A 144,179-nucleotide genomic window follows, 5' to 3' on the forward strand; every position below is an offset into this window, starting at 1 on the left:
TCCCCCTGCTTGTGTTCCCTCTCTCACAGGCTGTCTCTATCTCTGTCGAATAAATAAATAAAATCTTTAAAAAAAAAAATAGTATTAGGGTTTGGTGTCATTTTTCTTTAGAGGACCTACATGGAATTTGCCAGAAAGAGCTGGCTTTGAAGACTTAATTGTGGCAGTCGTGTTTCCAAACCCCTGACAGAGATCTCACTGAGCGCTACAACAGATTTTGTTTTGGAAAAGCAGATTTAGGCACATCTGCTCAGGGTCGAAGTTCTCCGCACACCCCTCACCGTGTTGCCGAGATTCCCACGCTTCAGCGGCCTGGCTGCACGGGGCGATTTCGCTCCTTCCCTTCGACCTCCCTGAGGACGTGCTCACGTGCTCATGTCTGTTTCTGGCCCTTTCCCGCCTCTCCTGAAATGTAAGGAGCATCTTTTAAAATGGAAATTGGCCTTCCCATGGGTCTTCTGTGACGTCCCGTTTTTGGAAGCTTCAAAGTGTTCCCCTTTATCTTGTACTTCTGTAAAACTTTTTTGTTGCTTTCTCAACTTTGTGCCTCTGCTGCTTCTTAATAATACAAGGATTTATGCTAATTAAAGTGATAGCCGACGATTCACGTGTAGATATTATTTTCTGGTTTCTTCAGGATGGATTTTGGTAGTTTGTCTCCCTCACATTCTGGTCTCCCGTCTGCACTTCGGAAACCGTCGGCTTAATTTTGCTTCACTTGAATCGCTCAAACACAGAGTAAATTACCGCACAGGATCTCTCTGTTTGAGTATTTTAATCTGTTTCTTTTTAAAGAAAAAATCCCTCTGTTAGGGATTAAATATTTATTTATTATTATTTTTTTTATTTTTTTAAAGATTTTATTTATTTATTCGACAGAGATAGACACAGCCAGCGAGAGAGGGAACACAAGCAGGGAGAGTGGGAGAGGAAGAAGCAGGCTCATAGCGGAGGAGCCTGATGTGGGGCTCGATCCCAGAACGCCGGGATCACGCCCTGAGCCGAAGGCAGGCGCTTAACCGCTGTGCCACCCAGGCGCCCCAGGGATTAAATATTTAAACATATTTAGGGATTAAATGTTTTCACAAATATTTTTTGAACACCTATGTTTCCTCATGTTAGGATTGGGATTTTTCTCACTGACCTGGATCCTTGTTTCCAACCCTCCTGCCTTCCTGCCCTCCCCCTGCACTTTTCGCCACATCCTTCAAGGCCTGCCCGCTGGAGTCCCCCATGTCAGGCAGTTTTCCAGGGTTGTCTGTCCCCCAGTGCTCTGTGACTCGTGAGCACTTATCTCCTCCATCAGTCCCTTGGCAGTTAGTCATAAACGTCTGTGTGGCACGTACCGAACTTCTCACGTACTTGTGCTGTCTGACATGGTTGTAAGAGTCTTTCCGTCTCTGGGCCCCAAATCACTTAATATGTTGTTCTCCTTCTCAGTGCTCAGAATATTAGATTTATTAAAAAGATAATAGCTCCTTGCCTCGACTGCTCCATCTTCAGCCTCAGCAACCTGCTTTGGTTTTTAGCTCTCTAGAAGCGTTTCTTCCCTTTCTCAAAAGAATAGTCAACCAGGCAGCCTTACCTGCCTCACTGAGGACTACGTCTGAATGAGCAGATCTCCTAGAACAAAATGAGCTGACTGGCCTCCAGTGATTTGTGACCTTGTACTTGGAGATGGGACTCAATTAATTATGTGCCAAGCAGTTATTATACCCATCTCCCCTCCCTCCCCACTTTAAAAACTAGTTGCCTAGCAGAGTGCGGAAGATTATACCCCATGTTTTTATGGGGCACAGCATCTTAGTGTAATTTCTTTTTCTTTTCTTCTTTTTTTTTTATAAGATTTTATTTATTTATTCATTAGCAAGAGCACAGAAGGAGAGTGAAAGGGAGAAGCAGACTCTCCGTTGAGCAGAGAGCCCCATGCCGGGCTCCATCCCAGGACCCCAAGGTCATGGCCTAAGCCGAGGTAGACGCTTAACCAGCTGAGCCACCCAGGTGCCCCCTTAGTGTAATTTCTTAGAATATAAGTCGAGGGCAAGGTTTATAATCACATCTCATAGGTTTAGAAGTCATTTTTGTTTAGTGATCAACGTGGTTTGATCTCAGGCAGTTCTTTGGACTAGAGGAAGCATTGTTAATTCATGTTGTTTGCCTTAAAAAAAGGCAAAACTAGAAGGTCTGCATTCCACACGATTAACGAACACAGCTGCCCACTTCCTTCTTTAAAGATCTCCGTGGGAGGAATTCGGGGCCTGTGAAGAGGCAAGTTGACAGCGCGGACCTCCGTCTACAGGGCAGCAGGGTCCGCACAGGGGCGTCTCGAGAACTTAGTGCCGGCCTCCCGCTAAGAATAAGTAGAAGGCATTTACTCTTCATTATGTGGTTGCTTTCAGCAACATTTATGAGAAGCAAAAGGAAGTTTCTAAGCTACTGCCAGATGGCAAGTACTTGGAGCGATGAAATGATGCTAAAACCCAGTCAAAAAAGAAAGAGAACACATTTAGGACAAGACAGTTGGGCCTCTTCTGAGAAGACCTGAAACCCAAGTATTTGCAAATCTTGTGTGAAGACATAGGTGGTTTATACAAGATTATTTCTTGAGTTGGAGATTCAGAAATAAAACTCAAACCTGAGTGACAAAGATGACCTCAGATCAGTCTCCTATTTTCTGCCCGTTCTGTGCTCTTGGTAGCTAAGTTTCTTTCCTGTTGAGGCGGTTTGTGAAGAGCTAGCTTCCTTTTCCCCGCCCTCGGTACAAATCAACTGGTCTCCCCCCGCCCCCCCGCAAATGGTGGCTTTTCAAAATGTCCCCTTGTAGGAAACATATAGGTGGGTCTCTCTTAGTCCATGAGACTGTCTTTTGCATTTTCACGGAAGCAGCCCTGAAGGAGCTTTCCTGATTTTTTCCAAAAAGCCTTCTAACAGTTTTACCTACCTGTAATCCCTCCTTACTCTGGTACTTTCTGTATGAACCAGGGGCATTTTCGGAACAAACAAATCCAAGTAGACTCCAGGCATTTTCAAGATTGTCCTGCTACGTAGCAGTGGTTCTTACTGACATTGCCCACCCTGTTGATTTCATGCTCGTACATTGCTGAGGCGCTTTCAGATCATGGAAGCCGAATTTCTTGAGAATCACATCTTGTTCAGAATTCCTGTCTCATGAGGTCAGCCTCTATAGAAGACGCCTTCTCAAGCACAGGGATGCTGGTTATACTAACCCAGGCAGCAAGAGAAGGTGTCGAGTCAGCTCCTTGGCTCCTCTGCTATGACTTGGATGGTTTAATAAGATTTGGGTTGACATCTTCACAATTGCTTGAGTAACAATGCTGTCATTTGTACACCGACCAGAGCCTTGAGCTTAAAGTTGATTTTCTGGTTGAGCTGATGGATCCGTTCTTCTCTTCTTATCCGGTCCCTCTTGTGACTAACCCCGCACATTTACCGAATAATGGTGTGGCCTGTGAGCATGAAACAGAGCAAAGCCAGCTGGATCACAAGGGGACTGAACCCCTGACCCTGGGCTCATTAGCTCCATTCTTAAACTAGGGCAGCCAAGTAGTCAGCCAATTAGCGATTCACTCGGCAGCAGCGGCCAGACTCATGCGCTGATCTAGTCCAGACCTAGGCAAGAATGTCAGAAGCAGAGTGGCGGCTGTCAAGAGCAGACCCCCTTACCCATTAGGCCACGTGAGTTTTAGCGTCACACCGTTTCACACTGAACTTTAGAATCACCAACAATCTATCTTTTAAAAATGCCACTTTTACTCTCCAATAGAAGACGAAAATATTTGCCACTTGCATTTTTTTTGTGTTTCAGAAATCTTGTACATTTTTTCAACTTTATTTTTTTTATAATTTTTTATTATGTTATGTTAGTCACCATACAGTATATCCTTAGTTTTTGATGTAAAGTTCCATGATTCATTATTTGCATATAACACCAGTTTGTTTCCCAGAGTCCATAGTCTCTCATAGTTCATTCCCCCTTCTGTTTACTCCCCCCTTCATTCTTCCCTTCCTTCTCCTACTGATCTTCCTACTTCTTATGTTCCATAAATGAGCGAAACCCTATGATAATTGTCTTTCTCTGCTTGACTTATTTCAGTTAGCATAATCTCCTCCAGTCCCGTCCGTGTTGCAGCAAATGTTGGGTAATCGTTCTTTCTGATGGCTGAGGAATATTCCATTGTATGTATGGACCACCTCCTCTTAATCCAGTCAGCTCTACTCATGCTGTGGGTTCTGCAGCTGAATTTTTCGTTCAGCATTGGGTTGAGATTCATCCGTGTTGTTTGTGTTTGGAATTTATTCACTGCTATTTTGATTCCATTTTGTGACTGTATTATAATTCAGTCTACTCTGACGGACACTTGATTATTTCATTTTTTGTTATTATAAGTAGTTCTGCTCTGCACGTTCTCGTGCACGTCCGCTGGTACGTCTCCTGGTCCCCAGGAGTTTCTGCAGGGTACTACGTACCTAGGAGTGCGACGGCGGGGTCGTGGGAGACACGTCTAAGTTTACCAGCTGATGTCAAAGTGTTTCTCGAGTGCTTGGCTCCAATTTGTACTCCCATCAACAGTAAGTAGTCTGGTGGTTGGTCCCACGTCCTAGCCAATACCAGCTATGGTCAGACTTTGAAAATTGTATTAATATGGTGTGTGTGACACTGCATTTTAATTGTATTTAAAATTGGTGTTTTTCCCCCATTTTCTAGAATACTAGTGAAATTGAACCGTTTTTGTAGATTGGCCAGTTTTCCTCTTTCAAGAAGTACCGATTCCAGTGTGTTGTCCATTTTGCTTCTGGTTCGATCACTGAGCAGGCGTGTCTGTTTCCATTCTAGCTGCTAAGCCTCTGTCCATGATGTGCTGCAAACATCTTCTCCCAGTTTGACTTGCCTTTTTATGCTTTATAATATCTCTATGGTTCTCATTTTAATATAATTAACTTGTACTTCTTGTGTCTTAATACAAAATCTTTCCTCGGTGTCACATAAATATGCTCTTCTGTTTTACAGTTTTTCTTCTCACATTGAAGTCTGAAATTCGTGTGGAATTGATCTGGACTCCTACACATACGTATGAGCTAGTGGTCCAAAGTCCTTTGTTTCGTAAAGCTAGTCACTGGCACCATTCACTGGGAAGTCCTGTTCCGTGCTGATCTGCAAGGCTGGCTCTCGGAAATGGCGTTTCCGTACGTGTGCTTGTCTGTTTCTGCGGCCTCTCTTCCGACTCTGGTTCCTTTACTTACCCAGTGCCAGCGCTATGCTTCGAGCGCGGTGTGGTGTGACTTCTTGCCATCTGGTGAGGTCAGTCCCCTCACCTGTTGGTCTTTAGCAGGGTTTTGGCTATTCTTGGCGCTTTGCTCTCCTGGAATAGAAGAAATGTGTTTTCCAAATGTGCCTTCAAAGAGTTAACTGAATTTATAATTAGGCAAGGAAGGTAGAAACAAAGTTTAGATATTTTGATCAGTAACCCTGAGAGTAAATGTGTTTATCTGAAGTTTATTTGATCGTAAAAATTTAGATTTGAGGTGAGAATTTGTGCTCGTAAGAAGGATGTCCTTTACTGTGCAGTACCTACGAACCACGTGAATACAGGTATGTTCAACTTGTTCGTTGGTGGTGCTGTTTTTAGCACAAATTCAATTGACATTGGACTTGGACCACTTCCCTGAGCAGTAATACAGATAATGCCTGGCCAGTGAAGCCACATGAGACTCTAATTAGATTTCGTGAAATAAAGGGTCTCAAATTATTTTAAGTGCTTATAATTTTTAGTAATATGCAGGCCCGTGCACAAATAGCAAAAGGGAAACTCAACTAGGAGCGTGTGTGTGCTGGTAACTGTTTACTAAGGCAATAGGGAATTTTAACGTACACATTCAGCCTGGGAAACTTCGTATTGTTTATTAAATAAAGCAGAGAAAGCAAGAGAGGAATCAGCACAGTGGGAAATAAGGTCACCAGATAAGGCTTTTTTTGCTCCCCTGTTTCCTGTTCTGGGTGGCTCTGCACTCCGCTCTGAGAAGTTCATTCCTTTTACCCAGATTGACTATTTCCCATTTCCTGTCGCGCTCTAACACCTCCCCCAAACCAAAGCAGTTCAAACAGATAAAGACACGGATAATTTGTTGAAGAGCACAGAGCTTTCAGTAAACAGCTTCTTCCTGGATCTTACTGTGTAGAGGTCACTGGACCCTTCGCAGCAGATGAAGAGCTGACCACTTACTACCGTACGACGTCTCCTGGCTCTGCCCTCGCACAGGGCGGCAGCTGCTCGCCGTCTTCACAACTGCAGAGCTACAAAAAGAGGGAATGACTACAGTAGCTGCAAAAATGGTTTTTTGGGGGTGGCAGGATGTTTTTGAATCAGTCTACATCTTTGGAATAAAGCAGAGCGCAGATGGCAGCCGTGTAGGGTTATGCATGTAGGAAAGGCTTCAGTTAGTATCCGCGATGGTTCTGGCACAAAGGGCTGAATTCAGAAAGCCCTGTTCTCTTACGAATTATCAGAGTGGTGAAGATGTTGCCATGTTTTAAGTGATTAGTCTAAAACCAGCAGGAGAAGGCAGGGAAAACTGAAGGGGAAGAAATCAGAGCGGGAGACAAAGCGCGAGAGGCTCTGGACTCTGGGAAACACACTGAGGGTTTCAGAGGGGCAGGGGCGCAGGGCCGGGGTGGGGTTAAGGTGGGCGTGTGCGGGGATGCGCGCGCTGACGACTCGGTGCACCCTCCATCGGAAGCAGCGAGGGCCCGTATGCTGGCTAACCGAGCGTACTAAGCCAGCAGCAGACCTCGTCAAACCCGATGATGGGGCGGGGACAGTTCTGAAGAGGGTAGGATAGGAATGCGTCTTGGAGGATCAAAAAAAAGTTTCACGTTAAGAAACCTAGCATTTATTTCACGGAGAAACTACTATTTTCAATGTAGGTGGAGTTAAACATTTTCTTTAACTCCGTGTGGTATTTTTTCCAGATAAATTAAGGTCAGAAACCCAGGTGGGTCTGATCCACCCCATCATTACCTGGTAACGAATTAAAAGCACCTCGGTGAGACTTGTTTTTCTAAGTGTGGTTGACACACGACGTTAGCTTCGGGTTACAGCACAGTGACTCGGCGAGTCTGTACGTGGCGCCGTGTCACCACGGGTGAGGCTGCCGTCTGTCACCGTGCAGCACGATTACAGCACCGCGGGCCGGACCCCCGTGCTGCACCCTTCCTCCCCGCATTCCTCCCAGAGCTGGAAGCCTGTACCTCCCTCTCCCCTTCACACATTTTGCCCATCCCTCCACCCCCCCGCCCCTCTGGCAACCAGCAGTTCGTTCTCTGTATTTATGGGTCTGTTTCTGCTTGTTTATTCATTTCCTTTGTTTTTTAGATGCCACATGTAAGTGAAATCATAGGGTATTTGTCTTTCTCTGTCTTACTTCACTTAGCGTGGTGTTCTCTGGGCCCATCCATGCTGTTGCAAATAGCAGGATGTCATCCTTTTTTATGGCTCAGCGATGCTCCATTGTGTGTGCGTGTGTGTGTGCGTGTGTGTGTGTAACACCACATCTTTATCCATTCATCTGTCGATGGACACTTTGGCTGCTTCCATGTCTCGGCTGTTGTAGATGGCGCTGCAGTAAACATGGGGTGCAGGAATCTCCCAGAATTAGCGTTTTTGTTTTCTTTGGGTAAACACCCAGCAGTGGACTTACTGGATCATACGGGATTTCTGTTATTAAAATTTTGAGGGCCCTCCAGTTTGCTTTCCCACCAACAGTGCATGAGAGGATTCCTTTTTCTCCAAATCCTCGCCAGCATTTGTTTCTTGTCTTTTTGAGTCTAACCATTCTGACGGGTGTGAGATGGTTGTGGTTTTGATCCGCAAAGACTTTTAACATAAAAAAGGAACAAAAACTATGGTATACGGAATGCAAAAAGTATAATCTGCCACACTGTTGTTTTTTGGCTTGTGTAAGAGCAGAGGGTCAAGAACTGCAAGTGGCTTTTCTTCTACAAAGTTCGTGTCTCTAGGGAATGGATGTGTTCATTAACTAGATGGTAAAAATCCTTTCAGAATATTACTGATGTACACTTTTTCTTTAAAGATTTATTTGAGAGAGTGAGCAAGCACGAGCAGGAGGGAGGAGAATCACATGCCGCCTCTGCACTGAGCACGGAGCCCAACACAGGGCTCGATCTCACGGCCCTGAGATCACGACCTGAGCCGAAACCAAGAGTCAGACGCTTAACCGACTGTGCCGCCCAGGCACCCTACCCTTTAAATATCTTACAACTTTGTCAGTTATACCTTGGTAAAGCTGAAAAAGAAAGTAAGCTCATGTCTCTAGATCCCTGACCTTTGAAGTTCAAGGTTATGTAAAAAATAATTTGTACCAAGTTAAAATTACTGATTAACTACATCATCAGCAGGTCTCTAACTTGCTGATTTAAGAGAAATAGAGTTGGAAGAGAGCTTGGTTGGTCTCCTGTCCTCAGTGCCTGAACAGGGAATGAGTTCCTGTTCACATGAAACTGAGTCATAAAGCAGAAACCTGAAACTCTGTCTCTGGAGGCTCCGCCAGTGTTCTTTTCATGGACTGATGTCCCTGTAGAGACCACTACCAGTGGGGTTCAACATTCTGAAGGGTTTACAGTACTGGGTTAGGGAGAAAGGAATCTGGGTTCTACTTCCAGCTCTGCCTTGGCACTCAATTATAGCTTTGTTACTTTGAACAGGTCACCTGGCCTCTCTGCGTCTAGAAAATGAGGATGGGTTGTGTGAATCTCTAGAAGAGATCACGTACATGAAAGCACTCAGCATGCCCTTAATGCCCAGCTGGTGTGCAAAAACCATGCTGAGGTTGTAAAAATTCTAAGTTGTAATACTTGCTTGATTTCTAAAATAGCCATCACTGTAATCAATGAACAAATATGTGTGAACTGATCCTCGTAGAAACCATGAGGCTCAGACCCAGTCCTCAAGGGAGATATAAATTATTGTAGGCCATTATCAAAAGGATGATTGCTCTAGTTCCAAAAAGGACCAAATTCAGTAGCTGTTCACAGGATTAAGAATTTAGGGCTGTGAGGAAACTCGGAAGTATTCACGGAAATAACTTGAGCTCTTTCTAAAATGCCACAAAGATGGGATTTGGGACAGGTGGGAGACTGGAAGAAAGTCTGTGGAATGACATGGTGACGGGCGAGTGCAAAGTGTGTCTGGACGATGTGGGCCGCCCGGTTTGGGAGGGAAGGAGGAGAACTGCAGCCTGGGATCCGGGCCACGAGAGACCTCTTAGCTCCTGCCTGGGGACTTAGGCTGTTATGCTGTAGTCAACCGGGGTCACCAGGGTCATCAGAGCTGACATACAGCCAGTGCTGTGCTGGGGCTGAATTAATATCAAAATCACTAGGACGGCAAGTGGGGCAAAACTCCGAAAATCAGCAGAGTGGCTATGAGCCTCTATGGGACCCGGGTCTGCCTTCACCTCAAGTCATGATCCCAGAGTCCTGGGACTGAGCCCCGCACTGGGCTCGCTGCTCAGTGGGGAGCCTGCTTCTCCCTCTCCCCCTTCACCCGCTCATGCTCTTTCACAAATAAAATCTGAATGAATGAATGCTTTTACCAAGTGACTGTACAAGTTGGTGACCTGTATTTAAGGTGAGGAAAGGGATTATTTTTTTTGTGGGAAGGAGCCCTTTTATTTTGGAGGGAGGTTTGTCAGGACCCGACTTCAGAGTACAAAGAAAAGCCATGGAGAATGTGATCTGAGCTTTGCTTCTAGAGGCTGCGGCATCTGGGAGGCCCAGGACAAGGACCTGAATTCAGGTGTCAGTGATAGCACAGACAGAGGTTTGCCTGAGGGAAAAATCAACAAGACGTGGCCTGATTAAATGCCTGAGCTAAAGGAGAAAGTCCAGGACTGAAGTTTTGCGGTGGAACGAGGGTGTAATAGCACTAACAGGGAGTAAATTCATACATGTGAGTTGTGGTTTTTTAGAACAGGAGTGAGTTTGCAGTTTCAAACAAATTCAGCCCAAGTCAACAATGTCTGTTCAGCTGTCATATTTCTGTTTATATTTCTAATACTTAAATATATTATGCAGTTCATTTTTAAACAGTAGAGAAAAGTAAGGGAGGGTGGAAGAATCTATCCTAGAGATTAAGCATCACGATCTGCTGATACTCTGGAAGGCCAGCAAGCTGTCCTCCTAACACAAGGTGTAGGCGAAACGTTTCCAAAAGGCAAAAGTTCATCAGTTAATTCTATGTAAACAGTAAAGACAAGAAGTACAAAAAGAAACATAAATAAAAGATTTTGCTTTTATTTAAAATAAAATGCATTTATACAGTCTTGAAACCATGGGTTATTGGACAATACTGGTAATCCAGCCCTCCCGGCGCCCTTCTGGGTTGTGTGAGCTAGGGGTTTTCTGACTAGCACCAGTGCGCACGGTCACAGCGCAGCGGACGAGAACGTGGCCAGTCCAGGCATCAGAGTTAAGGACACTGTGGCAAATCACGACTATAACGAAGTCATTCTTAACTTAGCAGGTATGAAAACTGCACATTAGTTATATTTTTAAAAGCATTTAATAAATGCAAAGATGCTACATCTAAGCCATTTGCTAGTTGTGAGTAGTTTTTTAAAAAAACTGTACAATTTTATAAAATTTGTGTTTGTACATTAGTTCCACAAACTGCGTACTTCATAGACCTTTACTTCATACTGTAACGCGCAAGTTGCGTGTTTTAGGCAGACAGTGAATATGCTGGTGAATACTAAAAGTGGTGTGATACAATAGGGCGTAAAAATAAAAACACAAGACAATATACATACATGCTTATTCAAGGACAAAAACCAAGCCTAACGGACTGACAGCATTTTCCTTCAAGGTCACACAATGACATTATTAACTATCAGGCATCTTTCGTAGGCCTGATTTATTTGGGGGTGGGGGTGGGGGGTGGAGAATCAACGGCTACCAGAAGTAGGTATTTTTAAAACACGAGATCAAATTAAACATACATTAAAACACATGCATTAAACATGATAAAGAGACTTCATATAGTTTAAGCCCTGGATAGCTTTAAAATAGATGGCTTGAGTTTCTTGGTTTGGCTAGCTTAAATTAAATCAGTGTTTTGTTCCTGACTTGCCCACTACTTTAGTTTTCAGTTCACGGCCCTAAGGAATGTGCGCCATATTCAAGTCCGTATACTGTATCCCGACAGCAGATTAACAGTCGGGCTTGTTAGTGCGCTTAGTAGCTGGTCTGGTAAGGCAAAAAAGTTTTCATGATAAATGATAAGTTTCAAGCTTACTTTATTAAGCAGCATATGACAAACAACAGCTTTCAGAGTTAAATATTGTTATGGCCATGGAGTTTCATTACACAGTGTCTCTGTTCACACCCAACCACTGGTAAGTTTGTAGAACATCTCTTCATCTAAGCTCTCATTCTGGTCTTTTGCACGTGTTGAGAGAAATATGTAGCCACCGATGAATTCATGAACCACTTTACAATCTACTTCAGTACAGATGAAGGACAACCGTACTTCATCTGCAAACTCCACCGTGACCTGGAACAAAGACCCAGAACCGTCAGTCCCAGGAAGCTCCGTCTGGTTGGGTACAAGTGAAGCTAGTGTGCTATTTATTGTCTGCCCTCTCCCAGAGTACTTGTTGATCCTCAAATTTGTTTAAATCCTCAAGTTTACTAGCCCCTCCACCACTCTGTTTTAGTTTTCATGTTCTGAAGAGACTGAATGCAAGGGGTTTAGGTCATTATGTTCCCAGTGGTCTCTGGTGATTCAATTAATGAGAAGGTCTCTTTTCGAGGCCTGGGAGAAAACCTACTTCCTGCATTTAATTTAGTATTTGCTCTAGATGTTTAACATTTAGGTACCATGTTTGAATACAGTAGCCGTCCCCACCCATGGGGAATGTATTTCTAGACCCCCAGTGGATGCCTGAAACCATGGATAGTACTGAACCCTATATATACCATGCTTTTTCCCCCTTACATACAGATCTATGATAAAGTTCAATTAGTCTATGAGACTAACAATAATTATATATATTATAATTATAATATACTCTAATCCAAGTTATGTGAATAGGATCTCTCTCAACATATCTTATTGTACTGTACTCACCCTTGTGGTAACGGGAAATGATAAAATGCCCACGTGATGGGATGAAGGGGAAGGACACAGCAGGCACTATGTGCAGCGTTACTACCACGGACCTTCTAACAAACAGTATGTCAGGAGGAGGATGGGTCATCTGCTTCTGGACCGTGGTTAACCACAGATAAGGAGGGATACTACTGTATTTCAGAAATACGAAGATTCTATGCAGTAATAGGAACTGATACAACAAACCTAATGACCCTAAAACACATGGCTTACCAGTAACAGACTGTTTATTTTAGATATTTATTGTACTCCAAGGCTAGGGGCGGCGAGATCTATAGTAGGAGCCGTGCCAGGTTTCAGTCCTGAGCATCTGCGTGTGAATCCTGATTCTGTTACTGAGTGTGTGGTCATGGCAATCGTGGCCTCCAGGCCTCTAAATTTGCAAGTCCTCATTTGTAAAGTAGGGACAATCCAACCACTCCACAAGGCTGTGGCGAGATCAGACATAGGGTACAAACGTAAAAACATCTAGCATCACGACTGGCACAGAGTAGGTCTTCAATAAACAGTGGCTGCTACCGTGACTGACAGGGATGTGCTGTTACAGGAGAACCACCTTCTAAGCAGATCATTATGTTCTTAGAATTCTAATTACTGGGCTAGTTAGGAAATAGGCAAGTTTGAGTGGGAAATGAATAACCAACCATGTTTTATACTTCAAGAGGTGATGGTACAAATAATCTACAGAATTTATGGGCCTTTTTATTCTTAATTTACTAATTCTCAGCAGGCGGCCTCTCCACGCACTCAAGTAACACTGTTCAAGCTTACCATTTTTATTTCCCAGTTTACGTTCCACTGTTTCATGTTACTGAAACGCCATGTTTTAATTGCGTCTCCTGTGCTGGCATCCATCCTAATCAGTCTGTTGTATGCAATTCCAATAAGTTCTTCTTTTTTTCCTCCCTGGAACCTATAGTATTACAAACAAAAAAAATGTTTAAAAACATGTTGGTAGGGGTAGGAGGACGTGTTACTCTGGTTTTCTTTTAAGATGTGCTCTTCAAAAAAAAAAAAAAAAAAAAAAAAGTATTTTCACATAAGTAAAAATAGAAATCATTTTGAATTTGTAAAAATTACGAGTACAGAAAATACGTTTCAATATTCTTTACATTTTACTGTAAAATTGCTTAATGGATCTCAGTAGGTACTTTAAATCTTTCTTTAATCGAAGTAGATTACGTAAAAAGGCACAGGTGTTTAGGAGAACCACTGACCTTGCAATAAAGTGTGTGATGCCGAATTCTGGTAACGACTGCCAAGCTTGAATAAATCTCATCTTGGCTTCAATGAGACTCATCTGAGCTACATTCTGATGGGCCTCCAAGATTCTCGCTGTTATCTAAACATGATTAAACATGACCTTTACCATCAGACAATATTCTTTCGTGGGAGGATCGAGACAAAAAGTAAAAAATTGAATTATGTGCCCCACCCCACAGTCACATATTGTAGGAGTTGGAATTAGGAAATTTCTGCAGCTACATCTGGGAATTTTAGGAAAATAACGACTCTTCAAAATAAACCTTGATCTATTTCCTCTTAATTTCAGTTTCCATATATCCAGAAACAGAAAGTCCTATTAGGAGCACGTAACTGCCACCCTCGAGCGGTATTCCAAGTACACACATGACGCTGCTGTAAAAGGGCGTGTTCTAATCCTATACGTGACGTGAATTTTAAATCTGGCACCAAGACAGTATCAGAGTAAGTACCTGGAATATAAATTTCAAGCAAGAATATTTATTAGTACCTTTAAAGTACTTGAAACCACCATAATAATTTAAAAATCTTTCTAAAGGAATCATTAGAAAAGTTAACTTTTAATTTAAATTATACTCCCTTTGGGATGCCTACTCCCACAAAGAGTGGAAGGAAATTAATCTGTAAGGGGATTGTGGCTAGGGCTTTAAATATTTTATGTATTTTTTTTCTTTTTTTGGTAAATATGGAGAACTTACCAAATCTCTTATATAGCCTGGCTGTAGATGGCAATGCGAAGAAAGAAAAAGGAAGCAGAAAGAAAAAAAAAGGCAATCAGAAAAAATGGCAATGAAGCGAAGAAAAAGTTGCGGTAACCTGCAAACCAAAATTTCAGCCAAAAACCATGCAAAAAAAATTACTTTAGGTGGAAACCAAGCAAAGTAAATGCAAGCATGAAAATGAAAACAAGGAAGCAGCGATTACTTTCCATTTAGAATACTGAGAAACACTTCCACGTTATTTTAGATTGTTAAGTGTTACTAAAATTATGGGTAGAAATTTGTAGGGAAAAATAAAGAGCAAATACCCTTTTCCCACTCATTTACCAGTTCTTACTGGTTAGAGTAGAACTAATGATTTTAGTAGCAAAATCAAAATTAATATTCAAAAACCTTTAATGTTTTGAGATGGAGTCCGGTAATATGACCCATGCACCACTTTTCAGAAATAAGTTGAAGGTATAAAATAAATGCAGTGACCATACTGTTTCTTTATTTACAAGAGAAAAGCAAACCCCTCAATTACCATCTGTTTTTTGCATCCTTTATCCTGGAAGGGAAAATGAAGAGATGCTGTACACTGCACTAGGACTGGTGGCTGTAAGCACTATAGTCCATGTCACTTTGTACTCACATGGATAAAACACAGAACAACTCCTTTCTTTAAATGTCAAAGTCCAGTTTGGAAGTCCTAGTCACATTAAGATATATATATAGTAAGTTTAAGTAATAGCTAGTTTTGGGGATTTAAAGTAGATTAAATGTAACAAAATCTATACTGATGCGCCCTGACATGGCCCGCACCTCTTCCTACTGGACTCCGGAACGCCACTGTATCAGATAATCCCACTATAGCCAGGGACTAGCACAGCACCTGACACGGAACAGCAACCATGCTCCTGCCTGTCAGCACTTCCCAGGTGTCAGGGCGATGCATGCTCTCTACTTTCTGGGAACAACTTATAAACCTAGTCAGGGAAGGGAGGGTTAAAAAGAATATGCCATTTGATAAGATGCCAACATGGAAGACAAGGCTGGAAGAATCCTTAACCACAGACCACACACATACTGTCATCCTGACAGTCAAGACAGTCAAATATTCACTGTTTTTGTCCTCCAGAGAATTTTCACTTGACAATCTGAGAAATCAGGGATAGAAGACTATCCTTTTTTAAAGGAAAAACTATCACTTGAAAGGCTTCTGAGAAAACAACTCAGTACCTCCGACAGCTAAACCAACATCTGGCGATCTTCAGAGTTACATTTTAAGATTGTTCCTGATACTTGATAGAGAAATTGTTCCTTGCCTTTGAAGGCAAATGAATCCACTTTCAGAAACAAGTTTTTTTTAGAAGTAATTTTTAAATGAAATAACTAAGAGTAAAAGAAAATGAAATTAGTACTTGATTCACTTTCCCTTTTTAACTTACAATCTACATTCCACAAAGCTCCCCAGGGCAGCATTTCCTCCATTCCTTCCTACTCCCACATCATAGGACTGTGGGATAAACAATTTCCATGTAGCTTACACAACCTCTGAAACTTAAAGACAAATACTTGGTGATGAAAACTTCTTGAACATTTATTTCTAGCTAAGGGATTTCAGACCCATATGATAAACATTATAGTCAAAGTTAAGAATTAATAAGCATCCTGGGTATTTCACTGGGCCCTTTCAGTAATGTTTTAAAATTATACTTTAACAGAGATAAAAATGAAACTAGATAGAAATGAAATATTTGTTTGAAAGGTCTTCTTCACCCCCACCTCAGACTGAAGCCTTTGCCTTTTATGGCAGGATGTTTGGTGTAGCGAATACTGGGGGCTATCCCAAGTGAAATTCCCCTGCAAAGAACCTTTTATGTTGTACCGAAGAACCATTTTCCTAAATAGCAATCCTTTTATGGAATTAATTGCCAGGAAAAGAATTCTAAACAGAGTGAACAAAAGCAGTGAATTTCAATGAAATTTACCAAACTCTGTCACATCACGCAAATCTTGGTTTAGGTTTTTTACTGTTAAGAAAAAACAATGTTGAACTACAGACTATTTCCACCCATACAAAGTTTATTTCCAAGGCTGGAAAAGCCAATTTCCACAGCAAGAAGAGTTATAGATTTTGTTGGGAAATACTGGCTGTGCTTTATACCACACTTAATTATATAAGGAATAAAACCCGAAGCATCACACCATATTCAATTCCCGGAAGGACACCCCATTCACAGGGTGATTTCCTTATGTTGCTGCGAGTAAATATGCTCCCAACTATTTTACCTCATTATCTGTCCCATTAAAATGAGAAACATTTTTTTAAATGACCAATTTAAATGGACAAAAGCTATCTGCAGCCTATTTTATACTCTGACCACTGGATATGAAATTAAGACTAAAAGTTTTGTTTTAGAGGGGAAACTAAATTTAAAGTATGTACAAAATCATAAAACCAGAAGAAAATAGATGAAGTGAATGAATCAAATACCTGCTTGTTCTTGTACTTTTTCAGATAGCGAGGGGACACCAAACATTCAGGATTTATATCCGTTGTGATCTGCTCTGGTATTAACTGAGGGTCTGGGTTTAAATGCTGCATCTTCAGAAAGGAAAGAATATTTTGAACTTCTAAGTTATACGAACTGTCTGCCATGGTCTTGCCTTTGGAGGCTAATCTGCAGGCTGCCATCCAGTGTGCGTACTGCTTTTCCTGGTGAAAAGAAATACCGAAACATGAAATATTGCCGCACGTGATGGGTCCTTTGAGTATAAAATGTAAGGATAACTGGTCTACTCACTAAGGAATCAAAGAAACACTGAGGTTTATGTTTTTAATTGTAAACCTTACATTGTCACAACGGAGCCAGATTTCATTCATGCCTTCTGCAACTGGAATCAGGAGTTTGATGTTAAATTTTTGCCCTGAAATGTTTACATCTGGGGTAACTTCACATCCTAGAATAGAGAAAGTATTAAAATGGTCAAATTTACTTTTAAGAAATCCCAAGCTAATATAGCCGCCCTCATTTTATGGTATCTTAACATGTTGAACCTTGCTGTTTAGGAACCTATTAACTGGGAAGAAAATTTTCTGCCCAATAACTTTGTTTGAGGGGGAGCAAAGAGTCACATCTAATACAGTTTGTGGCCTTCAGAAAAACTGACTGAAAAGAGAAGGAAAGGGTCCTATTAAAAAGGATACTACCCAAAAACACCATCCCACAAGTTTAATATCATGGGTTTTCTTTTTAAGATTTATTTATTTGAGAGAGAGAGAGAGAGAGAGAGAGGGAAAGAGCCTGACCCCACAACCCTGAGATCATGACCCAAGCTGAACTGAGCCACCAGGTGCCCCGATACTATGTTGTTTTAATATCATTTAGTTTCTTGAGCCTTAAATTATTTGGGGTTTATAAGTTTCTAACTGTATAGGGATATTAAAGCATCTTTCTAGAATTCCATTCTTTTTTTTTTTTTTAAAGATTTTATTTATTTATTCGACAGAGATAGAGACAGCCAGCGAGAGAGGGAACACAAGCAGGGGGAGTGGGAGAGGAAGAAGCAGGCTCCCAGCGGAGGAGCCTGATGTGGGGCTCGATCCCATAACGCCGGAATCACGCCCTGAGCCGAAGGCAGACGCTTAACCGCTGTGCCACCCAGGCGCCCCTATAATTCCATTCTAACTTAATGGTAAGAATAGGTGACTTTTTTTTTTCTTTCCCTTAAGTAATCTCTCCACCCGAAGTGGGGCTTGAACTCATGACCCCGTAAGACTCGCATGCTCTATGGCCAGGTGCCCCAAGAATAAATGACTTTTATGATGCCTTTAAAAAAAAGGAAAAGGCATCGTGTGTGTGGATTCCTAGTTTGAGCTGGAGTTCTATATGGGCCCTCCTATTCCTCCACGGGAGGAAGACGCCAAATGGCACAGGGGGAGGGAGAGGGGAAACACAGGCTCTCCTGATCCAACTGGATGCTCCCAGGCACATGCCTCTTTCCAAAATCCTGGAGTGCTGGAACGCCTGAATATTCACTTACGATACTTAAAGTCATAGGGGGAGCATCTACACAAAAATGGTTTCTTTAAAACTGTCATTTCTTCATAGATAAGGCTCGGTTCGGAAGTTAACTTCACCGCAGTGTTTCAGGAGCACATCTACAGAAGGTAATCTCCATTTACACACTGGGGACGCCAGCATGGACATCACTGGTATTCAGAACTTCACTCTACTGACAGGTTTTCAGCAACACATACATTTATGGGCCACAAAAATCCATGTAATCAACTCAGTTAAGCATCAGCTGGTAGCATTACCGTAGAGAACACAGAGGACTGAACATGGACTCAGTCAGGCAGCGGGGCAATGGTTGTCATCAGCAAGCAGTACCCGGTGCGATACAGCGGAGTGGGGCTCTGCCGTCGGATTTAGGTGCCACACCATCTCTGTCACTTCTTAATTACCGCCAATTTATTTAACATCTCTCCCCAAATTTCCCGACCTTAAACTCTACCTCACTGGAATGCTAGAAGGACAAACAAGGCAATGTACAGTACGTCAAGGTCTTTAAAGGGTATTCCAATTGTCACCCTTAATATGTCTTAAGACCATCAAGTAGGCTTGTAAGCTGTTAGCAGGGCCTGTGGTCGCCTTGGTCTTTGTACTGGAGCAACTTCTCTCTGCACAGAGAGTGTAAGGAACAAGATAATAACCCTCTATATACCCGCCACACAGAAAGAACAAATGTTCAAACTGAAGGATTACAAGAAACAGAATACTTTAGATAAATGGGAGGTCCTCTTCTCTCCAAAAACAGCAACTATCATGAATTTGGTGGACTTTCTCCCCCCTTTGCTTTCTTTTAAAAATATTAGCTACAGCATTTAACTCTTTCTGTGCAAGTATTACAAACTATCAGGAAGTCGTGTGGCAATGCATTTAATCTGCAAAGTTAAAACAAAGAAATGTTTGAAGATACGCGATATTTTACGGACTTCATTAATCATTCAAGTGGATTTAAAGCGTACAATCCCATAGTAATTAGGCCTCTTTTAAAAATAAAATACTGGGACGCCTGGCTGACTCAACTGGAGGAAAGTGTGACTCTTAATCTCAGGGTCATGAGTTTGAGCTCCATGCTGGGTGTGAAGATTGTTTAAATAAACTTAAAAAAAAAAAAGGTAAAGTAAAATACTAAAAACCTAAAAAGCTCGGAGAGGCAAAGTGAACGGTAACTCAGTGCTGGAGCAGCTGCAGGGGCACTTCTGCAGCCCCGCCTCGGGCCCACACACCCTGTGCCACCGCGGCTGCCCACTTCAATGGCAACAGGCCGCACTCCACTGCAACCCAGTTATGTTCAATGCAAACAGCCCGTTCTAATCACAATCTTCCATCCTCTCTGCACACCATCTGAGGGGCCCGAGGCTGCAACCCTTCAACTTTCTCCCATCAGCAACATGCTTCACGTCTTCCTTTTCCTGAGTTCAGCCTGCACACCGTTCGCCAGGTATCAACCACCAATTCCCTAGACTGTCCTTCCACTGCACACATTTACCAAAACCTTACCCAGGGCTCAATCCAACCACCTATCTTTGACTTGCCTACATTAGGCTGATGAGCACTCAGAGGAGGAGAGGGAAGGAAAAAACAAAAATCACAAAACCAAGCGGACAGGTTTCACTAGAAATTCATAGGTTCCCAACTTCAACCTGGCCGTCAACACCTGCAGTCGTTCTGTTTTCATTCTCAACAGTGTTTATTTTAAATCTTCTCAGGCCCCTGATGCCACTCACTCTCAGCGGACGACTTCATCTCTTTTTTCGAAGAAAGCCATCAGAAGTGAGTCGCAGAGCTTTCTGCCACCACAGCTGATAAGCTAGCTGTCCTCAACTTCCACAGAGTGAAGAGGCATCCCTCCTCTTAAGGCTCTCCTATCCGAGGGGGCTGAGTTTTCTGCCATCCCAGAAGCCTTGCTCCATTAAAGAGATCTTCCTCTCCTGGATACTAGATTTCTTTCTTCCTTCCTATTTCTAGTGTGATGTTTCCATCAGCACTTAAATCACAAAATGCCTTTCTCCTCCACCTTCTCTCTCTCTCTGCTGTTACCGCCCTCTTTCCTCCTTCCTTGTCGCAGATAAAGTTCACTGAATCTGGTCTTCTTCAAGGCCACTAATCACCTCCAATGGGGCTAAATGCTTTGGAGGCTTAACAATCTTTACTTTTCTGCAGCATTTGAGGCTACTGACTAGTGTCCTTTTTGAAACAACTTTACCTTAGCTCCCACCATACGTCATTTCCGTGGTCGTCATAAGCATTTGTTGTTTCCCTTGCAAGCTCCTCCCCTCTAATCTGCCCTGTACCTCAAACATGGGTGTTCTGCAGGGTTCTTTCTATTCTTGGCCTTTTCATACTACAGATAACCGTTCTAAGGCTGCATTTACCATTAATCCTAAAACTGCTACCAGCAGTATCTGCAGTGTGGATTTCCCATGATCCAATGGCCTACAGGGTATCTTCAATAGATATCCCACAGGTACCTCAACTTTAACCCAAAATTAAACTCATCTTTCTCCTCAAACTCAGCTCTTCTACATTCTCAACCCTATTCACCCAACTGCACAAGCCAGAAGTAAGTCCCTCCCCGTTAGCCTCTCCCAAGTCCATCACCCAGGCTGCTGACTAGGCTTCGTCAGGGTCCTCTGAATTGGTACCCTCTTCCCCGCCCATACTGATCACCTTAATCTGGATCACAGTCGCTGCTCTAAATTACTCCTCTACACCGCAGCCAATATAAATAGGATGGAGCCTGTCATTTTCATGTTAATAATCTTTCAGTGGCACTTCATTGCTGTCAGTTTAAAAAACAATCTCCTTAACATTTTTATCCTCTTAACTCCTGCCAATTTCTTTGCTATTATCACTCATCTTAGTAGCCATCAGATTCAACAGCCACTACGGAAGTATTCATCCTCCCCCTTGAACTCTACATTCCAGCAGCACAAACCCCCCGTGGTTGCTGATGCTTTTCTCCACACCAGTCTCTGCCTGGATGGCTTTTACCAACTCACCTTCCTTCCATGGACCTCGAGACAGACCCTGGATTGAACTCTGGCATTATTTCCCCCATGAAGTCTACCCTAATTCTCTCCATCCTCACTGAACAATGATATAGCAATAGCAAGCACCCTTACCCCTTTGCTCTTCCTCAGACATGTTACTTTTTAAAGTACTATTGTCCAAATTGTAACTCTTGATCTCCCCAACATGCTCTAAACACCTTGCGGGGCGAAGGGCAGGACTGTCATCTGTTCTTACTCAAGTCTCTAGCACTAGCACAGTTTACCGCACAGGAATTCACTCAGTATTCGCTGAACCGAATTCTTTACAACTTTGCATTTTAGATGTCCAAAGGCCTTGGAGAGCATCGAGTCCAACACACTCACTTCTTAGAGGAAGTTATTGAGGTCCAAAGAAGCTATTTTTCTAAAATCACAGGGCATTTTTAATAGCAGAGCAGAATCTTTGCCATTTGATTTTTAGACTGGTGGTAGCTTCGTTAGTGCGACGTGCTAGAAAAGCGCTCTTTTGGGAGGACCTGGAAGAGGTGGCACGTCATAAGCCATTCTCCATACCAGGACTTGACTTCTCAGTCAAAAAGGAAGAAAGTTAAGGATGGAATAGGCACAAAGAAGATAGGGGCCAGAAGACAGATCTAGTCTATAGATCAAGAGTGGATAAGCCGGTCCTGGGCAAGTTAGAAGAGAAGGAAGAACAAAGCTGCAATAGATTCTAAGAGTAACAAATAATTAAGAGAGACCCAAAAGTTAAACCCATGGGTCTTATGAGAGAAAGGCAGTGAGCCTAATTAAAACCTTTAGGAAAATTACAGAATTCTAACACATGGGCATATCAATCTTCTACCCAGGACAGGCAGGGATTTCCCATTTTTTAAAACAATTCAGAGGACTACCGAGCAGAACACAGATTTGGACATTTTGTTGAAATATACTAAAAATATCCTAATGTACTATGGAAAGCACCTCTATTTTAAGCAATAAATGAAATTATTTGGGGAATCACTTTTGTGAATGAGTCAGGTACCCCCCCCTTCTTGAGTACTTTTGTTCAAATATGGATATTTTTAGTTAGAAAGACATATAATCATATCTTTATGACTGATTAGAAAGGCATATATCGTTGCTTTACATATAATCATAAATGTACATGCAAAATGAAACCCAAAGGAGAATGGGCTGGGCCGATAGGAATTAACTCCCTGAACATCCCCCTCACACTGGCTGCCAAAAGAAGTGCAACCTTCACTACCACCAAGAGGCTGGGAAACCCGGAGGCCGCCCCTGCAGCTCCACAGCCCAAAAGCACCTCGCTCCTTTCTCAATTCTGTCTCTCCAGCCCCTTAATAACTTATTCGGAAATTCAAGTCTCAACAGGAACGCTTCTGGCTGGAATCAAAATCTCACTGGAAATGAGTCCAGAAATGTATTTGAGCTTCCTGACCTTTGCTGCAAAGAGTGCGTAACGGCGAGGTGCCAACCTACCGCGCCCTCCACCAAGCACGCTGGCGCCGAGCGTGTGGGAGTGCAGCCCTCACCACAGCGAGCCAGATGCTCTCAGTGAGCATGCCCACGAGCGAAGGGCTCACCAACGACCTGTAAGACCCTGTGGAAACACCGTGGCAGGAAGCAGCAAGATGTCCTCTAGCTGCAGAAGAACCAGACCAACCTGGACAGGAAATTCTCCTTGTACCTGAACCACTGTATCAATCAGATAAAGGAGGTGGAAGGAGCAGTGTGAAGAACCAAAGAAGTCTCCCAAATGGTAAATGAAATGGCGGGGGGGAGGGGGGAGACCAAAGCCAGTAGCTCTGAGCCCCCAGGCATGCTCAGCCCAGGCCACAGGAGGCAAGCTTGCTGCAAGGGAGTGGAAATGTGTCCAATAACATGTGCCTCAAATACCAGCCCCCAGTGACAGCTCTAGATTTGAACAGACAAGAGGAAACCAATGAGATTGAGGTTGTCAGCTAGGAGGAACCTCAGAGAGGTACCCTGGGGATACCCCAGAGGCCAGACCAAGAGCTCAGTTTTGAACAAAAATGTACCAGGAAGAGTTACTGAGGAGGAGGAAGAACTTAGCCAAACCCCACAGGTAACTGCTACCCCACTGCTGAGCCAAAAAAGAGGCTGGGGAACCTGAGAGGGACCAGCTTGTCATCAGTGAAAGAAAGAGTAGGATGCTGATGAGGAAGGGAGAAGCCAGCAAAAACAGGACAGGACTACAGCACGGATGAGAATGAAGAAAACCTGAATGTCCCCATGCTGAAGGTGAGAAAAGAGGTACCATAAATTTACCAGACAAGAAGAAAAGTGGTATCACTTCAAATGAGGAGTGCACAAAGAGATTACAACAAAATATTCATGTGAAATCGAATATTCAAAATTGTGACAAAAACATAAAAAAAAAAAGAATCGTCTACACCTAAAATAGTACCTAAAGGAGTAATGAATCTGCTGAAAAACTACCACCCGCCCAGCAAAGTGAAGTTTATTGACTATCAGCCAAGAGAAATTTCTCCATCAACACTGGTCATTCCAAAGCTTTCCTTACCTCTTAGGTTCATCTGATGAGCTGGTGTGCCGCTGGATTCTTCTTTGCTCTTATAGCAAGAAATAGATGTATCTTTAAAGGTGCACCAATATTGCTTGTAACCTTTTAGAGTCAGCTTTTTTGGCCTACATGTCAAATAGAATTAACAGAAAAACAACTTTTGAAATAACTTTATCAATAGACTTAGCAGCAAAGTTTCCCATCATTAAAAGTCCAAGGCCAAGCTGTACGTATGTTGAACTCAGTTCCCTTGGGCCAGTGTGTTATATTCAATGTTGCTGTTGTTGGATTTGCCTCTTCTCGATCAATCTACTCAGGAATATCTCACAAAGAATGTACAGGCAAAGGAGAAAGGAGGGCTAGCATCAAGTATTTCTGTCAGTGGCAGCCATCTCTATCACTAGCAGGTCACATGGAAAGGACAAGAAAAGAAAGGTGAAATAAATGGGAAGGCTCCTAGGTCCTATAATCACCAGCAAATTCTTGGGTGTGTGCAGGGCTGCCTTTGGGGGCCTCTCTGGACAGGCAGGTGCACCTTGCAGAACCAGAGTCAGGGAAGTGCCTGTCTCTCTCAGGGGTGTATCTGAATGGTGCTTCAACTTGCCACCCCAATGCCAAACACAAAGAAAACAGAGCAGTCATGATGGAGAGTGGACAAGGAACGGTGTGTAATGGGAGGAGAACGCGGGTAGGAAGCTGCATCTGAAATCATGCCCCTCTCTCAGAAACGATCCATATGGGGAGCTGTTCTAGGTTTAGCTACAGTGAATGGTTTATTCCGTACTGGCTTTCCATCTTACATTCAACATCACCTCCTCTCCTCTTCACCCTCTCTGCTTTAATGCCTAACTCTCTTGACTGGATTATGCCTAGATTGATAAAAAGTCTAGATAAGATATACTGGAACCTTATTATAAAATGTTCCATGAATAAATGAATAAAATGCAATAGAATCTGGGGTTCTGACCCCAGAAATAACCCCTGGCAGTAACAGTTCATTATGTCCTGCTTTCACCCAGGGGGGATGCTTTATACTGAAATGCCACTGTATGCCTCAGGATCTAGGCAATGCAATCTACGCTACACAGTCTTTGTTTTTCCCCTTTAAGAAAAATGTTTATCAGAAAACACAGGTTCATGAGTACTAGTTTTAATTTGGTGTAAAGATGGTTATTTTCTCTCATAATTTAGTGTTTCTCTAACTGGTAAATGCTTTTACAGACGCATTTGCTAAACTGAAATTTCAATAATGTGAACGAGACTATAAAATTGGTATTTATCCTTAATATTTGGAATCCCTCCCCTTTTTGTACTTACTTAAAAACTTTAATATAGTCAGCAAGTTCAGGAATGGAAGTGATGTCACCCTAGGGAAAAAATTAAATAATTTTTTCCTATTTTTCCCGAAATTTGAAACTCTAATGTTTAGTTATCTGATATCAATTATCAGCTTATTCAATAAACAAAATTACATAAAATACAGATTATGAAGGTTTAAAAGGTATAATCATATTATATGGTCATAAGTTACAAAGTCATTTTCAAATGGCATAAAAAGCTAATAAAAGATGTGATCAAAATGGCAGTTCATATAACCTTTAAGAACATATTATTCTAATTCAGCTAAAACTGTTTGTAACTGCATATGGAAATTCTGCAAAATCGTTAACAGCCCTGAGGTAAGTGTTTCTTCTGTAACAACTAATTCCTCAGCTTTAAAACCAAACTTAGTATTTAAAATTTTTCCCAAGATCTATTTTTCTCTTTTTGTAATATTTCAGATGTGCAGCGCACTAATGAATTTTACCATGACCTGAGACTACCTTTCACTCTACAGCGATGTTTTCCCACTGCTTGTGAGAGAACGGGCACATATGACAAGATCTGTCTTCACGGCACTGGAAGCACTGGAGACTAGTACAATACTAATTTTACAATTTTCCCTGGAAGTTTCTGAAAAGTCAACAGCTGTATTCTCTAAAGCATGAAATATTTCTCTATATCCACTCAATAATTATGAGAACCTAAATCCACAAAAAGATAAGCACCAATTAAAACCAAACTAGTAGGAATTAGATTCACCCTACCAAAATTGTTGATGTTTTCCCCCCTTCCAAAGTGATCTCCAGGTCTGAAAGGGCAGCATCAACCTCGTCCACCTCTTTGTCACTGTTGTTCAAATGATTCTCAGATGTCATGATTGACAGCTTATTGATGTGATACTGAAAGAGAAATTTTATTTAAATGACTGTTCTAACTTTAGTAAAACTTTAAAATGAGATTACTACCTGCATCTATACTGAATGCTTTTCATCACCTAACTTGAAAAGATAAAAGTGTCCAAGAACTAGAATGATAGGAAAATAAACGGCACCTGAAGTCAGTGTCCTAAATATCCCAATAAATATTTCTCCAAAAGAAGTAGGTCTTTGGACATATAAAATGAATTTAGTTTGGGAAGCCTTAGAACTTAAGAGTTAACATGTCTTCCACTAAGCTCCACATGAGCAGAGATTTTTTTACTGCCCCCCACCCCGCCGCAGTCTAGAACAGGTCCTGAAACCAATGAATACTGGATGAATTAACAGAATATGCATAAGGTCTTTTGTAAAAATAGATTAACCTGATTACCTTGTATTACTATTACCCAGCAGAGGAAAATTAGTTATCAGTATTGGGCTGAAAGCTAAAGCTCCACTCTCCAGCTCCTGCCCCGCCTCAATTCAATGCTGAAAATATGTTCAGAGGAAGATGTGTATATTCTCAGTTACATAGGAATGGTAAGATTGATTCTTTGTGAATATATACACGCACATATATATTTATATGTGCGTGTATATATGATGAGTGGTGATAATATGTAGATAGAAAAATCTTTGCATACAGAGTAACTAGTCATGATTTTAAATATACTTCGGTAAGTCACTTAAAACAAATACTCATCATCTATTAGATTTTGACGCTAAACCTTACAGAGGTTTCACACAAAGGTAAGCAGAAATTTTAAATACCTTATCAGTTACTTTTCAAAGCATTAAACGGCACTCCAGATTTCTGAAATAGTCATTCACTGAATAAAGCCTATTCATGGGGAACACCGAAGGAACTATTTTGAGGCCAACTGTCAGTGTTCCTCTATATTTTAAGATTTAGTAAACTGGTAATGAATAGTCTCTGGCTGTAACGTCAGCTCTGCTAAAATGAGATCCTTACAGTGATAGAAACGTCCATGTTCACAAAATCATGGAGAATGAGGTAGGTTGAGGCCCTTGGGCAGTCACCTCAAGTGTCAGAGTAACGTATGAATCATGAATAGAGTTGGTTAAAAATACAGATTCTTAGGTTTATCCCCAGAGATTTTGATCCAGCAAATCTGGGGTCCGGCCCAGAATCTGCATTTTTATTAAGTGACTGTGATGCAAAAAGTCCCTCGAAGTTATCCTGGAGAAACCCTGGCAATGAATGGGACTGGTCTTAAGATCCAGCTTTGCTTTCAGAGATGTATGGGGTATCTATTAAATGTTACAATACAGACTTGGATGTAATTGGTTTAAAAACAGTGTTATTAACCTATTTTTTATCCACACCTTCTTACTTTTAATTACTTGTTTCTTTTTACCGTAGATTTACGTTACACAAGGAAACAGAAGCCCCAAGGAGAAACAAATTCAGAGTGTAGTCTATGTTGGAGATAAAAATACCAGGCATTTATTTCCTTGCCATCTTTTCAAACTTTCCCCCTTATGGTACTGGATGGGTTTCTAGAGCCTTTGGGTCAGTCTCTGGGAGGGCGTCTAAGAACGTAGGATATTTTTAGTTCAGAATTCTCCCATTAAATCTAGATTCTAAAATGGTTCAGGAGAGCTATGTTTTGGGACAGTTTTCACAGATTAAAATTCATGGTTTCTGAGGCGTTTTCTACTGCACTAAAATGGAATATCTACTGTACACTGGGTGGGGGAAAGCTACAAAATAATCCTATTTCTGTGAAAATACAACTGTGTGTACATTTGACCCTTGGACAACATGGGGGTTAGGGGTACTGACTCTCCCAAAACTTTACTAATAGCCTTCTCTTGACTAGAAAACTTACTGATAACATAAACAGACAACGCATATTTTGTACATGTGTTATATACTCATTCTTACAATAAAGCTAGAGAAAAGAAAATGTTAGGAAAATCATACGGAAAATATATTTACTGTACTATATTTATTGGAGAAAACCTGCGGATAAGTGGACCCATACAGTTCAAACCCGTGTTGTTCAAGGGCCAACTATATTCTCACTCAACAAATTTTTTTGAGCACCTATGTGTCAGGCACATTTGTATCTGTTGGACTTTTTCTTAAGTGCATTATTTTTATAATACAAAGGTTAAAAAATATTATATAATAAAAATCTGTGAGTTTTCCCATATATATAAAAAATGTATTATTATTCGGTCATTGGCAAAACCTTCACTACAAAAACGATAAGCCCATATTCTAAGTGAGAAAGATGTAGGTAGAACGCCATAAACCAAGTGAGGTACTCTGAATAAAACTACTCCAGAATTTAATTCAAGAAATTGTTCAGATAGTCTGAATTATCCAGAAACACAACAGAAGACTCTTAACTAGTTGATTAAGCAAGTCTCTATCTAAATTAACTCATCTGTCATCAAAGATTTTCCTTGTCTTTGTTTCGATCCCTTTCGTTCATCATGTAGATGAAAACTGAGAAGAAATGAGCTTTTCTTCCATTACAAACGATAATTTTTTGAGTCTTCACCAGAAAACCTTCCCTGGATGCATAATAGCATTTAGAAGATTGAGAGCATTTTTATTTGTGTTCCAAGAGAAGAAAATAATATCATTTTTACAGTGAAAGCTTTTCTTTTTTTAAAAGATTTTATTTATTTATTTGAGAGAGAGAGAGAGCATGAGTGGGGGGGGGGGGCAGAGGGAGAGGGAGAAGCCGACTCCCTGGCATGAGGCCATCCCAGGACCATGATCTGAGCCAAAGGCAGCCGCTTAACCAACTGACCCACCAGGTGCCACAACAGTGAAAGCTTTTCATAACTAAATGTTAACTCTGCTTCCTGTACTTAAAGAACACCAATTCTGTTAGGACTTTAGGCAAAACCAGAATTCTACCATAATCTGAGAACATTCCTTACAGTCTCACTCAAGTATCTGAAATGTAAGAGCGACTACCTAGTAGGCAGCTGCGTGCACCTCGGTGTCTCTAAGACTGCAGACTTGTGGAGCCAGCGATGCTTTTTACTGGAGGGACAGCAGTCATGAAGCGAACGATTTTTTAATAAGCACTACTGTAATTCTGAAAAAGTTGATATGCAAGAACCACTTTTGGGATAACACTGGTTCAATCTAAGGAAAAGATCAGGTACCTACTTCTTAATAAACTTCATGTTAGAAATCTGATTTGCAATATATATATTATTTCTAAGGGAAAACTGGGTGGTTTTAAGCTAATATATATCTGGGGGTGGGAGGATATCTTTCTCCTACACGATACAGAAAAATTTTAACTATTAAGTATACCACTAAATTCTTAGAAGATAAAAAATTCATCTACTTATTTTGTCTTCTAAGTATATTCAATTTCCTCATAGCAAAAAGTAAACACATCAAATGCGAATGCTACTTTACTATTTAAAAATAATCCCCTACCCTTTCCCTTGAAAAGTCCCATTTACCAATACACTTCACTACCTGCAAGGCTGCAAACATCATCATTTCTTCTTCTGTGCACTCAATTTCTTCTAGGAGAATAGCCCATTTGGCCTGCTCATAAAGCTGATTGATTCTGATTGCATCATACTGCAGCAAAAGAGACAGTCCTTTTGTAAATACATTACCTTTAACATAAAAAAGTTAGAAAACTAAATATTCACTTTCAAAGCTTGACAGAAAAGTTTTAATATACATTTTTTTAAGTTTTTTTTTCCTTTAAAGGTTTTTTATTTATTTGACAGAGAACGAACACAAGCAGGGGGAGCAGCAGGCAGAGTGAGAAGCAGGCTCCCCGCTGAGCAGAGAGCCTGACGTGGGGCTCGATCCCAGGACCCTGGGATCATGACCTGAGCCGAAGGCAGATGCTTAACTGACTGAGCCACCCAGGCGCCTCTAATATACATTTTTTTCTGGGATTTTTATTCAGTATCAAATACTCAATAATAAAGATACCTAGAGGATTAGGTATATGTATATATATCCACATCTAATTTCCCATTAAAAATGACATTAAAAAATACACCAAAATAGTATTATTCAGTATTAGAAATAAGATTTTATATGTTATTTTACAGGGAAATAATCATTAGATATTACAGAGCTCTTAACAAAATGAATCTAACTTGAAAGACATTTAAAGGAAGGTAAAAGTGGGGCGCCTGGGTGGCTCAGTCATTAAGTGTCTGCCTTCAGCTCAGGGCGTGATCCCAGGGTCCTGGGATCGAGCCCCACATCGGGCTCCTCTGCTGGGAGCCTGCTGCTTCTTCCTCTCCCACTCCCCCTGCTTGTGTTCCCTCTCTCACTGCCTGTCTCTCTCTCTGTCAAATAAATAAATAAAATCTTTAAGAAGAAGAAGAAGAATAAAGGAAGGCAAAAGTGACTGCTTTTCAGTATTGTTACTGCAACTTGTCACACTAAAATGTTACAGTCAGAGAGTAAATTATTTCAGGGAACATCTTGCCCACTATGGAAAAGCATACTTAGACCAAGTGTCAGGTCCTTGGAAAGAGTAATTATTTTAAGAATCTGAAATACAGAGTACGCATATATACTTGTGGTAAAGATTTACTTAGACGTTACTGAATTATCCATTTACTTATGGTACTAAAAATTAATAGTAATGTCTTAACAGTACTATTTTAGAATGCTAACAAAACATACAGCATCTCCCTTCCCCAGGGAGAACCAAAGCAGCTTTGGTTTTACTAAAATGAGACATGATACGGCCTGAAAGGGATTAAGATTATTTTTTGTGGTCCCAAATTATACATTTTACTGTTAAAGAATTACTTAAGCACATAATAAAAACTGTTAAGTATATACAGTAAAATCTAGACTATAATCTAGACATGAAAAGGATGAGCAGTAGTCAAGAGAGGTTTTCCCCTCAAGGGCAATAAATAAGCAAAAGATCCAAATCTCTGTGCCATGTGTTTTCTAGGGAAAAATACTCTAGATTTCATAGCAAATTTAACTCTTCTCAGAAAAGCAAAGTATTTCAGTAGCACAGATGATGCAGTCATTTGATAGTAAAAACATTACAATGTTTGCCTTTTTTTTTTTTTCCTAAGATTTTATTTATTTATTTGACAGAGAGAGAGAGACAGCCAGAGAGAGAGGGAACACAAGCAGGGGGAGTGGGAGAAGAAGAAGCAGGCTCCCAGCAGAGGAGCCTGATGCGGGGCTCAATCCCAGAACTCTGGGATCACGTCCTGGGCCAAAGGCAGACGCTTAACGACTGCGCCACCCAGGCGCCCCTACAATGTTTGCCTATTAAACAGGAAGAAATATAGACTTAAGGAATTTTTCTTTGAAGTAGTATCTTTTGATTTATAATTAGAAATAAGAAAGTCACTGAAAAGGTACTATTTCATAAAACTCTTCTCTTACCAAAAACACAGCTAAAGAGAGGTATTTAAAAAATGCCTAAAACTAACTTTACCAATACTATAGTAACAAGCTGGTGCATTTAAAATACAAATCAACCAAAAATTCAATTATTTTAACAAAAAAGAAAAGGTTTAATTATGCTTCCAACCTACTAACACTATAGACTATTTCAAACACAGAAGCCTTTGTCTAAAGCTTGGGTTTTTGATATTATTCCGACTTGCTATATACGAATGACTCCGTCCCTGCCAACTCCAAAAAACAAACATCCAAACGAACAAAACAGAAAGTACAAAAAGAAGAGACCCCTCTAAACCCTCGGTACCTTCGGATTCAAATCAAAAAAGCTGTAATACTTGAATCGGAGAAGCAAGGCCTCATTTTCCTTCACATCTTGTTCCATGAGAGATCTTGAGGAATCAAGCCACCTGGACAAATTAACAAATGCAGTGGAACAACGCAAGGCAAAATTAATAAAATATTCCCACCTCTAGTTGGAGAAAGAAATTCTTCAACGTATCTATATTTTATTTTAGTTTTTTAAAGATTTATTTATTTATTTGAGAGAGAAAGCGCATACACAAGTGGGGGGAGGGGCAGAGGACGAGGGGGAGAGAATCTCAAGCAGACTCTGCACTGAGCGCTGAGCCCAATGTGGGGCTTGATCCCATGACCCAAGAGATCATGACCCAAGCCAAAATCACAAGTTGGATGCTTAACCAACTGAACCACACCCAGGTGCCCCTCAACGTATCTCTATTTTAAAACTTACCCTTGGTTGATTTTTGCTTTGTCAAGAAGAGCCTGAGGCTTGAACATTTTCGCCAAAATTTCTGGTGATGTGATTGGCTGACTGACAGCAAGTATACCAGGGTTGCCTTCTGACAAAGCACTGTCACCAAACCAAGCAGAAGTCGGTGACAAGGGGCTTCCATCATGAGCATCGTAAGTGGGGGTCATTGTTTTACTATAAAGTCCTGGGCTTGAATATATACTCCCTAATAAATAACATGAAAAATAGGTAGTAATTATGAAGTACAGATCTTAGTTTTCAATCATACATAAGGCAAATTATGAAACAAAAGCTTCATTCTGGAAGGAAAGCTTAGTACATTATTTTACCTGTCTTGAAAACATGTAAAATTAACTTTAACTCTACTTGTGTAACATTAGAACATATAATAACAAGGTCAAAAGAATATAAGTTGGCAGAAATTCTGGGGGGAAAAAATCAGTTCAAGGGATTAGAAGATAAGTTAAAGCTATAGCTGAAGCAGACAGACCAAGTTTGTTTTTAATTGTGGCAAGGCTCACCTTTCAGAGGGCCAATGTAAAGAACATCAGTGCCTATAGGAAAGGAAAGAAAGGAATTCAGAAGGTAAAGGAGAGGTAACAATAGAAGATAGAAACAAAAGAATGAAAAGGAAAAGGAAATGGAAAAAAGAAAAAAGACTTTTCCTAACGTGAATCATAAACTGAAGCAAATATTTCAAGTGAAGTTAAGAGTAAAGAATCTTAGAAACCATAACCTAAGTTTTTTTGTTCAATTCAAAAGAATAAAGTTGTGCTCTAGTCAAATGTCCAGTGACAAACATATCCACATTTATCACCCTTTGAAATCCATACCCTGTTTTAAGACAGCTCAATGTAACTGAATAAATGCACATTAAGAGAACAATTTAATGTGTATATTTTCTCAATGAATAGCCACACAGGTTCCAACGGATTTACAAATAAAGTATTAAAGCGACGGGTAGATAAAATTTTGCTAACAAAGATACATCTTAAAATTAAGCCCCTGAAGGCAGGGATATTTTATCTTCCAATGCCTCAGTGTTCAATAGGGCAAGACATATAAGTAGAGGCTATATAAATAAAAACTTGACTTAGTCAACTGATAATATGTCCTCCATCACTTAAGCTACAAAAATGAAGGAGACTGGATTAAATTAAGACTTAGAAGTTCAGAGTAACATTAAGTAAAAGCACCTCCCTTAAAAGTCCTACCTCTTTTAATTATATTTTGTCTTCAGTCATAATTTTTACAAAGAAAATGTGTAAATGGGTATCACACTGTTAATGGATGATGGAAAGAGAATGGCTGTTTCCCTTACCTAATTTAGGAATATGCTTAGGAATTTCCTTTCCACTCTAATAACCCCTTCCCACCACCTCACTCAATGCAATGACAGAAACAATTACCTATGAAAAAGTGGTGAGCATGCTAGAAATTTCTGTAGTGTCATGATCTAGTCTAGGAAGAGAACACAAAGTAAAAAAAAAAAAAAAAAAAAAAAAATCTTGCTAGCCACAGTGTATCTGATTTGATGTCACTAGTATGTGTTCTTCCAGTGTCAGTAACTGAAGCAATTTCCAGTATCTAAACGTTGTTAAATAAGCAACAAAGAAAGCTGTCAATTCACCTTTCTTAGCTTTAAACAACACTGGGATAGTTAGGGATATCCTTAAAAGCTAGAACTTTAAAACTACAAGGTTATTTTGTGAAAGAAAGGGTTACCCAGCACCCCATGCTAATTAAAAGGGCTGAAAACATTACTCCAGCTCAGGTGGGCAAAGATTAATCCTGCTATAGATGGTATGTATGTAAATAAGGAAGAGAAACACATCCTCTAGGCAAAATCTTCTCATTGTGTATTTCAAAGATCTAGCAAATACGTCTTTTAGTAGGAATGTAAGAATATTGAAAATTTGTTACTAGTATGATGGACTATAATAACTACTCAGAATTAAATAGAGTTAGAATTGATAATTTTCTTTAAGTTTCTAAAACAAAATATATTCCCCCCAAATTACGCAACATTTAATAGAATCAGCCACCCAATCAATTCTCTGTCCTCTACTTTGTATATTCTACACTTCATTTTTGATCACTTCATTGTTTCTATTCTTTGTTAGGCACTCCACGGTAATAACTTTATTAGTGTTTCCAACAATCCTATTATTCTCATTTTAGAGGAGCAAACTGAGGCACAGATTAAGTTTCAGAGCCAAGCTATAATATACACACCACCTCCTGGGTACTATAACTTATTTAAGCCATTCCCAATTAGCGTGCATTTATTTCTTTAGAATTTTGTTGACTTCACCACGGCTGCTGCAAAGCTGCCTTCCAACAGGTATGTGTGTACTTATTTTCCAGTTCTAGTAACACTGCTGGGACAGAGGGTATGTACATTTTACATTCCTTCTAATCTCAGTTCAGTGACAGTCCCAACTATCTTGTATTCCTGATTGCCCAATTTAAAACATATTTGAAGCAGAAAGGTATTACAGGAGCTTGCTCAACTATATGGAACAGAACCGGGGATGTACTGTATGGTGACTAACATAATATAATAAAAAATCATTAAAAAAAAAAAAACTATATGGAACAGTAACAAAAACTGTGAGGAGGAGACAGAATTCAACAAGCACTACACTCCTGGGCAACAGTAAGAACAGTAAGAACCTCAAGTAACTTTAGAATCTGCCTGATAACCTGGTTACTATAAATTACGTTCTTATTCTTTTTTTAAAGAGTGTTAAAGTATTCAATACATTTTAGAAAATTTCCCACCAAAATAGCAATCTCATACCATACTTAGTAAACAAATTTCAGGTGAATTAAAAATAACAAATGTTGACATTACAGATAAGTTATAATACATAAATATGAAATAAGTATATAAAAGTATAAAAAGGAAATATAGAAGAATTTTTCTAATATTTGTGAAGATTCTCTTAACCAAGAGTGAAAACCCAGAACTATAAAGTAAATAACAAATTTAACTACATAAAAATGTAAAACTTTAGTACAGTAAAAAAGACCACAAAATTAAAAACAAAATGCCAGTATCTAACTTATCAGAAGATTAGTGTATCACTAAAACAAAAATGTTAAGTCCATGATTTTAAACTTAATAGAAGAAATAGGAATGGCTAATACAAATGTATTACTCTATTATTCACACTAGTGTTTATCAGGGAAATTAAAAAGGTAATTCTGAGATACTGTTTACGGTCATATTGGCAAAAATTAGTCAAGATTTACAACATTTAGTATCAGGCAGAAGGTAGGAAAGGGGGCATTTTCATGTACTGTTGATGGGAGTGTAAAACGATCACTTTCACACTCTTTTTTGGAGTATATTTGATATTAGATCCTACCCTAGGTAGAGAAACAGTTAAATATAAATTTTCTATATGGAAATTTTACTTATATTGAACTAGGGAGCCCTTTTACTCTAACATAGAAAAATCACCAAAACATACTGTTCAATGGAAAAACTCAAATTGCAGAATATGCAATGTTTAGGAGACTCTCATTGTTATAAAAAACAAAATTAGCCACACAAGTATAATCACACAGAAAAGGTACTGGCAAGCTGTACTCGGACTGTTTACAATACAGTTTCACAGAGTAATCAAGAAATGGCTACTTCTTAAGAGGAAGCAACGAGGGAATAAGGTGAAGTGGAATTTTCACCTTCAGTTTAGTACATTTTCTGTACTATTGGAATTTTTTAATAACGGGACTTTATGAATGTAGGACTTCTGTAACTAACAGAAGATAAGGTCCATTAATGTTATTACCAAGTGCAAAAACACAAATTACAAATGTATAGTAACATAGTCCCACTTTTGAAATTTTTTTTAATCTTTTTTTTTTAATTTACATTTTTAAGTAGGCTCCACGCCCAACATGGGACTTGAACTCACGACCCTGAGATCAAGACCTGAGCTGAGATCAAGTGTTGAGACGCTTAGCCAACTGAGCCACCCAGGGGCCCCACATCCCACTTTTATGAAAAACAAAAATGAATGCATAATTCTATAATATTTGAATTTTTACTGTGAGCATTCATTACTTTTATAATTAAAGAACAGTTTAAAAACAAGTTTTCAGGGAGCCTAAGGTGAACTACAGGAAGATCCCAGCCCTGTACATACGGGGCAGAGTCAGCTAAGAGGCAAGGAGAGGCCAGAGCTGTCCTGTGCAGCCCATGTGAGGTCTCCCAACCTTCAGGAAGGTTGAGGAAAGCAAATCCTCACCCTGCTCCTTTTCAGTTGAGAGCATTTTAGGATTGGTCCAGAAGAAAAACCGTGTTCCATCTACAAAACCCCACAGGCCCTGCAGACACCTGTGGCTCCTGAGGAAAAGATGTTAACCTATGTCTACATATCCTGAGCCTTCCTGATGGGATCTCATCCCCCTAATACGATGGATCACCCAGTGCCAGAAGAAAGATTTTTGAAATATAAAAATTACTTTTCAGCCTCAGAAAGACTGTCTTCAAAAGCGAGCTGAGTTGGTATAGAGGCTGAAGACCAAGAACTGCTTTTACTCAAAACCAGACTGAAGTGTTGGAAATGTCTTTAGAATAAACTGCTATCCCAGCATTGATACTGGAGAGGATTTAGCTCAAAAACTGAATCTAGAGCAAAGAAGAATCCAGATCTGGTTCCAAAATCAGCATGCAAAGCTGAAAACATCCCGTAGAGAATCACTGTTTTTAATATTTAAAAAAATTTTCAACACATACCTCCTGGAATAGACAGAAAAGGAAACACGTGAAATTATCTTACAACTGCAAAACATGAAGAAGCAGTATCAAGTATTAAAAACGTGATGTTTTCTTTTCTGCAGTTAATCTAAGTGTTGTCATTTTTCCCCCTGAAAATACACCGTCAATACTATCATAACATGGTACTATTACATTCGGGCACTTTTAGTTACAATAAAGGCCTTTCCTATATATTGTAATGAACATTTTCAGAAGAAGCCAGCTATTTTTAAAGTGAGCAAATTCAATAATTTAGTTTGCTAAAAAAATAAAAATAAAAAAATTTAAAAATGTTTTGATGCTTAAAATGACAAACTCCAAACAGGAAAAATGGTATCTTGCACATAAGTGATTTTCCTGACGATGTTAAGCAGGTGAAGTATTTATTACTTTCTGTATTATTTTAGGACTGAGAATTTTCCTTTGTCTAAGCTGCCTTCAAGATTCTTAAGAAACATTTCTAATGAGATAATTTTCTAATTTTATTTACATAGTAAATCCTGAAATTAGTGATTTTTTAAGTCAGTACTATACTGTACTGTAAACCTTTTTTAAAGAAATGTATTTTTTTAAATTTTTTTAAAGATTTTATTTATTTATGAGAGAGGAGAGAGAGAAAGCACAGGCAGGGGGATCGATAGGCAGAGGGAGAAGCAGCTCCTTAAACTCAACCTTAAAAGGAGTAATAATATAATCTGCAGTGGGTTGTAGTGAGAATTAAGTGAGTTTCCACAAGTAAAATATGCTAAAGTGAATTTCTGTGAGTATAATGCATAAAATGGGTATACAGTAAGCACATAAATTGTTTCCATTATTGTCATCACCCCAGAATTTAAAAAACCAAGAATGAACTGAATTAGTTAAATTGTTTATATATTTGCCGGAGGGACCTATTTTCTAAGAAAGTGTGTGGCTGACAGACACATGGGAAACTGTAATGTCCAGTCCCTGTGTAGGCCCAGGACTAAATAACCATGTAATTTAATTAGTCATCTAGCTACCCAAAAGACACCGTCTATGCTCCTGCTGGATGCCACATGCTGAGTTAGGTTCTGGTAACAAAAATGTGAGACAGAGTTCCATGATGTCGGGAACTCACAATTTATTAGGTAAGAACATGCAGTATAATACCAAACACAGAAAAGTCTGCTGACTTAAGACAGAAGGATACCTAATTCAGGTTGGGGAGGTAACGGGGGGAAATCTGAGGAAGCTTCTTAAAGGGGCAAAGCCTTAGAGGAAAAAGGTGAAAAGGCACAGGGGCGAGCATATGCAAAGCACAGAGATTTTAAGTAACCCACAGAAGTAATAATGTCTTAACTAAGTAAGTGGTTTTCACAGAATACAGAAAAAAGGAACTAAATATTAAAAATTTGTCCAATTTCTGTAATGCAAAAATTGAGCCTAGCTATTTCCCCTTTTTGATTCTTCCTGAGGAGAGAACCAGCCTTCCTTTTTATTGATGCAGCTATTAACGTCTGACACAATGATCTGCACATGATAGAACCTAGTGGTGATTTCATGACTGAGGGAAAAAATGCTGAAGGAGAGAGTTTTTTAAAGCTGATCACTCTCCTGACCTACGTAAACCATCTGTCAAGAAACCACAAACATACAGACACATCCACGGTTCTCACACTATGCCTCTGCTTAGTTTAACAAAGTCTCACCGGATCCAGGAGTGATGAGAGGCCCCTCTAATTCAAGTGCCTCATCTTCAGACTGGTCATCTAACTTTTTCTTTTTTTTCTTAGTTGGATCTCTGGGTTTTTTCAAGAGAGAAAGTTCTTCAGGGTGTCGGATATCTGTTAAAATAAGAAGAAAGATTATTTTAGTAGCATAATGGAAAATTTAAACACTTTTACATCTGGTAAATCCATCTATTAATCCATTCCAATATAAGAATTCATAATTTTCTTCTGTGTACGTATGTGTTTATGTTTTGCCATGCAAAAGACTGAAGTATGGCACTTCTAAAAATAATCTACCAAAGCATTCAATTCATAACCATCTAATACATGCAGTAACCTCGAAGTAGAGAGATAACAATCTATTAGGGTACAGAGAGAAAATATTAGAACTCTTATTTACATATATATATTTTTTTAACAAAAACCATGAAAAAAATTAAGAATAATATCCTAGGCACAGCAACTAGGCAAGAAACAAAAACTTACCAATTGTAAAGGAAGAAGTAAAGCTGTCACTATTTGCAGATAACAAAATACTACATACAGAAAACATTAAGTACTCCATCAAAAATTGTTGGAACTAATAAAACTAGTAAAATTCAGTGAAATTGCAGGGTAAAATAAATCAATATACAGAAACCTGTCGTGTTTTTTTCAGGGCACGTGGGTGGCTTAGTCAGTTAAGCATCTGCCTTCAGCTTAGTGGGACTAAGTCCCGTCAGGCTCCCTGCTCAGCCATCCCTCTCCCCATCCCCCACTCATGTTCTCTCTTGCTCTCTCTCTCTGAAATAAAATCTTTAAAAAAAGAAAAAAAGTTTTGTTTTTATACATAAACAATAAACTATGAGAAACCAAAATCGAGAAAACCAATCCCATTTACAACTACATCAAAAAAGTAAAATACCGAGGAATAAATTTTTGGTTTTTTTTTTTTAAAGAAAGGGATTTTTTTAAACTTTTTTTTTTTTAAAGCTTTTATTTATTTATGAGAGACAGCAAGTGTGCATGTGTGGGAGCATGAGCGTGGGGAGGGGCAGAGGGGGAGGAAGAAGGACAAGCAGACTCTGTGATGAGCGCAGAGCCCACTGTGGGGCTGGATCTCATGACCCTGAGATCATGACCTTAGCCAAAATCAAGAATCAGATGTTCAACCAACTTAGCCACACAGGCACCCTTCTAAGAATAAATTTAACCGAGGAAGTGAAAGACCTGTATATTGAAAACTATAAGGAGTTGATGAAAAAAAAAACAAAAACACAAATAAATGGTAAGATATTCTGTGTTTGTGGTTTGGAAAAATCAATATCAATAAAATGGCCATATTACCCAAAGCAAGCTACAGATTTAATGCAATCCCTATAGAAATTCTAAAGACATTTTTCACAGAACTACAACAAATAATTCTAAAATTTGTATGGAACCAAAGACGACCCTGACCAGCCAAAACGATCCTGATGAAGAAGAACAAAGCTGAAGGTCACACTGCTTGATTTTAAACTATACTACAAAGCTGTAGTAACCAAACATTAGCATAAAAAGAGACATATAAATCAATGGAACAGAATAAAGAGCCTGGGAATACACACATACATATGTGGTCAATTAATTTATGACAAAGGAGCTAAGAATACACAACGGGAAAAGGATGGTCTCCTCAGTGAATGATGCTGCGAAAACTGGACAGCCATATTCGAAAGAATGAAACTGGACCATATACAAAAATTCACTCAAAATGGATTAAAGACTTGAACGTTAAGACCTGCAACCATAAAACTCCTAAAAGAAAACATGCGGTAAACTCTTTGACATCAGTCGTAGAAAAGCTTTTTTTTTTTTTTCCAATCTGACTCCAAAGACAAGGGAAACAAAATAAAAATAAACAAATGAGAATGCATCAAACAAAAAAGCTTCTACACAGCAAGGGAAACCAACAAAACCAAAAGGCAACCTACTGAACAGGAGAAGATACTTGCAAATCATATATCCAATAACAGGTTAATATCCAAATAAATAAACAATTCATACAACCCATTAACAGGAAAGCAAATAATCCAATTAGAGGTCCTAAATAGACATTTTCCCAAAGAAGACACACAGATGGCCAGCAGGCACATGAAAAGATGGTTCAACATCACTAAACATCAGGGAAACGTAAATCAAAACCATAATGAGATTATCACCTTACACCTGTCAGAATGGTTATTATAAAAAAAATTATAGTAAGTGTTAGAATATGGAGAAAAGGGAAACTTATGCACTGTTTAGGAATGTAAACTGGTACAGCCATTATGGAAAACCGTTACGGAGGTCCCTCAAAACTTAAAACTAGAACTAAGATTATGATCTAGCAGTTCCATTACTGGGTATCTATTCTGAAGATAACAAAAACACTAATTCGAAAAGGTGTATGTTTATTGCAGCATTGTATATGTTAATAGCCAAGACATGGAAGCAACCTAAGTGTCCACTGACAGATGAATGGATAAAGAAGACACAGACACTGGAATATTACTCAACCACACAAAAAGAATGGTATCTTGCCATTTGCAGCAACATGGATGGAACTAAAGGATATTATGCTAAGTGAAATGAATCAGAGAAAGACAAATACAATTTTATTTATATGTGGAATGTAAAGAACAAAAATAAAACAAAACCAAGATGCATAGATAAAGAGAATAAATTAGTGTTTGCTAAGAGAGGGGAGTTGTGAGGGGCCAGGTACAATGGGTGGAGGGTGATCAAGAAGTACAAGTTCCCAGTTATAAAATAAATAAGTCACGGGGATGTGACATGCAGCATGGGGAATATAGACAATAATACTGTATTAATTTTGTATGGTGACAGATGGTAAGCAGAATGAATATGGTGGTCGTTTTGCAATGTACGTGTCGATTCACCATGTTATATATACACTTGATACTATTATAATATTAAATGTCAATTATACCTCAATTTTTTATAAAAGCTTTATATTATTGGGTAGCCCTCATTCATTCTGTATGTTGTTTACACATAACACATGAAGTAAATGTAAATACTTCCATATCATTACCAAATCTCAAAGTTTTAGTTGACTCAACCTCTTCTGCCTTGTATGAAATCACAAGTTTCTGTGTTTATTTATTTGTTTACATATGAGGAATCTGATAAGAGACAAAACTGTTAAATGAAAGTAACAAAAAGAATTAACAACGACCAAAAAAAATTTAACAATGACCCATATAATTATATAACATTATATTTTATATTACATACTATGTCCATGAATTGCAAGAATTGCTAAGAAGCCAGTTTTCCCTAAATTGAGCTAAAGATTCAATGGAATCCGAGTCAAAATTCCAACTTGCTCTTTTATACAAGATGGCAAGGTGACTGTAAAATTCATATGGAAATGAAAACAACCCTAGAATAGTCCAAGCAATTTTTAAAAAGAAGACTGAAGTTGGAGGACTTAGACTATTAGACCTCATATAGCTACAGCAATCAAGACAGTGCAATTATTAGCTAAATGATAAGACATATATATGAAGAGGAGCCAGAAGCAGACCCACATATAGGTGGTCAATTATTTTGGACAAAGGTGCCATGGCAATTCAAGAGGAAAGGAGTATCTTTCCAATAGATGGTGCTAAATTAAGAGTCACAGATTTAAAAAAAAACCACATTAGCCCTTACCTAACATAATATACAAAAATTAATTCTAAATGGATCATAGACCTAAAAGAAAATATAAGTAGACAAAGATTTCTTACATAGAACCCATACACTCCATCATAGACCTAAAAGAAAATATAAGTAGACAAAGATTTCTTACATAGAACCCATACACTCCACAAAAAATTATCCTTTATTATAAAAGAAACTAACAGGAGCACCTGGGTTGTTCAGTTGGTTGAGTGTCTGCCTTCTAGGTCATGACTTCAGGGTCCTGGGATGAAGGCCCGTATCAGATGCCCTACTCAGCAGGGAGTCTGCTTCTCCCTCTCCCTCTGCCCCTCCCACCACTGCCCCCCACCCCGCCCCATTCATGCTTGCTCGATCTCTCTCTCTCCCTCTCAAATAAATAAAATCTTTAAAAAAACAAAAACCTACTCTTTGAAGGATACTGTTAATAGACAAAGGCAAGCTGTACATTGGGACAAAATACTCACAAAACATATTATGTATATCTGACAAAGGACTTGCATCCAAAATATATACAACTCAATAATAAGCAGACCAAAAGGCTAAAGATTTGGACAAGCACTTCACCAAAGAGTACATAACAGCCAAGAAGCACATAAAAAATGCTCAACATTGGGGCACCTGGGTGGCTCAGTTGGTTAAGTGCCTAACTTTGGATTTCAGCTCAGGTCATGATCTCAGTGTTGTGGGATTGAGCCCTACATCAGGCTCCGTGCACAGTCTGCTGGGGATTCTCTCTCTCCTTCCCCCTCTGCCCTTCTCCCTGCTTGTTCTCTCTCTAAAATAAATAAAATCTTAAAAAAAAAAAAAAAAAAGCTCAACCTTATTGGTCCGGAAAATCCAAGTTAGAACTATGAGAAAGTACTATGTACCCATCAAAGTAGCCAACACTAAGACGACTGATAAAATAGCCGGTGTTGCTGAGGATGTGGAGGGGGATCTGGAACTCTCGTACCCAGCCAGTGGGAATGAGAAATGACACAATTTTTGAAAAATTTGGCAGTTTCTTAAAAAGTTAAACATATACAACTCGACCGTTCTACTCACTGACTCAAGAAAATGAAAAGCATATATGTAACAGCTTTACTCATAGAAGCCAAAACTAGAAATAACCCAAATTGATAAACAAAATGTGGTATTTTCATATCAGTGGAATACTACTCACAATGGAACACAACTCATCAGTAAAAAGAAACAACTGATACATACAACATGAACATATCTCAAAATTATTACATGAAATGGAACAAGCCAACTAGAATAGCATATACACAATATGATTCTGTTCATAAAATTCCAGAAAATGACAATAAATCTGTAGTGACAGAGCAAATAAATGGTTGTCTGACTAAAGCTAATGGAAATATTCTCTATCCTGTGTAGTTTCACAGATGTACATCTGTGAAAACTCATCAAATTGTATACTTTAAATGGGTACGGTTTATTATACACCAATTATACTAATATTAGGTTACTTTAAAAATAAAGAGTGTAAAGAGAAGGAGGGCCAAGAAAAACCAAAAATGAAAAATGCAGCAGAAAGGAGGAGGACTTGGGGCGCCTGGGTGGCTCAGTCCTTAAGTGTTTGCCTTCGGCCCAGGGCGTGATCCCAGAGTCCTGGGATCAAGCCCCGCATTGGGCTCCTCTGCTGGAAGCCTGCTTCTTCCTCTCCCACGTCCCCTGCTTGTGTTCCCTCCCTCTCTCACTGCATGTCTGTCAAATAAAAATTAAAATCTTAAAAAAAAAAAAGAAAGAAAGAAAGAAAAAAAGGAGAAGGACTAGGTCTGTATATATGGCAGCACTACACTCACTGTCAGGGTCTAAGAAGAATAGACAACAAAATGCAAACCACTGCGTAACTTGCGATGCTACAGATTGCTAAAAATTACTGGATCAGACAGAGTTTTACATGTGGCAGTTTGTATCTTCAGGAGCTCACGATATCCACTAGATTCAATCCAGTATTACAAATTCAGGAAGCTTTTTGTTTGTAGGGAACCTGAAACCAGGATGGAGCAAGCTGACTGCTGCAGCACTGGTGAGATGCAACTGGAGGCAGAAGCACAGCCAAACTACCCGCATTCAGATCTCAGCTCCGCTACTTATTAACTGTGACTCTGGACAAGCTACTCAGCTTGCCCGTGAGTTTTCTCATCTGTAAAATGAGAATAATAGTACCTCAGGAGGTTGCTGTGAAAATTAAATGATTAATATGGGTAATTGCTCCCTGAACAAGGCCTGGCACATAACAAGTACTTTATTCAGTACTAGGTATTAATGTTTTTCTCTAGCTAAAAAAATACACAATTATGGTAGAAATTTGGAAATTAGAGAAGTATAGAGTCATTTAAAACCCATTCTTGAAAAATGGAATATGGCTACATAAATAAGGGATTATGTTAACAGATGTATAAAATACTTACTGTGTAAATGTGGCATAATTTAACCGTTCTACTACTGAGCCCATATATAATAAAGATTTTACAAACATCTATCTGTGTACTTATTTTCCCACATTTTATTTCTTCAAGAATTCAGTGGAGTGGAATTACTAGATCAAAGGTTATAAGGATTTTAAGGCAAAAGTGGAGCAAGTTGGGCATACATATTTTTTTAAAGCTTTGCTTACCTGAAAAACAGTATGTGTATTTCCTTGTTTTAATTTATTTACTAGTGATGTACATCTCAAAAGTTTTTAGCCATTTATATTTCCTTCACTAATTTTTCTATAAGGTTTCTTCAAGTCAGAGTTAATTTTCATGTAAATTGCATGGTACCAATCACTGCAAACCACACTGGAGTTTTTTGTTTTTTTTTTCTATTTTGGGGGACGCCTGGGTGGCTCAGTTGGTTAAGCATCTGCCTTCGGCTCAGGTCATGATCCTGAGGTCTTGGGATCAAGCCCTGCATCTGGCTCCCCACTCAGTGGGGAGTCTGCTTCTCCCTCTCCCTTTGCCCCTCCCCCTGCTTATGCTCTCTCTCTCTCTTTCTCCCTCTCTTGAATAAATAAAATCTTCTTTAAAAAAATCTATTTTATGTATACCTCATCTCATGTTTAAAAAATAAGTCCAAAAAGCTTTTAATAACTGTATGTGGTTTTTTTGTTTCTCTGTTGGTTATTTGAATTTTACTATTATGAACACTCTGGTACAGGTCAGGTTTTTGTTTTGTCCTGTATTTTACAGTCTATTTTCTGGGGGAATGTTCTTCTAAAATGCAAAAACGGAATTACCAGAAAAACTGTCCTGAACAGACATGTTACCAGAGGACGGGTGACATAACCGCTCTTTAATTATTAATAAATTTGAGGTAAGTACATTTTAAGTACTAAGCAGCAGAAATCATGTTAAAAATAAATGCTTGCTCCTTAAATTCTGTCACTTTCTTTAAAAAAGCTTCCAGGCATATTGATTTTTTTAAAATTTTTCAAAAACATTTATTTATTTGAAAGAAAGAATGAGGAGGGGGAGGGGCAGAGGGAGACAGGCAGAAAAATCCCAAGCAGACTCCACGATGAGTCCAGAGCCCCATGCAGGGCTCAATCCCAGGACCCTGAGATCATGACCTGAGCTGAAACCAAGAGTCCGCCACTTGACCAACTGAGCCACCCAGGAGCCCCTTCATTTCTTTTTAAAGTTAAAAGTAGTGTAGCATATTCTTTAGCTAAAGTTACCTAATTAAAAATCAACTGCTCTCTTCGTTCTTGTATATTCCAGGTAAAAAGAAGTTAATCAAACTATCCTCAAAGGTAATTTTTGAGGTTTAATGCATTTGCATTGTTTTATGTAGATCACAAACTCAGAACATACTTCAAGTATATTTTTGAGTCATATTTAATGGAACTGAATCATTTCCTAGAGTACTTTATCATTCATTCATTCATTTTAAAGATTTTATTTGACAGAGAGAGAGAGCGAGAGAGGGAACACAAGCAAGGGGAGTGGGAGAGGGAGAAGCAGGCTTCCTGCCGAGCAGGGAGCCTGAGCAGGGAGCCCGATGCGGGGCTCGATCCCAAGACCCTGGGATCATGATCTGAGCCGAAGGCAGACGCTTAACGGCTGAACCACCCAGGCGCCCCCCTCGAGTACTTTTAAAACAAACAAGATTTAACATTCTAAGACACCTAATCACTTATGGGTTACACTTTCAATTCTCAGTATACCCTCAGCTTTAAATGCCATCACTGCCATGTTGGGAGATAAGAAAGGCATTACACAATCTCAAGCTTCTGAATAATCACTCCTTCAGTATCAAGTGTTGGGTACAGCGGTAGCAAGTTATCTCTCTCCACCCATTCATCCCCTCAAAGTAAATCATGTACTGGTACAGTGTGAAAAAATCTAAAACAGTATAAAAGGACATACAATGAGTCACGGCTGGGATACAGGACATGCTTCTACCACAGTTCACCATAGTCAGGTTTAGTGAAGAGGGCAAAGCCAGCAGGTTTAATTTGAAAAGACATCCCAAATGTTCTGGCATGTCCCTTCTGCTTGAAAATCACTATACCACATGATTCATTCTTTGAGATTTTTGTTCCTAGGTCATTTCCTGTCCAGCTCACAAAACAGATATTAATGTTATTAGAAGAATGAATATTGTTAAATGTAACTAGCTTTTGGGTCAGTCATAAGCATATAAAAAAGTTCTTAACCATATGTGTCCATGAGAATTGCTTCTGAAGTTAAAAATACTACTAAAAATACATGCTTTGGTCATACCCCCATATATTCTTAGTGACTAAGGGCTTCCAGCAACTTGTTTTATAAAAGTTCCAGTGATGGACGTTAACTGTGATAAGACAGACTTACTGTGGTGATCATTTCACAACGTATACAAATACAAAATCATTACTTTACATACCCGAAACTAACAGAATGTTATATATCAATTATACCCCAAAACAAACAAACAAACAAACACACACAAAACTCCACAGGTAATTCTGCTTCCAACTTCTTCTTGACAAGTAGTAGCTTAAGGAAAGGGGAAGTGGGGGGGCGCAGAAAACAACATCTTATTTCTCAAATGGCAGGCAGTTCTACATTGGAACAGGGTAGCCACTGGCTATACATGAAGTCTATGAATAAGTTTTCATTTCATTGTAACAAAAAAAGTAAAGTAAACCTACACTTCCACATAAGATACTAAATGTTTCATTTATACAGGAATTTAGGACTGATTTACTTACTGTGTCTTGTTTCAAGAAAGAATTAAACTGGAGATTTAGAAATCTGAATCACATGTAAAAGTGGGTCTGGTGAAGAGCATAAGTAATTAAAGTTTATACTTAAATATACCTGGAGGACTATTTTTTTTTATTTTTATTTTTGAAAGATTTTATTTATTTATTTGACAGAGAAAGACAGCCAGCGAGAGAGGGAACACAAGCAGGGGGAGTGGGAGAGGAAGAAGCAGGCTCCTATTAGAGGAGCCTGATGTGGGGCTCGATCCCATAACGCCGGAATCACGCCCTGAGCTGAAGACAGACACTTAACGACTGCGCCACCCAGGCGCCCCAAGGAGGACTATTTTAAAATGGATATACCAAAATATAGTGTTCTCATTCATGCTAAATTTCATGCTTCAATAATAAATATAAACTAACATTTATGAGTCACTCCACAAAGTAATGATCTAGGACCTCTTTATAACACAAAGATATACTATATAGCAGTGAAATGTGATGTTCAAAATCAATATGTTATCAAGTAGGAGACAAATCTGGTGGGAGATGGACTACACAAATGCTATATATATGTATCAGAAACTACAGGGTGAGAAGTGGGGAACTGAGGTGCAGAGAAGGGTTTTCAGGTAAGATAATCAGATTTTAGTTTAAAAATAAATTTTGTCTTGAGAATTTCTTGTTAAACATGTATATTGAACTTGTGCATTACTAAAGAAATAAAGAAAGAAAACATGCACTTATAAGGACAAAAAGAATGGGAGAACACATCACATAAAAAGAAGTCAGAAGAGGGGCGCCTGGGTAGCGCAGTCATTAAGATTCTGCCTTTGGCTCAGGGCATGATCCTGGCATTCTGGGATCGAACCCCACATTAGGCTCCTCCGCTATGAGCCTGCTTCTTCCTCTCCCGCTCCCCCTGCTTGTGTTCCCTCTCTGGCTGGCTGGCTGTCAAATAAATAAATAAAATCTTAAAAAAAAAAAAAAAAAAAAAGAAGAGTTTTGGGAGACAGAAGCCAGATTGGGAGAGTAGTAAATGACTTAACAAAAGGGACAAAAATAAGATCAAGGTGTTTGCAAAAGGAAATACCAATGGGAAACACACTGACTCACAGGGCCAGACATCAAGCAAGACCAAGCACTGAAATAGACCAAAAAACGAATCCTGTCCCATAGTGGATTAAACCTACCCCTTAGGTACAAGCCCTTTAGGATCCCTTAGAGGAGAATCTAAACAGCTCTAGGGAATAATCTTTTAGATACAGACATTTGATAAAGCTTGCTCAATATCTAAATACCCCAGAGAGGGGTGACAAGCTAAACCTCATTCAATGTAGGACTTCCTATTGGTATTTGTAATGCCCCATTACTAAATATATGAACAGTCAATGACTGACAGACATTTGAGGTCTACAGTTTTAGAGGTAACTCCTTAAAATTTCTGTCCCTGATTATAGAATTATACACTAATCTAGGGACTGCTGTGAAGAGACTCTGCAAATGGAATTAAGGCTACTAATCACCTGATTTAAGGGAGACTACCCTGGATTCTCTCCATGGGTCCAATGTAATCATCTGAGGCCTGCCAAACAGAAGAGGAAGGCAGGAGAGGTAAGCATAAGAAAGACGAGACAGAAGGAGAGGTCAGCTTAAAGATGTGAAGGGCGGGAAGGACTGGACTTGCTATGGCTGTTTTTGAAGATGGAGGAAAGAAGCCACATGTCAAGGAATCTGGGAGGCCTCTAGAAGCTGCGAATGACCTCTGGTAGACAAGCTAAGAGAAACCCTGGTCCAACAGACACATGGAACCAAATTCTACCATGAAGTATTCTTTCTCAGAGCCTTCAAGAGGAAAACAGCCTTGGTGACACCTTACTTTCAGCTTTATAAGACTAACTAAAACACCCATCTGAGCCACACCGTGCCTAGACTTGTAATCTACGTGAACAGTGAGATAACAAATTTGTTTTAAGCTAAATTTATGGTAAAATTTGCTATGGCAGTAATGGAATGAACACACAGAGTTTCTAACATGAAAAACACCAAATGAAAAGAAAAAGAAAAACAACTTGGGGAACCAGAGATACTGCAGAAAACAAAAGAACAAAACATTAGATTAGAGCAGAAATAAATGACACAGAGACTAAAAAAAAAAAAAAAAAAACCCAAAACAGAACAAAAATCAATGAAATGAAGAGGTGGTGCTATGAAAAGAGAAACAAAACTGATAAATCCTTAGACAGACTCATCAAGAAAAAAAAAAGAGCAAGGACCCAAGTAAATAAAATCAGAAACGAAAGAGAAGTAAAAACTGACCCTACAGAAATAAAGGATTATAAGAGAATACGATGAAAAATTATATGCCAACAAATTGAACAACCCAGAAAAAAGAGAGAAATTTCCAGAAAAATACTATCTTCTAAAATTGAATCAGGAAGAAACAGAAAATCCAAACAGACTACTTAAAACTGAATAGGTAATAAAAAAACCTACCAAAGTGAATTCTACCAAACATTTAAAGAAGAGTTAATACCTATTCTCCTCAAAGTATTCCAAAAAATAGAAGAGGAAGGAAAGGTTCCCAACATATACCATGAGACCAGCATTACCCAGATACCAAGGCCAGAAAAAGACACCACAAAAATAAGAAAACTACAGGCCAATATCCCTGATGAACGGATACAAAAATTCTCAACAAAATACTAGCAAACCACTTTCAACAATACACCAGAAAGATCATTCACCACAATCAAGTGGGATTTATTCTGGGGATACAAGAATGGTTCAACATTCACAAATCAATCAACGCAATACATCACATCAACAAAATGAAGGACAATAATTATATAATCATCTCAATAAATGCAAAATAAGCATTTGACAAAATTCAACATCCATTCCTGATAAAATTCTCAAAAAAAGTGGGTTTACAGAGCACATACCTCAACATAAAGGCCATCTATGAAAAACACATAACTAACAGTATACTCAGTGGTAAAAAAAACTGAGAGCTTTGCCTCTAAGATCAGGAACAAGACACCACCTTTATTCAACGTGGTACTGAAAGTACTAGAAACAGCAATCACAAATAAGAGGCATCCATATCGGTACAGAAGTTAAACTGTCACTGTTTGCAGGTGACATAATACTATACATAGAAAATCCTAATGACTTCACCAAATAACTGCTAGAAGCAAAGAGTAAAACTGCAGGATACAAAATACCCAGAAATCAGTGGTGTTTCTATATACTAGTAACAAAGCAGTAGAAAGAGAAACAATGGATGGTTGTTAAGAAAATAGCTCTGCTTATAATTGCACCAAAAAGAATAAAATACCTAGGAATAAACTTAAGAGTTCTGTAAAAGACCTGTACTATAAAACAGATGAAAGATACTGAAGATGACACAAACAAATGGAAAGATATTCTATGCTCACGGATTAGAAGAACTAATATTGCTAAAATGCCCATACTACCCAAAGCAATCGTCATATTCAATGCAATTTCTACCATAAGATCAACATAATTTTCACAAAAATAGGACAATACTAAAATTTTTATGTAAATACAAAATACTCTGAATAGCCAAAGCAATCTTGAGAAAGAAAAACACAGCTGACGGTACCACAAGTCCTGATTTTAAGATATACGGCAAAGCTATAGTAATCAAAACATAAATATAGCATAAAAATGGCATAAAAATAGAGGCATGGCATAAAAATCGATGCACTGATCAATGGAACAGGATAGAGCCCAGAAATAAACCCATGCTTATATGATCAATTAATGTAGACAAAGGAAGCAAAAATAAATAAATACATACATACAAAAATAAATATACATGGAAGAGACAGTTTCTTCAATAAATGGCAGCAGGAAAACTGGACAGCTACATGTAAAAAATAATGAAACTGGATTACTTTCTAACACCATACACAAAAAGAAACTCAAAATGGATCAAAGACCTAAACATGAGACCTGAAACCATAAAAATCCTAGAAGAGAATACAGGCATTCTCTGACAGTGACCACAGTAACATTTTTCTAGGTATATATCCTGAGGCAAGGGAGACAAAAGCAAAAATAAACTGAGACCACACCAAAATAAAAAACTATTGCACAGTAAAGGAAACCATCAACAAAGTACAAAGAGGCAACCTACTGAATGGGAGAAGATATTTGCAAATGATTTATCCAGTAAGGGGTTAATATCCAAAATATATAAAGATACTTCTACAACTCGACACCAAAAACACAATCCAATCAAAAAATGGGCAGAGAACCTGAACAGAGATTTTCCCAAAGATATACAGATAACCAAGACACATGGAAAGATGCTCAATGCCACTAACCTTCAGGGAAATGAAAATCAAAATCACAATGAGGTATCACCTAACACTTGGTCAGAATGGCTAAAATCAAAAGGACAAGTCACAAGGGTTAGCAAGGCTGTGGAGAACAAGGAACCCTCGTGTCCTTTTGGTGGGAATGTAAATTGGTACACCCACTGTAGAAATCATTATGGAGTTTCCTCAAAAAATAAAAAATAGAACTACCATATGATCCAATAATTCCACTACTGGGCATTTACCCAAAGAAAATGAAAACAAATTCAAAAAGGTACATTCACCACTGTTTATTTGCAGCATTATTTACAATAGCCAACATACAGAGGCAACCTGTTTCCAGTGACAGATGAATGGACAGGGAAGATGTGGAGTGTGTGTGTATGTATGTGCACGCGCACACACACACAGGAGTATTATACAGCCATAAAAGGATAAAATCTTCCATTTGCAACAACATGGACGGACCTAAAGGACACTATGCTAAGTGAAGTGACATTGAGAAATACAAATACTATATGATTTCACTTACATGTGGAATCTAAAAAAAAATAAATAAACAAAAATCAGAATCATATCTATAAATACAGAGAACTGATGGCTGCTGGAGGTGAGGGGTGAGGGGGGTGGGCAAAATGGGTGAAGCGGAGTGGGAGATACAGGCTTCCAGTTATGGGATGAATAATAAGTCACGGGAATAAAAGGCACAGTGTAGACTATATAGTCAACGATACTGAAATAGCATGTATGGTGACAGATGGTAGCTACTCTTGTGGGGATCACAGCATAATGTATAAACTTGTTAGATCTCTAAGTACACCGGAAAATAATGTAACATTGTGTCAACTACAATAAAAAAATTAAAAAGAAGGATTGGATATTAACAAAGGGGGAGACGATCCTTTTTATTCTTTTTTTTTAAAGATTTTATTTATTTATTTGAGAGAGAGAGAGAGCACACAAGCAGGGAAGGGGCAGAGGGAGAAAGAGGCTCCCCGCTGAGCAGGGAGCCCAACATGGGGCTCCATCCCAGGACCCCAGGATCATGACCTGAGCCAAAGGCAGATACCTAAACCGAACTGAGCCACCCAGGTGCTCCCCCCACCCCCTTTTCAAAGGTTTTAGTTATTTATTTGAGAGAGAGAAGGGTCCTTTTTCTTCAAATTATTTTCTTCTTTTTGGTTGAGGTTTGACTTTATATAAGTCCACAAATGTTTTTTAAGGTTTTATTTATTTAACAGAGAGAAAGAGAGAGGGCGCACAAGGAGGCAGAACGGCAGGCAGAGGAGAAGCAGGCTCCCTGCTGAGCAGAGAGCCCCATGTGGGGCTTGATCCAAGGACCCTGGGATCATGACCTGAGCCGAAGGCACAGGTTTAACTGATTGAGCCACCCAGACATTCCTAAAGTCTACAAATCTTAAATGTATTCATGAATACTTGGGTAACAAACATCCAGATAAAAATATAAAACAATGGAAATTTAAATTTGATAGCCACAATAAAAAATCCAATGGAAGACATTAAGTCAGGTAAAAGGATCAATCCAACAACAATGCCTGACAATCACTAGTTACAGAGAGAAGAGAGAAAACAAAAGGGAAGAATTAGGGCATACTACCATGAGATTTCCATATGGCAGGGTAAAGGAAAAATCCTGAAACTGATTTTCAGAGGAAAAAAAGCAGCCTACAAAAGGATGAAAACAAAAATTAAGAACACTATCAGGACTATTAACAGCAATGCTGGAAGCAAAAACACAACTTAACAATGACTTCCCAATTTTGAGGAAAAATAATTTTCAACCCAACAACTCTTGTTGTAACAAAATGGTAACACCTCAAAAATTTATATTCCATTCACCTTTTTCTTACTATGCTGATGGAGGATCTAGTCCACCAAAATAAGTGAGCAAACCAGTACTGGGAAAATGCAAGGATCAAATATGAGACAGGAGAAGACATTTTGCTTGGACAGTGGTGAAGGGAAGTTCTGGAGCTACATACAGCTTAGCTCAGAAAGCATCCACTTCAGACTAGAGCAGGAGGATGGAGGGGCCTCAGACAGTGTTTAGGAAGAAAAAAAGGGGGGCAGGGAGGAGATTACTACAGAGAATGTAGAATGCAGAAGAATCAGCATCGGATATATGTTGAAAACAAGTAAATGAACCCCCAAATTACTAGAACTCATACAGCAATTCAGCAATGTGGCAGGATACAAAAATCAATGCACAGAAATCAGTTGCTTTTCTATACACTAACAGAAAAAGAAATTATGGAATCGATTCCATTCACAATAGCAACAAAAACTGTAATATCTTAATTAGGAATAAACCTAACCAAAGAGGTAAAGGATCTATACTCTAGAAACTGCAGAACACTTATGAAAGAAATTGAGGAAGACACAAAAAGATGGAAAAACATTCCATGCTCATGGATTGGAAGAATAAACATTGTTAAAATGTCTATCCTGCCCAGAGCAATTTACACTTTCAATGCCATCCCTATTAAAATACCATTGGCATTTTTCAAAGAGCTGGAACAAACAATCCTAAAATGTGTATGGAACCAGAAAAGACCTCAAAACGCTAAGGGAATGATGAAAAAGAAAAACAAAGCTGGGGGCATCACGTTGCCTGACTTCAAGCTATATTACAAAGCTGTGATCACCAAGACAGCATGGTATTGGCACAAAAACAGACACACAGACCAATGAAACAGAATAGAGACTCCAGAAATGGACCCTCAACGCTGTGGTCAACTAATCTTTGACAAGTCAGGAAAAAATAGTCAATGGAAAAAAGCCAGTCTCTTCAATCAATGGTGCTGGAAAAACTGGACAGCTACATATAGAAGAATGAAACTGGACCATTCCCTTACACCATACACAAAGAGAAACTCAAAATGGATGAAAGATCTCAATGCAGGACAGGAATCCATCAAAATCCTAGAGGAGAACATAGACAGTAACCTCTTCAACATCAACCACAGTACTTCTTTCAAGACACAGCTCCAAAGGCAAGGGAAACAAAAGCAAAAATGGACTTTTGGGACTTCATCAAGATAAAAAGCTTCTGCACAGCAAAGGAGAGAGACAATAAAGCTAAGAGGCAGCCCACAGAATTGGAGACGATATTTGCAAATGACATTACAGATAAAGGGCTGATATCCAAGATATACAAAGAAGCTCTCAAACTCAACACTCAAAAAACAAACAATCCAGTCAAAAAATGGGCAGAAGACATGAACAGACACTTCTCCAAAGAAGACATATGAATGGCAAACAGACACATGAAAAAATCCTCAACATCACTAGTCATCAGGGAAATACCAATCAAAAACACAGTGCGATACCACCGTACACCAATAAGAATGGCAAAAGTAAACAACAAATGTTGGCGAGGATGTGGAAAAAGGGGAACTCTCTTACACTGTTGGTGGGAATGCAAGCTGGTACAGCCACTGTGGAAAACGGTATGGAGGTTCCTCAAGATGATGTTAAAAATAGAGCTACCCTATGACCCAGCAACTATACTACTAGGTATTTACCCCAAAGATACAGATGTAGTGAAAAGATGGGGCACATGCACCCCAATGTTCATAGCAGCAATGTCCACACTAGCCAAACTGGAAGGAGCTGAGATGCTCTTCAACAGATAAATGGATAAAGAAGATGTGGTACACATATACAATGAAATATTATTCAGCCATCAGAAAGGATGACTACCCACCATTTGCACTGACATAGATGGAACTGGAGGGGATTATGCTAAGTGAAGTCAAGCAGATAAAAACAATTATCATATCGCTTCACTCATATATGGAACATAAGCAATAGCACGGAGGACCACAGGGGAAGGGAGGAAAGTCTGAAGGGGGAGAAATCAGGGAGGAGGGGGCTGGGGGAGGAAGTAACAGGGTGATGGGTATTAACGAGGGCATGTGTTGAGATGAGCACTGGGTGTTGTACATAACTAATGAATCACTCAACACTACATCAAAAACTAATGATGTACTATACAGTGGCTAACTGAACATAATAAAAAAAGAAAACTAAGTAAATGATAAACAAGTAGGCATATGAGATGATAAAGTATACACTTTGGTTCACCAGGTAAAAAGATTTACCTTGCTAAAATAATGTAAACAATATTTAGTCAAATACTATAATAGTTATAAGAGGAGGGAAAAGAAACATTTAGGTAAAAAGCAGTGAACAGATATCTAAAACTAATAAATCAAGAAATAACAGTACTTTAGAATTATGGAAATAAAGTCAGAAACAATAAAAGAGTAAAAAGTGGCACTAATGTGATTAGGAGCTGGGGAGAAAGAGGGCAGAAAAGCGGTTTAAGACCCCCCTTTTTTCCAAGTTTTAAATTTTAATTACTTAACACAAAGTGTAATATTAGTTTCCGGGTCCAGAATTCAGTGATTCATCACTTACATGCAATACCCAGTGCTCATCACAAGTGCTCTCCTTAATGCCCATCACCTATTTAACCCATCCCCCTGCCCTATGTCATAAGCCCCCTTTCTAAAAGATTTTATTTATCTGAGAGACAGAATGCATAAGCCGGGGTGGGGGAAGGAGAGAGGCACAAGCAGACTCCCTGCTGAGCACAGAGTCCAACACAGGGCTTGATCCCAGGACCCTGAAATCATGACCTGAACCAAAGAAGTTAGACACTCAACCAACTAAGCCACCCAGGCGCCCCTGTCATAAGCCCTTTTAACTTTAACTCTGCATCTGCTGCTCTGATTAAAAAAGAATTCAAAATCTTTCTGCTTACTGTTTAAAGTATGTACTGGAAGGAACAAGAATGAATAGAGGAGGCTGTTGAACAGTCTAGGGTAGAGCTGGCAGTGGTGTGGTCTACTGGGGTAGTAGCGATGGTAGAGCAGAAAGATGTGAAAAGTCTCAAGATCTATCCAGGAGGCAAAATGAACACTTTCAGGTGGTATGAGATGAGGAGGTGAGGACAGTGGTGCGAAGGATGAATGACGCCCAAGTTATCTGGTAGGTTTATCTGGGATGGTGGTGCCTTTTACTACTGTGGAGACTTCTGAGGGACAGAGTGCAGAGAAGTACAGAGATTTCAGAAGCAATAGCATGAGCTCAGTTTTGAACATACTTAATTTGAAACTTCTGTGGAAAGAAATTGTTTTGTTATTAAACATAATGAGCAAATGATGGTTTTCTACAAGAAAATGAAAGAAGAATGGAGGGTCTCAACTAAGATGGAGTAATAGGAACTTGATTTACCTTCCTGCTTTATTCAAACAGTAAGAAGGAAAAAGAAGCGCTTTGCAGCCATCAGACAATAAAGAGCATAGGAAAGAGGAAAAAAAACCCAGGATGAGTCCTTGCAGTACACCAGCTTGCTCTGTAGCAGTAATTCAGGGCAGGGAGGGGGCATACACAGGCAGGTCTTACTGAAATGAGAGAGTTGAGATGGAATTCAGGGAGGCCAAAATGCATGTAATTTGTGAGTCAGAATACTAGTGAAAAGGGAAAACCACTGAGAGAGCACTGGAAAGCTGCAGTTATCCACTGAAGTCTGTCTGAATACTGATCAGTGTATTTATATGGGGGAAAGGCCTCCTGATACACAAGGTATTGGAAAGAATCCTCAGAAGGAAATAAGCTAATGGTGGCTCTGGACCTACCCTAACAAAGCTTAAAAGCAAGTATCAAAGGACCCAACTGATCCCAAGTAATTTAACTATTGACCGGGGGGGGGGGGGGGGGGGGGAAGCCAACACTACTTAAAAGGGACACAAAATATCTAGCCACCAAAAACGTAAAATTAATAAAGCCTGGCATTTGATCAAACATTACCAGATATAAAAGAGGCAGGAAAATACAACCCATTACCAGCATTAAAGGGAAAAAACAAAGTAAATGAAGCAAAAGTAACGATCTATGATGACAGAATCAGTAATCAAAGATACTAAAATAACTACTAGAAACATATTCTATGTATTTAATAGAGTAGAGGAAAGCATAAACATAATGAGAAAAATGAAAGATTTATAGATTTTTTAAAGGCCAAAGTCAAACTTCTGGTAATGAAAAATACATCTGAAATGAAAACTACACTGGATGGGACTGACAGCAGATTAGCAGGATATCAATGAATGTGCATACAAAAATGGACATTCTCCAAAATGAAACAGAGAATGAAGACTGAAAAAAAGGAAAAGAGCAAACAATAATAAATCTAACATACATAAAACTGGAGTCCCTCAAAGGCCGGGAGTTGTGGGAAGGGACACTAAAAATTATTTGAAGAAATGATAAACTATCCAAGTTTGGGGCACCCCGGGTGGCTCAGTCAGTGAAGCATCCAACTCTTGATCTCAGCTCAGGTCTTGATCTCAGGGTTGGGAGTTCAAGCACCTTGTCAGGCTCCACATTGGATATGGAGCCTACTAAAAAAACAAAACATTAAACTACCCAAGTTTGATGAAAACCATAAACCCACAGATCTAAGAAATGCAATGAACCTAGAACAGAATAAACCTAAAGAAAACTATGCCAGGGGCGCCTGGGTCTCTCAGGCTTGGTTAAGCGTCTGCCTTCAGCTCAGGTCATAATCCCGGGGTCCTGGAATTGAGCCCTGCGTCAGGCTCCTTGCTCAGCAGCAGCCTGCTTCTCCCTCTCCCTGCCAATCCCTCTTGCTTGTGCTTGCACTCACTCTCTCTTTCTCAAAGCAATAAAATCTTAAAAAAAAAAAAAAAAAAAAAAAACTGTGCCAAGACCATCAGAATTAAATTGTTAAAAAAACAGAATAAATTCCTGAAAGACTAACAGAAAAGACACACAGAAGCATAAATAAAAGAATAATAACAGACTTCTCTGAAACTTCATGAACCAGAACACAACAGAAAGACATGTAAAAACTACTGGAGGGGGAAAAAAAATCTAGGATTCTTTACCCAGCTGCAATATCTTGTAAAAATGAAGGCAAAAATCGAGACTTCTATAGACAGACAAAAGGTGAAAAACATCACCAGCATACTTGAACTATAAAAAAATTATATGAAGTTTTTCAGATAGAAGAAAAAGGATACGAAATGAAAAGTATTCTCACAAAGACCACTGAAAAATGGTAAATGTGTGGGCAATTAAAAAGACCATTTTCCTGGGGTGGCTGGATGGCTCAGTCAGTTGAGCATCCAACTCTTGGTTTTGGCTCAAGTCATGATTTTAGGGTCATGGGATTGAGCCCCAAGTCAGGGCTCTGCGCTCAGCACAGGGTCAACTTGAGATTCTTTCCCTCTCCCCCTGCTTACACACACACACACACACTTCTCTCTCAAACAAAATCTTAAAAAAACCCACATTTTCCTTACTTTCTACTACTTTTAAAACACAGTTATTGTTTCACAGGAAAATAACAGTTTGTGACTTAGTATTAGTATATTTTTATTATGTGAATTATGTGAAAGTAAATTATGTGAAAGTAAGAATTATGTGAAAGTAATTATGTGAAAGTAAAATTTTTTGAAATTATGTGAAATTATGTGAAAGTAAAATATATGATAACAGCAAAAAGGACAGGAAAGGGGAAACAGAACTTACTATTTTAAGATTGCTATGTGCATATAGTGCTATACTATTTATTCACTGTGATTAAGTTAGTCATATACTATAAACCCTACAGCAAGTATTAAAAGGCAAAAAAAAAAAAGTCAGTAAAATCTCCTTAAGTCATGGGTAGAAATAAATATAAATTTAACAAACAAACCCCCCCATCAAAAAACAAATAGAACACGTAGAAATTTAAAAATAATCTATCGTAAACAAAACAAATACAGAGATGGTAGACTTAAGCCAACCACAGTGATAATCACATTAAATATAAATGATCTGAACAGTTTATAAAAGGGCAGGGATTGTCAGAATCAATAAAAAAGCAAGTTCTAGCTCTGTTGTTACAAGACATCTAATTTAAAGACATAAATTAAAAGAAACAGGATAAAAAATATACTAATATCAACCAAAAGATAGCTGCAACACTTTTTAAATATCAACAAGGTATATTTCAAAGCTAATATTATCAGAAATACAGAAGGTCATTTTATAATGTTAACAGAGAAAACTCATCAAGAGGACCTAACAATTTTAAATGTGTGCACATACTAATAAGAATACTTCGACAAAACTGACAGATGTGAAAGGAGCAAGAACAAACCCGTGAGTATAGCTGAAGATTTCAACATCCCTTTTTTCCAACCAACTTTACCTGTCATTTATAAAGCATCCCCACCCAATGATAATACAATATACATTCTTTCCACATGTACACAGAAAGTTTTCTGTTTGGGGATAAGCCTTACCTGATCATGATATGTTTTTTTTTTTTTTAAGATTTTTTATTTATTTATTCGACAGAGATAGAGACAGCCAGCAAGAGAGGGAACACAGGCAGGGGGAGTGGGAGAGGAAGAAGCAGGCTCATAGCAAAAGAGCCTGATGTGGGGCTCGATCCCATAACGCCGGGATCACGCCCTGAGCCGAAGGCAGACGCTTAACCGCTGTGCCACCCAGGCGCCCCCTGATCATGATATGTTAATCTTTTTTATATATTACTGGAACCAATTTAAAATTTTGTTAATGATTTTTGTGTCCATGAATAAAAACCATAAAAGATATCATAAACTTGTCTTTATCAAAATTAAAATTTCTGTTCCTCAAAAAACTTTAAAAATTAAAAAGTAAACCACAGACAGTGAAAAAGTGTTTGCAAAATATAAATCCAATAAATTTTCCATATCCAGAATATCTAAAAAGTGCTTACAATTCAGCAAGATGACAACCTAATTTTTTTCTTTTAAAAAGGGGAGGCAAAGGATTTAAACAGATAGTTTACCACAAAACATATGGGTAATCATGTGAAAAGATCCTCAACATCACTAGTCTTTACAGTAATACAAAATGAAGCCTCAAAGCAGCAATTACCCCACATCCACTAGAACAGCTAAAACTAGAAAATGCTGCTAGAAATTTTAAGTGATTCATTACTTTTTCATCTTTATAGAAAAAGTAATCATTATTATTACTCCTAAAACAAACCTTTTGCATTAGAATTTTTATGTACAACTTAGGCAATGAAAATGAAATTAAACAAATTTTAAAAAATGCTTTTAAATGTAACTGAGTTTGAGATAATCAGACTTCTGTTCCATTACTACTGTGTGCTTCTCTGTGCCTACCAGAGATCCTTACAAGAATAGAAAGGAAAAAGTATGAATGAAATGAAAGTGTAACTGCAAACCTCATTTAACCACTACATAAAAGCATGTTAAGAGTTAAATTTTAAAAGAAAACCAACTAAATAAAAAACTTGAAAGCCAATCTGCCAAAATTCACATGAGAAATAGACAATCTGAATAGACCTGTATCTATTAAGGAAATTCAATCAATAATTAATAACCTTCCAAAACAGAAAGCACTAGGGCCAGACTGGTTTACTGGTGAGTTCTACCAAACACTGTTTTTCTGGCTGTATTGAGATACTGACACATATCACTGTCTACATTTAAGGTGTACAGCATAACAACTTGACCTATGTATACTGTGAAATGATCACAATAAGTTAACATCCACCATCTCATATAGGTACGTACACACACACACACACACACTCCTCGTGACTCAAACTCTTAACTTTCAAATATATCACCAGCATTAACTATTGCCTTCATGTCATACACCACATCCCCAGTACTTACTTCTCTTATAACTGAAATGTATACCTTTGACCACTTTCATCCAATTCCTCCCGTTCCCCAACTCCTGCCTCTGGTAACCACAAATATGATCTCTCTTTCTACGAATTTGCTTTTTCGCTTGTTTTGGGTTCCACATATAAGCGAGATTATACAGTATTTGTCTTTCTCTGACTTTATTTCACTTAGCATAATGCCTTCAAGATCCATCAATGTTGTCACAAATGGCAGGATTTCCTCCTTTTTTATGGCTGAATAATATCTGTGTTTGTGTATCATAACTTTTTTTTTATCCATTCATCTGTCAATGAATACTTACACTGTTTCCTTGTCTTGGCCATTGCAAATAATGCTGCTATGAACATGGGGGTGCAGATATCTCTTCATGATTGTGGTTTCATTTCCTTCAGTTATATTCCAGAAGTACAATTGCTGGGCTGTATGGTAGTTCAATTTCTAATTTTCTGAGGAACTTCCATACTGTTTCCATAGTGGCTGGGTTCCCTCTTCTCCATACCCTTGCCAGCAGTTATCTGTCTTTTTGACAACAGCCACTCTAACAGGTATGAGATGACACTGCATTGTGGTTTTGGTTTGTACGTCTCCAATAATTAGTGATATCAAACACTTTTTCATGTATCTGTTGACCATTTGTATATCTTCTTTGGGAAAATGTCTATTCAGGTCCTTTACCCATTTTTAATTGGATTATGGGTTTTTGGGGGGTACTTTTTTTTTTTTTTTTTTTGCTATTGAGTTGTATGGGGTCTTTCTATAATTTAGATATTAATCCCTTCTCCGTTATGATTTATAAACACTTTTTCCTATTCAGGAAGTTTTCATTTTGTTGACTGTTCCTTTTGCCGTGCAGAAATTTTTTGGTCTGATATAATCCTACTTATTTATTTTTAATTGTGCTTTACGTGTTATATCCAAAAATCACTGCCAGGACCCATGTCAAGGAGCTTTTTTCCTATCTACCAAACTTTTAAGAAAGAAATTATATTAATCCTCTACAATCTCTTTTGGAAGATAAAAGTGGAGGGAATATTTCCTAATTCATTCTATGAGGCCAGCATTACTCTAATACCAAAATCGATGGTACCAAAAGAAAACTACAGACCAGGATCTATGCAAAAATCTTCAACAAAATATTAGCAAATAGATTCCAACAATGCATAAAAAGAATTACGCACTGTGACCAGGTGGGATTTTTGCCAACTATACAAAAGGTGGTTCAACATCCAAAAATCAACATAATCCATATCTTATCAAAAGACTAAAAAAAAAAGACTAAAGAAACCTCAAATGATCATATCAAAAGATGTAAATAAAAGCATGACAAAATCCAAAACTCATTCATGATTAAAAACTCAGTAAGCTATCATTCTCAACTTGATAAAGAATACCCTTTAGTAAAGGACATACTTAATGATGATAAGCTTGAAGCTTTCCCACTAAGATCAAAAACAAGGCAAGGATGTCCTCTCTTACCACTGCCTTGTAACATCTTACTGAAAGTACTAGCTAATGCAGTAAGAAAAGCAAGTAAAAGCTACACAGATTGGGAATGAAGAAGACTATCTTTATTCACAGATATGATCATTTCTATAGAAAATCCAGAAGAATCAACAAAAACTTCCCAAACAAGTAATTACAGAAAGGTTACAGGATACATGGTAAATTTACAAAAGTAAATCACTTTCCAATATACCAGCAATAAACAAGTGGAATTTGAAATATAAAACACAATACTACTTCCATTAACACACAAAAAATACTTATATATAAATCTAACAAAATATGTACAAGATCTAAACGAGGAAAATGATAAAACTGTGATGAAATAAATAAATAAATAAAGAGATGTTCCACGTTCGTGGATATGAATATTCAATATTGTTAAGATGTCAGTTCTTCTCAATTTGATCTACAGATTCGATGTAGTCAAAATCCCAGCAAGTTATTTTATGGACACCAACAACTGATTCTAAAGTTTATATGAAAAGGAAAAAGACCCAGAATAGCCAACATCATATTGAAGGAGAAAAAGCTGACGGACTGATGCTACATAACCTTGAGACTTACTACAAAGCTATCACAATCAAGACAGGTTACTACCGGCAAGAAAAACAGCAAACAGATCAATGGAACAGAATGTACTCCCCAGAAATAGACCAATGTAACTACAGTCAACTGATCTTTGACAAAAGAACAAAGGCAATACGACGGAGAAAAGATAATTTTTCAATATATGATGCTAAAACAACCGGACATCCCCATGTAAAAAAAAGAATCTAGACCCAGACCTTACACGCTTCACAAAGATTAACTCAAAATGGATCACAGTCCTAAATTTAAAACACAAAACTATAAAACCCCTAGATAACACAGGGAAAAAATCCAGATGATCTTGGGTTTAGTGACATTTTAGATATGACAACAAAGATGTGATCCACAAAAGAAATAACTGATAGGCTAGACTTCATTAAAATTAAAATTTTCTGCTCTCTGAAAGGAACTATCAGAAAATGAAAAGACAAGCCAGAGACTAGCATAAAATATTAGCTAAAGGAGTATCTAATAAAGTACTGTTTTCCAAAATATATACAAAGAACTCTTAAAATTCAACAGTAAGAAAACAAACAACCTGGTTAAAAAATAGGCCAAAAAGGACACCTGGATGGCTCAGAAGGTTAATAAGCATCTGACTCTTGTTCTCAGCTCAGGTCTTGACCTCAGTGTCATAAGTTCAAGCCCTGCATTGGGCTCCGCATTGGGTATTGGAGCCTACTTTTAAAAAAAAAAGGCCAAAGACCTTAATAGACACCTCGTCAAAGAAAATGTACAGATGGCAAATGAGCATATGAAAAGATGCTTCACATCCTATGTCATCAGGGAAATGCAAATTAAAATAACAATGAAATGTCACTGCCCATTTATTAGAATGGCCACAATCCAGAACACTGACACTGCCAAATGCTGACGAGAACTCAGGGCAACAAGAACTCTCATTCATTGCTGGTATGAATGCAAAATGGCACAGCTACTTTGGACGACAGTTTGGTGGTTTCTTAAACTAAACATATTTTTACCATATGACCCAACAATCACACTCCTTAGTATTTATCTAAAGGAGTTGAAACATATGCCTATACAAAAGCCTCCACACAGATGTTTATAGCAGCTTTATTTGTAACTGCAAAACTTGGAAAAAACTAAGATACCCTTCTGTAGGTATGTAGGATGAACTGTGGTACATCCAGACAATGGGATATTATTCAGTGCTAAAGTGAAAGGAGCTATCAAGCCATGAGAAAACATGAAGGAAACTTAAGTGCATATTACTATGCAAAAGAAGCAATCTGAAGAGACTTCATACTGTATGACTCCAATTGTAGGATATTCTGGAAAAGCCAAAACTATGGAGACAGTAAAGAAATTAGTGGTTGCCAGGGATTAGGGGAGAGGGAAGGATGAAGAGGCAGAGCACAGAAGATTTTTAGGGCAGTGAAACTGCTGTCTATGATACTATACTGATGGATACATGTCATCATGCATTTGTACAAACCCACAGACTGTACAACACCAAGAGTGAATCCTGATGTAAGCCAGGAACTCGAGATGATAATGATGTGTTAGTGTAGGTTTATCAACTGTACCACTTCGGTGTGGCATTTTGATACGGGGGAGGTTGTACATGTGTGAGGATAGGGAATAAATGGGAACTCTCTATACTTTCTGTTCAATTTTGTTGTGAACCTGAAACTGCTCTAAAAAAAAAAAAGTTTATAAAAAAAAAAAAGAAAAAAAAAAAAAAGAAAACCAAAACAGATAAATGATACAAATGGTAAGTCAAAAAAAGAAAAACCTTGGATGACTAACAGAGATAAAGAAACATACTTAACTTCATAAACTAAAATGAAATACTATATTTTTCACTCAAAGAAGTAGACACTAAAAACTGACAATATTCAAATGTTAGCGATGATTTGGGACAATGGGTTTTCATACGTTGCTGGGTGTAAAGGAAATTGATACAGCAGTCCTCCCTTACCCACGATTTCATTTTCCATGGTTTCAGTTAATGGTGGTCTGGAAGCAAATGATCCTTCTGATGTATCATCAGAAGGTCAGCCTAATGCTGTGTCACATGCCTACATCCTTCACCTCACTTCATCTCATCATGTAGGCATTTTATCATCTCACATCATTACAAGAAAAATAAGGAAGGGTGAGTCAGTACAATAGGATATTTTGAGGGACAGACCACATTCACATTACTTTTAATACAGTATATTGTTATAACTGATCTATTTTATTGTTAATCTCTTACTGTGTCTGATTTATAAATTAAACTTTATCATAGGTATGTATGTATAAGAAAAAAATATACTACATATCGGGGTACTATCTGTGGTTTCAGGCATCTACTCGGGGTCTTGGAACACATCCCTCACAGACGAGTGGGGACTACTATATAACCACTTGAGAAACTCCTGCATACAAATACAAGACTGCAAAAAACAAAACAAAACAGAAAACCAAATCCAGAGAGTAATGGCAGTAACATATTGTTTATGGACATATAAACACACATACATGGAGAAATGCATGTACATATGTGTTAATAATGTATTTTTAAAAATACTAGAAGGATACACACTAACTTAGGACAGTGTGAAGGGAGATAAAAGAATGTGACTCGAACTTTACCTCTATTATTGTGACTTAAAAAAAAAAATTTTGCAAAATGGCAAAATATCAGTTATTAATTCTAAGATAACAAATTAGGTAATTTTTATATAATTCCTTATACTTTTCTGTATTTTAATTTTTTTCCTAAAATTCCATTAAACATAAAAAACATTGTAATTTCAGTCAGTACATCAAAATAATAATGTCCTACACCTCCTCTAAATCTATGATATAACAGAATTATATACTAGTGATAATGACAATAGTTCACATTTTCTCTGATGGCTGAATACTTCCTGTCATATGACATAACTGGGTCAGCCAAAAGTAATCCACATTTCATTTCAGAAAGCATAAACAGAATTACTACAAGAGTGTTCAAGTTATAGACTGCTTAAGGAAGACAACACTCACGGTCATTTCCTTAAGGGCTGTGTCAGGCCTTCAGTGAAGGAAGTGACACAATGCGCCTGAATCACTGAAACCAAATAGTGACTTATGTGAAGGAAACACTGCAAAACTTACATCCTGAAAATAATGATTTTTTCTTTTCCTTCCCAAGAAATAAAAATTAAGTCATCAGAATGAAGTATTACATAATACATACCTGACACACTTCTAGTAAGGAAAGAATCTGTATTAGGTTCCTCCTGCTCCATCTGTTCTCAATATTTCTTTATCTTAAAGCAGTAAAAAACCTTTCAAGAATAAAGTGAAAAACGGACACATACAAACATACATGCTCACCCCAAACTACTCTTTGAAATAAGCTGTTAATTATCAGTCATGTATACGTCACACCACTAACACTTTCATAAAGAATTTCATACTTACTGAAAGTCTTACAGATGTCAGAAACAGCTTTGAAGACTCTATCGGAGAAATTCACTTTCACCTTCACATACTTCATGTTGGGAAGCTGCAGGCGGAGCAGCTTGTGCTGGGGGGTGAACTGCAGCTTAGCATCTGCCTGAATGCCGTACTTATCCAAGGTCCAATGTGTTTTAAGAAGCCAAGTTCTCTTTTTTTCCCACCAGAGAGCATGGTCAGACCAATCCTTTTTTACATCTATAAAAAAACAAGCAATAAACAAAACACTTAAAAATCACTAACATTACACCTTGAGAGAAATTATAAGAAGAAAACCAAATTGGGTATTTAATACATGCAACTAATTAAATACTAAGTGTCTTTTATGTGATAGGTACGAAAGAAATCCTAAAGAGCTGAGAAAACACTCTGTGCCCTTGAAAGCCCATACCTAGGTAGCTGAGGCGGAATACACAGTGTAACTAATAATGCTTCATCAGGTACAACAGGACACAGGGATGAAGAGGGAATACACTGTAGTCACTCAGAGAACAAAGAGAACCCTGGGGACTAGACTAGGAAAAAATAATGAAGTGGAGTTGGTAAATTCTAAGCCCAGCCTTGAGGAAAGGACAATATTCTTTTTTTTTTTTTTTTAAGATTTTATTTATTTATTTAGCAGAGCAAAAGACAGCCAGCGAGAGAGGGAACACAAGCAGGGGGAGCGGGAGAGGAAGAAGCAGGCTCCCAGCGGAGGAGCCTGATGTGGGACTCGATCCCAGAACGCTGGGATCACGCCCTGAGCCTAAGCCAGACGCTTAACGAATGCGCCACCCAGGCACCCCAATATTCTGATAAAGCCGGTGAGAAGGCTGAGGTTTGTGTATGAGGCTGCAGATGCACACTGAGGTGTGTAAGGAGTAGTGAAGAGTGAGATGGGGAATCCAAGCAAACAAAAACGAATATCCTAGGTGAAGGCATGGAAAAAAATATCCATGAGTAAGAGAAAATAAAAAAACAAAAGCACTACATCCCAACTATACAAGCTGTCCCAAATACATTTCGAGAAAAGTAACTTACAAGTTACATTGACCCAACTTTTCCCCAACATATTTTGATACAAGTATAACAGAAAACATTAATATCTGTTAAACTATTTAACAGCCTTATGCAATTAAATTAGATGAAACCAAATAGAAGAATAAACACAAGATTTGGCTTCCCTCAATAAAGCAGATAACAATAAACTTGCAAAATAAAATCCAACTTCAGCTAGTTTTTAAATTAGCAATAAAAGACTTTTTAGATAATTATGCGTTAAACTAAGAACCAAAAAAGGGGGACATGATATTTCAAAAAAAAAGAATAGGCCAGGCACCCAGATGGCTCAACTGGATGAGTGACGAACTCTTGGTTTCGGCTCAGGTCGTGAACTCAGGGTCCTGGGATTGAGCCCAGAATGGGACTCTGAGTCTTTTCCAGGATTCTCCCTCCCTCTGCCCCTCCACCGACCCTCCTGTGCACACATTCTCTCAAATAAATAAGTCTTTAAAACAAAAACAAAAAGAATAGCCAAACAAAGCCTTCCAGGAAAAAAAAAATCCTGGAAAATAGCATTCTTGCAAAAAAAAAAAAAACTATTATCATGATCCTGATAAAAAGCTCATTTTAATACAGATTTAAAAAGCGCTGGTAGGGGCGCCTGGGTGGCACAGCGGTTAAGCGTCTGCCTTCGGCTCAGGGCGTGATCCCGGCGTTATGGGATCGAGCCCCACATCAGGCTCCTCTGCTAGGAGCCTGCTTCTTCCTCTCCCACTCCCCCTGCTTGTGTTCCCTCTCTCGCTGGCTGTCTCTATCTCTGTCAAATAAATAAATAAAATCTTAAAAAAAAAAAAGCGCTGGTAAACTTTAAAAAAAATGAACTTCAAAGCACAGACTAATATGGATTTTTTTTTTTAACACAACTTGTATACCTGAAAGCCTCACAGACAGAGTAAAAAATAAAATTTTCACATTGATTATGTGCCTAGAAACACTTTCTCTAATGGTGAAACTTACATGATTGACTTCTCATTGTGGAAGAAACACATCACAAGTGGTTTATAAAAACACTTTCAACTCCCCAGATGTTAAAAAAAATTAATCAGTAAGTACTTCATTTTTTAAAAAAAAGATTTTATTTATTTGAGAGAGAGAGAGAAAAAGAGAGAGAGAGCGCACAAGCAGAAGGAGCTGCAGGCAGAGGGAGAAGCAGGCTCCCCACTGAGCAAGGAGCCAGATGTGGGACTCACTCCCAGGACCCTGGGATCACGACCTGAGCCTAAGGCAGACACTTAACTGACTGAGTCACCCAGGCGTCCCAAATCAGGAAGTAGTTTTAATGGGAGAACTGTAGTTACCTGTGATTACATTGCCATTTTGAAATTTTATTATTTGTTAACCACTTCCTTGGTTAAAAGTTGCTCCCAAGGCCATTAAATTCCTACTACTTTCTGGATGTCATGCATGTAGCTGGCCACCCTTCACTCAGGCAGAGCAAACTCACAAAGCCCCAAATGTTTGTATCAGGACTTTTACAGACTTCGTGGGCCCCTGACAAATGAAAATCTCAACTTTACATCAATTAGACTTCAAACTCTAACCTCAGAAACAGGTACCTCCCCTGATCTTCCTCTTTAAAAATCTGACTCTCCTCATCAATTCCACCTCCCTTTCTCACAACAAAGGAGAACCCACCTGCATCTAGCAAGAATAAACAGGGCTGTGTTATGTTTCAAAATCATCACTGATAATTTTGAAGAACTGCAGAGGCACAGGTGTGCAAATTGAGAGTGAAACTGAGAGACTATGTAAGAAGTTAATGTGGAGGCAGAAATGATGAAAGTCTGAGTTGCAGTGGCTAGGCAGTGAGAAATAAGGAATACAGAAAACTTTTCCTAAGTATTTTGTTATAGCAGGGAGCACAAAAATGGATGGCAGATGGACAGAAAGGGGAAGGAAAGTCCAAGGAGTATTTTTAGTTTTGTTTTCAAGAAGAGAAAGTTATTATATCATTTTTTTAAGAATTACATCTTTTTAAAAAAAGATTAGAGAGAGAGAGAGAGAGCATGAGTGGGGGTGAGGCAGAGTGGGAGAGAGAGGGGAAGCAGACTCCCCACTGAGCGGGGAGCCCCATTCAGGGCTCGATCCCAGAAACTTAAGCCAAAACCAAGAGTTGGACACTTAACTGACTGACCCACCCAGGCGCCCCTACAGTATCACTTCTTTAAGTAGGCTCCATGCCCAGCCTGAACTCACGACCCTGATACCAAGACCTCAGCCGAGATTAAGTCAGATGCTTAACCAGCTGAGCTACCCAGGTGCCCCTATAATATCATTTCGAGTTACTGAAATGATCCTATAAAGCTCAAAACACATTTACAGTTATTATCATTCTTTAATTTGCTCTTCAGCAGAGTCGTTGTGTCGGTTTCACTTCAAAACTTTTTAGAGACTTGACTGAGCTCTCAAATACACAAAACGATGTTTTCTCACCTTCTAGGAAATCTTCCTTTGGTACTGGCTTTGTATGGTACTATGTATCCTACTTTGAAACTAATAATGTCTACACAACTCGCTTCACCCAGGATATTATAAGAACATAGCTGTTCTATTCAGAAGCAGCAAAACCACATCCAAGGAAACAGTCAGAAAAACTAAGAGGCAGCCCACGGAATGGGAGAATATATTTGCAAATGACACTACAGATAAAGGACTGGTATCCAAGATCTACAAAGAACTTCTCAAACTCAATACACAAGAAACAAATAAACAAATCAAAAAATGGGCAGAAGATATGAACAGACACTTTTCCAATGAAGACATACAAATGGCTAACAGACACATGAAAAAATGTCCAAAATCATTAGCCATCAAGGAAATTCAAATCAAAACCACACTGAGATACCACCTTATGCCAGTTAGAATGGCAAAAATAGACAAGGCAAGAAACAACAATTGTTGGAGAGGATGTGGAGAAAGGGGATCCCTCGTACATTGTTGGTGGGAATGCAAGTTGGTACAGCCACTCTGGAAAACCGTGTGGAGGTCCCTTAAAAAGTTAAAAATTGAGCTACCCTATGATCCAGCCATTGCACTACTGGGTATTTACCCCAAAGATACAGACGTAGTGAAGAGAAGGGCCATATGCACCCCAATGTTCATAGCAGCAATGTCCACAATAGCTAAATCGTGGAAGGAGCCGAGATGCCCTGCAACAGATGACTGGATTAAGAAGTTGTGGTCCACATATACAATGGAATATTACTCAGCAATCAGAAAGAATGAGTTCTCAACATTTGCTACAACATGGACGGCACTGGAGGAGATAATGCTTAGTGAAATAAGTCAAGCAGAGAAAGACAACTATCATATGATTTCTCTCATCTATGGAACATAAGAACTAGAATGATCAGTAGGGGAAGAAAGGGATAAAGAAAGGGGGGTAATCAGAAGGGGGAATGAAACATGAGAGACTATGGACTATGAGAAACAAACTGAGGACTTCAGAGGGGAGGAGGGAAAAAAAAAGAAGCAGCAAAACCAAATGCTATACATTGATTAAATCCTGAGAAAATTGATGCTGTATCAATTGAGAATCATTCACCGAGGCAAGCATTAAGAGCCAACTTGTACATCAAAAATACTTAACAAGTTTTGTGTGTGTGTGTGTGTGTGTGTGTGTGTGTGTGTAAAGCAGTATATCTTAATGCAGTAACTCTTGAAAGTACTTAAGTTACCTAGTTTGCTACAGTGCAGCTTGTCTCTACAGTGGTTACCCGCAACGGTAACTGGCATAAACACAATGTGCATAAGAGTAGATTGCAGATATCAACATATGTATTTACATATTCCTCCAAATAAAGTCTGAATAGAAGCATAAAAACTTTGATTTTAAAACTAAAAGGATCATCTATAAAATACTTATGAATAATGAAAAGCGAAAGAAAATGCTATTGATTTGTTTTTTTGTTTTTTTTTTAAAGATTTTATTTATTTATTCGACAGAGATAGAGACAGCCAGCGAGAGAGGGAACACAAGCAGGGGGAGTGGGAGAGGAAGAAGCAGGCTCATAGCGGAGGAGCCTGATGTGGGGCTCGATCCCATAACGCCGGGATCAGGCCCTGAGCCGAAGGCAGACGCTTAACCGCTGTGCCACCCAGGCGCCCCGAAAATGCTATTGATTTGTAAAAAAATGGTTTATTTTTCTTGTGTGGTGTTAGGATTTATAAAGGAACAGTTATTGAAGATCCCTATATTTGCATAATTGAAAAGTTTGGAACTTTCCATGTATTTAACTCCCCTCCATATCAAAATCTGAGCCCTGCACCATGTTCTAATAAACAAACATTTCTAATTTTTTAGAATGGCAGCCTTGGTGTTTCAATCATAGCATTAAACAACCGAATGCAACACACACATACTCTCACACATAAGAATCAGCAGCCGGTGCCTGGGTGGCTCAGTCAATTAAGCGACTGACTCTAGATTTCAGCTCAGGTCATAATTTCAGGGTCGTTAGACTGAGCCCGATGTCAGGCTCTGCACTGGGTGTGGAGCCTGCTTAATATAGCTTGATTCTCGCTCTCCCTACCTGGCCCCCCACTCAAAAAAAAAAAAAAAAATCATCATCAGCCTGGCACTTACCATGGTAGAAGTTAGCAAGCATCACCACAAAAGGGAATTGTTTCATCAGTATTATAAAACCATTCAAGGGGTAGATCGTGCTCAATACGTTCTAATAGTCAGTTTGTCCAATGTTAAGATTTCGGTTATGCTCCAGTATAGTGTACCCACCTTCTTGTTTTTGGTACACTGTGACTTTAAAATTTTGTATCTAGATTTTAAGAAGCAACATACCATAAATACAAACCTTCTCAGAACAAAAACCTAAGGGGGAAAATGTACTACTATAAAGTCATGGTTTTCTTTCTTGGGGGAGAAAAGAAGACATTTCTTTACTTACTCATAAATTTAGCCCTTTTAGTAACTTTTTAGAAGTCAAGAACTATTTAGATTATGGTTTCATATACCCAATAAAAGTCATCTATAATAAATTTTAGTAATATGTGTTAATTTTTCAAAACATTTTGCCAGCACTGAGTAATGTATAGAATTGCTGAATCACTATATTGTACACCTGAAATTAATGTAACACTGTATGTTAATTATACTGGAATTTATAAATAAATTAACTTTAAAAATTAATTTAAAAAACATTTTGCCAGAATTCTGGAAAGAATTATCCTGTGTTCCTCCATTATTTAACAGATCCAATCATGCTGTGCTCTGTTCCACATAAAAATACTGATAGACACTCAAATTCGTATCATTAAAATTGCAAATGGCTAAAACATTAACTGTATCAATAAAAATCTTCTCACTTGTCTGTAATAGAATGTTCTTCAAATTCAAGAAGTAGTTGAGTATTTATCCTCAAAGACACCATGTGTGTATTCCAAGGAACGGAAGGCTTAGCAGTTTCATTATTGGGAGGCTGAGTATACAAACAATGCTTATTCTACCAAATGGCTTTTGGAGCATTCACCGGCTCCATCAGGCACAAAAGAAAATCAAGTATTTCAAAAAGCTTTCTGCTAAGGAAAATACTATGTCCCTCTTTATGCAATGACAGCGACCTTACACTCTAGAAAATGAGCACAGAGCAAGAAGCTACACTATTAACACACTATTTAACCTTTTCCTACTAGGGTGACAATTCCTTCTTGACCATTTTGATATGCAATTCTAAAATGGAACTTGTTACTTTCATTTTTAAACAACTTGAATTGTTTAAAAAGTCAAAAAACATGACAAACAGCTAACTGAATTAACTTATTTTTAAAGTACCCACATTTCAAATATATGTAACTTATTAATAACAATTTGAAATAAACAGGAAACAAAATGTTAAAGTGGCTTAGATTTCTGTTTGCATACTTAAGAAATAATAGTCATTCAGGAAGAAAACACAGAATTTGTTTAGCATTCCCATAACTTCCATAAACCAGAAGCAAAGTTTACATTAGATAATCTTTGGTAAGTCAACATTTTATTTTAAATTATAAGTACACAGATGCTTTCTGGGAACATGCCTTATTTTTTGTAAATAGGTATTTTTCTGTTGTGCTAATATATAGTTTCTCCTGTTTCCTTTTGTTTTAGGATCCTCTTAAAACCCCAAATTAGGTAGTATAACTATTGCAATGTCAAGAATTTATCCTGTCTTTAATGATGGCAAAAACTCTTCAATCCTAGTAAGCTATTAACGAAGCTACAGAATGGTTCTGACACCGATGCAAGCAAGCCATGCTAACTAACCAGACCACACAGCATCATACGCCAAAGTCTTCTTGACCTCCAAAATAAGACTTTCAAACTCCTTCATCACACCATTTACTTATACCACCTAGTCACTCATCTACCAAGCTTAGTGGATTTTCCCTCATTCATTTCACAACCAGACTGAAACAATTACAGACATACCTTCTTTTATTATACTTTGCAGATGTGGTGGAGTCTTCTGTTTTGTTTTTTTGGGGGGTTTTTTGTTTTTGTTTTGTTTTGTTTTTACAAATTGAAGGTTTGTGGCAACCCAGCTTTGAGCAAGTGTATTGATGCCATTTTTCCAACAGCATTTGCTCATGTTTCTGTCACATTTGGTAATTCTTCCAATATTTCAAACATTTCCATTATTTGTTATGGTGATCTGTGATCACTGATATGATCTGCTGAAAGCTCAGATAATAGCATTTTTTAGTAATAAAGTATTTTTAAATTGAGGTATGTGTATTGTTTTTTAGACATAATGCTATTGCATACTTGACAGACTATAGTGTAAATGTAACTTTTATATGCACTAGGAAACCAAAAATTTCATTTGATGTATTTTATTGCGATGTTCATTTTACTGTGGTGGTTGGGAACTGAATTTGAAGTATTTCCACGGTATGCCTGCATTATAAATTTTATGATCAACAGGGTCTAAGATACCACTGGGCAAGCCTATGTTTTTTCAAGTCCTCAAATTGCTGACCATGCTCACTCTTTCTAAGTAGACAATCATGGATTCTACTTCAGAATATACAGAAGCTATCAGATTGGAACTATTTCATCTACATGCCAACCAAATTTACAAAACTTCTTGCATTTATTTATACCTGTATGGGTCTCCTGCCTTTGTGTTACGATAAAAGAAGTGTCTACTTATCTCAAACCAATCCTGTGAGCTATGCTCTGCTGGCCTTCTCACCTTCTAGGAACCACACACTTCTTAACAGTGGCACCCTAGGTATCTCATCCATTCCCATGGCTTTAAATGGCATCTATACACTCACATTTCTAAGTTTCATCTCCAGCCCAACCTTCTGCTTAGAGCACCAGCTTATACATCCTACTGCCTATCCTGTATCTCCACGTGGATATCTGACAGGCATCTCAAACTTAATATATCCAAAACTTAAGCCAAGTTTCTCCTATCTCTACTATTACTGAATAGCACTAACCATCAACCCAGTTGGCTCAAACCAGAACCTAGAAGTAATGGATACTTCTTTTCCCACCGTTCCCCACATTTATCAGCAATCCATTCAGTTTAACTTCCAAAAATCTCCAATTTCCGCTGGCAGGAACCCATATCGTTCAGGTCACTAGCACCTCTTCCACTGATTATCGGAACAGCCTCCTACTGATTCCATTCAGCACTTTCGACACCACATCCAAGGTGATGTACTCAACACTCAAGTCATTCCCCTGGTGGAAATACCTTAATAGCTTCCAAATGCACTCAAAATAAAATCCAAATGCCTTATTGTAGTCTACGAAGCCCACACAGTATGGCCCATCTACTTCTCTGAATTTATCTTCTGCTACTCTTCCTCTGCTTCAACCATACTTGCCTTCTCTTTATTCCAGGAACTAATAAGTAAGCTCTCTCCTCCCTTAGTGGCTTTGCACATGCTATTCCACTCTGAATGTCAAATTCCCTCTCATCTTCCTCAAATTTTAGTTTAAATTTCATGTTCCCAGAGAAGCCTTTTTAACCACCCTAAGATAAACCTTCCAAAGTCCTACGTCCCTTCATCATTCTCTATTTCAGTACACTGCGATATTGATGATCAAAATCTGCACTCATTGTCGTTCGTGGGTGGGGTAAGTATCTTTCTTTCTATTGGACTATACTCTCTAAAACAAAAACAAGGTCTGTTTCAATCCCCATTATATTGCTAGCACCTAGCACAGTGCCTGCACATGATACCTGATAAATGAATAAATCGTCATATTGAAAAATTTAAAGATCCTTCATTACTACCCCAAGAAAATATTATCCCCAACAAGGAAATTATCCTTAAGCCATCAAGAAAAATAATGTGTAAGATTAATTTAGCTGTATGTTTAAAAAATCCATTTTGTCTTCAACTTCAGAATTAAAACATGCTTCTATACTAACCAGCACAACAGAGATTTCCCTACAGGTGGGGAAATCAAACTGAACTGACTTCCTCTTCTCGCTCATATCCTCTAAAAAGGATGAATTACTTTGTCCAAGACAGACGCTATTAAGTGAAATGATTATATTCCAAAAATTCATTTTTAGGTCTTAGAATTCAGCTTTGCCACAAAGAAATAGTATTAATAGGTAAGTTCCAAATCAGATTGTTGCCCAAATCTAAAATAACCCAAAGCATATTACTAACAATATCATACCATACTAAACATATTATCACAAGGTTTTTTGCGAAAAATATGGTCAATGCTTCAACTCGAGATACAAGGAAAACTGCCAGCAGTGGCACCTGTGGAGTCCAGGTTAGAGAGGAAAGAAAGAGAACACTGCTGGTAAGTTGTTGGGGAGACAACGGCTTCCGTCTAACTTACAGCACTGGTCCTCTTTCCACAACTCCAGGAATTAACCTGCCTCCTTCCTCTTTCCCAGCTGTAATTTGCTGTCTTAAGCCACGGTTTCTTACATTTACTAAGCTACTGACAGTAGAAGAGCTTTACTTTCTGCTTTCCTCTCCAACCACTGAAACAAACACACAACTCTTCTAAGGTTTCTAATGAGATGTCACTGCCATGTAAATAAAGACAGGCTCTACAAGTAAAATTAATGCTTAAATAAGTTTGAAAATTATGTCTTATTGATGTTATCTCTAACATTTATTGAAATTTAAGGACATCAGATATTAATTTCACTATTTAATCACATTTCTCTTGTCCTGAAGAACTTCTTACTCTCACCCCTTTAGGTTTCCTTCCTCCCAAACTTTTAATTTCAGAGGTGAGGATGCTTAAACCCCCCTCCCTTGATTTTAGAAGTACCTTCTTATTTTGGTCTCTTTAGTTACTCAGACCTTCAAAAAGGGAAAGAGGAAGTAAAATGGATGAAGACTACTATTCTTCAGGTGCATAATCAATAAATGAATTAATAGACATTTTCCAAATACCGACTATTTGCCACACTAAGCTAGGCCATGGGAATATAAAATTAGTAAGAACTCCCATTCGAGAGACACTCACAGCTCAAGTAAGGAACACAGACAGGTAAAATGAGCTAAAAGGTTAAAAAAAAAAATGGCACAGAAGCAACCGACATTAATGTAAGAGTAGAATTAGGCTCTGAAGAAGAGGTGGTATTTTACCTGGGTCTTAAGAGATGTGGGACTTTCAACATGTGCTAAGAGGAACTATCCCATAGACAATGGAGTCTCTAAATCCGATTTTTTAATGAAGATAATTATGATGGGATTACAAAGAATAACTCAGGAAAAGGAAGAGCCTGGCAGCAAGAAATTTACTGCAATATTCTGGTAGCAGGACCTGACCTAAGGCAGAAGCTGAAGAGAAGGAGCCAAATATGAGGAACATGTCTAATAATTACAGGTCTTAATGATATTCACTACAGATCACAGAAGACAGCTGAAGGTGAAGAGGAAAGCTAGAAAGCTCCTAGCTTGAGAATTAAATGGACAACAACAAAAGCACTAAAATCTGGGGCACCTGGGTGGCTCACTCGGTGAAGCATCTGCCTTTAGCTCAGGTCATGATCCCAGGGTCCTGGGAATGAGTCCCACACTGGGCTCCCTGCTTCTCCCTCTACCCCTCCCCCCTGCACATGAGCTTGCACTCTCTCTCTCATGCTCTCTCTCTCTCAAATAAATAAAATATTTTTAACAAATTTAAAAAACCCCATAAAGTGGAAACACCAGCTCTTGCCAGAGGGAGCAATGAGAAGTGAGATACACTTCCCATGAGGACTGTTATTTCCTCCCTTCCCTTCCTTAGCACCTGCCTTTCCTACCTCAGAGCTAAGTGACCTACACCGGTAAGAGCACTATTATGCAGATTTCAAGAAATCTTTGTTGTTGTTGTTTTTAAAGTAGGCTTCAACTCGAGGCCTGAACTCACAACCCTGAGATCAAGAGGTGCAAGCTCCATCTACTAAGCCAGCCAGGTGCCCCAATTTCAAGAAATCTCAAAGGCAAAGGGCTGCAGCAGACAGTAATATTCTGGTGAGAGTTTCAACAAACCTTCCATTAAAAGTCTGACCTTACCAGATCTTACTGCAACTTGCTTAGTCTGTGCCTTCCCCCCCACACCCCCCCAGTATCACAGGGATGCTATAAAGCTTGTGTGAACTGGGATCTGAAAATGTCCTTAGAAATCAACCCAATCGAAATTCTTCCTATAGATAAGGAAACCAGGTCCAGTGGGGCTCGTGACGTGCTTGAGCCCCCACAGTTCCTCAGGGGCAGGGCTGAGATCAGAATTCAGTTCTCACAGATATCCGTCAACTGAACAGGTGGTCAGCATGAAAAAATGGATTCACAGACTAAATATATGTTCATCCAGCTCTGCCCAAAATAAACACTGCCGGGCAAGCACAGAGAGACCTTGTCAACAGAGAGACTATTTTATTTGGGTCTCCAAGAGCTATGTTGAAATAGTCTTTCAAACCATTCCACTTCTTTGTTTCAATACTATCCAGATACTGGAATATCAATTTATTGATATAAAATGGACCCCACCCCCTACCACACATTTACCAATTTATCACCAAGAAGCTAATCTTCTATAGGCATATCTCATTTTATTGTGCTTCCCTTTACTGCTTTTTGGAGACAATTGCATTTTTTACAGACTGAAGGTTTATGGTAACCCTGTGTCAAGCAAGTCTGAGTCATTTTTCCAACAGCATTTGCTCACTTTGTGTCTCTGTGTCACATTTTGGTAAATTTTGCAATATTTTAAACTTTCTCATTATATTTGTTATGTGATCAGTGACCTCTGCTATTACTATTGTATCGTTATATAGAGATACCACAAACCATACCCATATGACAGCAAACTTAGTCGATAAATGTGGCTGGTGTGTGTTCTGACTGCTCTAGTGGCTGGCCATTCCTCCATCTCCTTCCCTCTCCTCAGGCCTCCCTATTCCCTGAGACAAAACAATACTGAAATCAGGCCAATTAACAACCCTATGATGGCCTCTAAATGTTCAAGTGAAAGGAAGAGTTGCACATCTCCCACTTTAAATCAAAAGCCTAGTATCGAAAGCTGAGATAGGCTGAAAGCTAGGCCTCTTGCACATACAGCCAACTTGTAATGCAGAGGAAAAGTCCCTCAAAGAAAAGTGCTACTCCAGTGAACACAGGAATGAATGATGAGAAAGCGAAACAATTTTGTTGCTGATATGAAGAAAGTTTTAGTGGTCCTGATAGAAGACCAAACCAACCGCAGCATTCCCATAAGCCAAAGCCTAATTCAGAGCAAGGCCCTAAATTTTCTATTCTAAGAAGGCTGAGAGAGGTGAGGAAGCTGCAGAAGAGTGTGAGGCTAGCAGAGGCTGGTTCAAGAGGTTTAAGGAAAGAAGCCGTCTCCATAACATGAAAGTACAGAGTAAAGCAGCAGGTGCTGGTGTAGAAGCTGCAGCAAATTACCAAGAAGATTCAACCAAGATCATTAATGAAGGTGGCTACAGTAAACAAATTTTCAACGTAGACAAAACAGCCTTATATTAGAAGATGCCTTCTAAAACTTCCACAGCTAGAGAGAAGTCAATGTCTGGCTTCGAAGCTTCAAAGGACAGGCTGACTTTCTTGTTAGGGGCTAATGCAGCTGGTAACTTTCAGTGGAAGCCAATGCTCACAGACTACTCCAAAAATCCCTAAGGCCCTTAAGAATTACCCTAACTCTACTCTGCCTGTACTCTATAAATGGAACAACAAACCCTGGATGATAGTACATCTAGTTACAATATGGTTTAATGAATATTTTAAGCCCACTGTTGAGACCTACTGCTCAGAAAGAAAGATTCCTTTCAAAGTATTACTGCTCACTGAGAATGTACCTGGTTACCCAAGAGCTCTGACAGAGAAGTACAACGAGATTAATGTTGTTTTCACGCCTGCTAACACAACATCCATTCTGCGGCCCATGAATTAAGAGTCACCTCCTAATTATTCATCTCTCAAGCCTGATTATTTAACAAATACATTTCATAAGGCTAATGCTGCCACAGATAGTGATTCCGCTGATGGATCTGGGCAAGGTAAACTGAAAATCTTCTGGAGAGGATTCACCATTCTGGATGCCATTAAGAACATTCCTGATTCATGGGAAGAGGTCAAAATATAAACAGGGGCGCCTGGGTGGCACAGTCGTTAAGCATCTGCCTTCGGCTCAGGGTGTAATCCCGGCATTATGGGATCGAGCCCCACATCAGGCTCCCCCTGCTTGTGTTCCCTCTCTCACTGGCTGTCTCTATCTCTGTCAAATAAATAAATAAAATCTTAAAAAAAAAAAATATATATATATATATATATATATACACACATAAACAAGAGTTTGGAATCAGTGAATTCCAACCCTCAGAGATGACTTTGAGAGGTTCAAGACTTCATTGGAGGAAGTAACTACAGATGTGGTAGAAACAGCAAGAGAACGAGAATTAGAAGTGGAGCCTGAAGATGGGACTGAGTTGCTGCAGCCTCAAGACAAACCTGAATGGATGAGGAGCTGTTTCTTATGCATGAGCAAAGACAGCGGTTTTTTGAGGTGAAATTTACTCCTGAAGATGCTGTGAAGACGAAATGACAACAAAGTATTTAGGACATAACATAAGCTGAGTTGATGAAACAGCAGGAGGATCTGAGAGAACAGACTTCAACTTTGAAAGAAGTTCTACTGTGAATAAAATGCTATCAAACAGCATTACATGCTACAGAGAAATCATTCATGAAAGGAAGGGTCAATTACTGAGATAAACCTCATTGTTGCCTTATTTTATTAAATAATTTCTTTAAAAAAATAAATGTGGCCACATCCACTCCAACCTTCAGCACTCATTACCCTGATAAGTCAGTAGCCATCAACATTAAGGCAAGACCCCCCACCAGCAAAAAAGATCATGACTTACTGAAAGATCAGATGGTGGTTAGCATTTTTAGCAATAAAGGTATTTTTAAATTAAGGTATGTATATTGTTTTAGACATAATGCTATTACTGCACACTTGACTACAGTGTAGTGTAAACATTAACTTTTATATGCACTAGGAAACAAAAAAAATTCATTTGACTTGCTTTTTGCAGTATTTGTTTTACTGCAGTGGTCTGGAACCAAACCAGCAATTATCTTTGAAGTACGCCGTAAAACTCAAAATGGTTACTGTTAGCAGCTATTTAAGTATTTCAAGAATGCATATACTAATAAGCAAAATTAAAATGAGTTTAAAACAAGTGAAAAACACAACAAACTGCAAATAAACAATATAGAAAAATAATTTTCTTTTTTTTTTTTTCTTTTGAGAGAGAGTGCACGAGCAGTGGCAGGGGTGGGAGGAATGCGGGCAAGCAGAGGAGGAGAGAGAGAATCTTAAGTGGGCTCCACACCCAGCGTGGAGCCCAACTTGGGGCTCAATCTCACAACCCAGGATCATGACCTGAGCTGAAGAGTTGGGCACTTAACTGAGTCACCCAGGTGCCCCTACAAAAATAATCTAACAACTTTCCTTTTCATATTTTAGACTTGTATTATTATAAAATGAATACTCTATCATCTAAAAATAACTGGAATACCTTCCAAGTCATTTCCTCTCTTCCTTGTTTAAGATTCTTGAAGAGTCTAAATCATTCTTAATCTTATTTTAGAAGGATGACCCTCCCCCCTTCTAGAACTACCCTTTAACAACAGAATTCTCAGCAGTGCATCTACAATACATCACTACAACACCGTCAACTAAGACTTAAAGTTTCTATAATATAGTCATCATACATCTAGTATACTAGAAAGAATATTCCTGATTTTCCACAACTATGAAAACCAGAAACAGACTGCTTAAACAAAGTCCCAACACTAACCTAGTGGACATATTCTTTTGTTAATCAATAAAATGGAAACAAAACAAAACAAAGAAAAACAACAACCCACTGGCGATCTGAAGCATGCAAATATTTCATAACTCAAAAATTGTCCCTCATTCCACCCCCCCATCCAACAAATTAAGGAAAGACTACACTAAGATCATGCACATAGAAATATTAGCTTAACCTTTAAATCTCTGAAGTTTCTTCCTCTCCAATTTCTCTTGCAATTTACCTCTTAAGCAGCTGCTGAGTTTGTCCCTTCCTCTCCTTTCACTCTGCCTTAACTTCCTGTCCTCAACATCTCTTGCCTGAACTACTCTGCATTTTTGCAAAACTAAGTTATCTTTTAAAATGTAAATTTGGTGGGATCCCAGGGTGCCTCAGTCACTTAAGCATCTGCTCAGGTCTGGGATGAAGCCCCCCCACATCAGGCTCCCTGCTCAGCAGTGTTTCAGAGCTCCCTGACTGGATACTTTCCTCTTTCCCACTCAGAGGGCGATAAAATCCTACATAAGAACCAGCTCAAATATTACCAACTCCAAGTCTTCACTGACCCTCCTGTCAAAGCAGTTAGGTACATCTTAGCACTCTGAATAATCATTACACTTTGTTATATTTTAACATAACTTAGACTAAGGGTCTTGGAGCTTATTCATTTTGTATCTCACAGACAGAATCCAGGATCTGCCACATAGAATTAAACCAATAAACGTATAATGTACAGGCAACATGTGAAAAAATCTTAATATGTAAAATTATAATTATTCCATGACAAAAGTTTTTGTCAAAGATTAAAACTCTATTGGTTTTAAGTGCATATAGGGAAATGAAAAACAGAAAAATCGGTATTAAGTGCACTGTAATTTAAAACATTAAAAACACTCAGGAGTGTTACAGTTCTTTGTAAAAATTAATCAAGAGCAGTTTAAATAGTGCTTGCTTATGCCTTGGCAAATTGTACTCCTTATAAGTTTGGGTCAACTCCCATTTTATCCTTTGCACTTTCAGTGTCATGAAATCTCTCTGAGGGTTTCTTTAAAACACAATTTTTTTGCTGGTGTCACTTTCTATGAGACATTTTCATCCTTTTTGTCACACCATTTTCCTCACATCAATAAATCTGCCTTCACTAAATCCTTCTGGCTGCATATCCAGTCTCTCCAGTGGCGACAGCCACGGTGAGCTATTTCTTCTATAACTCCCCATCTATGTTGGATTCAATTTTCACTTCCGGTATTATCACTTTTTGTTTCTCTGCTGCAGATTTATCTTTGTTGGCCAATTTCCTCTTTCAATGATCCATTTTTGTAAAATAGCTCATCAGTATATCAGCGGGAGACAAAGAGGCAACACAGCTTACACACTTTCTATGCATGAACTGTGTAATAAATACACAACTGACAGATCATGGACAGACTCTGAAATAAGTGACATGACTGGTCACTGGTCATGATGCACACCTGTTATTTACATAATGAACTAGAGACTGAAAAATGAGAAGTTTTCACTTCACACAATTATTCATAAAGTATGGTGGTAACTAAAATATAAATCCTATTGTTGGATGACTGATGCTACTTAACTAAACTATGATAACTCAAATGTGTATACTGAAAGTGTGCAAAGCACTGATGGTTTCCAAAAATCTATCTGGTATGTCATATTCTTTTAAAAATGTTTTTAACCTGGGGGCACCTGGGTGGCTCAGTCGGTTGAGCATCTGCCTTTGGTTCAGGTCATGATCTCAAGATCCTGGGATTGAGCCCCGCATCAGGATCTCTGCTCAGCAGGGAGTCTGCCTCTTCCTCTCCCTCTGTTCTCTCTCTCTCAAATAAATAAATAAAATCTTCTTAAAAAAATTAAAAACCCTTAAAAATGCTTTAAATCTGTTAGCAGATGCTGTAAACTGCTTCAAAGTTTACATATATCATTCAAACTGCCATAAATTTCAATTAAAGTACCCCATTCAATTTTAAATTTAAAAAATTATTATTTTACATTAAGGCTTCAATGACTGTCTAAAGCAGATGGATTGACTGCTTACAGAAAACATTTGGAACCTAAAATGATAAAAAGTGACAAATTGGTAGATCTTTGATATAGCTAATGACTGAAAATTTAGGAATTCGTTCATCAAAACAGAACTGAGGCGCTTGGGTGGCTCAGTCAGTTGAGCATGCACTCTTGATTTCAGCTCAGGTCATGATCTCAGGGTAGTGAGATCATGCCCCGTGATGAGCTCCATGCTCAGTGCGGAGTCTGAGTTTCTCCCTCCCTTGCCTTCTGCTCCTCCCCCTGCTTGCATGTGCCCTCTCTAAAAAATAAGTAATCAAATCTTAAATCAATTAAGCTTACAAATCCCCTTATGAAGTTATTCACAAGCCCAAAATAATGTCTATCAATTTCGATTTGTTATCTGATACTACAAAATATACTAATCCAAAGTAGCTGAGAAGCTTTATCAGATCACATAAACCATGCATGGAATTACAGAATGTCCACAAATAGAAGGTATGCTAATTATTCATTTCCAGAGGGTGGATAACTTTCTATCCATTCCTGAAGGCATACTACTAATTTGGTTCAACATGGCTTAGTTCCTAGGAGACTGGACGGGGGCGTCCATGAAATACCAACATCTGACAAATTCTAAGAGAGTAACAACGGGGTTGAACTCACCAGTTAGTATTTGACTCACAGAAGTACTAACAGGATTTGTCTTTTAAAGGTGATCAGGGCACCTGGGTGATGCAGTTGGTTGAGCGTCTGACTCTTGGTTTCAGCTCAGGTCTCATCTCAGGGTCATGAGACTGAATCCCATGTTGGGCTCTGAAATCATTGGGGGAGTCTGCTTCAGATTCTCTCTCCCTCTTCCTCTGCCTGCCCCCCACCCGCGCACGCACGCTCTTGCACGCTCTCACTAAAATAAATCTAAAAAAAAAAAGTGATCAAAAGCACTAACTATACTATAATTCAAAAAGAAGTAATTTAGGAGAATATTTTATTGGCTTTGGCATTTTAAATTTACCTCAGTACTAAAGTACTTACAAATCTTAATACAGGGCAGGAGTATAGCCGACTGAAATAAATATTTCTTGGAATCCAAGAGGCTTATTATTGCTTCTATCTTGTTACTGACTTAGATATACTTGATGAGCTTCAAATTTGTAATAGTCTCATGTCTCTCCCTGTTTAAAATCTTTTATTGGTATCTGACAGCACTTAGTATATGTAATGCTAAATCTTTAAACCTGGTTTATAAAGTACTTTAAGCACTTGTTTCTTAAGCTTATTTCTTAAGCCACTGGTTCCCCAGGACTGCTCTTCATTAGACTTTGTTCAGTTCCTGGAAGGGCCACCCTCCCTTGCTCGCTCACCCGATCTACCTCTCCTGCTGGGGCTTCTCATTTTCTCCCAACCTGCTGTTCTTCCATCCCACGCCCTCAGGCTACATCCTCTGCCTCTGCGACTGGCTAATTCCCACTCCACCTTCAACTCTCAGCTTAAAAGCAATTTTCTCCAAAAATCCTTCCCTATATACCAGGTCACATTCCCCAGGAGATACTCCCGTAACTATTTCAATTATCATAATACCACATTACAGCAATTACATATTTAAAGATGATCTTATCCCTATGACTGTAAGACGAGAATAAGGAATGAGTTAATTTTGTTCACTTCCTGTCTCTCCCATTCATAGTACACTGTCTAGCATTTAGTAGGTTCTCATTTAAAATATTAAGTGGGTGAGTGAAGGAATAACCGAAAAGAATATCATCTCCTCCCTTACTGAACTTTTATCTTTCCTCTCTAAAATCTTATTTTCTACTTCTCCAAGCTATTATCCAATACACCATAAACAGTGCAATTGCAATCTGGAATGCCTTTCTTCCTAACTTTTCAACCTGGCCCTCTTCAAATAAGACCAGTCATTGCTCATTCTTCTAAATCTCCATCACCTTCCTGTACCACTTTTTTGGCACTTCACACCCAGACCATCAACTCAAAGCAATCTTCTGTTTTCATTCTGGTACTAGAAAGCTGCTCACGTTTTAAGCAGGGACTATGCTCCATTACCTAATACAATGCTTGGCCCTCCATAAATGTTTGCTGCTGCAACTCCTGATGAGGTCAAGTTCATGTACCTCTTCTATCCCCATAGAAGTGTCCTGCTATATACCTATATAACCTACCAAAAACAGTGTAAGTGTACAGAACTATTTTTATACAGGAATGTTTACACACAAATGTCCCATCTCACTCTAAAGCGTTTCTTTCCTAGTCTGAGTTCTTTAAGGCATTTACTTATTCCTCAAACCCATGAGGTAAGATACTTAGAAGTGAGATATTCCAGAGGTCCATCAGGATCCTCAATAAAATAACAATTATAACAACTAGGACTTCGTAGGTGCCAAGAACTGTTCTAAGTACTTTACACATATACATTCATTTAACCCTCACAACAAACCCATAAAGTAAGTATATTATTACCTCCATTTTACTTGTAAGGAAACCAAGCCACAGCAGTGTTAAGTAATTTGGCACACGGTCACAGAGCTTCTAAGGAGTGAAGCCAGTGTTCAAACCCAGGCAGTCTGGCTTCAGGTAATGTATTCAGAGAGTTTAGAACCATTCAACAAAATTTACAAAAGCAAGAAAATAAGAAGGGGTTTCTGGTTAAATACTTCATAAATACAATGAAAACAAATTAGATAGGCTGCTTCAATCTACAATGAAAACAAATTAGAAAGATTGCTTCAATCTAAAATTCAAGTTTACATTTTAGGTGTACATAGTATTTGAAGTATAACTGAAGTTAACATTTTATTGAGCTCTTACTAAGCATTCTACTAATCACCAGGGATTCTGTTAATCCTTTTAACAACTTACTTAGTTCTTACATTAACTCCAAGAAACAGGTAAGTAAACTAAGGTGTAAGAGAGATTAAATAAATTCCAAGGTCACATATAACCACAAGTAGCAATGTCTTAGACTAAGTTCTTAAACACTAACAAAGTTTACCTTTTAAAGAAGGCATTTGCCTAAGCCAGAATTTAAATTTATTGGAAATACCATCACTGCAGCAGTTTACCTATAATTTTGTATACACTGGAGCATAAAATCTACTTCTAATACATTCTTGTCCTAACTTGTTTACAGTATTACCTATAGAGATGCAAGGTAGCACAAGGTCCAAATACATTCCTAATATGGTAGAGAATAAGTTAGTACTATTTGGCTTATCTTTATTAGATACTTTCTCAATCTTTTATAAAACTGCATTATTTCTCTAGTTCAGTAAAAGGGAAAAACTCACACACCACTAAAATAGTCTGGATACAATCATCATCACTACATTTACAAAGGCTATTCTGAAACACTTCATATTTATTAACTAGCTTAAACCTTTAATAATCCTATGATAAAGTTACCAGTATTATCCCTATTTTACAGCTGAGCAACCAGAGGCACAGACAGGTAGGTCACCCAGCACAAGGCTGTACAGTTAGACTACAGTAAAGTCAGGACTGTCACACCAACACGCTATCCTCCACCCCAGTCTATGCTTCCCAACAAGAGCACTCCACCACAACAACAGAATTCAACACCTTGCATGAAACTGTAAATTGGTAACAGCAATCATTTGCTTTTTTTCCAAGTTATTTTTAATTTCAAAAGTTAGGAAATTCAGGAACTACATTAAGGAATATTAAGCCGGGAGGCACTTATCCAACAGACACCTTCATCTATCATCAATAATGCTGGCACTTTATTGGTGTTTTATTCACAATCCTGAGTGTTCCAGTAAGAAAAAGATATCTAAATCATCATTACACCGATGCTTTGAAATTACAATTTTTAAAATACCTGATATCGTTTTTAGTTACAGCGTAATATAAAAATAAGATAAATATTTAAGAAAAGATTCATTACGGATTCTAAAGCAGATTTCACCTCCCCTGAGCTGGAGGTTATCAGCTTCCTAACACTGAAAATTGTATACAGGTTGTTCAAGGAAATACTGAAGGTGGCTGGTCCTTATACAACTAAACTAGATAGTAGATATTCGAGTCCAAAAACATGAATCATGAAGGAAAAAAAAAAACATCACAAGAAAAAACCATGAATCATGAAAGAAAATCTGAATGTAAACCTCATCATTTACTGTTTATCTTCTTTTATTTATCCTAATTCACTTAGAAGAATTACTGAAACGGAGAGAAAATACCAGAAGATACAGATTTCAAACATTTTACCAGGTCATGATCCTGGGGTACTCAGGCTCCCTGCTCAGGGGGAGCCTGCTTCTCCCTCTCCTCCAGGCTTGTGCTCTCTGTCCCTATCTCTGTCACTCTCTCAAATAAATGAATAAAATTTTTAAAAATTAAATAAAATAAAATAAACCCTGAAACTTTTGATTATTCAAAGAAGCTTCACTATAGTCAATATTTATGACCGAAGTTCTAAAAATCTAAGTTTTCTAGTAGATAAATAACAAATTGGTTTTCATTGGACATCTCAGATTAAGCAGATTTCTTACATATGACAATCTTAAAAAGCTCAATCCAGAGAAGAAAAAAATTGGTAAAATGGACTTCATCAAAATTAAGAACTTCTGCTCTTTGAAATATACTATGTTAAGAAAATGAAATGACAAGCTATAGCCTGGAAGGAAGTAGTGCAAAACACGTATCTAATAAAGGACTTCTATCTAAAATATATATGAAGAATACCCAAAACTCAGTAAGAAAACAACACAATTTAAAACAAAAACAGGCAAAAGAGGTGGGGGCAGGAAAGAAAAAAAAAACGGGTAAAAGGTATGAAGACATTTCACTAAAAGGATATACAAATGTCATATACATATGTGAAAAGCTCCCCATCATTAGTCATTAAGAAAATGTGAATTAAGGGGCGCCTGGGTGGCACAGCGGTTAAGCGTGTGCCTTCGGCTCAGGGCGTGATCCCGGCGTTATGGGATCGAGCCCCACATCAGGCTCCTCCGCTATGAGCCTGCTTCTTCCTCTCCCACTCCCCCTGCTTGTGTTCCCTCTCTCGCTGGCTGTCTCTATCTTGTCGAATAAATAAATAAAATCTTTAAAAAAAAAAAAAAAAAGAAAAGAAAATGTGAATTAAAATCACGAGATATCCCTACATACTATTTTTTTTTTAATTTTTATTTATTTATTTGACAGAGACAGAGACAGCCAGCGAGAGAGGGAACACAAGCAGGGGGAGTGGGAGAGGAAGAAGCAGGCTCATAGCGGAGGAGCCTGATGTGGGGCTCGATCCCATAACGCCGGGATCACGCCCTGAGCCGAAGGCACACGCTTAACCGCTGTGCCACCCAGGCGCCCATCCCTACATACTTATTAGACTGACTAAAATTAAACAAAAATACTTTAAAAAGACCTGAAAATACCAATGTTGGGGAAGGGCCCAGAGCAACTGGAACTCTCTTTTTTTCAGTTCTCATACAATACTGACAGGCATGCAAAATAATGTGGCCACTTTGGAAAAACTGACAGTTTCTTATAAAGTTAAGCATATACTTAGGATACTATCCAGGCATCCCACTCCTCAGTAGTTACCCAAGAGAAATGAAAATATATATTCATGCAAATGTTTATAGCAGCCCTATTCATAATCTCTCCAAGCTGGAAACACCACAACTGCCCTTCAACTGGGGAATGGACAAACCTGGTACACATCCATACAATGACTACACAGCAACACAAAAGTCTACTTTTACACTCACGATACACAGATCAATCTAAATGTATTATGCTAAAAATTTTTTTTTCTAACTAAACTATATTACGCTAAGTGAAAGAAACCAGAATGAAAGCTACATTCTCTATGGTTCCATTTATAGCACATTCTAGTAAAGGTAAACAGTGTTTTTCAGGAGCTGGGGTTAAGGGCATGGACTGATTATAAAGGAACACAAGCAAACTTCGTGGAGTGCTAGGTAAGTTCTGTATCTTAATTATGGTAGTTTATTTTTTAAAGATTTTATTTATTTATTTGACAGAGAGAGCACAAGCAGGAGGAGCAGCAGGGCGAGAGGGATAAGCAGACTCCGCTGAGCAGGGAGCCTGATGCAGGGCTGGATCTCAGAACCACAGGATCGTGACCTGAGTCAAAGGCAGACACTTAAACAACTGAGCCACCCAGACACCCCTTAATTACGGTAGTTTAACAATGATGACATACATTTGTTAAAACTCAGCACATTATACCATGAAGGATGAATATTAATATATATAAATTGTATCTTAGTAAGCTAGGTATTAAGAAAAAAAACTGATAAAAAATTATGCAAATAATTTGTTGCAAACAAACTATAATGGATATGAATTTGTAACCACAAATCCAAGTATAGAACATCATATCTCAATTAAAAATTATTTTAAAATATTCCTTTAGAGTATTCATTTAACTCACACTGGGCATATATACCATTTTGTAACATACCATGGTACTAGCATTAATTTTTATTTCAGTAAAATAATTAAATAAAAATACTGCATCCATTTACTTTTTTCTGAAACCACTTTCATTAGTTTTTAAATGGGCTCAATGTTTTCATGTCCCAAGAAACAATTTTATGTCATTCTTTGTTATAACTAAAAAAAAAAAAAAAAAAAAAAAAATCACTCTTATCAAGAATTAATTTACCACTGAACCCTTCGTGGTTGTAAATTTTTCAACTTATTCATCCATTCGACTTCAGAAATCTAGTGAAAACAGCAGTTAAATGGTTTTTATTATATTAAAGAGGTAGGTGTGTGTTTGGAAGTGAGAAGAAGGGTGGAATGTAACTATTCTTGTTGTTTAGGCGGTGAGAACACAAAGCAGTCCCAAACTAAACTCCTCCTGAGTATAATTCTCTACTTTCAAAGCCAGAACCTATTAAATAGTTTAGATTACATTTTAACTCCTTTTAAAAGCAGTTCATTTTTCCCCCCCAGTTCAGTATACACAGGGACTCTCAATGCCACGGAGAAAACAGCCATTCTCATTTGTAATATCACTAATAGTTTATAAATGCATTTTTACACATATTACCTCTTTTAATTCTCACCAAGACCTATCAGAAAATGTGTTGGAGCTGTTTTTAATTTCCATTTTGTGGATGTCAAAACCCACTCAGGTTAGATTAGTTGTCCAAAGATCACACAAGCCAGTTAAGTGTCAGGGCCAGAATGCGGTTTCGCATTATTCTGTGTATCCATTAGCATCTACTAGTCTGAAGACAGACAACATTGTGGGAAAGCTATACCTAATAATATCTAAAAATATTAGCAATATTTGGTAGCCATTGCGTATATTAAAGGAGACTGAGTAAAGAACAGTTTAGTGACAACTAAATGTGGAATGGTATCCTGGATGGAAAAAAACCAAAGGCCGTTATTTGAACAAGTGGCAAATTTGAACAAAGATGTATATTAGACAATACTATTGAATCAATGTTTAACTTCCTGAATTTGATAACTGTAATGTAATATGTAAGAGAAAGTCCTTGTTCTTAGGTAAAATATTTTAAGTATTCAGGGAAGAAGGGTTATGATGTCTGCAACTTACTGATAGTTGTTCAAAAACAATGTGTGTACAGAGAAATCAAATGGCAAAATGCTAACTGGTGACCTAGGTGAAGACTATACAGTGCTCACAGTTACTTTTTTTTTTTTTTTTAAAGATTTTATTTATTTGAGAGAGGGAGAGAGAAAGCATGAGCAGGGAGCCCGATGTGGGGCTCCATCCAATGTGGGGCTCCATCTGAGGACCCTGGGTTCATGATCTGAGCTGAAGGCAGATGCTTAACCAACTGAGCCACCCAAGCGCCCTTCATGGTTACTTTTATTACCGAATTTATAAGACTGAAATTTCAAAAAATAGAACTGAAGATAAAAAACATTCATTTTCTTTCAATTTTCTCCAATAACTATTAGACATCTCCAACAAGATCTTTTTTTAAGAAAATGAATAAAAGGGACGCCTGGGTGGCTCCGTCTGTTAAGCAACTGCCTTCGGCTCCAGTCCCTGGGATCAACCCCCACATTGGGCTCCCTGCTCAGCGGGGAGCCTGCTTCTCCTCCTCCCTCTGCCTGCCACTCCCCTAGCTTTGTGCTGTCAATAAAAAAAAAAAAAAAAAAATCTAAAAAAAAAAAATTGAATTAAAAAAATATATCCTTTTAAGTGCCTGTATAAATAAGTTAATGCCAGTTGCAATCAGTTATTTGTTGATTTTTTAAAAATAGGTTACAAAACATGACAGCAAACCACACATAATATATCCATAATATATCGTACTTTTTTAGTGCTATGAGAATTTTAGTAAAATTTACATACTGTCCCCTATTTTTAAGAAGCTTAGTATTTGCTAAGAGCAGAAAAAATCCAATGTCCAGTTCTTATGGATCATTAATAGTATTTTAAACAGAGTAAATCTGCTATGAGAGTACATACTTAACTAAATTCAACACATTTTAATATATATGGTTTTACCACTGAATTTTTCTCCCATCCCATTCCAAAAGATTAAAAAAAATGTTTTTATAATCTTAATATATTTCAAAATAAGTGCTGTGAATTTGCACCATGTAGATACTTCAATGAATTCAACCATAAGCCCTCAGGGAAAAAAAACAGGATTTCACTAGCATAGACACCATTGCACTAAATAAACATGCCTTCCCCAAGGAGCACAAGCACAACTAGGAGAAGGGAGCTGTCCAGTTACACATGCTTTTCTCCCTGTGTTCATCTTGCCAAGCTTCATTCCTAGTATTTAAAGTATTTTTGTGCAACAAATCCCCTAATGCAAGCCAACCTCTTCATCTGGTGCTCAACTAAAGAAATTTATTTTTAAAGTTTCTGGAGGAAAAACTAGCTATTTTGCACTTCTGGGAGATGGAATGAATGTATAACATAATTCACGAACACTTTAAGGGATTTTTAGGGGTTATTTTAACTAAAATCTACTTTTTTTGTCATGTGTGCCAACTTCACAACCTAACTCCATCTGAACATACAATTTCAACATAAATGTACTCTATTTCATTTTTTACAGCAAGAACATAACACTCTTCAATGCAAGGAGGACTTATTCAGAAACATTCCTTAAACTCTCTAGGTCAACTCCATACCTTTCTTTTTAGTTACTCCTGAATCCCCCAATCTGTACTTTTTTCTCTGGATTATTATTTAACTTGATCTAACCCAACTTCTATGTTCCTCCCACTCATAGAATCAGTGTGAAAAGAAACTCAGAAATCAGTCTATTCCTCCCTCCAAGCTCATAGAGCTGCTGGCTGGAGACTCCGATGAGTCTCCATGTAACAATAAATCCCTTGTCCTCTAACTAGTATGAATTTCTACAGAAAGGTAATATTTAATTGTACACAGAAGTTCAGAAAAGAAAAAGTTCAGAAAAGACATTTATAAAGCCCAAAATGCAGTGAAACAAAGCATCTCTTTGGCATTTAGAATCTCTGATACTAAGTTCTGAATACTAGTAAGTAGAAGAACAGTTTTAATATTTCTAGATCTCTAGAACATAAGGGAATCCCATAAAATTGGGCCTTTTCCTTACAAAATTTGTTTTTGAATACAATTAGTTTATAATTTTATTCTGATGTCTTATTTTTATCTATATCCCTGATGTTTTATATATTAACTGTTTACTTTGAAATTAAAAAACACACTAAAAAAATTAAATTAAAAACACTATACAGGTTTGAAAATTATTTTTAACAAAAACTACAATAAATTTTTCAAGTTCGATTTCAAGCTTTCAACCTGGATTTTTAAAAAATAAAAAGGTGAAAATAACAACTTTTCATTTTTAGAATGAGGTATAAACATTGAGGGGACCAATCTTGAGATAATTTGTCTAATACCACCCTAAACTAAAGCACAGATGCAGGGGGCGCCTGGGTGGCACAGCGGTTAAGAGTCTGCCTTCGGCTCAGGGCGTGATCCCGGCGTTATGGGATCGAGCCCCACATCAGGCTTCTCTGCTATGAGCCTGCTTCTTCCTCTCCCACTCCCCCTGCTTGTGTTCCCTCTCTCACTGGCTGTCTCTATCTCTGTCAGATAAATAAATAAAATCTTTAAAAAAAGAAAGTTAGTGCAGAATGACATATGAATTTTACCCTAAGATTTAAAGGAGGCCTTTCAGATCTTTGAATGAAAGTCATGAATCAAAGAATCATGATTTAATGACCTTAACTGAAGTGCATAAATTCTTTACAAAATTCTAACTAGCGACGCCTGAGTGGCTCAGTCGGTTAAGTGTCTGCCTTTGGCTCAGGTCATGATCCCAGGATTCTGGGATCGCGTTCCACAACAAGCTCCTTGCTCAGGGGAAAGCCTGCTTCTCCCTCTGCCTGCCACTCCCCCTGCTTGTGCGGTCTCTCTCTCTCTCTCTCTGACAAATAAATAAACATAATTTTTTTAAAAATGTCTAACTAAATATAATAACGTTGCTGACGCACACTAAGAAAGCATTATTGACTTTTTTAGCTTGCTTAAAGTGCCTAAGTCTGAGCTGACCACTATACCTTCACGGTTAAGGCTGACCTTCAGGGGTCAAACCCAAGGGTTGTGTCATAACTTTTTTTTTTTTTAAATCACACACCTCTTTGATAATCTAATGAATGCTATAAAGCCTCTTCTCAAAAAATTCCATATATGCACATACATACAAAATTTCATTTTATTTTTTAAATATTTATTTAATCTCTACACCCAATGTGGAACTCTGAACTGACCACCCTGAGATCAAGAGTCATACACTTTTCCGACTGAGCCAGCCCCACATAAAAAATTTTAACACAATCTTAAAGGGAGGAGTCACCATAGAATCTATCAATTCCCCGGGAAATAATTGTTATCACTGATTACATAGGAAGAAAGCCTTAAAACTTAATGCTTTTGGTTTTCATACAGATTCTGATCAGGACAAGAGGAGTCTAAAGATGTTGGTGAAAGCTGTGATACCTTCTGTTCCACGGTACCATAACTGTTCCAAGGCCATAGTAGCCAGGTTCTGCCTATTGTCCAACCGTGCTCTGCAATCCCGAGACACAAGACCCTCTGCCATCTCCACCTCTAGTCATGTAGATCCTGCAAGCCGCTCTGATCTGCTGTAGCTGCTGACAGCCACCCAGCCCACCCTTCAACACCTTCAGTGACACAACTCAATGTTTCAAAAGGCATGCCACAGCAGTTTTAGGCAACTCTCAAGAATTATAAAGTTCCTTTCTAATTTGACTAAACAGGTGTAAACTTTAAATGCTGCCCTACTGAATTTCTCCTCTTTTCACTTACCAATAGGTAACAAAATAGCTTACCATTCTAGGTATCTAATTCTAAAACCAGAAGCAAAAAATCATTTAGCTCTACTTGCACCGAAGAGGTAAGTCAGAATAATGATGAAAAGTACTTTCTACTTGGAAGTCAAAATATGAGAGATCAGTACTGGTTCAGTTCAAGAAAAATGCAAGGTTTCCACGTACACAGCTTGTTGGGCTTCTTTTCACTGCATAAAAAATTAAAAATATTTCAACATTAAAGATTCAGATTATAGTCACTTAAAATTAACATCAGTTCTGTCTGCAAATAGTTTATTCTCTATATTTCTACTTATGCCTGTGATTCTGTAATAAGCAGCTAATCAATGCAACATAAATATAGAAGTCATTACTTATTCATCAGATAAAGACTGCCTTTCAAGAACTGTTAAGTTGTCTCAGTCACCTTCAACAGCTCCTTTTTCACAATAAGAAATATCTCTTATTGAAACCAGTGTATTAATAAGGTCCGTTTATCTTATACAAGCAACTTCTGATGCAAATGCTTGTTTCCTCTGAAAACATAATAAAAAATTATGTTATTTTCTTCCTTAAATCATCCCACACTAAGGCTGGACAAAAAAGATTCACAGATACTTTGCAACAGTGATTGATGTAGTCAAATCAGATAAGAACAATGTTCACCAACAGTTAATTGGATTAACAATAACAGCAAAATCTCATTTTCAAAGGACTACCCGGGGGGCTTGCTTTCCTGGGCCAAGTCTCCGTGAGAGCCAAACAATGCACAGCCCTAAGGAAGAATCTACCTTGTAAGGAGCTTCTTTTTGGTCCTTCAATAATTAAACATCCTGTAGACATACAAAGATCCACCTAAATGAATTCTGCCTTATTTTGCAAATGCCACTGGGGCACTAGTTCCACAGATTTATATGGTAGGTATACAACAATCCCTTGGTTAAGAAATACGTTTCCTGATAAATAAACACTTCTCTACTTTTCCAGAGTGGCTTCAAGAATGACTCCTGTGTCTCAAAAAGACAAAAAAAAAAAAAAAAAAGGCAGTGCCACACATCACCTTACCAGAACTGCACGACATAAAAAAGGCATGTTAAGCTCAGGAAGACAGACCTCTGAGTATAGATGATAAAATCATCTATAAAATCATTTTAGTTGATTCTTAAAGCTGAAAATTATCTAATGCATCACAACCAAAATATGTACTGCAGAATTTTCTTACAGTCCATATTGTTGGTTACCCTATTATTTAAAACGGAGTCTGTTGTAAATCAATGCAGTATGTATTTGTACCCAAGCAAATACTATGAATCTCGATTTAGTTTAATTATGCCTTTTTAGCACAAAATTCTTTCATGAGCTTAATATACAACTGAACACTCGAAATAGCTTTAAATAAGCACAGACTACAGATAGTCAAACACTGCCCCACCCCTCGCTAGAGTTGATGACTGGAACATTTTAATACACTCCATCACGTACTAGTACAGCTAGAGAACCTTCCTACTGGAGCCAGAACTTGCACATTTTCCGGTACAATTTATACTTAAAATTTTTTTTGCATCATCCTCAATACCAGATGTCGCCAACATTCAGGTACACTGAAGATAAGTAACTGATAACCACAAGCCCTGTAATTTACCCCTCTCCGCACAACCGCGCACTTTTCTCATTTCTTCTCACTTGAAGTCGCTGAATGTAAAGAAATACGGCGCTCTCGCCAGTAACTACACAATTAAGTTTATTAACTGAAAGGCTGGAATCACATTAAGAAAATTTCAAACAGTAACAACCCAAAACAAGATACAAAGATGAAAAAGTATTTTTGCTTAAACACTGAAAGATCTCACAATTTTAAAAAGTATTTGCGGGATGCCAAGCAAGATTTCCAAAACCCACCCCTCCCCCAGCCGTAAGCCGACCCCCCCCCGCCCCCGCCCCCAGCCGCCGCCTGAGTCTGGAGGTCGTTAACTGGACGCGGCTGGGATGCTACTCACCAAGTTTTTCCACCAATTTGAGCATCACCCCTCCAATGTGCACCTCCCCGGTCACTCTTAGGGTGACATCGCGGTTCAGGTCCGTCACATGAACACTCAGTTCCCACGTCCCATCCGCGTAGCAGCCATCTGGCATCCTTATCCCGTCCAGAGCCATGGCTCCTTCCTGCGAGCACGGAGGAAATGGCTCTCGTAAGCGTCACTCCCGCAAAGGAAGGCAAATCCCACCGAATTCGCAGAGTCGGCCGCGGAGCGGGAGAAGGTGGAGGACCCGAGGGTTTCCGCACGAACTCGGGAGAGCAGCGGCAGGGCGGGACTGCGGGCGGCATTCTGCGTCCCGCGCCCTTCCCGGCGGCCGCCCAGCACTCCCGCCCGCGGCAGCCCTCGGCGGACACGGCGCCGCCCGTCCGCCCCGCGCGGCCCCAGCCTAGCTGCCCTCGCCTAGCGGACCGCGGCGGGCTTCACCTGCCGGCCTGCAGACCGCACCCGGCCCGGGGAGACGCCGCCCGCGGGCTTCACATTCCTCCTCCCCGCCCGCGCTCCCCCTCAGGTCCCAGCCGCCCTCACCGCAGGCTCCTCGCGCTCCCGGCCGGGGGTTCGCGCGGCAACAGGCGCGGGGGCGGCGGCTCGCGGGGCGGCGGCGGCGGGGCCCCCTCCTCAGCCGGCGAAGCGCTGCCTCGCGGCTGGAGCGACTAATGGAGTCCTGTCGTCGCGGCCCCTCGCCTCTCTCCCAGCGCTCCACCCCTCTCTCCCCGCCCCCTCAGTCGGAGTCCGGCTCTGGCAGGGCGCGCCTGCTCCCTCCTCCTCCGCCCCGCCGAGCAGCCCGGAGCGGGTCGGGCCGCCGCACCCACGTCCCTCAATGTCCCCCGCGGCCGCGCTGCGGGCTCGGGGCCGCGCGCGCTCCCGGGCTGGGGGCGGGGCGGCGGGGGTGGGAGCTGCGCGGGGGAGGCGGGGGGCGCCCGCGGCGCAGCAATCTCAGCCCCGCCGAGCCGCTGCCCTTTTATGGAAATGAAGGACCGGGCGTAGGGATTGAATCCAACATCCGGGCTCTCGTCGGCGGGACCTGAGGAGGGGGAGCGAGGGGAGGGCGGACTGCCCTCTGAGGAGGGGAGCGGGTGGGCGGCGGGGCGCTGCGTCCGGCGCTCTGGTCTCCGACTTTGGCGGAGCGCGTGGCGGTGGGTATCTGTGCTTCCAGCGGGAGTAGGGGGCTTGTCCGTGAGAAGCGGCCACAGGAAATTCCCAGGGCAAGGTCGTTTTCGGGGAACAAAGTCCCCCGCCCCCTCCCCACGCCTGGAGCAAGTCCAGAAGTCTCGGGGAGGGAAGAGGTGCCACACTCCGGGAGCTGGAGAGAGGGGTTTGGGACGTAAAAACTTTAAAAAGTAAATGCCCAGGCCAGCTCCGTGAACATCCCACAAAAGAATGAGAAAGCCCAGAGGGAGGTGAACCACAAAAACTGCTTTGCAAGCAATGTCCGGCACAACCAGCAACTCCTACTGGACTCCCAAGAGTTTGCTTGCGCTCTTAACCCGTTCGGAGGCTCCAACCAGAAGCGAGTTAAATACGCCCTACGATGCTCTTGTTTGAGGGGGGAAAACGCAGTACAATGAGTTTTACTCAGAAACTGTTTCTCCATCCGCTCCAGTTCTTTGTCTTTTTGTTATTTTTACATGCAACTTAGAACTAACAGTCTACTAAGCCTTTTCGGTGGCTAAACATCCTCTACCCCACCCTCAGCCACACCTTGAAAGAATTTTAATCGCTCTGGAATGGTGCCAGCAGGTAGAAGAACTAAAGAACTCTACCTGTTGAGACTGACTAGGGATAGAAAATGGTCCTCCTGTTTCCCGCTTCATTTCCTCTTCACCCATTTATTGTTGCACTCAATTCAGAAACAGCTAGCCAGGGAACCCGCCTCGCTGGCAAAGGCATGACTTAAAAAGTTTAGGCCATAAAGACTCAGATATCTCCGGTCTCATAAAAGACCCCAGTTTTTAAAGTCTCGTCTTGAACTGTGTCAATTACTTTGAAAAGGAACCTACTGGGCAAATAACCCTTAGTTCATCAACGCAGTTGGGAAACGAGGTTAGAGGCTTCAAGAAAGGGGTGGGACCCATAAAACAGTGAAAGAAAGCAGCGAAATTCAGATGCCAGAGGTCTGGCACAAAAAATAGGGAAAACCGCTACAGTATTTTCAGCTAGTCATCATGGCGAAACTGATGCCTCAAGTCTCGTCTCTCCACTCTCCAATTACTTCTACTCATGGACGTTCCAGATAGTTCTCTTGGAAACAGTATGAACGTCCAGAGAGGAGGGAATATTTGTGTAAATTATGGTGCTGAAAATATATATGAAAATGGTCTTAATAGAACAGGGAATTGCTTGTTAGGGTAAAAAGCTGTTCAAAACTGTACGTGTGCCAGTAACATCACAAGCTGATCCTCAAATATTCAGAGAAAAAAGACTGGAAGGAAATAAACCAAAATGATAAGAAGCTGTCTGGGTGTTGAGATCATGGGAGATTTATTTCTTCTTCATTTTCTACAAACTCCAAAGCTTTGCATTCAGGACTTATCTATCACCACCTTAAAATTCATCCAGCATCTCAATTTCTCTATGCATGCCTTTACGTTCACAATGACGGACACAGCTGATGGAGAAGCTTACCGGATTCCTTGGCAGGATTTTCAGGGGTTTCCTTTGATTTCTTAATATCCCCCAAATAAAACATGACTTCTTTGAGAGGAGGGACTTAAATTCTTTGCATTGCCCCCAAATTTACAAATAGCTTGAAACAAAGGAAATGGAAAACATGCTGGTACCAAATCAATACAAATGTCAAAGAAACAGTAGGTCAGGGAGAAATCTCATTACTAGGGAAATCTTGGCTTTTAAAGTTTATGTGTTTGTTATTTCCACATCTTATCTCAAAAAGATTTGTGGCAATGTATAAGGATGCATAGGCTATGAGATAGCATACATTATAAATGGCACAAAATTAGGGGCAGGAGGAGGTGGGAAAGGGAAGGACAGATTTAAAATGGGACCAGGAATAAGCATTGTACCTTAATGAACTTTGCAAGTGTTCCAGTAAGTTCTGAATAACTACTGCTTCTCAAATATGCCTCTATAGAACCAAAAATATCCTTGTCCTTTCTGAATTTTCCCTTTCCTTCAGACAAACTTGTCGAAGCTAACTGTCATGTCTCAGAAACCCTTTTAACACTCAGTTTCCACAGTTCTTTTCTCACGTTCCAGTGAGTACTTCTGAAAAACCTCCCACCACAGGGCCTACTGCTCTGACTACCGAGCACTTCTGTGAATGTTCCCTACATTTAGTGACAGAGGAGGTGGTTAATATTGTAAATAACACCCCCATTTCTTAACATTTGAAATAGCTTCGTTATAGCATGACAAGAGACTTTGCTATCTTTAGAAAATCAGCAGTTTATGTTTGAGCAGTATAGAGCGCAGGAAGGCAGTGACCCTCTGTTAAGTACCACTGGAGGAATAATTAGATTAGGATGGGTGCAGCTGGTCCCTTCGGGCCTTCTTTTTGAGGATTTCAAGCTGGCGCTTGTTTTGAAGATGAAAGAGGAGTCAGACTCCAATCGCTGAAACTGGGTTTTTTTTTTCCTTAGTTTATCAAGTGAGGCTTTCAAGTGCATTTCTTAAATGTTTACTTCTACCTAATGTTTTCCAGTGTATTCAGATGTGGAATCTTATCTGAAATCCCCCACTAGAACCTCTAAGACAATGCAATACTTGTGGTACTGACATCATGCTGAAAAGTAGCCGAGAACTCCAGTGTTTGGAAGAACAGCCCAAGCACTGAAAGCAGTAATATCCAAATAAGGTACCAAGCACTGGTCTTAGATTTAGACCAAATGATACCTCACAGATCTGCCGTCAAATGCAGCCCTTGGGCTGGGTAATCCACAGGTTGGCTTCAGCTTTTTCTCTGAGCCTACCTAAACTGCGCTTTTATATTTCTAAAAAGTTAATACAAAATATACCCACTGGGTTTGAAAGAAAGAGATGCTGGGTGATAGGAAAAAATAAGAGGCTTGTGCGAGTGTGACTATGTACGGGTGGCTAAAACTGCACTTAAAACTGCCACATGAGGGGCGCCTGGGTGGCACAGCGGTTAAGCGTCTGCCTTCGGCTCAGGGCGTGATCCCGGCGTTCCGGGTTCGAGCCCCACGTCAGGCTCCTCCGCTATGAGCCTGCTTCTTCCTCTCCCACTCCCCCTGCTTGTGTTCCCTCTCTCACTGGCTGTCTCTATCTCTGTCGAATAAATAAATAAAATCTTTAAAAAAAAAAAAAAAAAACTGCCACATGAGGCCAGCGAGATGAAATGTAATGAATTCTTCCTGTCAAATACCAGGTGAGCAGAATTCTTTGTCCCAGGGATTGCCAAAAATGGAACATACTGGGAAAGCTACTAAGGAGGTAGAAATCAAGGGACATGGAGTGTGAACTAAGAATGGGAAGGAAAGTTGCAGGGGCCACTGTTTTTATAGAAGTGGTAGTCACTGCAAACAGCAAGAAAAGGACTGGCAAACCTAGAAACAGGGGAGATTTGCTGGGGGTGGGGATGTTTCCACACAGACCTAGAGAAGGACTCTGGGATAGCAATGAAATCTACTTCAAGGAGAAAGAAATGCACTGCTTGTATTTACCGCTCCAGAGTATAGAAAATTTTCCACAGGAAACCATGCTACGGGATACTTTAAAAACATTTTTTCTTTGATTTAATTTTGAACATCATGTCATCTTGTGAGATATTCTGTCCTTGACAAAAATGTGAAGGGTTCACACATAGGCTCACACAAACGAGGTAGCTAATTGTGTGCTTAGTACGGTGCAGGGCACTGAGACAGACATGTCGATGTTTAACGCGTCACAAGGTCTTAAAGGAACATCTATCTAATGTAGGAGGCTTATATTTAAAACATCACAAAGGATATCCACATGCAAAAAGAATAAATTAGTTCCCTACCCTACACTGTATACAAAAATTAATTTGAAATGGATCACAGAACTAAATTTAAGATCTCAACTATAAAATTCTCAGAAGAAAACATAGGAGTAAACCTTTGTAACCCTGGATTAGGCAATAGCTTCTTAGATAAGACATCAAAGCAAAAGCAACAAAAGAAAAACTAAATTGGATTTTATCAAAATAAAAAATACCTGAATTTCAAAAGACAGCATGAAAAATGTGAAGCAGAATGGGAAAAAATATTTGTAAATCATGTATCATTTAAGGGACTTATATTTAGAATATATAAAGAGCTATTATAAATCAACAATAAGACAAATAACTCAATTAAGATGAGTAAATAATCTGAATAGGCAGTTCTCCAAAGAAGACATGCAAATGGTCAATCAGTACCTGATAAAATGCTCAACATCATTAGGCGTCAAGGAAATGCAAATCAAGACCACAAAGAGATAGCACTTCATATCCACTAGCATGAGATAATAAAAAAGAGACAATAACAAGTGTTGGCTAGGATGTGGAGAAATTGCAGCCCTCATACATTGCTGGTGGGAATGCAAAGTAGGTGAGCTGTTTTGAAAAACAATTTGGCAGTTCCTGAAAAAATTAAATATAGAGCTACCATAAAACCCAGCAGTTGTACTCTTAGATATATACCAAGAGAATTGAAAACATATATCTACACAAATACTTGTACACAAATATTAATACTAGCCAAAAGATGGAAACCTCCCAAATGTTTTTCAAGTGATAAATGAACAATTGGGTTGTTTCCATCTTTTGCCTAGCATTGATATTTGTGTACAAGTATTTAAAGAAATGATTCATTAAAAAAAGTCCGAAGGGAGAAAAACTATCACTCTAACATCTAAATTGTGAAGTACAAACCCACTATGAGGACTATGATAACCTAACCTCTGAAAGAAGGTCATCAGGGAAGTCATGGAACCTCTTTATGAGGAAGCTAACTCTAACTGGATCGGAAGGATGGAGTTAGGCCTATCGAGAGGAGAAGCATGTGAAATCACAAGGCAGAAGTGAGCACGCATGCTCACCGCCATGGAGAAGAAAGGAAGAAATGCCAAGGAGATGCCCTGGGGAAGAGTGGGCATGGAGTGAGGCCAGCGTAGGTAGGACAGAAGTTTAGATTCTAAGACAGAAAATGGTGAGCCATTAAATGGTACCACCATTAAATGGTGGTACGTGGTAATGATACCATAAAAGCAACGTTCAAGTAAGATTCATCCAGTAAAAATATGCATGATGGATTGGAAAAGCTAGGGACTAGAATCCAGAAGGTTGGTTTGGAATCTGCTTGTAGCTTTGATGTAAGAAAAGTAATAGGGATTGGGGGGTGGAAGACTGGTAAGGTAAGTAATAGGGATTGGGGGAGGGAGGGAATTTCAAAAGAGTTATTATCAAAAGCTTTCGAGCATTTTTGATGTTCTAAGTGCTATGCAGAATACTTTAAATGTTCCTCACAACAGCCCTGAGTGTTTATGATTATCCTTATTTAATGGCCAGACAACCGGCATTAAAACCTAGGTCGGAAAAAAGAAGGTCATACATGCCTCAAAGTTTTTATGTTTGGGTGACCAGGCAGGAAGAACAGTGGAGTTACTGAACTGGGAGATGGAAGTAGGGAGGAGCTGATGTCAGGGAGCAAGGGGAACAGGGGGACGTTTTAAAAAAGAAATACTCGGAACCAAGATGGCGGCTCCCGTGGATCTGGAGTTGAAGAAGGCCTTCACAGAGCTTCAAGCCAAAATTACCGACACTCAACAGAAGGTGAAGCTTGCAGACATACAGATTGAACAGCTAAACAGAATGAAAAAGCATGCACATCTTACAGACACAGAGATTATGACTTTGGTAGATGAGACTAACATGTTATGAAGGTGTAGGAAGAATGTTTATTCTTCAGTCCAAGGAGGTAATTCACAATCAACTGTTAGAGAAACAGAAAATAGCAGAAGAAAAAATTAAAGAATTGGAACAGAAAAAATCCTACCTGGAGCAGAGCGTGAAGGAAGCTGAGGACAACTTCGGGGAGATGCTGATGGAAGGAAGGGCACAGTAGGAAATCTCAAGCAGAAGCTTCCTGTCCCCTCCCATTCCTGGCAAGGGGAGAGGGGTCTATGTGGGGATACATCCTCTCTTCTGCCCTGATGGACTTCTTATTTGGATGATCTGGTAACCCTACGTTTTCTACTTCACCCTGTTCCCCTCTCAGATCCCAACCCTGTATTTTTTATCCTGGCTCTGTCTGCCACCCCTGCCCAGAACACTCTTCTCCCCGGGGGGTGAGTCAACAACTCCCAGGAAGATGGGAGCCAGGACAGATAGGGGAGCTCTACCCAAGCCTCTTACTAGTTAGGCTGCTTAGACCAATAAAAGGCATCTGTTTCCCCCCAAAAATGAAAATAAATAAATAAATAAACAAATAAAAATAAAAAAAAAATACTCGGGGTGAGAGCTGTATTTCCCAGTAGAAACATCTAGACGGCAATTAGATAAATAAGCCTGGCTATCTTGTGAGAGATTCAGATCACAGAGAGAAATCATTAACAAAGAGGCAGGGCTGGAGATATGGCTCCACCCCCAAAGGAGCCTGACCCAGGGGTAACTAACTGCTCCCCAAGGGCAGACGCGGGAAGAAGAGTCCACTAAGGCAACAGAGGAAAAGATCAGAGTTGAAAAAAAGATCAGGTTAGTCCAGTGTCAGGCAAGCCAAAAAAACGAAGGAAGGAAAGAAGAGAAGGAAGGAAGGAAAAAAACATTTCAAGAGGGAAAAGGCGGTCATCAGTAGCCAATGATGCAAAGGAGTCCAAGTGAATAGAGTGACTGAAGAACACAAAGACTGGCAAAATCATCGCTCACCTTGCAGAGGACAATTTTACAGCCGGCTGAAACAGGTTTCGAAGAGTTCACTGTTTATCAGTGAAAGGAAAGCAAGAACCAGTATGGTAATGTGGGGGTGCCACAGAGCAAAGACGCTTTTTCAAAACAAAGGAGATGGGAGCATGTGTAAAGACTATGGAACATATAAGGGGGAAATAGTTTGCTTAAACCTAAAACCAAGATGCTTCTGGGATTTGGGGGGTAATTCCACAGTTCAGGGGAAATAGGAACAGCCCTTTCCACGGCATAAGAAATACACACCAGTTTGCAAGGATAGGATTGGGTTTTTGGAAGGCTCCAACCATCTTACACAAGTAGAAACACACAGCAGGATACAGCAAATCGTGCATAAACATATTTAAATAAATACTGTTAATATTAGCCAACAAGAGGGTGGGGCTGGCTGGGTTATTGTGCTGTTCAGTGGACGCCCTCACAGGAGGTCAGATTGGGGCCTGGATGTAAGAAAGGAAGGATGTGATTAAGAGATTATTTCAGTACAACTAGGGCAGATTCCAAGGCCCATAAGGGAGAACCAATGGTGACAGCATGATGCCAACGTGCCCCACCCAGCGGTGCTGCTGGGAGTCTGCTGGCCTGGGACAGTATAGCACCACTCACAGCTCACTCTAAGGCCATAGGCCAAGAGGCCATTTCCCCACCGCTGCCTTCATGCAGTCAGTTCCTACAACATACCAGAAACTCTGACTTGCTCAAGTGTTTTCCCTGCTAAGGAGCACACTAGTCCCCTCCCTGATTTTCGGTGTTATTTAGCGTCTAGCTGGTTCCTTCCAATTTTTAGTGGCAGGTAAACGACTGACTCCCAACCCCCATTCTGTGAAATGATCCCTACTCTCTTTGTGCTTTGTATCGCAATGCCCTCTTCACATGCAGAAACCTTCCTAAAACAGGAGTTTCAGTTCCACTGAAACAGCCAAACCAGAAAGTCACCTACAATCCCAGTTGCCCTAGGGCCAACCCAGTCCAACGTCAAAGGACAAAAATACCTTTTACCTACTTGCTCCTAAGAAGGTGCTCAGGTGACAGAGACCTGACTGCAGCTGAACATTGCCATCTGGTGTCTGGGAGGTGTCACTGCAAATCTTTTCTCTCCTTCAAACTGCATTCAACAAATAATTTATTAAGAACTTTAGTAAGCAAATGGAAAAAGCGTCCCTGCACCCATTAAAAGATAAACTTTTCATTTTGGGATCCCATCCTCTCTTTCAGACTGTGATTTTGGAGGTATCCACCCTATTCCCACATCAGAAGTTCTTCCTGCTTCATCTAATTCTTCCCTTCCTTCCAGATCATTACCATTGCTGTATGAACAGACTCCAGCACCTCCATTTAAAGGAGAAAAAGGTCTCTCTTGATCACATGTATCTCTCCACTACCCGTTCCCTGCTATGGTTTCCAAAGAACACAAAACCACTCAGATGAGATACCTCAACCCTATGCAACGTCTCTACTTCCTCAACCCTAAATTACTTTTTACCTTACCCCCAGATTGGTCTCTGTTTCCAAAACCACTCCCCTGGAACTGTTCTTACAGTCACTAATGGCCTCTGTGTTGCAAAACACATGGTGCTCTCTTTCTAAACTCTCACTCCTCTTGGAGTTTGGAACAGGGCAGATCCTTATTTTTCTTCTACCTCTCTGTCTTCTTCCTGAGTCTCCCTTGCTGGCTCTTCTCCTCTAGCCCATGTCTGAATCCACCGCAGCAGGTGTGGACCCTGTCTGGGTGCTCTGTTCTTCTCTATATGCGTTCTCTCTCTAGCTGATCTCTTCCTACCTCGAGACTTAGGATACTGCCTCTATGCAAATGATTCCCAAATGTCCAGTCCAGACCTGTCTTGGGGGCTCCAGACTTGGAGATCCATGTGTAATAGGCATTTCCAACTAGCGTGTGCAATGTGAGACTGGCTCTCCCCCAATATCTATTCCTGCTCCGGTGTTTTCCATCTCAGTAAATAACACCACTCTCCATCCATTCGCTCAGCCTAAAAAAAAAAAAAAAAAAAAAGAGGCATCAGCTTTACCACCCCTCCCCCCAGCTGTGACTAATTTAACACCTCAGCCAGTGACTAATTTAATGCCGAGTCTGTCTCCGAAATGGATCCCGCATTGATCCACTTCTCTGCATCTCCACCATCACCACCCTAGTCCTAGCCACTGGCTTCTCACTTGGATTATTTATTCAGTAGCCTCCTGAGTGGCCTCTCTGCTCTTTCCCCACCAGTCCATTTCCTACACAGTAGCTAGAGTGACCCTTTAAATGTGCAAGTCACGTTTACTCTTCTCTTAGAAACATCAAGTGTTTTCCATCAGGCCTAGGATAAAACCCTAACTCCTTACACGGCCCAAGAGGCAGCACAGGATTTGGGCCAGCCTACCTCGCTGAGCTCCTGCTCCCCGTCTCTGGTCCTAGAGGCCTCCTCCCTCCTCTGTCTTAGCACTTGCCTTTCCCCTTGCCACCAGCCCTTGCCCTGGCTCTTCCCAAGACTCAATCTTTCTCAGCCCCAACATCATCTCTTCAGAAAGGCCACACATAGCAACCTTTGTCTCCACCCCAAGTTACTTTCTATTTCCTCATCTGCTTTTTTTTTCTTCCATAAAACCTATCAAAAATTTGAAATTATCTCATGTGTTTGTTTGCTCGTCTCCGTCCCACCCAGTCTTCCCCTCTGCCATTAAAATGAAAGCTCCTCGAAGGGAGAGAACTTCCAGTTGCATTGTGATGACTAGCTCCCAGGGCACCATCAGTGAATGGAGGTCCTTGTGGTTAGGAGATCCATCTACTTCTCTCCATCTCTACTGCCACCACTTTAGAGCAAGCCACCATGGTCTCCCATCTGCCCTCATCTGCCTCATTCAGAATCATATCCCCCAGCACCTAGCACCGTGCCTGTCACATGGCAGGTGCTCAGTAGTTGTGAAATGAATGAAAGAATGAAATGTAGCATGCCAGCTGATACCAGAGACACATTCCAGATCCATTAGAATCAAGAGTATAAACATCACATATAAGTATTGGTGTGTTTCTCAGGGCCACATGCATATTGAGTAGATGGTGTCTCCGATCTCTGAGCTGTAAATAAGTATATCAATGTTTGTAGGTACTGTCCTCATCTTCGCATGAAAACAGCCCACTTGAGAAAATCAGTTTGAATTCAAGCCATGAGTTTTTTTTTTTTCCTTCCAGTATTAAAAAAAAAAAAATCAGGGGCACTTGGGTGGTTCAGTCCATTAAGCATCCAGCTCTTGGTTTTGGCTCAGGTCATGATCTCAGGGTTGTGAGATCCAGCCCTGAGGAGGGCTCTATACTGGGTGTGGAGCCTGCTTGGAATTCTCTCTCTCCCTCGCCCCCTCCCCCCACTAAAAAAAAGTCATTCTCCAGTCTTCTCCACTGTCCTCTAACTGTCAACCCTAGCCCCTTCCAAACTAGACTCACTCTTCCCTCCCCCATGACTCCATCTCCTGTTTCCATTGAACATTGAAGTCATCTGGGTAGAAGCCCCTTGACTCATGCTGCAGAACCTTTAATCCTGCCTGCATCTGCTCGGTGCTCTCTCCTCCTTTGCTGCCATGAGGCAGAAGAGACATCTGTGTTCTTACCAAAGGTTAATCCACCTGTGCCCTGCATTCTATTTCCTCCTACTCTCGATTCATAAATGCTCAATTATCCATCTCCAGGGTCTTCAGACCCTCTCAAGTCTTCCCCAACATTTGAAAGACCGGATGGAGGACAGGTCATGTAGTCCACCCGGGACTTCACTGACTCCTTAGTTGCTGTCCTCCCCTTCACAGATAACAAAACTTCTCCAAAGTGTTTTAAGCACTGTCTTTATGTTCACTATTTCCATTTCCATACCCCTCTCTTACTATGGAACAAATTCCATCCTCGTTTCTGCCTCCTGTTCCACTAAAGGGGCTCTTGTTGGGCTCATGAATTACCTCCTTCTCACTAAAGTTGAAAGGCATTTTAAACCCTCACCTTAAAAATAAATAAATAAATAAATAAATAAATAAATAAATAAATAAATAAATAAGCAAGCCCTCCCCTGATTTGATTTCTTGGCACTTCTTAACGCTTTCATCCTTGTAAAATTTCCCTTGTCTCCCGTCACACCATATTTTCCTGGTCTCCCGTTGCTTCTCTCGGACCCTTTTGCTGGCTCATGTTCCTCGTCATGGCCATGATTTGTTGGAGTCCTTGAGGTTCTGTCTGAACCTCCTTTTGTTCTCATTCAGAGATCTCTTTTTAGGGGGCTCACCCAGCCCCATGGCCTGAACACCAGCTACATGTTAATAACTCCCAAATTTAAATCACCAACCCAGAACTTGCTGAGTGTTGTCAGAAACTGGCCTCCACGCTTTGGAGCAAAGCATCACATGGAGACAGAGTTTGGGATAAAGGGGAGCAATAGCTTTATTGCTTTGCCGGGCACAGGAGGCTGCCGCAGGTGACGGCCTTCACAAAACCGCAAGCCCGCGCAGGGGGAGGGGCTGTGGGGCTCTATAGGGAAACACAGGACCTAGCCGGTTTAGACAGGCATTGCGTACTTGCTGCCGGCCTCCGCTGTCCTGTCGTTAGGGTGGGACCAGCTTCCTGAAACAAAAGGCTAAGAAGGGAGGAGGGGAGATTCACGAAAGAGAGGAAAAGGCTTACTTTAAAATCGAGCTTCGCGGAAGCATTAGTGCAGCCATTTTGACTTCTGTTCAACTTTGTGCTTTTCAGCGGTTCCATGAGCTCTAGGTTGTATGCCTAATTGCTTACCCCACGTCTCACTTAGGTGCCCCACAGGAGCCTCAAACTCAACGTGCACACAACTCAACCCTGGGTCTTTCCTTTTAGGGTGGCTCTCGGTCCGACTGCACAGGCCAGATACTTTGGAGTTATCCATGATACATTCTTCACCTCTTTCCTCTTAATCCAGCAAGTCCCAATGATCCTTTCTCTTACGTATTAATGAGATCCATCTACTTCTCTCCATCTCTACTGCCACCACTTTAGTGCAAACCACCATGGTCTCCCATCTGGCTTTGCAATCGAAACCTCATAGGGGGCTCTCCATACCTGCCTTTGTCCCTCCTAATGTTCTCAATCCGTAGCAGGAACGAATATTCAAACAATGCAGATCTGATCAGGTCACTGTCCTGTGTAAAACCATTTAATACCTTTGTCTTTCTCCTAGGAAAAACACCCTAAATCCTTAGCATGCCTCCAAGGCCCTGCCTGATCTCATCCCCACATACTTTGCCGGCCTCATCTTGTTTTCCTCTCTCTCTCTCTCACTCAGCAACACCTTGCAGTTCCTCTAACCAGGCAGACCCTCCAGCCTCAGGTCTTTGTAGAGGGTTTCCTTTACTTAGACAGCTCTAGTTTCCCTCTGACCCTTCGTCTCCTTCATGACTATTATCCTTTAGCTACTAGTATGTAACAGATATTATTGATGCTCTGCCCCAGAGCTGGTGGAGAGCAGTGGTTTTCAGAATGTTGTCCCTGACCCAACAGCATCAGCATCACCTGGGGATCTGTTAGACATGCATTCTCCAATCCCACCCCAGACCTACTGAATCAAACTCTGGGAGGAGGTCCTGCAGTCTGGGTCCTCCAGGTGATTCGGAAGATTTGGGAACCCCTGCCTTATAGTGCTTCTATAAACTTCCTTTGTCTCTCTGCCTGAGGGGAGGCTGCAAGGGCTGAGAATTTAACACCCCTGGAGTGACCCTTTACTATGGAAGGAGGGGAGGTGCTGGATAAATGCCCAGTCCCATACCCCTTAGTAAGACATTCTAAGGGACATTCCACAAAGTCTCTCAGAGAGTCCCCAGTAGGTCTGAGCTCCAGTTACCCACAGTGGTAACTTGCACATTAATGATTTTCCTTCCTTCCTTTCCTTGTCTCACTTCCTTACTCATCCACAGAGCTTTCTGGAACCAGCTCTTCAATAGGTCACTTGTGCCCAAATCCTTATCTTAAGGTCCGCTTATGGGGAGACCCAGACTAAGACATACAATAAGAATCCCCTGTGTGAAGGAAGTTTCCCCCAGGCTAGATCAGCTCGCTCTTACCTGTTCTTTTTCACACCTCTTTGCACCACAGAATTTTCCACAGCATTTCCAATTTATAATTAGATATTTGTGTCCTTCCTTGGCTAATGATGGCCATCCCCACTTTTGAACACTGTCTATTGCACCTGTTTTGTCCTCGACACCTACCAGTGCCTGGCACAAACATAGACATACAGTAAATGTTTGTTGAATGTATGATAATAAATGGATAGTAAGTGTCCTTTCATGCATAACTTGCTGAAGGGCTATCTGAGAAATTCTTAGGTTTTTTGTCATCTACATTTCAACATATTTTTCTTTTACATTTCTTCTGGACTTCTCCTCCTTCCCTTCATAAAGTTCCATTTTTTTCTTCATTTCATGTTTAGGATGATGGCATTCTCTACATAATACTACTTTCTATTAATTTTGTCTGAATTTATCTTTTAAAGTATTTCCTTTCCAGCCAAAACATTTGTCTTTCTATTCTAACTATAGAAAAAACTCCTTTCTAAACAGGATTTTTAATTTTCAAATCACAATATTCCTTGACATCCATCCTCAAAGCCTATAAAGGCTTTTCACTGCAGGCTTCCATTGGCCTTCTCACTTCTAAAGGAGGTGAACATATGAACACATATTGAATAATTTTGCATCTCTGAGATTTAATCAGCTCTCATAAATAATTTAGTTTTGTCTGTGAAAAAGTGGCGATGAGGACACATCCTCCTTCTCACCATACCTGGAAGTCATTGCCCATCTCTGTTGTCTGTATGCCTCAAGAGAGGAGTTTATTTTGTAGTTTAGAGCCCAGATTATTCGTTTGGACTGTTTGTTAACAGGTAAGTTTACTGTATGTTAAAGTTTTGTATCTCTATAGCCCCCCCCCTTTTTTTTTTGGTGGTAGGTGTACCAAACCTGGGCAGGCTTAACACCTTCCTCTCTTTAATTCCACATGGCTTCCAGAGACTCAGGCCTCTCCTATTTGGGGCAAAGAAATGACACCTCACTTAGACCGCCAGCACAAGCTACATTCTTCAATCCAGCCAGAGACCTCCTCCCTCCTCGTGGGACTATGAAGTGCTTGCTCAGCTATTAAGGAAGTAGAACTCTGTTTTGCTTTTGGCTCTTTCTTTTCATGTGGTCAAGCCAACTGAGTATGCAGGATGCTTGGTGGTGCAGGAGCTGGACAGTCTGGGTCTCTAGCTCAATACACTCAAAATAGGACCCAAACCTTACCTCCAACCTCTAATCAAACACTTGTTTCTTCAGGAACTCGGAACAACAATTTCTAGCTTATGCCTAAAACTGAGCATATGGGTTTTGCTTTTTGGCAGAATCTTTAAAATAAATAATAGAAAAGCCCCAATAAGCCTTCCAGTCTGTCTCCCCAAAACCAGACCAGGATCATTTCCTACATTAGGCCTGCCTAATGTTTTATCTGATTTAATTTTTAATATTTTGGATGATGACTTTCACAATTTCCCTGAGGAGACCATTTCATAATTTAATATTTATTTCTCAGACAGGGATTGTTTCCAGTAATGAACCCAAATTTTAAAATTTCATCTTGTTCTCTTGGAGATTATTTCCTCTCTGTGAAAAGTTAAAATTTCCAAATATGGTATTAGTATACCAATAATTTCCCAGTAGGCAATCTTTAGTTCCTTCAAAGAAATTTATACCCCGAACCATTTGTTTTTATTGCTTTTCTGAACACCTGTATTTTTTCCTATCCTTTTAGTATCTGTTCAAACTTATTTTCTACCCGTGGTCTCATTCTGGTTTTTTAGCTGAATATTTTTTATAGTGACTCTTCTGTGGTAAAATACGTAACACAAAATTTACCATTTTAGCTGTATTTAAATACAGTTTAGTAGCGTTAGGAACATTCACATTTCTGTACAACCCCCACCACCATCTGTCCCTAGAACTTTTTCCTCTTCCCAAACTGAAACTCCGTCTCCCTTAAACACTAACTCCCCCTTCTCCCCAACCACAGTTCCTGGTAACCACTATTTTACTTTCTGCTTCTATGAATTTGACTCTTCTAGGCACTTCATAGAAGTTCATTCTTGTTTTTTAAAAGACTGGACTCTACATGCCGTGATTTTAAAGGATCACAAAAACAACAATAACCTTAGTACAGCTATATTAATTCAAGGATGGTATTTAAAATATTTAATGGCTGGCACAGCAGAGGCTCAGGGCAATCAGAACAAAGGTCAGTCCAGTCAGAGTGGATGATGGATACACAAACCAGCAGAGCCTGACCAGTGCTTTGGCCTTTAAGGGTATTGTATTGTATTGTATTTATTTTTAGAGAGAGAGAAAGAGAGCACACGGGTGTGGGGGGGGGAGGGACAGAAGGAGAGAGAGAGAGAGAGAATCTTAAGCAGGCTGCACGCTCAGCCTGGAGCCCAATGCGGGGCTCAGCGTCATGACCCTGAGATCATGACCTGAGCTGAAATCATGAGTCTGGCGTTTAACTAAATGAACCACCCAGGTACCCTGAGGTTATCTTATTGACTGGACAAAAATCACTATATATTTTCTACAAGGTATACTACTTAACTCCCTTGAGTCTAGGCTCTCATCAACAGTAAACAGTAAATCAAGCGTTATATTCCCTAGAGAATCAGGCTTGTTAGGTAGTTCTCTCTGATAGTGCTCTGCTGTAATGTTGAAGGGCACACAGGACTTTCTGTTTCATTTGTGTGTTTTGGATACTTTTTCCTTACAGTGCTGTGCAGAGAGCGTGCTCCTCAAATCTCTCCACTATCCTTTTTTTTTTTTTTTGAAGATTTTATGTATTTATTTGACACAGTGAGCGAGAGAGAGCACAAGCAGGGGGAGCAGCAAGCAGAGGGAGAAGGAGAAGCAGGCTCCCCGATAAACAGAGAGCCCAACATGGCCTCGATCCCAGGACTCTGGCATCATAACCTGAGCCGAAGGCAGACGCTAAACCGCTTAACCGACTGAGCCACCCAGGCGCCCCGCCCGTTGTCCTTCTGAAGACATATTTGGGTTGATGGAAAATTCTTCCTGCCCAGAATGAGGTCCAACAAGTTGGGAGAAAACCTTAGTGGGGGCTCACTGAGTTTTTTATACCCCCTAATCTTTTCCTTAGATAGTTTCAAAACGTGCCTTTAACAAGTCACGTGTAGTTCTAACATTTGGGTTCCAGGTACAATATCATACGGTGTCACCAGTGCCATAGGAAAATTCCAAGTACAATACTGTGAACACCCACATATCCTTTGCTCAGCCTCACTACTTGTTAGCATTTGTAAGTTTGCTTTATCTCTTTCCCTCTCTCACACCCCCACAGACGGTGCAACGCTCTGTCTAGACCCCCTTCAGGGATGAAGAACTCATTTCCCCGTACTTTTGGAGTGCTGCTGGCATATAGCTCTTAGCTATCGGTCTTCTCTGGAAATTGTCTTAGTTGAAGAGACTGTGTAGCCCAAGGTCACACCTCCCCAGGGCCATCTGCAACCCATGATTGACTGATGTGGAGGCAGAAAGGCCTGGACTCCTTTCTGTCTCAGGATAACTCGGAAGGGCCTTTCTAGCTTTAGCTCCCCAAGGGTTCATGTTGTTGAGACTGCATTGCAGCCCACACGTTCTCTCTGCCCATTTCGCATTTTTATTTATTCCTTCTATTATTCCCTTCTATAGGTATTGATCCCAAGAACACTACCAAATAAAATTCCTGCATACTAACCTCCATTTCAGTCGACTTCCTAGGAACCTCAAACTCTGTGATGACAGAGGTGACTTAAGACAACTGAAAGTAATATCAATTTTAGTGACTCATTCCAGAATTTTATCCACATGATCGCTAAAAAGTACTTCCTCATGTTAGATTTAAACTCTCCTGTTCCAACAGTCTCCAAGATATATTAATTGAAAAAAGCAAGACACAGAATGTTACACATCATCAGCTTCCATTTGTGAAAAAAAAAAAGGGAGAATACACTAATACATATGCTTATATGTGCCCAGAACATCTCTATAAGGTTGCCTCTGGGAGAGATCAGGTGTCTGGGGGTGGGAGGCTTACTTTTTTTTTTTTTTTTTTTTTTTTACTATTAACACTTTGATATTGTTCTAATTTCTACCATGTACTTTTTGACTTTTTTTTTTTTTTAAGGCTGGAAATAAAATAAGACAAAATGGTAATGGTTGCTAGGTTAGGGTGGAAGGAATATGGTTTTGTTGTATTGGTTGCAATTTTCAGTAGTTTTAAAAATTAAATTTCTAAAACCAAACTCATCTGTTTAATTTATTTTTTCTTGTGGACACAGAGACCAGCCTATTTACTGAAACACTTCACTTACTTTTAAGGGGTAATCAAAGAATTCCTTAGCCTTTTCTTCTGGGAGTTAACAACCTGAATTAATTTAAACTTTCATGGTAGTAATTTATTATCTGTTGATTTGATGATTATCTTTGTCACTTTTCTTAGAACCTTAACCACATTCACTACATTGTTTTCAAAGTATAATTATCGAAACCAGATATAATGCTGTTTACCCAAGATCTAAATAATACAGAGGACAGAACTGATTTTTTATTAATGGCCTAAGCTTGCAGAATCATGTTCAACTAATGCTCAATGAGATTTTTATTCAATGTGAGCAAATCTGAAATTTTGATTAATCTGTTGGGATTTTTTAAAAAATTTTATTTATTTAAGTAATCTCTACATCCAATATGGAGCTTGACTTCATGACCCTGAGATCAAGAGCCAGCCAGGCACCCCTAATCCGCTGGAATTTTTTTGAGTAAGAAAGCAAATGAGGTCCACAAAACTAAACTTAGCGCACAAGGCAGAGCAAATGAGAATATATCCTTTCTGTGGGCAGCGGAGGCAGAAGAAGAGAGAAGTAGCTGAAGCCGGTGTGCACAATGCCTTCAACACTCATCGTCACACTGGTCAGGCCTCATCCTGAGCTGCAGAAAGATGAGGATAGGAGGAATAATAGTTTCTACCTCTGAGAGTTGCTATGGGAATTAAATGTATTAATACATTGCAAATATTAATGCATGTTAAATTATTTTTCTATTTAACACATATTCTATAATTATAAAACATAACATGATAGTAAGTATGTTGTTATATTAAAATAAATAGATTAAATTAAATACTAATGCATTTAACTTTAATTAAAGAAACTAATACAGACAAAGCACTTAAAAGAGCCAAGCATATGATATATGTTCAATAAATGTTAGATATCTTTATTTATTTATGTATCACCAATACTTAGCACTGTGCCTACCACTTACTAGATGTGTCGTCATGTTGGTTCACTCACTCGGTCATATGTCCGACCAGCTGACCTGGTAGGGGCATATTGCTTTTGATCCACTCCTTTGGTTTCCTTGAGGAAGGATCTTCCCAGCACACTTGGCCTCTTCCCACACCCCGCATTCTGACCCATGGGGGTGGAGCGGCTTACGTGGATGGCAAGTTTGGGAAAGGCTCTTGGTGGTGGTGGGGCGTACCCTGACCTCTTTTTCCTCTTTTCTCTTGGATACATATTCTGTTCTTCCTCTAGGACGAGAGTTCTGTAAGGGGCTTGTCCCATGGGCATGTGCATACAGCAAAGACTAGGGGAGTGAGGCTGCCTGATTTGGGGGTTCATGTTGGGCATACCAATGTTGCTGCACACCTGAAGCACATTTTCAACCACTCTGTTGATGAAACTGATATTTTGATCTCCATCTGATTGTTCCCTCCATATCTTCTCTCTCAACTGGCTCTCAACCCAGGCAGGGAAAAGAGAAGTTTAACTTATGAGTATCCCTCTTCAAGCGCCAATATCATTTAACAAATATTTTTGTGGTAAGTGCTGGGGAAGAGACAGTCAAGATCTGAAGCATGAATCAGAGTAAACTCCAAGAAGATATGGTCAAGATTCCCAGGTAGAAGGACAAAGGCCCTGTGGTGGGGGAGACATACAAAGAGAACTGGAAAGAAGCCTGGGGAGCTGGCTGGAGAGAATGAAGGGGAATATAGATCAAATGAGGGCTGATTTAAGTCGGCAGGGACAAGTGCATCCTCAGAGCATTGGAACTATTTGAGAGCCATCTGAGAACCTTGCATTCTGAATGATCTCTTTGGCTGCTCTGTGGAAAATGGATTGTCGGAGACAAAAAAGGAGGTGGGTTGATCAGCAGGAGTCAAATCCGGAGGACTTTTGCTCTCTGCAGGGACTGAAGTGATGGGAGTAGAAAAGAAAAGGACAGATTTGAATGATATTTAGGAGACAAACTCATCAAAACTTGGTGCTGGATTGGATGTGGGCAATAAGAGAGATGGAAGTGTCAAAATAACTCCTGGATTTTCAGCTTGCATAACCAAGTGAATGAATGGGACACACCATTGAAAGATATCAGGAGCAAAGAAAGACCAGATTTGGAGAGAGAGCATGTGAATTCAGTTTTGACACATCGGGTCTGTAGTGCCTTTGAAACTTCCAAGGAGAGATGTTAAGAAGGCATTGAATATATGGATTTGGAGTCCAGAGGAGAAAGCGGGGCTGAAAGTATGCGATCGTGAGTCACTGTGCTACATTTATATGCCCTCTCTCTTCCTTCTCCCTCTCTCTCCTCAACCCATCTCTCACCTTCTGTATGTAGTAATTAAAGTAATATATATATAGTAATTAAATGGACTCTCCCTGTCTCCCTCTTTCCCTCCCTCCTGCCTCTCCGCCTATATATGTGGTAATTAAATTAATACATATATCAAGTAATTGAATTAAAATTATATGTAGCAATTAAAGACAGTGTGTGGTGAGATCACCTAGGGAGAAAGTGTAGCTGGTTGGAGAAGAGAAGGTTGCTCAACACTGAGCCATGACCTCCAACAAATAGAGGTCAGATGGAGGGGTAGGAACCCACAAAACAGACTGAGAAGCAGCCATAGAGTGGGAAGAAAAGCGGGCGAGTGTGAAGTCAAGGAAAGAGCCCAGAGACAATGTCTGGGCACTTCCAACATGGAAATGTCTGCGTAGCTCTTCAATGTCGTGCAGAGCTGAGTAGCGACAAGAAGTGGCCGTGCCTGATTCATCCTGATCTTTATCCCTTTTTATCCAGGTTCTCAAAGGTTGCTTTAATTCTTGCTCACTACCTGTGCGGGAAAACACCTTGCCTCTCCCATTCTATGTGCTCTGTATTCACTGAACACCAACTCTGTCAAAATACCCTGAGGCTCACAGGCAGGGCTTCTCAGGGGCAAATAATGGATGGAAAACAAGCAAGGTCCCAAGCTGGGAACCCAGTGGGCCACACCAAATGAACAGTATGGGAATGGTGAGAGAAAATGGCTTACAAATATTTTCTGTTTTACATGTAAAAGTTTCAATTTTCTGGGGTAATGTTGCCCCCAGTGCTACAATACTTCCAGCCCTTGAGCACCTGCCCGCTGCATATATCTCTCCCAGGACAGCCGAGTGATATCATCGGGTGAAGACATGTAACAAGGAGGCAGTGTTATGGTGTGACAGAGGCCTGGAGTGGGTGGGCAGGTGGAAAGTCATCATTCACCTCTTCTCAATATGTCAGGACGACGCTTGCTGGGAATAAGAATAAGAATTGGGCCTGAACCCCCTTCCTCCCTTTTGCTCATTTTTTTGACCCAAGGCTTTTTGCTTTTTTTTAGGGGATAGTAAAAGTGTCAGCCATCAACATTCTCTTCTGTATATATTTGTAGCCATTAAAGCAAGAATTATAAAAACTAGGTGGCACAATTAGTCAGATGCTTCCTGAAAGCTGGAACTTTGTTTTGTTCACTGTTATAACCACAATGCCTGGTACAAAGTAGGGGCTTAGTAAGTAAGTTGTCCACGATGAGTGGATGGATGGATGGATGGATGGATGGATGAAGAAGCAAGTGAGAGATCATCTTTACTAGTTATTATACAAACAGGGAAATACGTTATCATCTGAAAGAGGCTACAGAAATTGGCCCTCTGGCAGGAGCACAAATGTGAAATGGCATGAAGCACCTGTTAGAGCTTGCTGGATCCCCTTCCTTCTGCCTCCTGCTTGCCCAAGCTGTGCAAATGGCAGAGCTCCATTAACTCCTCCGCTGATGTCACCTTGGCTAATGCAAAGGGGTTTCACCGAACCCCCGAAAGGAAATATCCAGTACAAACCTCATATTCAGTAGATTCTCAGTAAACCTTTTTGACTCACTCATGATTATCTGAACACTATCAATGTGTTCAAATCTATGGGGCCTGATGTTCTTCCCTTCTGGGATATATCACGGTCAGTTAAGGTCACTGTCATGGTTCTTTGCTTGTGGCAGTTCCCAAGGACTGATACATTCCTGAAAACTGGAAAAAGTCCAACTTCATGTCTTTCTGAATGAAGGATGAGAGGGATGACCTTGAAAATTATTAAGCTAGTAGAAATACCCTGAAAAGTCGTACAATAAATCAGCAAAATATCAATTTAGAAATGCTGAAAAGAGAATAAAGCATAGGGTATGGTTTTACAATAAGTGATCCTGTCTGACCCACCTCATTTCCTTTTAGGCAGAGGGATAAGCCTGGCTGAAGGAAAGGGGAGCAATAAATTAAACAATTTTTTAACCTATCAAAAAAATTTCATTTGTCTTGCACAGCAATTTAAAATGAGGAAACCATACTGCAGGAGGATTAAACTCTAAGAAGAATCATTGTCAACCGTATAACAAATGTGTTTCAAAGGGATTTCAAGGAGCTCATGTAGATAGTGGCTCTACATTCATTTATTAAAGATGCATTTATTGAACACTTAACTATTTCCCAGGCATTGTTCTAGATGCTGGGGACGTAACACTGAACAAAACAGGTTAAAATCATTGCCCCATAGAATAGAACGTGTGGGGAGAAGAGTTACAATTTTAGATAAAATGGCTATTGTGTGTGAGAGAGAGTCATGCAGGTATTTGGGGATGGCATTTCACCTGTGAAAACTGCATACACTAAGGCCCTGAGGCTGAAGCCTACTTAGTTGGTGTTTTACATTGAGGCTACAATGGAGTGAATAGGAGTTGAGGTCAGAGAGGTAGCAGGGGCCAGATCAGGACAATTTTATTGGTCAAAACAGGTCCCAGAACCAGCACAGATTAAAGAGGAGAGGGAACAGGGGCGCCTGGGTAGCAATGACCAGGTGTTCGGTACTGGGTACCTCTTTGTATTTGTGGGGAACACTCCATCATGTAAGCCTAGGTAGGGGGCAGAATACTCTTAGTCCCAAACTTTAAAGTGGAAGGGACCCTCTCCTCGTTTCCTGGTCAAGGATGGAGCAAGTAGACTTGGACAACTGGCTGTTCCTATTCAGGACTTGGAACCACAGGGAAAGAATGAAAGCCTCAGGCCCAGGTGCAGTGGCGCTGAGAGCCCCACAGCCCAGTGTGTGCAGTGTCAGCTCTAGTGTCCTGAGCAGAGCGTCCTTGTGGTGCCACTGTGGATACGCCTTCCTGCCAGCCTTCCTTAGGTTTTGTCCCTGTTCTGTATCTAGCTCTCCAACCTTCCCGTCTTCTGTAAACAACTTGATAAGACAATGAAAATTCCCTGTCTGCTTAAGTGAGCCAGAATTGCTTCTTGGGCCTTGGAACTGAACATACTGACGGATGCACATGGAACTCAGGATTATAATTCAAAACATCCATTCAAGCTAAAGTGCTGATGAATAAAAAGCAGACAGACACACAGGGAGAAAGCAAACTAAGAGTAGATTCGTCACCACAGCCCAGAACCGGGACTGACAGTGGATTTCCAGCTAACACAGAAGAGTGATAGCTCATGTCCCCAAGGGCACCGCAGGGGTATCTCCCACCCTGCACGCTCGTCCGTGTCGCGATCTTGCTACGCCCCTAGTAATTGGGAGAGGTGGAGTAGATCTCCTCTCCTCTTATTTATTTAGTATTTTAGAGAGAGATAGACAGCGTGAGCTGGGAAGGGCAGAAGGAGTGGGAGAGAATCTCAAGCAGACTCCCTGCTGAGCCCCACACAGGCTTATCTCACAATCCCGAGATCATGACCTGAGCTGAAATCAAGAGTTGGATGTTTAACCAACGGAGACACGCAGGCGCCCCTGTTTCCTCTCCTCTTTAATCCGTGGGGGTTCTGGGACCTGTTTTGACCCATAAAATGTGACAGAAGTGATGCATAATTTCCAAGGCCATGTCTCCATCTTGGAAGCCAGCTGCCACGTAGGAAGTCCCATCATTGCTGGACAGAGTCTGGGGGAGAGACACCTGAAGATGCTGGCTTGAACAATCCAGCCCTGGTCAAACTCCCAGCTGAATGCAGCCATACCAGTGAGCCCAGGCACTGTCCTATGAAACAGAAGGACCACCCGGCTAAGCCCAGCCCAAATTCCCGATCCACAGAATCATGAGCAAATAAAGTGGCTGCTGTTTTAAGCTGCTAAATGTTGGGGTTGTTTGTTACACAGCAATAGATAACTGAAACATACAAATATTGTCATGATATGAATTTTTAATTAAGCACCAAATTGCATGTGGTTTCAGTCAGGAGGTTCACAAAGACAGACATGCACGTGTGTGTGTTTGTGTGTGTGTGTGAGATCTCCGCCCACCTGGGCCTTACTCTGTAGTAGGTATAACTCTCCCAGACAGAAGTAAGGAATGCAGACTATGCAAGACAACTGTGGAACAGGATCTGAAGAGTTATTACAGTATTTAGATTAAATATAAGATAAAACAAGAGTGTGTGTGTGTGTGTGTGTGTGTGTGTGTGTGTGTTGGGGAAGGTCAAGGAAATGTCTGGGAAAATTGAAGAAAGAAGAAAAGGGAACACAGTCCACAGAAAGGCTCATCTTTCTCTCAGGACCATATTTGAACCTAAGAAGCACTGGAAATACATGTATTAAACTGACCCCTGTTCAACTATTGATCACACATTCCATCCTTCGGTGCAGAGACATGATTTTACTTGTTTTGCTCACTGATGTATCCCCAGGTGACTGGAACCGGGCCTGCCTGGTAACTGCTCATTGGAAATTGTGGCAGGAAATAAACAAACACACATGGAAATAGCAATATCATTTAAACATTTTACCTAATAAATATCAGAAATGTAACAGAGTAGTTCATCTGCATTACGTTTTCCAAACAGATGACTGGTGAGATGGCAAGAGGTGGAGTGACCTGGAGAGAGTTCCAGAAATCTGCAAAATAGATATGATACCATTACCAGAAACTCAGAAAGGGTTATGAAGGCTAAAGTTCAAATTAAGCCAAGGTTTATGAAAACTATCCAGAACAAGGCTGTAAACCTATATTCTTCAGCAATAGCTCCCTCTAATTTAGGCCTCTAATTTTATCTCTGTCTTTTTCTTCAGGTTCATTTTCTTAAATCAGAAGATCTTCAAACTGCAAAGCATAAAATACACACGTAAGGAGATAAAGGAGATAGAGCATTTTGCTCCTCTGAGTTTAGATCTGCAGGCCCCGCAAACAAGGTCTGGCGGGGGTTGGTGTGGCCCTGTGGAGTGTCCTCAGTTGGTCCTGCCTCAGGGGGCCTAGAGGTCCATTCTTCCTGAAGGGAGATGCTTCTGGTCTTACAGGTGTTGTCTTAAGCCCAGACATTATTTAGGCTGAGCAGCTTCATAAGACCCCAGCCACAGTGCCCCCACCCCCTTGAGGAAATCAGATCTTACAAGCCTTCGATAGGTTCCAGTAGTATTCTGTTGGCCCTTCCCAACCCATCGCTGCCCTCCAGCAGACATGGCACCTGCCACGCCTGAGGGTTGTCCTCGCTAGGCAACCCCGACAACCGGGCACGTAAGAAGGGTAGCTGGGGGCTGTCTCCCTTCGGCCAAATGGAACCCCTGCCTCTGTAGCAGCCGGTACATACAGGGTTACCATACCGAATCCACACAGAAAACCCCTAACTGACCTCTTCACCTCTGGAATGAGCAGGGTCTCGACACTGATGTATTATGCCTTCTTCCACAGGCCTTTGGTGTTCTCGAGGCTGAGTCCGTCCCCGTTTTGTAAACCTCTGCTGAATCCAATGCATTAGCATACCAAATAATATTAAAGGATTACTGATCATCAAAAGTACCAAAATGATGGGGCGCCTGGGTGGCACAGTAGTTAAGCATTTGCCTTCGGCTCAGGGCGTGATCCTGGCATCATGGGATTGAGCCTGCTTCTTCCTCTCCCACTCCCCCTGCTTGTGTTCCCTCTCTCACTGGCTGTCTATCTCTCTGTCAAATAAATAAATAAAATCTTAAAAAAAAAAAAAGTACCAAAATGATTGAGCTTTTCCCCAAGGGGACCCCTGACTGCTGCTTTGTCCAAATGACCTTGGCAAAAGCTGCAAAGCTTACACACACACTGCCCGCCCTACTGAAATGAACTCATACTCTGCTATATCGTCCAACATTCTTATGGATAAATGCCCAGAAGTGAACTCATAAAGTTAAATAACTTTTTCAGGTCATTGATCTATGGTCTAACCTTAATTTATCCTTTAGCAAATGTCATGTATTAGCTCGCCCACAGATTAAACATTTTTGGAAGTAAAGTATAAAGTCAAAATGTTAAAAGAATTATACGTTGAATCATATAGCATCACATCAAGATTAAATATACATCATTTTTAAAAAAGATTTTATTTATTTATTTGACAGAGAGAGAGAGAGACAGCCAGAGAGAGGGAACACAAGCAGGGGGAGTGGGAGAGGAAGAAGCAGGCTCGATCCCATGACGCCAGGATCATGCCCTGAGCCGAAGGCAGACGCCCAACGACTGAGCCACCCAGGCGCCCCTAAATATACATCATTTTAAGCATTGTTTGCAAAAAAGGTTAGAAGCAACTCAAAAGTCTATCCATGAAGGTTTGGTTAAAGATACGAGGGTACGCCCACACACTGGAATACTACGCAGCTGTACAGAGGAGTGAGGGGGCACGACTGAACAGGTAAAGAAAGGTTTCCCAAACATGGTAGGTTAAAAACAAAACAAAACAAAACAGTTCAAGAAAGTATGTCATGCTTCGGTAAAGAAAGGCAAAACATAAGAATGCGTATTTGCAATTTGCTTGCAGGTGCGCTAACCAACTCCAGAACCATCATATGCTAAGAGGGCATATGTGGAGTGTACAGGGAGACATTTCACTGTGTAACTTTTTACGCATTTTGGTTTTGACCCATGACAATGTATTACTTATTCAGAAAACTAAATTTAAAAAAAGATTCAGTATTTTTAACAGCAAAACTTCAGTGCTTCAGGTCCTCTATGTTGGGAATTTGTGGTGAGTTGAACATGTGAAAGTCAGGGGTGATGATTATGTCTTCACTCCATGGGGAAGTGGGGATGTAGAGGCTCTGGAAAGGAAGCAAGGTTCTTTTCCCAAGTGTCCAGCTCTTGTAGAGGAGTGATGGGGACAGAAGAGGGGCGGGCCCTGATCCTTATTCCAGCTTTATCCAGGCCCTACAGGAATTTCCGTGCACATGCAAGTTTTTAACATAGCCTAAAACTATTGAAGGCTTATGCATTCAACAAATATATTAAGGACCTACTGTGGGGATACAGACATTAATAATAGTCCATTCCGGTCCTTAAGAGAATAGGTAGGTAGGCACAACGTGATAGGGGCATAGAGGAGTGCCAATATTTGGCCAATATGTACAATATTTGTTACTATTACTTTTGAGAGTGAAGACGAAGCAAGAATGCCTCCATCAGAGTGTTAACAGCAAACAGCCCACTCAAAGTGCACTGATTCTAAGAGAGTTTATTGACAGACAGATAACACCAAGGTGTGGGCCTGGAGTCACTGCAAAGAATGCTGGAGTAACGTGGGTCTTGTAGCGGCCTGGCTGACGACACGTGCCTGTCTGTTACAGACTGAATGTCTGCATGCCGCCCCGCCCCCCAAATTCATGTATTGAGGCTCTAACCCCTAATGTGTTGGTATCAGGACGTGGGAGGTAATTGGGTTTAGATAAGGACGCACACGAGTTGTCATGATGAGATCAGTGCGCTTATGAGAGGGAACCAAAGAACTTTCTCTGCCTCATTCTCTCTCTCTCCCCCTCTCTCCGAGGACACGGCAGGAAGGCAGCCGTCTGCAGGCCAGCAAGAGGGCTCTCACCGGAAGCTGACCACGCTTGCATCCCGATCTCAGACTTCCCAGCCTCTAGCACCTTGAGAAAGGAGCGCTGCTGTGTCAGCACCCAGTCTGCGGTGTTTTGTTATGGCACCCAGGCTAAGACAAAGCCACACAGGCAGGGGCAGGGAACCGGTATTTGCATCCAGAAGGAGTGAGACCCCTCCTGTAAACTGGCCAGACTGAGAGGAGCAGTGAACTCCGGTGAAGACCTCACAGGGAGTGAGCCAGCGCAAGAAAGACCCTGACCTCCCCCTCCTCCCTCCCTCTCATGGCCACGCACTCAGAGGGCTGAGGGGCCCACAGTGTAGGTCAGTCTTCAGGGGCTAAAAGCAGGATACAGGAGGATAGAGCCTGAGTCTAAAGGGGCAAATGACAGAGGCCCAGCGCAAACATTATAATTAAATTTCCTTCCACTTAGCCTTTTTTGGTGTGTCTCCTCCCTCCCCAAAAAAGTAAAAGAGAAGAATTTTGCCATGAGTTAAAAAATGCTAACTGTTCTAAAAATGTATAATGGCTCAAATACCTTACAGCTTACTTCTTGTTCACATAACAGTGCTAGGTGATCCCCACTGGCCAGCGGGGTGCCTCCTCTTGCCCTGGAGCCAATGGAGGCTCTGCTGTCTTTGGTGGCTTCCAAGGTTGTCCTGGAGGTCATCTGCGTTCCAGCCAGCTGCAAGGGGCAAAGAGCAAGACGGGTCAAGCATGCGAGGTTTGGATGGGCCAGGCCTGGCAGTGGTACACAAGACTTCAGCTGGGACTCAGTCACAGGGCTGCTCCTATCAGCAAGGAGGGCTGGGACACGTGGACAGCCATGTGCCTGAGAAGAGGAGAGCTAAGAAGTGAGAGGGAAGCAGCAGCGAGCACCTCTGCCATCGTACAGAACTAATGTCCTGTAGCAAAAATTGGTTTGTACTAATAGGCTAATCTCTTGATAGAACCATCCTACTCTAAATAGATTTATGAAGTTTGTGTCCAGCTCTTGACAGTGAAATTTTGCAAAGGGTACTACAGTGCCTGAACTAAATCACTAAAGACCTGAATTAGCCAAGAATGTGACATTTTTAAAAAAAAGATTTTCTTTATTTGACAGAGAGAGAGAGAGAGAGAGAGAGAGCACAAGCAGGCAGAGTAGCAGGCAGAGGGAGAAGGAGCAGCAGACTCCCCATTGAACAGGGAGCCCAACATGGGGCTCGATCCCAGGACCCTGAGAGTATGACCTGAGGCAAAGGCACACGCTTAACCGAATGAGCCACCCAGGTGTCCCAAGAATATCACATTTTAATTTCAGAATGTATAGCTCCTTTATTTTACTTTCCTTACAGGAAAACCTCTCTGCTTCCAATTTATACCTCTTTTTTGATGGTATCATCCTCCTTCAACATAGGTGAATGAGCCCAATCAGGTTTTTGAAAGTTGCGAAGAGCACATCAGGAATACACACTGCCAAGAATCGCAGAAGTCGATCGTGTAAGAGGGAAGAACGATTCTGTTTAAATGGCCTGGTATTATAGTCATGCTATTGTAATATAGTCCATCATGGATCCCTTAAGGAAATTGCTCATCTGTATGGCTTTTAAGCTGTCTTCTTGAAGCTCCCCAGTGTTCCCTGCATGGCAATTCACTCCTTTCTTGTGGGCTACTGTGTGCTGTGTCCGTCACAGTGAATTATATATCCTGTTACAGGCCCGTCAGCATTTTGAGAGCCGATTCCCTGCCTTGTGTCTTTCATCCTCCGCCTCTAACGCGTCATGAGGCATGTGCAGGCAATACACTGGAATGAAAGAGAGAATAAATGAATATCAGTAAGTATAGTTTTATTTTGGGCCTCTGAAAATACTTTTTTTTTTTTGCTCCCCGCCCAAAATACTTTCTTATTGGTGGATATAATAATCATTATCCTTAAACTGAACATTCACACATATGCCTGCTTACCTTTCTATCTGGAAAAAAATAACCAAAAAATGACCAGTGTTCGGGGGTCACTGTCTTAAAAAAAAAAAAGACAGAGAGTTATTTACTTATTTTAGACAATGCAAACATACCCTAACAATCCAAAGTTGTATAAAGAAAATTAAACAGGTACAGGAAGACAAATCTGATTTGCAAACACATTTCAAGCAGCAAAATCTCACAACTGTTTGCCAAACTGTTATTAGTAATCCTGCTGTTCTTCTCTTAAAACATTTTTAATTGAAGTATAATCGACATACACAAAAAGCTGTGCATATAGTTCTTAATGAATTTGAAGGTAAGCATACACCCATTAAAATGTCACTATAATAAACAATGCCATAAACTTAACCATCACCTCTAAAAGTGTCCTCCCTCCCTCTTCTCTTTTGTGATAAGACCATTTAATATAAGATCTACCTCTTAACAAGTTTCAAAACATACAGTATAGTATGGTCAACTACCCGCATTATACTGTAGACTCTAGAGCTTATGCACCTTGCAAAACTGAAACTATGTATCCTTTGACCAACAATTGCGGGATTCCCCCTCCGCCAACCTCTGGTAACCATGACCCTACTCTGCTTCCCTCACTGTTCTTTATATAAACAAACTAATAGTTTGTTAGATGTTTGAATTTGATTAAATAATTGTTGGCTGAAAGATACTTTTAACTCTGTGGAAACTAAATCACAGTTTACAGAAGCAATAGGAACGCCGTGCTTTTTTTCCCTAAGGTATGTGTGTGTATGTTAAGAAAACAATGACAAAATGTCAAATAGCACAAAGGGGTATATACTTAAAAATATCTCCCTCCTACCTTCGTTCCTCCACCCTAGTGCCCTTTACCAGGGGCATCAAGTGATACTATTTCCTGTATATCCTGAGTTTAGACAGAATTCTAAGCATATATAAGAAAGTTATTAGAGCGCCTGGGTGGCTCAGTTGCTGAAACGTCTACCTTCAGCTTAGGTCATGATCCTGGGTCCAGGGTCCTGGGATCAAGTCCTGCATCAGGCTCCTTGCTCAGTGGGGAGTCTGCTTCTCCCTCTTCTCCCTCTGCCTGGGGTTCCCTCAGCTTGTGCTCTCTCTCTCTCTCTTTCAAATAAATAAATAAAATCTTAAAAAAAAATATGTCCACGAATACTTGATACTTTTCAAGACGTGGAACTTAACTCCTGTGCCCTTGGGTGTGGGCTAAATTTGAAATAAATAGAATATGGAAGAAGTGATGGCATGTTACTTCTGCAATTAGGTTTTAAAGAGATTGCAGCTTCTATTCTGTGTGCCCATTTTCTCCCATATCACTCTCCCTAGGGGAAGCCAGCTGCCAGGAGAGCCACTGCCAGGACAGCCACTCTGTTCTCTATAGAGAGGTCTATGTGGCAAGGAGCTGAGGAACTGGCCAGTGTCTGGCCAGCATCCAGGAAGGAATTGAGGTCCTCAGTCCAAAAATCCATGAGGATCTGTGGCCTGCCAACAACCTTGTGCGTGAGCTGAGACGGGGATGCTCCCCTAGTTGAGTCTTCAGATGAGACCTCAGCCATAGCCGCTGGTGGCTTCTCCACTGGGAGGAGTGAAGCTCCTCCCAGACCATGATCAGAACCACCCAGCTAAGCCACTCCCAGATTTCTACCCTCAAAAGCCACGAGAAATAATAAAGCTTTGTTATTTTAAGCTGCCGAGTGTATTTTATGACGCAATGTGTAATTATTTAGGCCCTGAGGCTGCAGCTTGCTTGCCAAGTTGGAGAAATAGCAAGGGGCCAATGTGGTGAAACAAAGAGAACAGGAGTGGGCACGGTGGGTGATGAGGTCAGAGAGCATACAGGAGACCAGCTCACAGAGTCTTGTAAGCAGCAGTAATGACTCTGACTGCTAATCTGAAGGAGGTGAGGATCCAGATTGCAGAGTTTTGAGTAGAGGAGTGACATGATAGAGGATGGACCTGATGGGACCATGTCTGGGGATGTGTGGGCAGTGTGGAATGTGGGAGACCACTGGGGCAGCTGCTGTCCCAGGAGACCGCCTGCATTAGCAAGGGTGTGGTGATGGTGCTGAGGGCTGACTGGGCTCCAGTAGGCTCTGATGTGGGAGCCAGTCACAGAGGAAAGAATGGCGCATTTCTGAAGAGGTTGGCCTGTATTCGAGAATTAGAATAATTCCATGAAACTTCAGGGGAAAAGATGGAGTGATAAAATTGGTTTCCAAAGAACCTGGCAGCTCTCTTCTCTGGTTTTTGGGCTTCTTAGAGAGTGTCTTGTCCTCACGCATTTCTTCATGTTCTTTTTCCTCTTCCCCTTCCTACCTATTAAAATCTCCTCCCAGGGAAGAACCAATGCAACTGGTTCCCAGTGAGGTATAAATAATTGATGAGGTAAAAATCAATAGCATTTGTTCACACTAGCAATAGGCAACCAAAAATATGTGACAGAAGAATCGGATATCTTTCACACTCGCGACCAAACCTACAAGAGACTGCAGGAATTAAAGCATATCCTTGAGCTCTAGAAGGAAAAATTTTAAACTGTATTAAAGGACATAAAAGGAAGTGCCTGGCTGGCTCAGACAGTGGAGTATGTGACTCTTGATCTCAGGGTTGTGAGTTCGAGCCCCACACTGGGTGTTGAGATTACTTAAAAATAAAATCTTTTTTTTTTTTTTAAAGAACATAAAAGATCTGAATAACTGGGGAGGTATTCCATGCTCATGAACTGAATAGCTTAATACTATGAAAATGAAGATTCTTTCCAAATTTATCTATAAATTCAATCTTATCAAAAGGGCAGGTTTTCCGGGTTTTTTTGTTTTGTTTTGTTTTTTTGTTTTTGAGAAACACTGAAAACTGATTCTAAAATTTATTTGGAAAAACAAGTCCATGATTTAGCTAATTCTAAAATTTATTTGGAAGAACAAGTCCATGATTTAGCTAAGTTTCCTTTGAAAAAGAAAGACATAGAGGTGATATTTAAGACACACTACTAAGCCACGATCATTCAAACATGAAACTGATTCAAGAACAGACAAAATGGTTAATGGAACAGAGTAATAGATGGCTCAGAGACAGAGCTGTGTTAGATTAGAACTTGGTCCCCACATATAAATGTGGGAAAGAACGCAGCTAGATGGGAAAACTGTGGGAAAGGATGTTCACTAGACGGGAAAACTGTCTCACTCTATTGAGAAAAATAAAACTGAATCCCTACCTATTGCACAAACAAATGTTGGCTCCAAAAGTCTCAAAGATCTATTTTTAAAACTATCATGAAATTAATAGATAATATATAAATCATTGTGACACATGTGTGGGGAAGGACTTCTTAAAATGTAAAAGCACAAACCAAGAAATGAAACAACATTTGCTTGACGTTGTTAAGGTTGCGCTTTCTGCTCCTGCTGCAGCCACGGAGAGCAGAGCCCCCCGGGTCACCTGTCCAGACAGTTTTGTCTAGGCCAACTCAGTAGCTCTTCAGAGTGGTCCACTCTGCTGACAGGGAAAATCACTCCTGGAGACTCAGGCATCCCTTACCAACCTCTCTTCTCTGAGATTGTGCAAATGGGATCCCATCTTTGTCACTTCCAGAAAACCCATCAACGCTACCCCTTCCCAGCTACCCAGGCTTGGGGAAATGCTTAGTTTCAAGCTCAGCCTCTAACCAATCCTCCTTTGGACTTAAATCAATCCTGCATGCTGGGCCTCAAGTGCAAAAACTCTTTTCATTGGGAGAAAAATAGTTTTGTACCCAGTACAAAACACATTAAGCACATATAATACAATGAGTAATTAAGGGGAAAAAACCCTAATGTAACATTTCCTTCTGTTCTCCATCATAGCAATGCGTTTTGAAAGTTTAGAGAAGCTTTTACTCCATCCAGGCCCCCATTTATTTATTCAGGGTGCCATTCCAATTTCACTTTTTCTACTTACCACATCCTAAGGGCCTTTGGAATTACTCTGAGATTTGGAAATGAATACTGGAGTGTTTACTGTCTGGCATTCACAGGTTGCAGGGGCACATATATTAAGTTGTTGGAGAAGGAGAACCCAATCCCTGTCTCAAGTATCCCACAACCCCCAGTGTGGCTGACTGACAAAGAGACAAATGTGGCAGGAGGTAGGAAGTCTAAGGAGGCATGTGCAAATGTGATGTTGTGGGATGCCACCTGCTTCCTTGAGCGTGACGTTTATTATTGTCTGAAGGCTGAGCTTTCCCTGGACAATGCTGTTGTTCCATGCTTTGAAGCTAATGCTTTTTTTGGATAGTTTAAAATCCTATTTTAACCATTAGAACTATTAGAGCTCACAAAAGTAATTAGCACTACTAGTCAGTTTTGAACATCCTCAAAAATAAGTGATTGTAATCAACCCCATGTAGAAGTTACCCACAGAAGCACCCAAAGAAGAGAGAGACATGATATAACTTCCACCAAACTAGGCACCATCTTTAGTTCTGTACGAATTAGGAAGCTTTTGATCGCAAGCAACAGCAAGTTTGACTCAGACTGACTTTAAAAATAAGGAAGTGTGCTAATTCTTATAATAGGAACTCCAAAGACATGGCAGGCTCAACAGTAGCATCAACCACCCAGATTTTTTCTGCCCCTCATCACTGTTGCCCACAGGGTTCATCGGAAGCCTGGTTCCCCTCGTGTTTCTAATATGGCTGCCGTAGCAATGTTGGCTACATTGTGTTGTTGATACACTAGATGAGAGAGCAAGTAAAAATCCTGATGGATCAGCTTAGTTCCTATGCCCCTCTCTGGTTCAGTAACTGTCACCTCAGGGATTGCCATGTGCTGTTTGGCCCAAACCTTGGTTCCCAAACCAAACTCTGCCAAAGCAGAGAGAAGGAATTACTGAAACAGGTTCAGGTTAATCAGAGCCCATTCCTTGAGCAAGAGTAGAGGGGATAGAGTCATCTCCCCTTAAATCCCCTGGGTTGCGTGTGAGGGTGTTGGATACCGCAAGAAGGTCGGGATTCCGTTAGGAAGGAGGGGAAGGGGAATGGATGTGGAGTGGGCAACCCAAAGTGACAACTTCAAGGCCTGATCTACAGTAAAGAGGAAGGGCTGCTGGATGCAGTGCCAATCAATGAGGGCTGGCGAAGAGACCAGGAGGGACGTCTGCAGGGGGATCTCAGACAGATGCCCCCACATAGTGTGCAACGAGGGAGAATTCAGCACCCCCTTGAAAGAAATGATGGGAACGGGGGACACCTGGGTGGCTCAGTCAGTTGTGCGTTTCATTTTTGTTTTTGGCTCAGGTCATGACCTTAGGTTGTGAGATCGAGCCCTGTGTGGGGCTCCTTGTTCAGTGCAGAGTCTGCTTGAGATTCTCTCCCTCTCCCTCTGCCCCTCCCCCCATGTGCTCTCTCTCTAAATAAATCTTTAAAAAAAAAGAGAGAGATAAAGAAATGGTGGGAACAGAATGCTTAGGGTGGCTGCAGAGTTTCCAGAGGGCACTGAGAAGCAGCAGGAGAGGTGGGGTTAAATGAAGAAACACACACTCTTGCCATATTGGCAGGAAGCCGTCAGTGAAGTAGGTACGGTAGGGAAAAATACCCATGACTTGTGAATAGACCCACAGTTGTTGATCGCTGCTGATTGGGGAGTAGAGAGGGCTAAAGCATCATACACACACACACACACACACACACACACACAATTTTGTGTTACAAGGAACCAGGAAGAAGGTTTACCAGCTGAAAATACCAGTTTAGTTCCTCTTCCTTTACCTAAACCTCCTAGAAATTGCTCTTCCAGGAATACTCACCCTGTGTCTGACTCCGTCACTTATTGGCTGTATGACCTTGGAAACTTGTGTAACCTCTCTGTATTTCATTTTGCTCTTATGTAAAATTAGAATAATAATAGTACCTACCCTCCTAGGGCTATTGTGAGGGCTAAATAAGTATATATATAAAGCACACAGAAAAGTCCTTGGAACTTAGTAAGCACTATATATATTATATATATACATATGTATGATATGGATATTTTGAACAGACCTAAACCTGTGAATTGCTATGGACAGTGACTCTTCTGCACCTCCCATTTTCTTCCTTTTTTTTTTTTTTCTAAAGATTTTATTTATTTATGTGACAGAGAGACAGCCAGCGAGAGAGGGAACACAGCAGGGGGAGTGGGAGAGGAAGCAGCAGGCTCCCAGCGGAGGAGCCTGATGTGGGACTCGATCCCGGAACGCCAGGATCACACCCTGAGCCGAAGGCAGATGCTTAACGACTGCGCTACCCAGGCGCCCCCCATTTTCTTCCTTTTTGAATGAGAGTGTTTCTAGCTGTTATCCTTTGCCTGTTCCACCACTGTATGTTAGGTGCATGGACAAGTGACAGGTCTCATTTGTTTCGCAGGTCTACAGATGGGGAGGAATTGTGCTTTAGGAGCTGAATTTAATAAGCTGGACCTGAGGCACCTTGGCCACACCTGGCCTGGTTTACAGGTAATATTCCGGACTTTGAAGTCATGCTGTAAGGAGATAAGAGCTTGAGGACAGGTGGGAGCATTTTGCTTGTGGGAGGGACACGAATGACTGGAGCCAGAGGGCAGACAGACTCTAGGATGGCCCCCAATGAATAGGCATATCCTAGTATTCACTTCCTTGTGTAATTCCCTTCCTTTGAGTGTGAGTGGGACGTGTGACTTGATTCTAACCAAGAGAATGTGGCATAGATGGTGGAATGTCACTTCTATACATGAAATAAGACTGGATAAACAGGGCACCTTGGTGGCTCAGTCGTTAAGCATCTGCCTTCGGCTCAGGTCATGATCCCAGGGTCCTGGGATTGAGCCCTGTGTCGGGCTCCCTGCTCAGCAGGAAGCCTTCTCCCCCCCCCCACTCCCCCTGCTTGTGTTCCCTCTATTGCTGTGTCTCTGTCAAATAAAATCTTAAAAAAAAAAAAAAGACTGGATAAGAGAGTAACTTCCATCTTGCCAGCAGACTCTATTGACTCTCCCCCTTGTTGGCTTTGTTGAAGTGAGCTGTCATATGGAGAGGCAAGGAACTTGGAGTGGCCTCCGGCAGATACAAGCAAGAAGCCAGGCTCTCAGTCTGACAACCTACGAGGAACTGAATCCTGCCAACAGCCGTGTGAGCTTGGCAGCATGTCCTTCCCCAGTGAAGCCTCAGATGAGACCTCAGCCCCAGCTGACACTTTGCAGCTTTGTGAAAGGCCCTAATGCAGAGGACCCAGCTAATCTGGGCCTGGATTCCTGACCCATAGAAACTGCAAGATAATAAAGGGATGTTATTTTTTGTCACTAAATTTAGGGTGATTTGTTATGCAGCAATAAATTACTATACAGATTAATTTGAAAACTTAGTGTTTTTGATAAAGGTAGCATTTCAGTTTAGTGGAGGGAGTATTGGATTTTTCAGTAGATACTGTTGGAACAACTGGATAGCCATCTGGAGAAAGATACAGATGAAGCCTAGATCCCAGCACTACAACAAATTCTGCTGGATCACAAATATAAAGGCTAAATGCAAAATAATACCTCTTATATAGAAAATATGGGGAGAAATTATCATAATTTTAAGGAAAATACTATCCAAATCCTAAACTTTCTAGATGCCAGGAGTGAAAAGGTAACTTCAGCAGAAAACTAAGAAGAGTTCTGTATGAAATAAACATTGTATATACGGGGAGAAGGGAAACAAACTGGAAAATAATTTTCTCTATATGTACATTGACAAAGGGCTATTTTCCTTAACGCGTTGAGTTCAACGAATCAGAATCAACAGTACAAGAGAGAACGGACAGAGAACATAGCCCACAGAATGGAAAATACCAGCGCCTCTCAAACACGCATAAAGACGCTCAGCCTCACTTGTAATAAAGAAGCCAAATTAGAATTATGAGATACCATCTTTTAACCTATCAAGTGGTAAAGGTAAGAAAGTTAGATAATCCTGTGCTGAAAAATAAGGAAAACAGACACACTCATGCTTGTGAATATAAACTGGTACAATCTCTATGAAGGACAATTCGACAAAATATCAAAATGTCAAAGTACAGGGCACCTGGCTGGCCCAGTCTGTGGAGCATGCGGCTCTTGATCTTGCAGTTGTAAATTCGAGCCCCATGTTGGGTGTAGAGATCACTTAAAATCTTAAAAACAAATAACAAAATATCAAAACATAACATAGCAATCCTGCCTCTAGAAAGCTGATCGATATGTAGACCTGCACATATATTCAAAGATATTCACTGAAGCACCGTTTGTCGTGGGCAAAGACTGAGAATAACCCACGTGTGTATGAACAGGGTACTGCTAAGTATTTAGGGTACCGTTAAATGAAGAAATAAACAAGGGAGTCCTAGTTGTACTGATATGAAACTGTTTCCAAGGTTGTTAAAAACAAAGAATGAAACATTGTGTAACATGTGCTATTTGCACAGAAGTTTACATATATCAGGCATGTTTGTACATGCAAAGAACACTTCTGGAAAAATACACAAGCAGCAAGTAAGGGTGCTTGCTTCCACAGTGGAAAAGTAGGTGGCCAGGGTGGGCTGAAGTGAGAGACACACGTAGTTCTTACCCATAGTTTTGTGAATATTTTGGATGAATATTATGAATGTATCCTCTATTCACAGTTATTAATAAAATAGTTTAAAAGAGGTAATGTTTTGACACCCAAGTGCTCTGTCCAGGATTTAAAAGGGAGTGGTCCTTTCCAGCAGTGGGAGCCAGTGAATGCCCCCTCTGTTGGCAAAAGGCAGAGAACGCCCACTGCGTTTTTAAAGTGCATCTTAAAATAGTGTATTGCAAAGCTCAGTGGGCTCAGCCCTTTATGATTGTTGGTTAGAGGACTGTCGGGGATCATTTCCCAAAAACCAGCTCGCAGTCCTCTATATTCTAGAAGGTTGTTTTTTTCTGCAGAAATGTTTAGGACAAAGAGAATGTGGCTAGAAGAGCTGGTGACCCCACCTAAAGCAGGTGGGGGAGTTTCCGAGGAGTGGTCCCCACGCACCCTTTCCCTTGTTGTCTTTCCTCAATCCAGCCAGTGCTGCCACTCCTCTTTCCTGGGTCCAGCCTTTGACACAAGCTCTGCAGCTGCTTCGACTGACCCCTCCTCGCTCCCTCTCCAAGTCTGGAACAGCCCTTGCTGGCACCTCCACAGCTGTGACTCATGGCAAATGCTTTGCATTCCGGGATGTTCTGCAGGGTTTGGGTCTCCCCTGTGGCTCCAAGCATTAGGCAAGTTGAAAAGGAGGAGAAAAAGGGGCCCCACAGCTGCCAAAACACTGCAAGGAAGAGGGGAAAATTGTTAGGAAAACTGGAGAGGTTTTGTGCCGGCAGGACCCCAGCCAGCCGCTCTCTGGCTTGGGCCTGCTGGTAACTTGAGCAGGGCCGGGGGACACAGGGGAGGCCGACTCAGGGGCTGCTCCAAGCCCAGCAAGGCCCGTTCACACGTCCAGAAGCGCTACCCGCCATCTGGAGACCATCTCCATCTGTCTGGGAAGGACTGGGTCGAAGCCACTCTAGAAAGCAGACATGGGTCTCATCCATAAATGTTTTTTGTTTCAAATACTAGTTTACCTTTAATTCACTAGGATTATTTTGTTAGTTTGTTTCCCCTCCCCCTTCTATAGCCGTACAGAACTTACACTGAGGTCAATTGTCATCTATTTTTAAAACGTTAGTGTTCTTTCTTTTTCTCTTTCTTAAAGCTTGGGAACTCTAGGCCGAAGCCTTTATATAAAAAAAAAAAAAAAAAAAAAAGGCAAGCTGCGCAGGTTAATTTAACAGAGGTGGGTAGGAGTTGGGGGAGGGGAAAGCTCTGCCCAGTCACCTTCACTTTTTTTTTAATTAAAAATTTTTTTCATTCTTTTTTTTTTTTTTTTTTTACCTATATTTCTTCTCTGTTTCTCTATGCGGACTCTAACGGGGCATAATTTTTAAAAATCTTTATAACTTTATCAATTTTATGGAGGCACATTTACTTACAATAAAATACACCCATTTTAAGTACACAGTTTGATGAATTTTGGCAATATCCATGTAAGGCATGATTTGAAACCACTGTCTTGGTAGATACAAACATAATGAAATAAATGTGCATTTTTTTAAGGGGGAGATCACCATTATTTAACATTCACTATACTGTCCTAACTGCATGGGTGTACATCAACACATTACGCTTCCTTTGCTATCAAACAAATAATGATACTCAATTTTGTTTTACTTGGATTTCATAGAAGGAGCAATTTGGATTTAACACAAAACAAAATTGAAGCGAAGTGAAAAAAAAATGCTAAATTTCCAACAAAGTTTTCTTCTTCTGTATGAATAATATTAGCTTCTAAAAGCTCTCTTGAAGATTCAGGAGGAATTTTGAAAGTTGCGTGTTTTTGAACATTGACCTCTTCTATGAAAGACGAAGATAATGTTCTCACACCCACTCCCATCTGCACATCCCCCTCCTCTTACTTTTACAGTATTTTTATACCAACATGTTTGTGACATCAACGTTCTTATGACAGTCCAACAGTTTGTACTGGTCTATATTTAAATGGATTTGGTGTTCACCCAGAGCCTATTACATGGCTTTTCTGTCCCCCCCCTTTTTTTTTTCTTATTTTTATTCTTGTCTTAACTGCCAGCCTATCATTATGGAGTTGTTTTTTTCAGAGAGGCTCATGGGCGCTGGGTTTTCTTTTCTTTTCATGTTTTGGAAAGTCTATCTCCTGGAGTGAGAACTTCTTTTGTTAAGATATTCTTGGGTTACGTGTTAGTCATTGCTCCTGTCTTTTTCCACTGAATTCTGAGGTCACTACGTCCCATGCAGATAATTTGATATTGTTGGTCTAAAAGCATGAAGAACTCTTTCTTTACTTTTGAACTTTAGCAGGTGGGCCAAGGTGGGCCTCAGGGTTGAGTGGTCCATGTAGAAGTTTTCTGAAGCACAGTGTGCACTTTAATTCAGCGGATCTGCTTTTGTTTCAGGAACATTCTCTTGAGTAGGTTTAATGTGATGGGCTTACTACTTCAGGACGCCATTTGTCATCACATGAGATCAGTTTTATCCAGTCCCCACTACCTACTTCCTTTCTACTAACTTTAATCTCTTAGTTCCTTTTTTTTTAAACCTGTGTTTACTGTGGTTATATCTAACTTTTGAACTTTGCTCTGTGCTGTAATTCAAGTTTTAGTAGTTTCTAACTCTGTTCCTTGCTGTTTTTACTTTGTTCACTAGTTTTGTAATTATACTGTTTTGTCCTCATTTTTTTCAGCTCATTCTACTTTTTCTTCTTTTTTCACAGGGTATTTGAGCTCACGTTCTATTTAATTCATGTTCTTAAAATGTTTTGCGGTATAAAGATTTTGTAGGCAATTCCTTTGTTTCTAGGGTTTTTCTAAGTTGGACTCTTCCTTTATCTATTAGGTTTGTGCTTTTTCCCCCTTTCTCTAAATTGTTAAAAAGCAAGTATGTTTGTAAAATAGTTCTATAATTTTTTTTTCCATTCCGCTCACATTTTACCTAGATTTTCTACTTTCTCTTTGCTTTGAGTCAGGATTCTTTTCCCTCTATAAATATCCGAAACTGGTTTGTTCCAGTTTGTTTTCCTCTCTATACCACAGTCTGAGGGCTGGAAATTTTGGGTCTTCACACTTTTCTGTGACTCGCGGTGATGGCAGGAGATGGAGGAGATATACGTCAACTAGGCAATATGTAGTCTTGGAAGATTTGTGCTTTGCATTTCTGAAATTTGTTAAATAGCCTGGATCAGTTCTCTTTCACCCTGTTGGAGTTTGTATCCTCTTCTTGAGGGTGGTGGGAGAAATACCTTTAGGATTATTTAACAATAAGGATTAATCATTTAAGCTGGGATTAAATCATTAGTAATGTGGATGGCTCAAGAGTCTTACTTCACAATTAGTTATTGAAATTCATGGCATTTGGTGAAGCCCCCTCCTTGTTTGATTATTGTAGGTAAATATTTGTTTTGCTACTTTAAAAAGCTACATGTTCATTTCATTCATTGGGCACTGGGGTATCATTTTTAACCTGGATTTCTCTAATAGCTTCTGTTTTCTTAAAATGCTAATAATTTTTATATTAAATAATTTCAAATTTATAGAAATATGATAAGAATAGCCCTCTATTATAAGAATAGCCCTCAATGTGGGAGTGAAGTGCCCTGGAGCTTACTTCCTGCTGTGATAATAAAGAGTCCCCTTAAACACAGTCATTTCCAATGAGATAGAAAAGCTGATTTCTTCTTTAATCATATTTGGTCTATTGAGATTAGTAAAAAAATAAATAAAAAGAAAAAAATCATTATTAGAAAAAAATAATACTGTGAAGTTAAAGTTCAATAGTTTACTCTTTAATGCCTGTTACCTTTGGGACAGGAAGAGTGGAAACTTCATGCTTTAAATCCTCGTTCTCTGACCTTCTTGTCTCCCGACCTCTGGTGGCTGCTGGACAGAACATGTTAACAAAATTGACAGGTTTAATAGATTGGTAGATAAGGGTACTGGTAGAGGTCTGGTGTATCTAGATTTGCGCAAGGCACCTGATAAACCTTTCTTAATACCTTATTGAAGTGGCAGGATGGAGCTGTGTGTACTGGGTGGTTGGGCAACTAGGACGACTACAGCTGGTTAGACAACCAGCTCCTGGAGATCAATGTGTGGTCCTCAAACCACAATGCTTCCTTCTGACACTATCCTATGCAATCCTTTGAGTCTGGAGAAACACAAAAAAACTAGCTTACAAAGTCTGTAGCAGCAACAGCAGCCTGGGAATGAGGGCTAGATGACAGAATCATTCCTTGAAAGTTATCATTTGCAAGGGATGAACCCAAATTAACAAAATGAAAATTTATGCATAATAGATATTTATAATTGGGGTTGCCCAGCATCTAAAAGCTTTTCCTGTTTGGGAGGAATCCTCAGATAATGATAAGGAAGCACCCTCTCTTCCACTAGGGAAACTCAAAGGGCAGTATCCCCCTGGGAGCACAAGCAAGGACAAGACCTAAGATAATCAAATGCTGCCACCTGGGACTTTATATCTTGAAGGGTAATGACAAGGCTCAGGTCACTTAGGTGTGCTTCAGTGTGGCTCTGCAGGGGAAAGGTGGGGGGAGTCTGGAAGGGTGACACCGGTGGATGTCTAATGCCAGCAGAATGCAGCACAGGGCTGGGAGGTGTCCAGTGGTGGTGAGGTGAGGCCAGTCTTGGGGCAGTGAGGGCCCTACTGGCAAGTGGGACATCCTGTGCTGCCTGCTCCTGCGGTGAAAATCCACTTGGGCCTTGCCTCCCCTTAACCTATCTGATTCATTTCCACCTTTCTTTGAGTCTAGGAGCCACGAGAATCAAAATACATTCCATTTCTGCCTAAGAAACCATAGTTGTTTTCTGCTATTTATAATGAAGAACCTTGCCAAGTACAATATATCTGAGCTCAGGATCTAAAAATCAACTGAGAAGACCCGGATACTTGGCAATTCATGTGAAAAAGACATAGTGAACTGTGATGTAATGGGTATCAATAAAGTGGCGTGGCTGCCAGAGGGCTACAATGGGCAGGACAAAGATGGTCAGAGGCCATCTTATCCAATCTTCTGCTCTTGCTCACTACAACTAGAGTATATTTTCCTGTTCAAAGTGTTTTCTTTTAAGGAAGAGTGACCAGGAAGATGATGAGTCTTTGTATGAGGAGCTGGGGAAATTTAACTTAGAAAAACCATAGGGACGACATTCTAGGATTCTTTCAAATTAAAATGACCTTAAAAATAAGACAACATCCCCCACACCAATACTGAGCTCTGTGTGTATATCACAAGAGGCGAGAGAAAGTGAGGGCTGACAGTTTTCGGATGGGACGAGGATAAGAAGTGAGTGTTGTTTGGACACTCACTTCCATCACTAGTAGCATGAGCCTTGGAGGGACCATTTCCCAGGCTCCAATCAGACTAACACTTTCCTTTTGGGGGCCCTTTTTCATAGGGTGCAGATATCTTTTACTCCAACAGTGTTCCTAAATTATTGTTCCAGAGACTCCAGGTGACTCACCTTTTCCATTGTGGAAGAAATACAAGATCTAAATGTACTGAAATATTCCAAAGGTGTCCTATTGTATGATATCATATTCTTGCTCTGCCTTCTGGTTTCTAATATGTTCAAATGAGTAGTATGTCTCAAACCCTGTTCTGGTAGCTTCATAATAAATCTAAGGCTGCTTCCATTATCAGAGTGTCCCCAAGGATAATGTTGATTATTTGGAATTAACTATTTCAAGTATGAAATAATAAATCTTATGTATGCATATATTACTTGCGTATTTCTTCTTTTATGTGGAATGTAAGAATTGAAATAATTCAGGATATTTTACAATTTCGAGAAATTAAAACCTCTGAAGGTAATTAAACTTTTTCACAAGCTTGTATGCAAACTGGTTCTTCCACTCCTAAGATCCCCTGGCATCAAGAATTGAGAGAGGTTAGGAGGAAATGAAGGCCTCCCCACCTTCAACTCTCCTTGGCACAGCACCCAGGACCAAGTCTTCTCCCCAGGAATACAATCAGGGGATTCAATACTGGCAGGATTTAGAGAGTCAAACAAGGGCTTCATTCAGGCTCCTGAGGGTTGCTACAAGTAATACTGCTGTGAGTATCCTGCTGACTACAGAGCATGCATATTAACCAGCTAACTTTTGTTCCTTGTTTTTATAGTTATGGCAAATGATCTGGGTTTAGCCATTCCTCCTTCTCTCTGTCCTGTCTTGCAACATATCTCTCTGCAAAGTCTGATTGAGGCTAGAAGAGTAATCTGTACCAACAGAACAGACTGTGAGCTCCTTGGGGTGAGGGTGGGGATGTGGGGAGAGGGGGAGGCATGGTTTATTGAGTATTCTCTCTCCAGCACCTAGGACAGTCAAAGCACATTGTAAAGGACTGCTGGATTGAATTGAAGTAGAGGAAGAATGGAACTACCTGGCTCATTAATACCAAAACCACACACAGACAAAAAATACTTACTATGTATCTAAACAAATTAATAAAGCAACTTTTTGGCAGGGAGAGAAGCTGGGGATGTACTTTTCCTTGATTTTCGTATTATATCTTGAACCACTGCATAATCATTTATTAAGAAATAAAGGAACAGAGGAATGCCATTTAAAAGAAAGTCAATAATATATACAATGGAATATTACTCAGCTATCAGAAAGAACGAGTTCTCAACATTTGCTACAACATGGACAGCACTGGAGGAGATAATGCTAAGTGAAATAAGTCAAGCAGAGAAAGACAACTATCATATGATTTCTCTCATCTATGGAACATAAGAACTAGGATGATCGGTAGGGGAAGAAAGGGATAAAGAAAGGGGGGGGTAATCAGAAGGGGGAATGAAACATGAGAGACTATGGACTATGAGAAACAAACTGAGGGCCTCAGAGGGGAGGGGGGTGGGGGAATGGGATAGACCGGTGATGGGTAGTAAGGATGGCACGTATTGCATGGTGCACTGGGTGTTATACACAACTAATGAATCATCGAGCTTTACATCGGAAACCGGGGATGTACTGTATGGTGACTAACATAATATAATAAAAAATCATTAAAAAAATAAAAAAAAATAAAAGAAAGTCAATAAAATTTACAGCATCCTTTTAACTCCTATTGTCATATAAGGTTTGTTTCTTAGGAAAAATGAATTGTTAACAATTCCAAAATAAAAAATCACAAGACAGTTAAGTTTATGATGATATTTACCTAGAAGAAAAAAAGAATTAAGGATGTCATTCCATTTTTCCTCCCTAAAATTTAATTATCTCTCTCTCTCTCCCTCTCTCTTTTATAATTCTTTATATGGGGGGAGCAATAGAAATGGCATATTCATTTTTATGTATTTAAACAGTTTCCAAAATGCTATCTATGCAGGAATTGGCATTATTACACTCAATACAAAAGGAAGGAATGCATAAAGATAAAGAATTAGAAAACAGAGAAATAAATCCAAAAACCAATAAAATTAATAATTAACCCATTTTCTTTTTAATGGAGAAAGCACACATACTAAAAATAGGAAATGGAAATGGATTAATAACCACAGACATGGGAGAAATTGAAAGACTTCTAAAAGCTGATTTTGCTCAGCTCTATGCTAATAAAAAATTCTAAATGCACAAAATGGATGAATTTATAGTAAAATATTAATTGCCTATGTTGTCCCCAGAAGAGATA

The 144,179-nt window shown here is 40.0% G+C and overlaps 1 protein-coding gene and 2 pseudogenes across 2 annotated transcripts; 2 read left to right on the forward strand and 1 right to left on the reverse strand.

The window, feature by feature from the left end:
• Nucleotides 1-10,314: 10,314 nt before the first annotated feature.
• Nucleotides 10,315-98,613, reverse strand: FERMT2 (FERM domain containing kindlin 2). Of its 2 annotated transcripts, XM_040641844.1 has the most exons (15): nucleotides 98,462-98,608; nucleotides 97,895-98,060; nucleotides 67,174-67,407; nucleotides 38,666-38,800; nucleotides 32,204-32,429; nucleotides 31,757-31,859; nucleotides 29,521-29,628; nucleotides 25,890-26,024; nucleotides 25,120-25,169; nucleotides 23,803-23,927; nucleotides 17,028-17,134; nucleotides 16,668-16,889; nucleotides 13,424-13,548; nucleotides 12,978-13,119; nucleotides 10,315-11,588 (listed from the first exon to the last, which is right to left on the reverse strand). In XM_040641844.1, the coding sequence occupies exons 2-15, from the start codon at nucleotides 98,049-98,051 to the stop codon at nucleotides 11,415-11,417; spliced, it is 2,043 nt and encodes a 680-aa protein (XP_040497778.1). In that variant the 5' UTR covers nucleotides 98,052-98,060; nucleotides 98,462-98,608; the 3' UTR covers nucleotides 10,315-11,414. The 2 variants fall into 2 exon arrangements, with proteins under 2 accessions (XP_040497778.1, XP_040497779.1); XM_040641845.1 differs by lacking the exons at nucleotides 10,315-11,588; nucleotides 12,978-13,119; nucleotides 13,424-13,548 and adding an exon at nucleotides 13,555-14,188 and having other exon boundaries at nucleotides 98,462-98,613.
• On the forward strand, nucleotides 33,617-36,986 carry LOC103673499 (annotated as a pseudogene).
• Nucleotides 98,614-104,436: 5,823 nt separating the features above from the next.
• Nucleotides 104,437-105,332, forward strand: LOC103672965 (annotated as a pseudogene).
• Nucleotides 105,333-144,179: the final 38,847 nt, after the last annotated feature.

Source organism: Ursus maritimus, unplaced genomic scaffold, assembly GCF_017311325.1.
Source record: "Ursus maritimus isolate PB19 unplaced genomic scaffold, ASM1731132v1 scaffold_25, whole genome shotgun sequence".
Lineage (NCBI taxonomy): Eukaryota > Metazoa > Chordata > Mammalia > Carnivora > Ursidae > Ursus > Ursus maritimus.

What these genes read in the sequence shown, in the direction of transcription:
- FERMT2 (XM_040641844.1), bottom strand. Translation starts at nt 98,051, where the DNA reads ATGGCTCTGGACGGGATAAGGATGCCAGATGGCTGCTACGCGGATGGG. An exon ending in TTTTTGATTTGAATCCGAAG is followed by an intron (nt 29,629 to 31,756) that starts GTACCGAGGGTT and finishes CTTTTGCTGCAG; the next exon opens with TATGATGCAATCAGAATCAA. An exon ending in GGAAAACATCAACAATTTTG is followed by an intron (nt 25,170 to 25,889) that starts GTAGGGTGAATC and finishes TTTTTTCCCTAG; the next exon opens with GGTGACATCACTTCCATTCC.